This window comes from Oncorhynchus tshawytscha, linkage group LG06, assembly GCF_018296145.1.
Source record: "Oncorhynchus tshawytscha isolate Ot180627B linkage group LG06, Otsh_v2.0, whole genome shotgun sequence".
NCBI classification, from domain to species: domain Eukaryota; kingdom Metazoa; phylum Chordata; class Actinopteri; order Salmoniformes; family Salmonidae; genus Oncorhynchus; species Oncorhynchus tshawytscha.
Window position 1 is genome coordinate 40,600,903 of NC_056434.1, and position 144,179 is coordinate 40,745,081.

The 144,179-nt window shown below is 42.4% G+C and overlaps 3 protein-coding genes and 1 long non-coding RNA gene across 9 annotated transcripts; 3 read left to right on the plus strand and 1 right to left on the minus strand.

Moving 5' to 3' along the window:
- Positions 1-17,459: 17,459 nt before the first annotated feature.
- si:ch211-245j22.3 (uncharacterized protein LOC563798 homolog) lies at positions 17,460-21,035 on the plus strand. The gene is made up of 5 exons (XM_024398875.2): positions 17,460-17,646; positions 19,053-19,185; positions 19,616-19,765; positions 20,107-20,212; positions 20,445-21,035. Exons 1-5 carry the CDS (start codon positions 17,576-17,578, stop codon positions 20,567-20,569), a joined length of 585 nt encoding a protein of 194 aa, XP_024254643.1. The 5' UTR covers positions 17,460-17,575; the 3' UTR covers positions 20,570-21,035.
- Positions 21,036-21,253: 218 nt separating this feature from the next.
- On the plus strand, positions 21,254-95,996 carry LOC112232094 (liprin-beta-1). Of its 4 annotated transcripts, XM_024398891.2 has the most exons (28): positions 21,254-21,452; positions 35,004-35,088; positions 38,443-38,654; positions 46,224-46,313; positions 46,856-46,969; positions 47,108-47,233; positions 49,778-49,870; positions 50,112-50,204; positions 51,270-51,387; positions 52,025-52,069; positions 56,105-56,166; positions 56,352-56,436; positions 59,206-59,351; positions 59,776-59,885; positions 60,962-61,022; positions 61,136-61,168; positions 61,660-61,828; positions 69,950-70,109; positions 71,985-72,122; positions 72,290-72,440; positions 77,932-78,043; positions 78,306-78,394; positions 89,058-89,180; positions 91,361-91,486; positions 91,693-91,881; positions 92,099-92,257; positions 92,617-92,682; positions 93,073-95,996. In XM_024398891.2, exons 2-28 carry the CDS (start codon positions 35,025-35,027, stop codon positions 93,154-93,156), a joined length of 3,018 nt encoding a protein of 1,005 aa, XP_024254659.1. In that variant the 5' UTR covers positions 21,254-21,452; positions 35,004-35,024; the 3' UTR covers positions 93,157-95,996. The 4 variants fall into 4 exon arrangements, with proteins under 4 accessions (XP_024254659.1, XP_024254660.1, XP_024254661.1 ...); XM_024398892.2 differs by lacking the exon at positions 52,025-52,069 and having other exon boundaries at positions 21,255-21,452; XM_024398893.2 differs by lacking the exon at positions 50,112-50,204 and having other exon boundaries at positions 21,256-21,452.
- Positions 94,015-101,401, minus strand: LOC112232095 (guanine nucleotide-binding protein G(s) subunit alpha-like). Of its 3 annotated transcripts, none has more exons than XM_042323254.1 (3): positions 101,254-101,401; positions 99,110-99,926; positions 94,015-96,822 (listed from the first exon to the last, which is right to left on the minus strand). In XM_042323254.1, exon 2 carries the CDS (start codon positions 99,920-99,922, stop codon positions 99,122-99,124), a length of 801 nt encoding a protein of 266 aa, XP_042179188.1. In that variant the 5' UTR covers positions 99,923-99,926; positions 101,254-101,401; the 3' UTR covers positions 94,015-96,822; positions 99,110-99,121. The 3 variants fall into 3 exon arrangements, with proteins under 3 accessions (XP_042179188.1, XP_042179187.1, XP_042179186.1); XM_042323253.1 differs by having other exon boundaries at positions 99,110-100,082; positions 101,254-101,378; XM_042323252.1 differs by having other exon boundaries at positions 99,110-99,989; positions 100,125-101,374.
- A 209-nt stretch (positions 101,402-101,610) lies between these two features.
- On the plus strand, positions 101,611-105,449 carry LOC121846679. The gene is made up of 2 exons (XR_006083612.1): positions 101,611-103,767; positions 103,909-105,449. It is a non-coding gene; the product is annotated as an uncharacterized LOC121846679 (long non-coding RNA).
- Positions 105,450-144,179: the final 38,730 nt, after the last annotated feature.

Sequence of the window (144,179 nt, forward strand, 5' to 3'; positions counted from 1 at the left end):
AAAGAACAATCACAAACTGACACCCTAACATCTGTCTGAAATGCCCTAGTGGCACCAATTCCTCATATTTTAAAGTGCTTTGGCGATCAGTGGAGATCGAAGGGATCTCCAGAGTTTTGCTTTTGGATTATGTGCTCACCAGGCATCAAGGAGGTTGTAATCAGAGACTATACTGTATGTTGGCGAACCTTGGACACATGAAAAGTATGGTGAACACGATGTGAATGGCAGAAAGAGTTGAACCCATGGGACGGGGTTGGGACTCCCAAAACAGGGATGAGGAGAAGCTGTATTGGCTCACTGTAATTACCAGATATCCACAGATTAATGGGAACTGTGCTGTGCGTGAATCCCAATGGAGCGGCCGTCCAGTGCTCTGGCATCCATGGAAATGGAGAGAAGTTCAGTGGGGATACCTAGTTCCGATACCAGGAGAGCGTCCATGAAACTCTCATCAGCCCCAGAGTCAGTGGGCACCTGAAGATACTTTGACTGGTCTCCCCACAGCAGGATAACAACAACAGGAGTACGGATAACAGGAATTAGAGGATTCCCAGTCTGGCTCACCAGTGTACATGTACCTACTAATGATTTAGGTCTCTTCACTGGGCAGCTAGCTACGAAATGCCCTGCAGCACCACAATACAGACAACTGTTGGAGCTTAGCCTATGCTTATGTTCCCTCGGCGATAATCTAGTTCTGCCCAGTTGCATCTGACTCACGCGTTGCCGATGATTCTCGAGGGAACTTGGGTGGCTTCGAGTCTTCTCGGAAATACAGCTTTGGGAGACTTCCAGATTCCGTCAGAGATGAACGAACAGCAGCAGTTGAACGAGTGTGCCCAAGACCAGACCTCCTCTCACTCCTGCGTTCCATCAATCCTAAGAGTAAGGGCAATAAGGGAATCGATGTCCTTCACGATCTTCCTCTGAAAGTCCGTGAAGGAAGGTATCAAAAAAGGGACTCCGGATACCAGGCACTCTCGGCAGCCAATGTGTGAAAATCTACTGTGTAGTCTGCCACACTACGGGAGTCTTGATGTAATTCAAGTAGTTTTCGGGCCGCCTCTCTCCCAGATACCGGAGAATCGAACACCTTCCTCACCTCTGCCACAAAATCCTCCAGATGATGGCAAATGGTGGATTGTTGCTCCCAAACTGCCGTAGCCCAGGAGAGCGCCCTACCTGACATTAGCGTAATAATATACGCTATCTTCGATCGGTCCGAAGGGAACGAAGATGGCTGTAGCTCAAAAATAAGGGAGCACTGAAAAAGAAAACCCCGGCAGGTTCCAGGATCCCTGGAATATTGCTCCGGAGGAGGTAAGCGGGGTTCTTGGGGAGCCGGCGTAGGCTGTACAAACCCAACACTAATAGTAGACAGGTTACTGGGTGGTTGGGAGGTCTCAGATGGTGGGCTGTCTATGAGCCAACTCACTGATTTGCTCCATAATAGCCTTGAACCCTTGGTCGTGGCGTTCCGTCAGGGAACGAAGCCCTTCCCAAAGGTCTTGCAGTAGCTCCTCATACCTTCCAATGGTGACTCCATGCAGGGAGACAGCGTGGCGGAGCTGGTCCAAGTCTGTTGGGTCTGCCATGGCCAGTTCTTACTATAAGGGCACAGGGCGAGACTCAGATGCAGACACGGGGGCAGAGACTCTGATATTTATTATAATCCAAGGGGCAGGCAAGAGAATGGTCATGGACAGGCCAAAAGATCATAGCAAGGTCAGAGTCCAGGAGGTACAGGGTGGCAGGGGTCAGGACAGGCAGTATGGTCAGGCAGGCAGATTCAGGGTAGAGGCAGGCAAGGGTCAAAACCAGGAGGAATAGCAAAAACAGAGAAAAGGGAAAAACAGAAGCACAAAATAACATGCTGGTTGACTTGAAAAGACAAGACGAACTGGCAACAGACAAACAGGGAACACAGGAATAAGTACCCAGGGACTAATGAGGAAAACAGGTGACACCTGGAGGTGGGTGGAGACAATAACAAAAACAGGTGAAACAGATCAGGGCGTGACAGTTATTTTAGAAAATAAATGGTGAGAAATTCAATGTTTCATTGGTATGAGTTGAAGGACATTATATTGCCATGTAGGGGCGGCAGATAGCCTAGTGGTTAGAGCGTTGGGCCAGTAACAACAAGGATCCTGGATGGAATCTCCGAGCTGACAAGGTAAAAATCTGTCTTTCTGCCCCTGAGCAAGGCAATTAAACCACTGTTCCCCAGGTGCCGAAAATGTGGAAGTCGATTAATGCAGCCCCCAGCACCTCTCTGATTCCGAGGGGTTGGGTTAAATGTGCAAGACACATTTCAGTTGAATGCATTCAGTTGTGCAACTAACCAGGTATCCCCTTTCCCTTTCCTAGTACTGGATGGAAAAATCCTGTACACTTGTAATGTATTAGTGTTCTTCTGTAAAATTACAGATATCTCAGAACTCAAAGCCAGGGGGAAATACTGAACATCCTGGACTGGGTGAAGAAAGCAATGCACTGGTAAACTATCAACGTATTTGTTTGACTTTTAAATTAGGTCATGGTGTGTTTCTTGTAAAGTACATACTGTATTTTGTGTTCTATACAGAACTCTGACAAATGGCTTTTTGTCAACAGTGTATATGACAGGAAAAAACATGAAGACAGCCGTTGAGAACTCCAACCTTTGCAGCAAATAGAGTCCAAATCATGACATTTTACAAGACATTTCAATACCTTCTCTAGCTAATATTTGGGATGAAAGGGGATGAAAAAGTTCTTAAGAAGTTAAAAGCATCAAAGCCTGTTCCAACAGTGCCTTTTTTGGTTTAATGTACTGTATTATCTCATTTGTGTTTCCAGACACCTGCTCCAGAAATGCATTTTTGGACTTATTTAAGAGAATTAGCTTGCACATCTATTTTGTGGTGTAATACATTTTCATTTCAACCATTAGATTTTTGTTGTTGTACTTTTGACCCTTTTTCTCCCCAATTTCGTGATATCCAGTTGGTAGTTACAGTCTTGTCCCATCAATGCAACTCCATATGGGATAGGTGAAGGTCGAGAGCCATGCATCCTCCGAAACACGTCCTCTGAAACACGACACCGCCAAGCTGCACTGCTTCTTGACACACTACCGGCTTAACCCGGAAGACAGCAGCACCAATGTGTCGGAGGAAACACCGTACAGCTGGTGACTGAAGTCAGCGTGCATGTGCCCAGCCGCCACAAGGAGTCACTAGAGTGCGATGGGTTTCCCGGTCACAGCCGGCTGCAACACAGCCCGGGATCGAACCCATCTGTAGTGACGCCTCTAGCACTCCGCTGCCATTTCAATTATTTAACTGAATTAAATATTTTCTAGAATTTGTTTTTGCATAACAGTTTTTAGATGGACAAAGGCTTACACAATGCTGTTCCAAGTTACTGTTCTAATTGTGTTCCACAGAATGACAATAGCCAACAAAATGACAACTAAAAGAAGAAACATCCTCTCACTGTCAACTGCATTTATTTTCAGCACACTTAACATGTGTAAATATTTGTTTGAACATAAGATTCAACAACTGAGACATAAACTGAACAAGTTCCACAGACATGTGACTAACAGAAATTGAATAATGTGTCCTTGAACAAAGGCTCAATGGGATTGAGATCCGGGCTCTTCGCTGGCCATGGCAGAACACTGACATTCCTGTCTTGCAGGAAATCACGCACAGAATGAGCAGTATGGCTGGTGGCATTGTCATGCTGGAGGGTCATGTCAGGATGAGCCTGCAGGAGCCTGCAGGAAGGGTGCCACATGAAGGAGGAGGATGTCTTCCCTTTAACGCACAGCGTTGAGATTGTCTGCAATGACAACAAGCTCAGTTCAATGATGCTGTGACACACCACCCCAGACCATGACGGACCCTCCACCTCCAAATCAATCCCGCTCCTGAGTACAGGCCTCGGTGTAATGCTCATTCCTTTGGCGATAAACGCGAATCTGACCATCACCACTGGTGAGACAAAACCGTGACTCATCATGATGAGCACCTTTTGCCAGTCCTGTCTGGTCCAGCGATGGTGGGTTTTTGCCCATAGGCGATGTTGTTGCTGGTAATGTCTGGTGAGGACCTGCCTAACATCAGCCATACAAGCCCTCAATCCAGCATCTCTGAGCCTATTGCGGACAGTCTGAGCACTGATGGAGGGATTGTGCGTTCCTGGTGTAACTCGAGCAGTTGTTGTTGCCATCCTGTACCTGCCTGCAAGTGTGATGTTCGGATGTACCGATCCCTTGCAGGTGTTGTTACACATGGTCTGCCACTGCGAGGACAATCAGCTCTCCGTCCTGTCTCCCTGCAGCGCTATCTTAGGCATCTCACAGTACAGACATTGCAATTTATTGCCCTGGCTACATCTGCAGTCCTCATGCCTCCTTGCAGCATGCCTGAGGCACATTCACGCAGATGAGCAGGGATTCTGGGCATCTTTCTTTGGTGTTTTTCAGAGTCAGTAGAAAGGCCTCTTTAGTGTCCTAAGTTTTCATAACTGTGATCTTAATTGCCTACTGTCTGTAAGCTGTTAGTGTCTTAACGACCGTTCCACAGGTGCATGTTCATTAATTGTTTATGGGTCATTGAACAAGCATGGAAAACAGTGTTTAAACCCTTTACAATTAAGATCTGTGTAGTTTTTGGGATGTTTATGAATTATCTTTGAAAGACAGGGTCCTGAAAAAGGGACATTTCTTTTTTTGCTGAGTTTACTTCTAAACATCCAATGAACACTCTTCATGGATTGGTAAGCATCCCTCTTGAATTTATGGTTTGTTTAGGTCAAATCAGACCACCTTATCCCTATACATATCTACCTCTATCAATCCAGTATCCATGCACATTGTAAATATGGTACTGGAACTCAATGGAAAACAACAGACGTGACAAAATTAATTAAGTCATGCTTACTTCATAGTAAGTGTGTTTTTGTTCTACCTTGTTAGTTTTTGTATTACATTGTTATTAATTACTGTATTGTTGGGGTTAATCAATAACAATAAAGGCATTTCACTGTACTTGTGCATGTGACATCAACATATTTTCCTTGTATGTTCTTGTGAGTAGACTGAGTATACCAAACATCAGGAGCACCTTCCTAATATTGAGTTTTGCCCTCAGAACAGCCTCAAGTTGTCTGGGCATGGACACAAGGTGTCTAAAGCGTTCCACAGGGAGATTGTGGGGTGCACCATTCTTGATAAATAGAGGACTCTCGATGGAAATAACTCATTTTGGTTTTGACATTGCCATTGATGACTTCCACAATGTCACGTTCTGACCTTTATTTCCTTTGTTTTGTCTTTATTTAGTATGGTCAGGGTGTGAGTTGGGGTGGGAAGTCTGTGTGTTTTTCTATGTTGGGGTTTTGAGTTCAGCCTAGTATGGTTCTCAATCAGAGGCAGGTGTCGTTAGTTGTCTCTGATTGAGAATCATACTTAGGTAGCCTGGGTTTCACTTTTGGTTTGTGGGTGTTTGTTTTCCGTGTGTGTGTTTGTTGCCACACGGTACTGTTTCGGTTTCGTTCATGTTCACGTTTATTGTTTTGTATTTTCATAGTGTTCAGTTTATATCTTAAAATAAAACGTTATTGACACTTACCACGCTGCACGTTGGTCCTCCGATTCTTCTCGCTTCTCCTCCTCAGCAGAGGAGGAGGAATGCCGTTACACACAATTTAAAAGTAGTCAACTGGGTGGGGATTCCTACGGGTTGGGAGTGATCAGCCAATGATCAGACAGCATTGTCTTCTTCATTATGTGGCCTATGGTTTGTAAACCAAAAACAAAGGTAATATCCAGGAGCCAAGACCAAGATATATATACCAGGACATTGGTCCCAAGATCCAGACCCAGTGAGTTGAGACCATGACAAGTTAAAAACTGAAATGATGTGGTCTTGAGTGGTTTCAATACCAAGACCATTAGATCAAGAGACGATGGGCACTTTCTTCAATTGTAAGAAAGTAAAGCATACTGAACAAAAATATAAATGCAACATGTGAAGTGTTGGTCTCATGTTTCTCTCAAATGTTGTACACAAATTTGTTTACATCTCTGTTAGTGAACATTTCTCCTTTGCCAAGATAATCCATCCACCTGACAGGTGTGGTATATCAAGAAACTGATTAAACGGCATGATCATTACACAGGTGCACCTTGTGCTGGGGACAATAAAACCACTCAGGATTTCACCATGAGTCCAATGGTGACTTTAAAACGGTTACAGAGTTTAATGGCTATGATGGAGAAAACTGAGGATGGATCAACAACATTGTAGTTACTCCACAATACTAACCTATTTGACAGATTTAAAAGATGGTAGCGTTTACAGAACAAAAGTATTCCAAAACATGCATCCTGTTTGCAACAAGAAACTAAAGTAATACTGCAAAAAATTAAGCAAAGTAATTAACTTTTTGTCCTGAATACAAAGTGTTATTGGATTTGACCAAAACATGCAACACATTACAAAGTAACGCTCGCCATATTTTCAAGCATAGTGGTGGCTGCATCATGTTATGGGAATGCTTGTAATCGTTAAGGACTGGGGAGTTTTTCAAGACAAAAAATAAACAGAGTTGAGATAAGCACAGGCAAAATCCTAGAGGAGAACCTGGTTGAGTTTGCTTCCCACCAGACACTGGGAGATTAATTTGCCTTTCAGCAGGACAATAACCTAAAACACAAGGACAAATCTACACTTTAGTTGCTTACCAATAAGAGAGTGAATGTTCCTGAGTGGCCTAGTTACCGTTTTGACTGAAATCTACTTAAACATCTATGGCAAGTCCTGAAAATGGTTTGTTTACTAATTATCGCCAGCCAATTTGAAAGAGCTTGAAGAATTTTGAAAAGAATAATTGGCAAGTGTTGCACAATATAGTTGTGGAAAGCTCTTAGAGATTTACCCAGAAAGACTCGCAGCTATAATCACTGCCAAAGGTGCTTCTACAAAGTATTGAGTCAGAGGTGTGAATACTAATGTAAACGGTGTCAATTATTTTAGAAGCGACCATTTTCGGTTAGTTAAAAAACAAACATGTTTTTGATTTAGCGAACATGGCTGGCTATTTTTCATTTGGACAGATGTACATCCCAGTAAACTATACGTTAGTCCTAAAACCATACTTGACATATTTATTTATATTAGATGTTTGATGGGGACATGTCTTAAAAATAAATGATTTAGATTTAGCAACTTATTCACACATAAAAAGAAAAATGCAGCTAGATTACTCACCATGTGGCCGTAAGGTATAGGACTGCAATCCCATCACCTGGTGTTATTTGTAGGGTTGTGGCATAGCCTCTTCCCCTGACAGCCGCTGTCATCCCGTATACGGGTTGAAAATGGCAGATTTGTTTTATTGTTAAGCACCAAAATTGGAACAGCATCAGATACAAAATACAACACATCAGAGTTCAGGTTCTCCGATTCACAGCACTGTATGGGTTTTGACTGAGAGCCGATAAAAACTTGAGCACAGCGCGCGACGAGAAGACGCCCCCATCCCTCCTGCTAATTGGGCTACTTTTGCACCTTTCTTGTCTGAGTGAGGGAAATGCTGTGAATCGAGAAGAGACGTCGAGGATTGGATATTTCAAACTTTTTTAACAAATCAAAAACTGAAAAATTGGGCGTGCAAAATTATTCAGCCCCCTTAAGTTAATACTTTGTAGCGCCACCTTTTGCTGCGATTACAGCTGTAAGTCGCTTGGGGTATGTCTCTCAGTTTTGCACATCGAGAGACTGACATTTTTTCCCATTCCTCCTTGCAAAACAGCTCGAGCTCAGTGAGGGTGGATGGAGAGCATTTGTGAACAGCAGTTTTCAGTTCTTTCCACAGATTCTCGATTGGATTCAGGTCTGGACTTTGACTTGGCCATTCTAACACCTGGATATGTTTATTTTTGAACTATTCCATTGTAGATTTTGCTTTATGTTTTGGATCATTGTCTTGTTGGAAGACAAATCTCCGTCCCAGTCTCAGGTCTTTTGCAGACTCCATCAGGTTTTCTTCCAGAATGGTCCTGTATTTGGCTCCATCCATCTTCCCATCAATTTTAACCATCTTCCCTGTCCCTGCTGAAGAAAAGCAGGCCCAAACCATGCTGCTGCCACCACCATGTTTGACAGTGGGGATGGTGTGTTCAGGGTGATGAGCTGTGTTGCTTTTACGCCAAACATAACATTTTGCATTGTTGCCAAAAAGTTCAATTTTGGTTTCATCTGACCAGAGCACCTTCTTCCACATGTTTGGTGTGTCTCCCAGGTGGCTTGTGGCAAACTTTAAACAACACTTTTTATGGATATCTTTAAGAAATGGCTTTCTTCTTGCCACTCTTCCATAAAGGCCAGATTTGTGCAATATACGACTGATTGTTGTCCTATGGACAGAGTCTCCCACCTCAGCTGTAGATCTCTGCAGTTCATCCAGAGTGATCATGGGCCTCTTGGCTGCATCTCTGATCAGTCTTCTCCTTGTATGAGCTGAAAGTTTAGAGGGACGGCCAGGTCCTGGTAGATTTGCAGTGGTCTGATACTCCTTCCATTTCAATATTATCGCTTGCACAGTGCTCCTTGGGATGTTTAAAGCTTGGGAAATCTTTTTGTATCCAAATCCGGCTTTAAACTTCTTCACAACAGTATCTCGGACCTGCCTGGTGTGTTCCTTGTTCTTCATGAGGCTCTCTGCGCTTTTAACGGACCTCTGAGACTATCACAGTGCAGGTGCATTTATACGGAGACTTGATTACACACAGGTGGATTGTATTTATCATCATTAGTCATTTAGGTCAACATTGGATCATTCAGAGATCCTCACTGAACTACTGGAGAGAGTTTGCTGCACTGAAAGTAAGGGGCTGAATAATTTTGCATGCCCAATATTTCAGTTTTTGATTTGTTAAAAAAGTTTGAAATATCCAATAAATGTCGTTCCACTTCATGATTGTGTCCCACTTGTTGTTGATTCTTCACAAAAAAATACAGTTTTATATCTTTATGTTTGAAGCCTGAAATGTGGCAAAAGGTCGCAAAGTTCAAAGGGGCCGAATACTTTCGCAAGGCACTGTAGATAAGCATAAAAACAATGACTGTACTATATTAACATAACAATGTGTTTGTTATTGCTTTGGATTGAATTAGAACATATTATGATGTAAATAAATGTCCTAAATTTGGAGACAACAGTTTTTTTTTAAATATATTTTTTGGGGTGGGACAGCAATTTATACCACTTCTGCAGAATCTCCCATATAAGGCAGAGGTGCACAAGACTTGGCGCACATGCCAAATGCGGCCATAGAGCTGCCCCTTTTTGGGCTGTGGGTGTCTTTATAAAAAATAGAATCAAATGTATTCTCTGGATTGGAGCAACTGCTAAACAATGAATGTAAATGTGTAAATGAAGATATAAAATTAATAGAAAAACAAATGGAGGTTTAAATATCTACCTGCCGCGCTGTGCGCCTCTCCTGTGCATCACCCCCTGTGTCGATGTCTCCCCCATGTGTCTCTGCAAGACCCATGGCAGTGGGTGTCTCTTGAGAGTCTGGGTCACTTTGACTCATAACACACATCACTCAGACTCGAGTTGCCTATAATTGTAGAATAGCAGGAACAGAACCTCTTCATAAACACCTTGGCTCCACTGAATAAGTTTTGAATTCACAATGTGATTACTAACGATACGTTCTCCATCTCAACTCCTTGTACCCATCTTCACTGTTCAAACGTTTTTTCCTAGTTTCAGGATCCCGCTAGTTTTTTTCCCATGGTTTTCCTCAGGTATTCACCTGAAATGGTCATCATTTATTTGAAAGAAAAACGTTCCCATTTGAACACCACAAGCAGCTTTTATGATATTATTACCTTTGTTCCAACCATTAACTTTATGTACTATTGTGGATTATGAAATATATTTTCTTTATTCCCTCTCTCTTTCCCATCTTTCTTTGCAGTGTTGTGCAGTAAAGAGAAAATAGAGACAAACTGCTACAAATTCAAAACAAAACACATCTTGTCACTCTACAAAGTAATTTCTTTAGTTTTATAAATCCCTGGACTAAAGAAGTAGAATACATAGTGTCGACCTATACAGTCATATTTTAAGTACAAGAGTCCATCTTTTGCTCCTCTTAAGGAACGTCACTGATCTTACTGTACCAGAATCTGACTGTTGCTGTAGTTTGTGACAGTATGTGTGTAATTCAACCTTTTCTTCAACCTTTACCCCCAAACAGTTCTCTCTCACATCTCTTGCAGTGACCACTGTCGAACAGGCAGATCTATTGACAAATCAGACCAGCCAAGTCATTCTAGCCAAATAAACCTTACCTGTTGCTAATGAATGTTTCTCCTTCTTGATGATGTCAATAAGTCTCTTTTCATCCTCCCAGGGAGCTCCAATGCTTTTTAGTACCATGATCTACGCTGGAAGCATCAGGACCCAGATCCCTAATGAGCTGCTAGACTACAACTGGTGGGGGCGACAGCCTGTGAAGGAACTGGGTCACAGGGGGTGCATGGGGTGCATCGTTACATAACGTTCCGATTGAAATATTTTATTTAGAACCGGCATGCTTCTCTGTAATGTAGGTAATATTTTCAACTCATGTCAGTGCATGGTACCTTAACGACAAGATCCTGGTGTCATTCCTGGTGAAGCTTTTCACTCACTGCAATAAGCTGTCAAAAGCCCCCTCAAAAACGCTCATGAGAAGTTGCAGGTGTGAAAGGCACACATGTTTGGACCCTTGAGTGCCTGGAGATACCAACATATGTTGTTTTTCAATTTCTACCATTATGAATTTTGATCAAATCAATTTGTATTTGTCACATGCGCCAAATATAACAGGTGTAGACCTTACAGTGAAATGCTTCTTACAAGCTCTAAATCAACAATACTTTAAGAAGTTAAGAAAAAACAAGTGTTAAGTAAAAAATAATTAAAACAGCAGAAGTGAAATAACAAGCGAGGCTATATACAGGGGGGTACCGTTACAGAGTCAGTGTGCCGGGGCACAGGTTAGTCGAGGTAATTGAGATATGTACATTTAGGTAGAGTTTAAACAGAAAGTAGCAGCAGCGTAAAAGATGGGTCTGGGTAGCCCTTTGATTAGATGTTCAGGAGTCTTATGGCCTGGGGGTAGAAGCTGTTATTAAGAAGCCTTCTAGACCTCGATTTGGCGCTCCAGTACCGCTTGCCATCCGGTAGCAGAGACAACAGTCTATGACTAGGGTGCCTGGAGTCTATGACCATTTTTAGGGTCTTCCTCTGACATGGCCCAATATAGAGGTCTTGGATGGCAGGAAGCTTGGCCCCAGTGATGTACTGGGCCCTACACAGTACCCTCTGTAGTGCCTTCGGATCAGAGGCTTAGCAGTTGCCAGACCAGGCAGTGCTGTAGAACCTTTTGAGGATCTGAGGAACCATGCCAAATCTTTTCAGTCATCATGAGGGGCCTCAGTGGCTCGCGGGTCCCCACATCCACACCCACACCTGCACATGCAGCCACTGAACATTTGTTGGGGGGCCCCACCACCCTGAGGAAAACGTTTTAGCTTGACAGTGGAGAGAAAAAAAATTGAAGTTTTATAGTTCATTTCCTGCAATTCTACACATTCCATGGAGTGTAGAGAAAATGTTGCCGTTTTAAAGCAAGCTTGCTGCAATTTTACACATTTTGCCATGGGACAGAGAGAGAAGTTGGCAATTTTATAACTCATTTCATGTAATTCTATTCATTTTGTCATAGGGTGGAGAGAAACATTGGCAATTTTTGATATGATATCTGAATCATTGGAAGCCCCTGGGTCCGTAATTTGACCATGATTACTACAAGTTTAGATAGAATGGTAAGTTAGTCTAACCAGCTAACCCAATATAGCTGACATGGGCTAATTGAGTGACTGTCAGTAACTAACATAACAAGTGTGATGTACACCTACATTTCAGAATTGCACCTTACTGTTCTAACTCTCTTTTTTTATAAATACATTTATTTTGGGAAATTGATCCACAGGGGTATGCCAGTTTTACATCCCTGAAGTAGTTTCCGTTTGGCATTGTAGTCACTGTAACAATTCAAAGCAGTAACAAACCTCAGAAATGCCTGAGGTGTGTGTGATTTTGAGTTTGGAACCCATGACCGTTTGGCTCCTGAAAAGTTGAATTTGACGGCTAGGGGTTTACCCTTACACGTAATTATGACTATATAGTCGGCGTGTGTGTTCTCTACGAGAGGGTTGTATACATATACTGTAAGTGGCACGCGTTCGGGCGTTGGTGCCAGGTTCCTTCTTTTCAGAGCTCTTTGGTGGACATTTTGATGTTCTTGCAGGAAAATCTTGAGCATGGCCTCTCTTTTTCCACATTGAAGGTTTATATGGCAGCTATCTCAGTGTGACATGTAAAGACTGACGCTTCTATCCCAGCATCTCATCCTGTGATGGTACGCTTCCTGAAAGGTGTGTATCGGCTCAGACCAGTGTCTAAGCTTATGGCACTGACCTGGGACGTTATTTGGTCGTTTGACGCTCTGTGTGAGCCTCTGTTTGAACCATTGGAGTCTGTGGAACTGAAACTCCATTCCTACAAGACTGCCCTGCTCATGGCCTTGGCGACGGCCAAGCCTGTTGGGGATCTCCATGCGCTGTCAGTACACCTTCCTGTTTGGAATTCTCGCCTGGTGACGCCAAATCGATGTTATGTCCTAATGCAGCTTTTGCTCCCAATGTTATGCCTATTTCTTACAGGTCCCTGGCTTTCGAGCTGTTCCCTTTCTCACCTCCTCCACTTGCTTCCAGTGAACAACGGAGATTGCATGTCCTGTGTCCGATGCGTGCTTTACACACGTATATGGGTAGGACCAAGGACAATCCGTTTTTAGACCAGCCTTTTGTCTGTTTTTCTAATCCAGCGGGCGCAAAACCGGACAGGAAGATCGATCAATCAAATATATTTGTAAATCCCTTTTTACATCCGCCAATGTCACAAAGTACTATACAGAAACCCAACCTAAAATCCCAAACAGCAAGCAATGCAGATGTAGATCACGTCAGTGACTCAATCCACTCAATCCACCAGTGACGCACCCCTCCTAGGGATGACATGGAAGAGCACTAGTAAGCCAGTGACTCAGCCCCCATAATACGGTAAGATGCTTGCCATTCACTTTCGCACCCCTGGGCCAGACTACGCTTAATCATAGGACCTACTGAAGAGATGAGTCTTCAGTAAAGACTGAAAGGTCAAGACCGAGCCTGCATCTCTCACACAGATAGGCAAAGCCCTGCCCATATACATATGTTTGCTTAGAAATTCTAGGGACAATAAGGAGGCTTGCGTCTTGAGACTGTAGCGTACGTGTAGGTATGTACGGCAGGACCAAATCGTAGAGATATGTAGGAGCAAGCCCATGTATTGCTTTCTAGGTTAGCAGTAAAACATTGAAATCAGCCCCAGTCTTAACAGGAAGCCAGCCAGAGGCTAGCACTGGAGTAATACGATCACATTTTTTGGTTCTAGTCAAATTTCTAGCAGACATGTTTAGCACTAACTGAAGTTTATTTAGTGCTTTATCCAGGTAGCCGGAAAGTAGGGCATTGCAGTAGTCTATTCTAGAAGTGACAAAAGCATCGATGAACTTTTCTGCATCATTTTTTTACCAGAAGTTTCAGATTTTTGCAATCAGAAGAGATCAGGGTCCAGAGTCATAGGGGGTCCTTCACAGTTTTATTTGACACGAATGTACAACCATCAAGATTACTTGTCAAAACCAACAGCAGATTTCTTTGTTTCTTGGGATCTAGAACTAGCATCTCTGAGTTTAAAAGGAAAGAATTTGTCGCCATCCACTTCCTGAGACGTATACTACGTAAACTCACAAATCCCACCTCACTTCTCAACACATTGAATAGAAGGGCATTTTCCCTATCGACTGTTTATTGAATCATGGGATCAAGCGGGGATGTCACACGATTGGTTGCCACTTGCATGTCAAATCCGGGCAATCACGAGCATGATCAAAGATTATGGCACGGACAGTAGAGCCATAATAGAGCCTTATTCAACACAGCTCATTCTCAACAAGCAAACAAACCGTGAGGTGTGAAAACATGTGCCATAAATACAGGCTGGTCCTAAGAAAGACAAACATCTGATTATATCTGTTTTAGATTTAAAGATTCGTTTTTCACTAAATGAATTGTTCTATTTTTGTGAATGCCCTGAATTGAGACTGTTAAAGTGCGAGTTTGTACAGTAGGCCTAAAGCCCACCTTATTGTTGTTGTGTGGTGGCATTGAGTGGAAGTGAAATACTGTTCTGTGCTTTGGTTCGAGTCAACCTCCATTGCTCCTGTCCCAGTTTAAAATATCAAGTCTTATCCAGGGTAGATTTTTAGATTTACTAATTTTTCTTTCCTTTTCTGTCCTGCTCAGCTATCACATTGCATGCAGCTTTCATATCCTTTTAGAAGTTTGTTTTTCAACTTTTTGGGGGTTAATGACGAAGGTGTTTTTTGCCTTTAAGACAGACAGGTGTGTGTAAGCGTGTGAATGAGAAGCCTAACCATTAAACATAAAGTGTCACCGGTAACCTGTTAGTCTAGCCACACTTAAAAACTTCTTTGGGATCAGTATCCCTTCCACGGGATGGGTGAGATAACGAAGGCTAATGCAAATAGCGTGAGGTTGTAAGTAACAAGAAAATTTCACAGTACATAGACATATCTTATATTGTCAGAAAGCTTAAATTATTGTTAATCTAACTGCACTGTCCAATTTACAGTAGCTGTTACAGTGACATAATACCATACTATTGTTTGAGGAGAGTGCAAAATTTTTAACATGAAACGTTATTAATAAACATATTGGGCACAATTTGGCAGTCTTGATACAACATTTTAAACAGAAATGCAATGGTTCATTGGATCAGTCTTAAACGTTGCACATACACTGCTGCCATCTAGTGGACAAAATCTAAATTGCACTTGGGCTGGAATAATACATTATGGGCTTTCTCTTGCATTTCAAATATGATGGTACAAAAAAAATACAAAAGAATGGTTGGTTTCTTTTCTTTTCCCTGATCTATTCTGTTATATTCTCCTACATTCCTTTCACATTTCCACAAAGTTCAAAGTGTTTCCTTTCAAATGTTACCGAGAAGATGCATATCCTTGCTTCAGGTCCTGAGCTACAGGCAGTTAGATTTGGGTATGTAATTTTAGACGAAAATTTGAAAAAATGGGGTCTATCCTTAAGAGGTATTAAGCAAGGCCATTTACAGTAGCTGTGGGCTCTGAGAAGCGCTATTTGTTCAGAAGGGAGGCTAGTTAGGGACACATTCACAGTGACACATTCATCTACAGCTTCAAAATATAATATCCGGCTACCCGGATAAAGCACTAAATAAACTTCAGTTCGTGCTAAATACTGCTGTTAGAATCGTGGCTAGAACCAAAAAAATGTATCATATTACTCCAGTGCTAGCCTCCCTACACTGGCTTCCTGTCAAGGCAAGGGTTGATTTCAAGGTTTAACTGCTAACCTACAAAGCATTGCATGGGCTTGCTCCTACCTATCTCTCTGATTTGGTCCTGCCGTACATACCTACACGTACGCTACGGTCACAAGACGCAGGCCTCCTTAATTGTCCTTAGAATTTCTAAGCAAACAGCTGGAGGCAGGGCTTTCTCCTATAGAGCTCCATTTTTATGGAATGGTCTGCCTACCCATGTGAGAGACGCAAACTCGATCTCAACCTTTAAGTCTTTACTGAAGACTCATCTCTTCAGTGGGTCATATGATTGAGTGTAGTCTGGCCCGGGAGTGTGAAGGTGAACGGAAAGGCTCTGGAGCAACAAACCTCCCTTGCTGTCTCTGCCTGGCCGGTTCCCCTCTTTCCACTGGGATTCTCTGCCTCTAACCCTATTACAAGGGCTGAGTCACTGGCTTACTGGTGCTCTTTCATGCCGTCCCTAGGAGGGGTGCATCACTTGAGTGGGTTGAGTCACTGATTTGATCATCCTGTCTGGGTTGGCGCCCCCCCTTGGGTTGTGTCGTGGCAGAGATCTTTGTGGGCTATACTCGGCCTTGTCTCAGGATGGTAAGTTGGTGGTTGAAGTTTCCCTCTAGTGTTGTGGGGGCTGTGCTTTGGCAAAGTGGGTGGGGTTATATCCTTCCTGTTTGGCCCTTTCCGGGGGTATCAACGGATGGTGTCTCCTGACCCCTCCTGTCTCAGCCTTCAGTATGTATGCTGCAGTAGTTTATGTGTCGGGGGGCTAGGGTCAGTTTGTTATACAGTATCTGGAGTACTTCTCCTGTCTTATCCAGTGTCCTGTGTGAATTTAAGTATGCTCTCTCTCATTCTCTCTCTCTGTTTCTTTCTCTCTTGGAGGACCTGAGCCTTAGGACCATGCCTCAGGACTACCTGGCATGATGACTCCTTGCTGTCCCCAGTCCACCTGGCCATGCTGCTACTCCAGTTTCAACTGTTCTGCCTGCGGCGATGGAATCCTGACCTGTTCACCGGACGTGTTACCTGTCCCAGACCTATTATTTGACCATGCTGGTCATTTATGAACATTTGAACATATTGGCCATGTTCTGTTATAATCTCCACCCGGCACAGCCAGAAGAGGACTAGCCACCCCTCATAGCCTGGTTCCTCTCTAGGTTTCTTCCTAGGTTTTGGCCTTTCTAGGGAGTTTTTCCTAGCCAACGTGCTTCAACACCTGCATTGCTTGCTGTTTGTGGTTTTAGGCTGGGTTTCTGTACAGCACTTTGAGATATCAGCTGATGTATAATATCAGCTGATGGCTACATAAACACATTTGATTTGATTTGATTCACAATCACCTTTGTCTGTTTTTTTATATATCTGTTTTGTTTGTTTTATTGGTGGGCTTATTATGAGGCACTTAAATTTTCAAGGCATTCTTGCTGCTTCAACAGTTCTGGTTTGTGGCAGAGAATACATCTCTCCAAGCTGTCTTGTAAAAAAGGTTTTTAATAAACATTATTTTCCTTTTACCACAGTTGTCTTTTGGTACACATGCACATGTGCACACTACATATGAAATCAATGTTGTTGTTGTTTCCTGTCTGTACAAATGTACTCTTTCAATCCATAGACTTACTTCGTCAACATCCCTGTAAGGCTAAAAACTAGGTCACTCATGACTACAGCTGCTTTTTGGGTAATTACTTTTATCTCAACCTCACTCCTTCCCACTCCTCCTTTTTGCCTCCGTACTAGAGGGATTACATTTCCCTAATTTCTCAAATGTGATGATAGGGCACTGGTAAGTGTGATTAAGTGTGCCCAGGGTAAGCTGGGATAGTCCCGTATTCATAAAGCACCTCGGAGTAGGAGTGCTGATCTAGGACTAGTTTTGCCTTCCAAATCATGACAAATAAAATGACATAGACGGGAGGGACCTGATCCTAGGTCAGCACTGCTACTCTAAGATGCTTTGTGAATACAGGCCCAGGTGTATATATAAAGTCAGCACTGTGGAGGATCCATTCTGTTGAGGATGGGACGAGCTGCCTCTCTACCCTGCAGGAGAGGAACCACCTATGTCACAGAGCTCTATGAGTGGTTAAGGTAAGACTTGTATCTAATTTTATCTACATTCAAAATATCAATTTGTGTTTTAAAGATCTTAATTGATTGTTATTTTAAGGACTTCTGAAGTTAAATATTGATTTTGTCTGGTTCATGAATGATGGCAGTCAACTATAGATGGGTTGGTTGTTTAGCAAAGAAACTGATGCGTGCTCAACTATGGGGCAACATAGACGGGGTTGGATTTGATTGTTGACAACATGTAAACTATATTTTGTCTTCAATGTTTATTGAAAACATAAATAAATGTGCACAGTGAGCACTTGTTGTCTCTCAAATACATTGTACAGTTGTTTTTTAGCTAGCCAGCAAATGTTTTGCCATATTAGCATAGACTTGAAATCAGTCAAAACAGCTAAAAACAAGACATGGTATCAACAACATAAAACTAGCTAACACGAGCTACCTACGATTCTCCACATGGCAGCTTCTTGTCATTGTTGCTAGCTATCGGGCCATCCAGAATCACAACATCACACAGACTTCTGCCCCATTGAAGTGTTTGCATCGTTTATAGATAACCACTTAGAAAAGTGACCATAAAAACCAAAGCCCATTCAACTAAAGGCAAGAAAAGCAATCTACTGTATTACACATTGAACCTCATGTAGATTTAGAAATCCATTGAACAGTTTAATGACAAAAGTATTTAAAATTATAAGTCTATTTCAGAAAAGGACAGTGAAAAGTCAAATTGTACACTTCTGTTAAAAGTCTCAAATAGCTACAATTGTTTGCAATTTTCCATCAATCTTTTGCTGGACGGCTTAAATAGAAGTGTCCTGAAATGGCTTCCCACTGAGCACACACTGGTTGAATCAATGTTGTTTCCACATCATTACAATAACATGAGTTTGAACCAACCTGGAATAGACGCTGAATTGACGTCTGTGCCCAGTGGGTTATCAGTGATAGTTTAGCCTAATTACCCTAACACTCACCTGCCAGGATGTAAAGAAGCTTTCAGCCTTATTAAACCACTCCAGGTTATTAAAGAGCCACTGTTGAAGCTGTTTTTTTGACTTAGCTGTCTAAGGCACAGCATCTCAGTGCAAGAGGCGTCACTAAAGTACCTGGTTTGAATCCAGGCTGCATCCCATCAGGCCGTGATTGGGAGTCCCATTGGACGGCGCACAATTGTCCCAGCATCGTCCGGGTTTGGCCGGTGTAGGCCGTCATTAGAATTAATAATTTGTGAACTGACTTGCCAAGTTAAATAAATAAATAATAATACATGTAAATCCATTATTCACGATACATCTGAGTCTATATAATTTTACACTGTTGATTGATGAGATCTACTTTTATCATTAAGAGGAGTAAATCTTTCCATTTTAAAACATTTTTGTCTGTGTTCTTTCTTTGCTTGTGTTTATTTGTGATAGAACATTTATGAATGAGTGCCCTAGTGGACTGATCACTCTGCATGAGTTCCGGAGACACTTCTGTAAGGGTACTGTGGGCAATGAGTCAGCTGAGTATGCGGAGCAGATATTCCGTACCTTGGATAATAATGGGGTAGGCACCAAAAACAAACTTTTCTCATCTTTACGTCTTTTTACGTTTCTTATCTTTAATTCTTTCCCGTCTGAAAATCTGAAAAGTGTTAGCCATCCTTAAAACAGACTGCATATCAGCTCTGTATAGGTGCACTGCTATTGACATATTTCTTTACAAAATACTGGAAATAATTTACATTGTGTACCTGTGTAGTATCACACTAACTATTCTATAACAACATTGTATTAATATGTTGCTAGTAAGTTAGAAATGTACTACAAATAATTTCCTGGTAATTGCATAGTAGTGGAATTAAACATTATTTGGTTATTGCACAAGTGGAATTGGGAACAGGCGTTACCACACAGGTATAAGGGAAACTTAATGTAAAGATTTACTGGAATGCTTATCACTGTGTGTGAAACTGAGTTTCTGTGGTTATCCACAGGATGGGGTTGTTGACTTCCGGGAGTATGTGAAAGCCATCAGTATGCTGATTGAAGGTACCCCAGTGGAGAAACTACGCTGGTCCTTTAAACTCTACGATAAAGACAAAGATGGAGCCATATCACGCAGGGAGATGCTGGAGATCATGCAGGTAGGTCCTAACCATAGATATATAACATAATACATTATATTTCATTTTGTGGTTCCAACTGGAAGGTGCAATGCTAGGACACAGTGGGAGGATGCAAATTGAACAATGTTACTGTTCTTTACCTTTACTCAAAAAATATTTGCTCAAATTCAGAGTACCTCTCAGGATAATTCATGACTGGAATTTGTGTGGCTGCTGTGGGAGCCTACTGGCACTGCTTTGCACTGGCAGTGGCACTTGCACTAGCGGCATTCATAGCAGACATAACTGTGCTTGTTGTTATTCACTAGATGGCGCTAGATGTCCAATTTCACAACAATGTGTATGATCTCTGTTTACAGGCTGTGTACAAGATGAGCGTGGCAGCCTCACTCACCAAGCCTAACCCGCTTACAGCTGAGGAGTGCACCAACAGGATATTTGCAAGATTGGATAAAGACAACAATGGTGAGGACTGCACAGAAACCATTCCAAAAACAGACATAATCCTAATTTACGGTTATAAAACTTTTAGCATCCTCAGCTGGTTACCTATTGCTGCCATTATTCTGCTTCTACTGTAATCATCCACCCCTGCCTTGAACTCTATGTTCTGGGACTTGTGATTGTATCTTAGTCTTGTGAGTGTGCAGCCAATACAAGGCTGTAAACATATTTTTTATTATTCTATTCTATTCAGCCATCATCAGCCTGGAGGAGTTCATCGAGGGGGCCCTGGATGATGAGTGGATAAGGGAAATGCTGGAGTGTGACCCCAACACTGTGAAGGTTGAGAGGCCCCCCAAGGGCCACATCTTGCTTTAGTAAGGACAGACAGAGAGGTGCTGTGGATCCAGAGTTTCGTTTCATTCTACCTTGGATGTCAGCTGATGAACTGAACTGGGCTGAGACAATATATGTAATCTAGCTATATTTGTAATGCTTCAACTGTTTCCAAAAGCCAAAACTACATGAAAGTGTTTACATGGCGTTACAGGTCTTGAGCGCATTTCTATAGCCTACTACCATTTCTGAACAAAATGCCATTCTATTAATTAGGTTTAAGATGTGATTTTTTTCTTACTTTGTGTAAGCTATACATATTTATTTGATTTTTTTTGCCGTTTTATTCTGTCCTCACACTATTTAAAAAGGCTCATTAGTGTTTTCTAGCTGACATTTATTTCACATTATGTAGTTTTACTCTGTCCTCTTGTATAACAACACTTATTTTAGCAGTGTCTGTGTCTGAGACATAATACAAGCCAAATAAAATGTGTGGGAAATGGCATCTTAGTTATCCCTTATATTTACGAGCAGAAAGAAGGACGATAAAACACTGACATTTGTAAAGTAACGATGAAATACATTTACAGACAATTTCCCTTCAGACCACATGGGAACATCTTGCTTTTTCAAAGTTGATTGACAGGCACATCCGAAACACGGAAAAGATCCCAGAGAAATGACTCTTCCCAAACCAATCCAATCCGGAGCGGGGCGGGATGTACATTCAATGACGTTTCCACTTTCCAACTTTCCACTCAACTCCCATTTTTGACATGGCGTAGGGAAGAGGCAACGCAGCGGGCAGGCATTGTAGCGGGAAAACCGTGATCAGTTGATAAAGTAGAGGCATTTCTATGTTTTTATTTCAGTAGGTTGATATACATTTGCAAGTTGTAACTAAGAGTCAAGCAGAGTTTAGGTAAGTGCGACATTTACGCAGTTTTGTATCCATCTAACTCTGTCTTATTGCGTAGCGTCTGCTGTGATTCAACGCAGAAGTTGGCAACAACGTTGACAGACGTTGTAATGTTACTGTTATCCGTCTCGTTCTAATCTTTGCCATTTTAATAATGGCATTGTTTCAATATTATCTTTGCACGTTGATTTATTTGCCAGGGAACTTGTCTTAATCATTTTCGAGTAATTGCTTCTACAGTTATTTGCCTTCAGACAGCATTTATTTTGATCCAGTGAATGCATTTAGCCTACGTCAAAGGAGTTTGTTCCAGTGAAAAGTAGTAATAATTAAAACCTAAGATACAATGTAGTCAGCAACGTGGCTTGTCCCTACATTGCTTTTGTTAGGTTTGAAGTATTATAACATTTCACTACAGACAGCTACAGACCGCTTTGAGATGCTTTCAAACACTTGCGGCCATTCATCAATAGCATGTTAACGATTTTGCAACACAGACAGCAGTGTTTTTACAGATTGCCACGAATGTTCTCACCCAGATTCAGCTTGATAAATAGTTTTCTCTAACCTTACAGGGTAGAGTTTATAGACCTAGACACAATCTCAACTGTAACTAATGATTTTCGTGGTTTGTTTTGGTCGATTGCTCATTGCTCCAATCCAGACAGTAGTCAAGTCAACTGTGATAATGACATGTTCTATTATATTCTGTTATATATATTTTTTAAATGTGTTAATATTTCTGCATTGGCTTTTCGGGTAGAGAATGCATCTCAAAAGGAGTCTACTGCAGCTAATAGCCAACTAGTCAAAGACAACACATTTTTGGTATCACTCACGGATGTTGGGCAAATTGAGGTAATGATTAGTTTGCCCCATATTCAGAGCACTGGTCTCCTCCTGTCTTTTTCCACAGATGTCCAACCCTGGTTCAAAAGTCAGGGAACCCCTTCATGTCAGAGGTTGTTCTCCTCTACACTGCACAATAGCAAATAGAAGTCGATGGTAAAATCAATCAGTTCAATGGCGTCCTTGGTATGTTCTCTTCTTATCAGGCATAGGTTACTTGGCTTTTGAGTATGACCTGTTCTAGAGCAGGCCAAATTGGAATGCTATTTTTTAAATTCCAAACTTGAACAACTGCTGAGTAATGTTAAAATAATGTCTTTCATGCTACCTAAAAGAGTAGCTATAAGTCCTCCAACCAACTGAACAAGGCATGCATGTGGCAAAACATAGACACTTCAGAACTCTGTAAAAAAAAAAAAAACGTATTCAGATGCTTGTCATCACATTCAAACTATTTATTTTAGCTCACAGCTGTCTCTGATTTTCTCTGAAACTTCATACTTTTTTGTTGTTGTAGCTCTTGTCTTGCACCATGTGCACATAAAAATGCCATAGAGATGCAGTATTCTTACAGTAAACTAAGCTATATATTGACATAGGGGAAGGCCCCTTTTTGATCATTAGCTTTTAACCATTCATATAGTTGTGTGGGGTATGAAATGTGTGATATATTTTCCCCCCTCACCCAGACCAGGTTTGAAATAGCTGGGAGTTTATTTCAGATCAGCCAGTGTCCTAGAGGCTGCCTGCCCTGGATGGCTCGACTGCATCTGCTGCCTGTGGAGAATAGAAATGCCATGATCACATGCAGGTGGGAATAACTCTGGACAGCTCTGAACTTGAGGACATCACAGGTGTAAATAGCAACTTGTTGCCATACTGGCACTGTGTGTGTGGCACGTACATTGACATATATAAATGGGGCATTTACAATAGAGAAATATACTAAAGAAAATCACATGTTGATTGATTGGGGAACCAAGTGTACAATAAAGACACAGCTAGAACACAGCTAATACTGCGTACTAAAATAAGGTGCTGAATAGCAAGAGCATGGCATGAAGTGAAAAAAAACCCACACTTTTCTGACAGTCAAGATCTAGGTAACCTCTAGTGCGCTGTCACATAATATTGTGATTACCTTCTCTGTCATTCATCCTCAGTACAGTGATACCAGTACTTTGCTATTTCCTGTGCTGGGGAGTACATTCCTTCTTTGAGCTAAGAGGAGAAGATCATAGGGTAAGAAAGCTAGGCTCAAAGTGGGTCAAACAGACTCAGTTCTGGGTTGTAAATGTGTAAAAGTGGTTTATTCAAGGCATATGTCTCAAGAAATGAAATCCTATGAGGAAAGCCAAGCGTATCTATGAAGAATGTCTTTGGTGGATCCAGCTCTGGCTGAATCAGATGTTTATGATTGAGTATTGTTAGATTTTCTATTATTTTAACATTGACTGGGTCAACAGTACTGTCCCTCCCTCCCTGGCAGTCTGGCAGAATACTGTGCAGCACACATGGGGATCGGTGCCAAGATCGTAAATTCCTCTCTCCCATGCGGACCTCTTTATTGCCAGAGAAACAACGCATAGCAATGCATTTCAGCTTAGTCTCTTGGGATTCAGAGCCAGCTCCCAGAGTTGCATGGCTGCCATAAATGCTTATTTTCTTCCCAGACGAGTGGCCCTCAGGCTAGTGTTTTTCTGAAGCATGTGCCAAGAGAGGGTTTTCTCTGTTAGTCAGACAGGCAGAGTTCAACATAGGACAGGGGTTTGTATGCTGTGCTCATCAGGGAACGCGGGGGAAATCGCTTTAAAACGCTTCGCCACTGAAATGAAAATGAGCATTTCTTATTGTCCAGGTTGTCCCTTCTTGTTTTAGTCCATTTTCTTCCATTTGGTGACAAATGAATGCGACCCAGGATGAGCTTGGTGCACTGTGGTGTGCAGAGGATGGGTTGTGATGCTTTCTCAGCCTGAAGGGCGCAAAGCTGGATCTGAAAAGCCATTAGTGAGATGATTACATGCCTGAAGTTGCTTCTTGAGGACAATAGTGTTTGTGAGTGACTGTTGAGCAATGTTTTTACTCAGTACAGTAGGTCTGAAAAGCATATTCAATCAGACAACTGCCATTACTGTGCAGTGTTGTCGCTTGGTATTGTCATTGTGATTTCTTTGCAACCGTCCCTATAGTCTTTGTTTGTCAGTTCAAACCCCCTTCAGCATCAACAACAGTTGATCGTGTGTCTTCTTGCACTTAGTAGTTATGGAACACACTAGGTGGTTCTCAATATGCATGCTACCGTGCACCACACGCTCATGCTCCTAGTGCATTCTCAGAGGATGTTCTCTTGAGTACGTTCTTGTGTGGAGAACGCATAAAACATTACATTTGAGAAGCACTCGCACTCCTCCTACTGTATTACCTCACTCTGCACCTCCCCATTCACTGGGTCGCAAGATAGTAATTCTTTGTAGCCAGCCAGCCCTATTGACTTGCTATGGACTTACCCATTCACTGAACCTTCTTCCAGCCAGGACAATGGCAACGATAGTCAAAATAAGATATACACAAAGCAAATGTTTTACTACACAACTATCAGCTAGCAAGATGTGAAATGTAATAAAGTAGCTAACCAGATACTTTAGCAGGAAAAAATGACCTAAAACTAATGTTATGTAAGGTAGATGTCAATTCTTTGTGGGTAGCTAGCTAACTAACAATTATTTGTGGCTATCTGGCAAGCTAACAGTAGTAGCTAGCCAGTTAGCCCTATTGACTTACGATCTACGCACACTACGGTGGGTATTGTAGGCAGGTAAAGATGTCAAAATTTAAATGGCATGTATTTATTAACATATCAAGATCAAATATTGTAGTCGGGCAACATTTAATTCCAAAGTTGGAGTGTAATACTGTCTCGCTTAAGCTCAAATAATGTCTGCCATTGATTTCAAGAAATGTTGTGTAATTCTTTGTGGTTGGGGCATATTTCTGGGCATACTTTCAGTTGAAGCTTGCATTGATGCATGCTTCAAAATATGTACAAACTGAGTACGCATTCGAGAAGTGCCCGCCGTGTTCTATTTCGCATACTTTCATTTGGACCATTCCGTGCTCCAATTTGCGTGTTTGGAGAATGGCAGTATGCAATTTGAGAAACACCCGCTGAGGCCTAGATGACTTTAAAATGATTTCAAATAGTATTTGAACCCATGTCTTGTACAGGCTGGCTGCAGACAGTTGTTCATGAGCGATGAGTGGAACATAGCTGCAGAGTAAAAGCATTACCGTCATTAAGCATGCTTTGTTAGGAAGTCTTGTCGAGCTGTTTCGTACACAGCACTAACACATTGAATGCATAGAGGCCTTGGAGGATGATTTAATGTCAGAACCGCTCAGATGGAAGTGTTCAGACATGATTCGTGAACTTGTGAACTTAAAGTGGATGACAAGTGGGCAGCAGGCTTCAGAGCAGTGAGCACATCTGGTGTGGAGATGCCTGTCTGTTTGAAGTGTGAGGGGCCAAGTGTTTGGCAGGTGTCAGCCAGGCAGGCCACTATTTGTCTTCAGGGATGTGCTGAAATAGGGGTTTTGAGTTGGGCTACATCACAGATTGTGTCTTTGACTTTGATTGAATAGCATCATGAGACATTGTAAACAAATTGCTCCCGCAGAAAGGATGCAGGACATGTGCAGTCTTAGCTGTGGATTGTTACGGCTGTTGGTTCTGTGACGTTGTGGCTTATTAGATCTTAGCCTTACTGTTAATTGTCCGGATTCTAGTTTTTCCATGGTTCCTCCAATGCACAGTGACAGCACTGCTATCACTAATAGCGTATTTGCCTCAACCTTTCATGGTCTTTCTGGATTGTGCTGAGTCGAGTGCAGTCTACCATCTAATTCTGTTTGTCTGACATGTGAAGAGACAAAATAAAAGCAGACTTGTGGACAAATTCCACCTTGAGACAAGTCAAGTTAATTCTCCACTCGCCCTCTGTGATTCTCTGAAGCTTTGAATGTCTGCAGCTTAGGCTAAATCATTGAAGATGCAACTTTTTACAAATAAACAGGACTGACTTTTGTTATATGCTTTATTGACAGTTTGTGTCACTGATGTTGATTGTCTTTGGCTCTGTGAAATGATTTAGTCCTATTTTTGGCCACCTGAGTTTTGGATTATTGCTTTTGAAATTACTTCAACCATGGGCCTAATACAAATCCCAACTATTTAGAAATGCGTATGCTTCTGAAAGTTAATCATTTTAGAGTTACCAGAAACTCTGGAATTACATTTCAGGGGGAGATTAAAGGGTTTTAGGCTCTTGGAAGTATTTAAAGTCATTCAAAGGATTTCTGTCAAACTTGCTGATTAGCCCCAAATTACAGTGCCTTCAGAAGTATTCACACCCCTTGACATTTATCACATTTTGTTGTAAGAGCCTGAATTAAAAATTGATTAAATTGAGATTTTCTGTCACTTACCTACACGCAATACCCCATCCATGTCAGTCATTTTTGTTTAAAACTGAAAGGTCTTGCATCATTAAGTATTCAACCACTTTATGGCAAGCCTACAGTGCATTCAGAAAGTATTGTACGGTCAACTGTGGGACCTTTCCAATCAGGCCTGATCATTGACAACGACGAGACAGAGACCTGGCCGTGTGGTGCCAGGACAACAACCTCTCCCTCAACGTGATCAAGACAAATGAGATGATTATGGACTACAGGAAAAGGAAGACCAAGCACGCCCCCATTCTCATCGACAGGGCTGTAGTGGAGCAGGTTGAGAGGGCACGACAAAACAGGAGACTGAAAAGATTTGGCATGGGTCCTCAGATCCCCCCCAAAAAAGCCAGACTACGGTTTGCAACTGCACATGGGAACAAAGATCATACTTTTTGGAGAAATGTCCTCTGGTCTGATGAAACAAAAATTGAACTGTTTGGCCATAATGACCATCGTTATGTTTGGAGGAAAAAGTGGGATGCTTGCAAGCCGAAGAACACCATCCCAACCGTGAAGCATTGGGGTGGCAGCATCGTGTTGTGGGGGTGCTTTGCTGCTGGAGGGATTGCTGCACTTCACAAAATAGATTGCATCATGAAGGAAGAAATTGATGTGGATATATTGAAGCAACATCTCAAGACGTCAGTCAGGAAGTTAAAGCTTGGTCGCAAATGGGTCTTCTAAATGGACAATGACCCCAAGCATACTGCCAAAGTTGTGGCAAAATGGCCTGACAACAAAGTCAAGGTATTGGAGTGGCCATCACAAAGCCCTGACCTCAATCCCTTAAATGTATTAGCAGAACTGAAAAATTGTGTGTGAGCAAGGAGGTCTACAAACCTGACTCAGTTACACCAGCTCTGTCAGGAGGAATGGGCCCAACTTATTGTGGGAAGCTACCCAGAACATTTGACCCAAGTTAAACAATTTAAAGGCAATGCTACCGAATACTAATTGAGCGTATGTAAACGTCTGACCCACTGGGAATGTGATGAAAGAAATAAAAGCTGAATAATAATCAATGAATAATCAATAATTCTCTCTACTATTATTCTGACATTTCACATTCTCTAAATTAAAGTGGTGATCCTAACTGACCTAAAACAGTGAATTTTTACTAGGATTAAATGTCAGGAATTGTGAAAAACTGAGTTTAAATGTATTTGGCTAAGGTGTATGTAAACTTCCGACTCCAACTGTAATTATAAATAAGTTGACCCTCAACTACTGTATGACTCTTTCAACATGCAACTGAAACGTTTGAAAGCTACAATTAATTTTATTACACCTGACAATACTGCAGAGTAATTTAAAGCCATTTGCAAATAACAAGTTGGATGCTTTGCAAAAACAACTTTGAATATCCATCTGAGGGTAAGTGTTCTTGTTTCAAACACATACTTTACCATCTTTGAAGGGATAGTTTTTTAATAATACAAACTAACATGATATTCCACCAACCTCGGGTGTAGTTGATTCAAGAAGGCAGTTTTGTGATATTTAGTTTCTTTTTGACACTTAAGAATTTTTTTTTTACTGTTAGGATTCTCAGTAAAACTTAACATGAATCTGTTCTTGTGCATGTTACAAGACTTTTCTAATTGCATTTTAATACCCTAGTAATGAGCTGAGATTTGTTACTACTGTATAGTGACTTTCTTATATCACTTATGTAATAACTCTATTATTATGCAATTATAAAGCTATTTCCAACATCTTATGTAACAACAATGTGATATTGTCATAATCCCAAAGTTACAACACGTGTAAGAACTAGATGTCAAGTGTTACTGTATTTCCTGATGTCTCAGTCCTGAAAATATATTTGTTAGTAATTTTGAAGCTGCCTAAGTGGTCTACTCAAATGTTGAGGTGATTCCATGACCCTAATGTATTTAATTGTAGGCTATAGGCTATATTAAGATTTATATCTAAGGGCCCTCCAAACCATGTGCTTATCATATATTTAGACTAATTTAATTTTAATTGACTTGTTTTTGGTTTTCCATCAAATATTTGGCTGCTGTCAAATACATATTTGTTTGATTTCAAATAACTTGCATATATTAAAATACCTTCAAATATTATTTGTTTTTCTGAGACCTGTATTTGAATATCAAAGAAAAAAATTGCCTTTTTAGTTGAAACTCTATATCAACTATATTCGACTACCTCAAGTATTTGAAAAGTTTGTATTTTCAAATAAACTACAACTTTTTTCTGCCCAGGTCTGGTGCCAAGTCGTCAGACGAGTCGTAACGGATATGAGCAATTGTCCTGATACAATTATGATCCGAGTTTTTATTTGATTTTATTATCCTTGATCAGGAACGCCTCTGGGTGACGGCAAACCTGTCTGCCCACTGTAAATTGAGGACACAGACACACACACACACCCCTCTGCACACTGTTATTAATCTGCCGCTTGTTTAAATCTATAAACATGCAGGAAGAATATTTTGCCAACCTCCTAGTTAGGCATATTAAAACACTTAAGTGTTTTACGATCATGAGTATCATCCGATCCGACTATCAACTGTCATTACGGATACAATTATGAGTATGGCCAGGTCGACACACCTCTAGTAAGGCAACAGCCGGTGAAGGAAAGCTCTCAGGAGTGTGTGACTCAGGAGTGGAGTATCACAGGCTCTGGAGAACACTGCACTGTGTGAGTGGGTCAGTGGGATGGTTGAAGTGGGCAGGACCACATCGACTCAAATCGTAAAGCAGTGTCCTAACATGCTGGACAGTTGAACTGATGGACTGATTCATTTTGAATGTAATTTTGACATAGAAAAGGCCTGTATTGTTACTTGCATTGATGAAGATTGTCAGAGCTGATATCGTGTGTGTGTGTGTGTGCGCAGCCTTTTGATCGGGAAGCTAGACTGAAAGAATGGCCCTGCTGTGCTTTTTTGGCATTTGTACAATCTATGGCCCAGAAGATGTTTCCTCACTGATCTCCAAAACAAAGTGTCCAGTGTCCATAGCGGCAGCTCACTCAGTGTCAATAAGTAGGCTAAATGTCTTAGTTCTTATCCTAAATGTGTCCAATGACCCACACCTGACAGGGTTACCCGGGGAACACAGGAAGGGCTGAACTTTGGCCAACATTTCACCTCAAGCACAACAAGGAAATCCTATTTCTCATTTGGATGTGAATATGAACCCCACCTCCTGCCTGTATTAAAACAACTGTGTCCGTGTTTGAACAGAAGCAACCATTTTAAGAGTGGGGAGAAAAAAAAAGGGGCTACTTGTGATGCTGCCGCACATTTACATTGTTTGTTATCCTCCTTCTGTGAGGGTCTTGTTCCAGCCAAAACGGTGTGTGAGTTTTCGTTTTCTTATTAATGAGTCTTAAACATGTGCACCCGTGGAAAAAAAACAACAACTCCCTATTACTGATTGTTGTTATGTACAGTCTAATTAAACCTGGAGTACTTCTCACAACACCACATGTCTTCTCTTCCTGGCCAAACTCTCTAACAGCTAAATCTATAATAAAATAGGTGTAAAATGTGTCATTTGAGAGTTTTCTCCTTTCATCCACTGAAGAACTTCCATCCCATTGCCTCTGTGCAGACTGGGTGTAATATCTGGGTGGATAGCTTATGAAATGACAGGCTTATCAACAGAGCTGCTCATTAAGGTGTACAGTAGGGAGCTGCTGCTGAGGCTTTGGTTTAAGACTGCTCTGGATTTGCTACATTGCTGCTCAAAAGTTGTTTAAAAGTTTGCTACTGAATCAAAGTATTTCAGGCTATTTGTATTAACCAACAGAGGAACATAACCTATGCACATCTTCAAAATCTCACCATGATTCTGGTCCAGTAAAGCCTACAGTTACAGTGCCTTCAAAGTATTCAGACCCATTGACTTTTTTTCCACATTTTGTTAGGTTACAGCCTTATTCTAGAATTGATTAAAAAAATGTTTTTCTCCCTCATCAATCTACAGACAGTACCCCATAATGACAAAGCAAAAACAGGTTTTTAAAATGTTTTTTGCTCATTTATAAACATTTTAAAAAGTGATGACATTTACATAAGTATTCAGACCCTTTACTCAGTACATTGTTGAAGCACCTTTGGCAGCGATTACAGACTCGAGTCTAATTTGGTATAACGCTACAAGCTTGGCACACCAGTATTTGGGGGGGTTTCTCCCATTCTGCAGATCCTCTCAAGCTATGTCAGGTTGGATGGGGAGTGTTGCTGACCAAGACCCTTCTCCTCCGCTCGCTCAGTTGACCTGGCGGCCAGCTCTAGGAACAGTCTTGGTGGTTCCAAACTTCTTACATTTAAGAACGATGGAGGCCACTGTGGTGTTGGGGACCTTCAATGCTGCAGAAATATTTTGGTACCCTTCCCCAGATCTGTGCCTTGACACAATCCTGTCCCGGAGCTCTACGGACAATTCCTTCAACCTCATGGCTTGGTTTTTGCTCTGACATGCACTGTCAACTGTGGGACCTTTTTTTTTTATATAGACAGGTGTGTTCCTTTCCAAATCATGTCCAATCAATTGAATTTACCACAGGTGGACTCCAATCAAGTTGTAGAACATCTCAAGGATGTCAGTGGAAACAGGATGCGCCTGAGCTCAATTTCGAGTCTCATGGCAAAGGGCCTGAATACTTATGTAAATAAGGTATCTGTTTTTAATTTGGGAACATTTCTAAAAATGGGGTGTTGTGTGTAGATTGATGAGGAAATATTTTAATGAATCCATTTTAGGATGAGGCTGTAACGTATCAAAATGTGGAAAAAGTCTGAATACTTTCTGAAGGCACTGTGTATATAATGTGTATACTTGTAGGCAATCGGCATATCATGAATACACCGCAATCATGAATGATTCAGTTGTAGTGCTGAGCGATTGGTGCTTTTTGAAGACGGTTCGGTTTCGATTAGATTTTTACAAAATCATTTAAAAAATGTGTCCCTGTCAATTGTGCATTCTTCTCTCCGTGTCTGCCCCATACAGACTAGACAAGTAGGCATGCAATGGATTATGGTTATTGTACTTAATTACCATGTTTCCTGCGCTAAACAATGTAGAATATTGGCCTGTTGGAAACTACAACCCCCTTCACATTGCACATTTCGGGCTTGATCTGATTTATCTCTAGAGAAACTGCATATTGAGATCACAGAAAAAAATGTAATTCAAATTATTGAACCGACGTTGGTCAGTTGTTTTAAAAAAAAACATTTGGTTAATCGCTCAGCACCAATCAATTGTCATTTCCTTTTGTCCATTTTACTTTACGTAGTTTTTCTGCCCTTGTATACACTCAGAGCCACTGTAGTACTGTATTGTAGCTTCTTTATGCCGACTGACAGTGTTGCAGGGCTCTACGCTGACCTGTTTTTGCAAGGCTCACGCGTGGGCCTAAAATGTAGGCGCTCAATAAAAAAATATTTAGGTAATAAAGCTAGAATCCTTCATTTTTCTTGGTGCTCTGGTGCTCCTAAATTAAAATTCCAGGTCGCAGAGCAAAATATTTTGGCTCAGATGCGAGTAAAATTGTCGCACTGTAGAGCCCTGTGTTGTGGAGAACATTCCATGTGAGATGCAGACCTTTCTCTAATTTGATGATGCTCCATTTGTCATGTCTCCACCATGATTATTATTAACTGCAAGTCTGCACTTAAATATTTTTGTCCCCTCGAGACTTGTATTCCAGACAGTTAATATTTACTTAGTGTAACCATTCTACCTAACCGTGTCATTTCGTGACCGGCTAACGTCAGAAGGCATGTTTGACTAAGAGGAATCTTTTAAGTTCTTATTGTATTCTTCTTGCATAGCTAGATTTCTTGGCTAGGTTTTGGCTGTGTCCTTGCATATTCTGGCTCTTGGCGATCTCGTATAATGGCTTTTGTGTCAGCAAGCCAGTAATGAGATTTCCCTGTGAAACACTGAGCCGACTGTTGATAAGAAAGCGTCACATTTCTATGCAGGGGTTTCCTCTACTCACTTCCTACCCTTTTAGACTCTAGCTTGGCCTCCCCAGGGTTTGTTTCCATTTCATTATTTTATATTTTCCTTTTAAAATGCTTACATCTCCTTAACTGCTCTAGTGATGTAGTGATTTCATTTTTAAAGTAAGTAGGTGTAAGTAGGTCTACGAGCCTATACTTATGAGCAGCAGTTATTTTCTGATCACAGATCAGTTGATAAGAGCATGACAGAGCAATGCCCTGGTCATGGGTTCCATTCCCACAGGGATCACACAAATACAAAACTTTTACTCACTGCAACGTAAGTAAATAGTGGCATGTATTACATAACCCTAGTGGGGGAACTCCTATCCCTAATTATATGTATCCTTCAGCTGCATGCTTCCCATCCAAAACATTTTGTGCATAAATATAATGACATTTTGTGACATTTTGGTCTTTGGCAAGGTTTTTTTTCTCGAGGCAAGCCGAAGTTCGGAGCTGACGGCTACACCCCTTCATCGCCATTGGTCAACAGATTCTTCAATTAAGTGTTTGTCATTCAACAATAGACTATTTGTTTTTGTGCACATTTTTTCTTGAGAAATACTGCACCAAACATACTTTTGGTCATGTAGTGTGGATACCTTTTCGTCGAACATCTCATTCCAAAGTCGCTGGCATTAATATGGAGTTGGTTTCCCCTTTGATGCTATAACAGCCTCCACTCTTTTGGTAAGGCTTTCCACTAGATGTTGAAACATTGCTGTGGGGACTTGTATCCATTCAGCCATGAGCATTATTGAGGTCGGGCACTGATGTTTGACAATGAGGCCTGGCACGCAGTCGGCGTACTAATTCATCCCAAAGGTATCAGATGGGGTCAAGTTCTTCCACACCAATCTCAACAAAACATTTCTGTATGGACCTCGTCTTGTGCACGGGGGCATTGACACGCTGAAACAGGAAAGGGCCTTCCCAAAACTGTTGCCACTAAGTTGGAAGCACAGAATCGTCTAGAATGTCATTGTATGCCATAGCTTTAAGAGTTCCCTTCACTGGAACTAAGTGGCCCAAACCATGAAAAACAGCCTAAGACCATTATTCCTCCTCCACCAAAATTTACAATTGGCACTATGCATTGGGGCAGGTAGCGTTTTCCTGACATCCGCCAAACCCTAATTCGCCCGTCGGACTGCCAGATGGTGAAGTGTAATTCATCACTCCAGGGAAGGTATTTCCACTGCTCCAGAGTCCAATGGCGGCGAGATTTACACCTCTCCAGCCGACGCTTGGCATTGCGCATGGTGATCTTGGTGTGCGACTGCTCGGCCATGGAAACCCATTTTATGAAGCTCCCGAAGAACACTTCTTGTGCTGACACTGCTTCTAGAGGCAGTTTGGAACTCGGTAGTGAGTGGTGCAACCGAGGACAGAAGAATTTAACGCGGCATGCGCTTCAGCAATTGGCGGTCTCGTTCTGTGAGCTTGTGTGGCCTACCACTTTGCGGCTGAGCTGTTGTAGCTCCTAGACATTTCCACTTCACAATAACAGCACTTTAATTTGACCGGGGAAGAAATTTGACAAACTGACTTTTTGGAAAGGTGGCATTCTTTGACAGTGCCACGTTGAAAGTCCCTGAGCTCTTAAGTAAGGCCATACTCTACTGCCAATGTTTGTCTATAGAGATTGCATAGCTGTGTGCTTGATTTTATACACCTATCAGCAACAGGTGTGGCTGAAAAAGCCAAATCCACTCATTTGAATGCGTGTCCACATACTTTTATATACAGTACCAGTCAAGTTTGGACACATACTCTTTCAAGGGTTTTTCTTTATTTGACTATTTTCTACATTGTAGAATAATAGTGAAGACATCCAAATGATGAAATAACACATGGAATCATTTAGTAAGCAAAAAAGGGTTAAACAAATCTATATATATTTTAGATTCTTCAAAGTAGCCACCCTTTGCCTTGACAGCTTTGCACACTCTTGGCATTCTCTCAACCAGCTTCACTTGGAATGCTTTTCCAAAAGTCTTGAAGGAGTTCCTATGTATGCTGAGCACTTGTTGGCACTTTTCCTTCACTCTGTGGCAAACGGTACTATAGTTCCTTTCTCAGAATGTTCAATGAAGGTCTTTTAAGGGAGTATGCGATCACACGCGTTCGTCTAGCCGAACCTAATCCGAAGCATATTGAACACTTAATGGTTCATTGTCCCTTTCTCTTTCTCTCCCAGGGTGCCCACTAAGTGTTGAAGATGATGTCTGATGCCAGTGACATGTTGGCAGCAGCTTTGGAGCAGATGGATGGGATAATAGCAGGTAAGGGTCTCTTTTTGCATTGACATGAGGAAGAACAAGGAGTGATCTCGCAACGTCACATTCACTGGCTCCACATTATCAGTCAGTAAGACTTGGGACTGTATTCACAGAGTGAGTCATTTTTTACTTCTAGGTCATAATAAGCTCATATGGTCAGGGGGCACCTGATCCTCTCTAGATCAGCACTCCTTCACAGAGACACTTGGTTAATACAGTAATTAATTTACAGTAAAATATGCGTCATAATGCTCACTGATGGCTTGTTGGTCATACCTGGCCAAACCAGTGTAGCTCTTCAACACATATTTCAACATGAGGACTAACATTTTTAGACTGGTAAATTAACCTTTTCACACATGAGTTCCAAATATCTCTAACGGTCGCCCCAGCTTGAGTTTTTTTTAAATGCGCGTGATGTCACAATGCACTCACTGTTCCAAAATGTGATCGTTACGCCACAGGACAGTTAACCAGCACTGCCCTCAAGCCAAGGCACGTTGCCTGCTAATTATCTATAGGCTATGTTTCAACTTCTCAATCTCAACTTATTTTCTAACAATTTTAAGTTTTTAACAACCGTTTGAATTAAGATGTTTTCCGCCTCATTCATGTACATAGAAGTAGCCCATTTCACTGTTGGGGACAATTTCTGTTTGAGGCTTTTCTGATCCGTACAAACTTCTCTCTTCAACGAGAGGCCAAGCACTTCCCCAATGTTTTCCCAGATTGAGTATGCAGACATTTGCGCATCTCCAGGTTCTGTTCGAATAGAACCTGCGCAAACTTTTATCCCTGGCACATTTTCCTGCTGGCAACAGCATTGGCTTTGTTGTTTTCCTTACTACTAATAACTTTGGACATGTGTGCGTTCCTATCAAAGTAAGTGCCTTATTACGTTATCAATATAGTTTCTGTATATCGTGTTGTCGTTTCTACTCTAGCACACCGTGTGTATTCGGAAAGTATTCAGACCACTTATTCTAAAATGAATGAAATAAATACAAAATCCTTAATCTACACACACTACCCCATAATGACAAAGCGAGAGCAGGTGGTTAGACATACCTTATTTACATAAATATTCAGACCCTTTATGAGACTTGAAATTGAGCTCAGGTGTATCCTGTTTCCATTGATCATCCAACTTGGAGTCCACCTGTGGTAAACTCAATTGATTGGACATGATTTCCAAAGGTACACACCTGTGTATATATATAAGGTCCCACAGTTGACAGTGCATGTCAGAGCAAAAATCAAGCCGTGAGGTTTGAAGGAATTGTCCTTAGAGCGCCGAGACAGGATTGTGTCGAGGCACAGATCTGGGGAAGGGCATCAGAAAATCTGCAGCATTGAAGCTCCCCAGAAACACAGTGGCCATCATTCTTAAATGGAAGAAGTTTGGAACCACCAAGACTCTTCCTAGAGCTGGCCGCCTGGCCAAACTGAGCAATTTGGGAAGAAGGGCCTTGGTCAGGGAGGTGACCAAGAACCCAATGGTCATTCAGACAGAGCTCCAGAGTTCCTCTGTGGAGATGGTTTTCGTTTTGGAAGGTTCTCCCATCTCTGCATCACTCCACCAATCAGGCCTTTATGGTAGAGTGACCAGACGGAAGCCACTCCTCAGTAAAAGCCACATGACAGGACTCTCAGACCATGAGAAAGATTCTCTGGTCTGATGAAACCAAGATTGAACTCTTTGTCCTGAATGCCAAGCGTCATGTCTGGAGGAAATCTAGCACTATCCTTACGGTGGAGCATGTTGGTGGCAGCATCATGGTGTGGGCATGTTTTTCAGCGGCAGGGACTGTGAGACTAGTCACAATTGAGGAAAAGATGAACGGAGAAAAGAACAGAGTTCCAATGCTGTGTACGATTCCCTACACAGAACTGCGCAAACTGGCTCTAACCAGAATAGAAGGAGGAGTGGGAGACCCGGTGAACAACCAAGCAAGAGGACAAGTACATTAGTGTCTCGTTTGAGAAACAGATGCCTCCCAAGTCCTCAACTGGCAGCTTCATTAAATAGTACCTGCAAAACACAAGTCTCAACGTGAAGAGGCGACTCCGGGATGCTGGCCTTCAAGGCAGAGTTCGTGTCTGTGTTCTTTTGCCCATCTTAATCTTTTCGTTTTATTGGCCAGTCTGAGATATGTATTTTTCACAAGTGATACAAGTCATTTTGCCTAGGGCTAACTGGCCTTCTATCACGGCCGACTTGATCACAAAATTGTACTGAACAACACTGCCTCGTGTAGAAAGAGGGCTTATATTGCTAGCTAGATACCTACAAAACAACTTAGTTGTTTTGGTCCAGTTGGTCTTGGAGGTTATAAACATCTCCAGCACCCTTCTATCCATTTGTTGAAACTGATGGTTTGCCACACACATGATCCATGTGGTCTGCATTGACCCTCTCCAGTAAGAACTGTCTGTGATTGAATTTGTTGCATTACAGACATTCCTCGTCGGTCTACATGGCTGGACGGCCCACCAGTCGGTTTCTAACCATGGCTCCACCAGGAGCGGTGGCGGCTGCAGCAGCCGCTGCTTGCAGGTCTCGCAATAATTTTTCTCGCTGTCTCAACTTCTCAATATATTCCCGATCAATTAAATAAGGCTGTGTGTTCCTATGTAAAAGAACATAGAAAGAAGAAGCAGCCATTGTAATTATTTAGCATTGTAATTATTTAGCAATCTCGGATAAACCGTGCACAGTGACGTAGTTCCCATGAACCTGTAGAAACTAGTATTTCCCCCATATTGAAAAGCCAGCTTCCGAGGGTGGGAACACAGTTGGAACAAGGAAGGGTTAATTATAGGTCTGACATTTTTGTAAACTTTCCGATCACATGAAGTCCAGGTCCACATTGCCCATGTAACTCTTTCTACTGTCCTCATTCAAGTTCTCTCTTTCTCACCATCTCAATCTCTCGGTCTCCCGTAGCTGTTTTCCTATAGTCTCTTGTGTAAAGTGATTTGGCTTTAAGTAGCCAGATTTCCCCACTTGCCATGTTGGCTAATACTTGTAACAGGGAGCATGATTTAATGGTCTAACCAAGAGTTAATTTCCACTATTCATTGGTGTTTGGCCTGTGCTTCATGCATTGATTAGAAATGCAGGGCTGGCGTGCACCCATTATATGTACCATACACTCTTGTTTATTGGGCTAAAATAAACTTCCCCTTGTTATGTGGGTATAACATTGAAATTGGACTCAAATAATTAATTGATTAACTTATACCATTAATCTACAGTAGACCTTGTGAAAGACTGAACCTTTGTCCGTCAATCATAGGGAGGCACGTTGCAAATGGAGAAAGATGCTCTATCTAATTGTTCCCCCCCCCCACCAGGGTCCAAGTCCATGGACTACTCCAACAGCCTGTTTGACTGCCAGTCACCAACCTCTCCCTTCTTGGGAAGCCTGCGGGCACTGCACCTGCTGGAGGACCTCCGGGGCGTGCTGGAGCTGATGGACACGGAGGAGAGGGAGGGCCTTCGCTGCCAGATCCCTGATGCCACCGCAGACAGCCTGGTGGACTGGCTGCAGCAGGGACACCTGATGGTAAGAGCAGTCAAAAGTAGTGCACCATATAATCCATAATGGGTCTGCGGTCAAATGACCACCCCTCATCACTGTCAAACGCTCTCTAAAACACTTCAGCGAGCAGGCCTTTCTAATTGACCTGGCCCGGGTATCCTGGAAGGATATTGACCTCATTCTGTCAGTAGAGGATGCCTGGTTATTATTTAAAAGTGCTTTCCTCAAAATCTTAAATAAGCATGCCCCGTTATTATTATTTTTAAACCAGGAACAGATATAGCCCTTTGTTCACTCCAGACCTGACTGCCCTTGACCAGCACAAAAACATCCTGTGGTGTACTGCATTAGCATCGAATAGCCCCCGTGACATGCAACCTTTCAGGGAAGTTAGGGACCAATATGCACAGGCAGTTAGGAAAGCAAAGGCAAGCATTTTCAAACATAAATGTTCATCCTGTAGCACAAACTCCAAAAGTTCTGGGACACTAAAGTCCAGGGAGAATGAGAGCACCTAGGAAACACTGTCACCTCCGATAAATCCATGATAATTGAGAATTTCAATAAGCATTTTGCTGGCCATGCTTTCCACCTGGTTACCCCTACCCCAGTCAACAGTCCTGCACCCCCTACAGCAACATGCCCAAGCCTCCCCATATCTCCTTCACCCAAATCCAGATAGCTGATGTTATGAAAGAGCTGCAAAATCTGGACCCCTACAAATCAGCCGGGCTAGACAATCTGGACCCTCTCTTTCTAAAATGATCTGCCGAAATTGTTGCAACCCCTATTACTAGCCTGTTCAACCCCTTTCGTATCATCTGAGATCCCCAAAGATTGGAAAGCTGCTGCAGTCATCCCCCTCTTCAAAGGCGAGACACCCTAGACCCAAACTGTTACAGACCTATAGCCATCCTGCCCTGCCTTTCTAAAGTCTTCGAAAGCCAAGTTAACAAACAGATCATCGACCATTTCGAATCCCACCGTACCTTCTCCACTATGCAATCTGGTTTCTGAGCTGGTCATGGGTGCACCTCTGCCACGCTCAAGGTCCTAAACGATATCATAACCGCCATCGATAAGAAACAATACTGTGCAGCTGATATTCATCGACCTGGCCAGGGACTTTGACTCTGTCAATCACCACATTCTTATCGGCAGACTCAACAGCCTCTGTTTCTCAAATGACTGCCTCGCCTGGTTCACCAACTACTTCTCTGATAGAGTTCAGTGTGTCAAATCGGAGCACCTGTTGTCCGGACCTCTGGCAGTCTCTATGGGGGTGCCACAGGGTTCAATCCTCGGGCCGACTCTCTTCTCTGTATACATTAATGATGTCGCTCTTGCTGCTGCTGGTACTTCTGGCCCTTCTTTGGACACTGTGTTTGGACACTGTGTTAACTAACTTCCACACGAGTTTCAATGCCATACAACTCTCCTTCCGTGGCCTCCAACTGCTCTTAAATACAAGTAAAACTAAATGAATGCTCTTCAACTGATCGCTGCCCACACCTGCCTGCCAGTCCAGCATCACTACTCTGGACAGTTCTGACTTAGAATATGTGGACAATTACAAATACCTAGGTGGTTGGTTAGACTGTAAACTCTCCTTCCAGACTCTCATTAAGCATCTCCAATCCAAAATTAAATCTAGAATCTGCTTTCTATTTCGCAACAAAGCATTCTTCAGTCATGCTGCCAAACATACCCTCGTAAAACTGACTATCCTACTATCCTTGACTTCGGCGATGTCATATACAGAATAGCCTCCAACTCTCTACTTAGCAAATTGGATGCAGTCTATCACAGTGCCATCCATTTTGTCACCAAAGCCCCATATACTACCCATCACTGCGACCTGTATGCTCTCGTTGGCTGACCCTTGCTTCATATTCGTCGCCAAACCCACTGGCTCCAGGTCATCTATAAGTCTTTGCTAGGTAAAGCCCTGCCTTATCTCAGCTCACTGGTCACCATAGCGGCACCCACCCGCAGCACGCGCTCCAGCAGGTCTATTTCACTGGTCACCCCCAAAGCAAATTCCTCTTTTGGCTGCCATCCAGTTCTCTGCTGCCAATGACTGGAACGAACTGCAAAAATAACTGATGCTGGAGACTCATATCTCCCTCACTATCTTTAAGCATCAGCTGTCAGAGCAGCTCACAGATCACTGCACCTGTACGTAGCCCACCTGTAAATAGCCCATCCAACTACCTCATCCCCATACTGTTATTTTGCTCCTTTGCACCCCAGTATCTCTACTTGCACACTCATTTTCTGCACTTCTATCACTCCAGTTTATTTGCTATATTTTTTTGCCACTATGGCCTATTTATTGCCTTACCTCCCTTATCCTACCTCATTTGCACACACTGTATATAGACTTTTTCTATTTTATTATGTATGTTTGTTTGTTCCATGTGTAACTGTGTTTGTTGCACTGCTTTGCTTTATCTTGGCCAGGTCGCAGTTGTAAATGAGAACTTGTTCTCAACTAGCCTATCTGGTTAAATAAAGGTGAAATAAAAAAAAATCCACTCATGATCATAATGATAATCTCAATGGGTGAATGTGGTTTAATTTTTTGCATTGTGAGGACTGCAAAGTACTCCTGGTTTCATTGGTCAACTAACATTTACTTTGATATATTTAGCACCTACTATAAGCCATGTGTTTTAACTTTAAATCCCTTGTCACACCTGTGAGACACACATCTATGATTAGATAAAGAGGACTAGGAGAATGTCATAAAGACAGATACATGGGACACAAATGTTACTATCCGTTAAAGTTGATGTTCAGCTCTGATTACATCCCTCTTGTCACAGCAGTCTCCACAGCGGTGTCTCGTTACGGCTGGTGTTTGTCCAGATATGTCATAGCGTGTATAAATATAGGCCTGCTGTTGCTATGTCCTGATTTAGGTTGAGAAAAGGTTAGAACTATACGGGACATCTTTTTGTTGTGGCGTCTGAGTTATTCCCTCCGGTGTCACTACAGACAACCTGTCAGAGACTGTGTCGTGGGGAATCTGGGATGGTATCTTGATAAGTTCTGCTGCTATTTAAAGGATACGTATGAGGTGCTGCATTATCACCGACATTTGCTGGTCAGTTTTAGCAGCAGAGTAGTAATATAGAAACCCTTTACCTATTGGTTGGGGTTGAAGGGGAGGCAGGTATCCTAGTGGTTAGAGCGTTTCTTCTGGAACTTGTCAGTCTATTCTTGTTCTGAGAGGTGAAGGCTATTCCATGCGAGACATTGCTTGGGGGTAAAGGTTGTTGAGAAGACCTTTTGGACCTAGACTCGGCGCTCCGGTACCGCTTGTCGTGCTGTAGCAGAGAGAACAGTCTATGACTGGGGTGGCTGGGGTCTTTTAGGGCCTTCCTCTGATACCGTCTGGTGGAGAAGTCCTGGATGGCAGGCAGCTTAGCCCCAGTGATGTACTGGGCCGTATGCATTACCCTCTAGTGCCTTGCGGTCGGAGGCCCGAGCAATTGCCGTACCAGGCAGTGATGTAGCCAGTCAGGATGCTCTCGATGTTGCAGCTGTTAAACCTTTTGAGGATCTGAGGATCCATGCCAAGTCTTTTGTCTCCTGTGGGGAAATAGGTTTTGTTGTGTCCTCTTCACGACTGTCCGGTGTGTTCGGACCATTTTAGTTAATTTATGTGGACACCAAGAAACTTGAAGCGCTCAACCTGCTCCACTACAGCCCCGTTGATGAGAATGGGGGCTTGCTCGGTCCTCCTTTTCCTGTAGTCCAAAATCATCTCCTTTGTCTTGATCATGTTGAGGGATAGGTTATTATTCTGGCACCACCCGGCCAGGTCTCTGACCTCCTCCCTATAGGCTGTCTCGTCGTTATCAGTGATCAAGCCTACCACTTGTCGTCTGCAAACTTCATGTTGGAGTTGTGCCTGGACATGCAGTCGTGCGTGAGCAGGGAGTACAGGAGGGGACTGAGCACGTACCCCTGAGGGGCTCCAGTGTTTAGAATCAGTATGGCAGATGTGTTGTTACCGACCCTCACCACCTGGTGGCGGCCTGTCAGAAAGTCCAGGATCCAGTTGCAAAGGGAGGTGTTTAGTCCCAGGATCCTTAGCTTAGTGATCAGCTTTGAGGGCGCTATCGTGTTAACTTCTTGACGCTACCCATCCCTTTAGCGGGATAATTGTCATCAACAACTGCTGAATTGTAGAGCGCCACATTCAATATTACAAAAAATATTTATATTCATGAAATCACAAGTGCAATATAGCAACACACAGCTTAGCCTTTTGTTAATCCACCTGTTGTGTCAGAATTTGAAAATATGCTTTACAGCGAAAGCAATCCAAGCGTTTGTGTAAGTTTATCGATAGCTCGACAACATTATGAACACCTAGCATCAAGTAGCTTGGTCTCAAATCAGAAAAGCGATCAAAATAATTGTTTATCTTTGATCTTCGGATGTTTTCACTCACAAGACTCCCAGTTACACAATAAGTGTTCCTTTTGTTCCATAAAGATTATTTTTATATCAAAAATACCTCTGATTGTTTCGCGCGTTATGTTCAGAAATCCACAGGAAAGAGGTCACAACGCAGACGAAACTTCCAAATAGTATTTGTAATGTCCACAGAAACATGTCAAATGTTTTTTATAATCAATCCTCAGGTTTTTAAAATATATAATCAATATTAAATCAACCGCAACTGTCTTTTTCAGTAGGAGAGGGAAAGGCAATAGCTACCCAAACGCTGTTGCGCGAGCAAAACTCATTCGAACACCTGACGCGATTTTATCTTTCTCGCTCATTTTTCAAAATAAAAGCCTGAAACTATGTCTGAAGACTGACACCTTGAGGAAGCGATAGGAAAAGGAATCTGGTTGATATCCCTTTATATGGAGCAGAGGCAGGCTATGGAACATGGAGTTTTCAAAATAGAAGCCACTTCCTGGTTTGATTTTCCTCAGGGTTTCGCCTGCAGTGTCATTTCTGCTATACTCACAGACAATATTTTGACAGTTTTGGAAACTTTAGAGTTTTCTATCCTAATCTGGCAATTATATGCATATACTAGCATCTGGTCCTGAGAAATAGGCCATTTACTTTGGGAACGTTATTTTTCCAAACATAAAAATGGTATAAAAAAAACATAAAAATTCCACCTAGCTTCAAGAGGTTAAACGCTGAGCTGTAGTCCTATGAATAGCATTCTCATGTCAGTGTTCCTTTTGTCCAGGTGGGAAAGGGCAGTGTGGAGTGCATTAGAGATTGCATCATCTGTGGATCTGTTTGAGTGGTATGAAAATTAGAGTGGGTCTAGGGTTTCTGGGATAATGGTGTTAATGTGAGCAATTACCAGCCTTTCAAAGCACTTCATGGCTACGAAAGTGAGTGCTACGGGCCTGTATTCATTTAGACAGGTTACCTTAGTGCTCTTGGGCACAGGGACTATGGTGGTCTGCTTGAAGCATGTTGGTATTACAGACTCAATCAGGGACATGTTGAAAATGTCAGTGAAGACATCTGCCAGTTGGTCAGCACATGCCCGGAGCACACGTCCTGGTACTCCGTTTGGCCCAGCGGCCTTGTGAATGTTGACCTGTTTAAAGGTCTTACTCACGTCGGCTACGGAGAGCGTGATCACACACCTCAGTGTTGCTTGCCTCGAAGCGAGCATAGAAGTAATTTAGCTCGTCTTGTAGGCCCGTGTCACTGGGGAGCTCGCCGCTGTTCTTCCCTTTGTAGTCTGTAATAGTTTGCAGGCCCTGCCACATCCGACGAGTATTAGCGACATTTACTGGTGCTTCCTGCTTACATTTATGCTTGTCATCAGGAATCAGGAGGATAAAATTATGGTCAGATTTGCCAAATGGAGGGCGAGGGAGAGCTTTGTACATGTCTCTGTGTGTGGAGTAAAGGTGATCTAGAATTTGTTTCCCCTCTGGTTGCGCTTTTAACATGCTGATAGAAATGAGGTAAAACTGATTTCAGTTTCCCTGTATTAAAGTCCCCGGCCACTAGGAGCGCCGTGAGCGGTTCCCCTTTTGCTTATTTCCTTATATAGCTGACTCAGTGCGGTCTTAGTGCCAGCGCCTGTCTGGTGGTAAATAAACGGCCACAATTTCTTTAATGAAAGCTCTCTTAGAAAATAGTGTGGTCTACAGCTTATGAGATATTCTACTTAAGGCGAGCAAGAGACTTCCTTAGATTTTGTGCACCAGCTGTTGTTTAGAAATATACACAGACCACACCCCTCGTCTTACCAGAGTGTGCTGTTCTGTTTTGCCGGTGCAGCGTATATTCCGCTAGCTGAATGTTTTCCATGTCGCCATTCTGCCACAATTCGGTGAAACATAAGATGTTAGTTTTTTATGTCCCTTGGTAGGATATTCGTGTTCGTACCTCGTCTAATTTATTGTCCAATGATTGTACGTTGGCAAGTAATATTGATGGTAAGGGCAGATTTCCCATGGTAAAGGCAGATTTAAGTCTTGGTTCAAACAAACTAGTTGAAGCCCATCTGGTACATCCTCAGCCTGCTCACAGTTCTTCAGCCTGTCCTCGCTTTGAGCATTTCAAAAACACCCCTAATATCAGGCTCCATTGTCCAAGAACCGTATCTCTGAATGTACCAAGCGAATATCTCCCTGAACTCTTACAATATGCGGTAGTTAGTGTTCCCCTGGAAATGTGAGATACAACCCAGGTGTTGTCACAGACTGCTGTGAGAAACAACCCACTGATGTGTTGGAATTGAGAACCAACAGTATGCTGTGGAGAGAGCACTGAGTATTAGGCTCTGGGCCAGGGAAATGCCAGAGCCTCTGTGTAATGCTGTAACTCTCTGTGTGTAAACTAGTCTCTGGAAATTGTTCTCTCTTTGACCATTTAAGGTGTTGCTGGCAAATGCAACATCAATCATGCTAGCTGTCACTCGAAGACTCGTGTGCGATTGTTTGATAATTGTCCGTATTCAAGGTACTTAAAATATGCCCTGTTCACCCTTAAAATACTTCAGTGCCACAACACAACTCTTTAGGTTTATCTGACTTTATCTTGATACATTAGTGACAATATGTCACTTTTTGGGCGACCTGACCAAATTCATCTATCATTCTACTTAAAAGCAAGTCTAAGAAACGATGGATGTGCTATGCTCTATTCCTATGCTTCCCATTTTAGTTTTTACTTTCGGTTTTATACGCCAGCTGGAACAACAGTATTTTTCGTTATGGAATATATATTTCACAGCGGTTTAGATGGTACAATGATTCTCTACATTTTACCTTTTTTTTGTCACAAACTGAAATTAGGCAAACTTTTAGGCGAGAGTTTTAGCAACCAGGAAATTTCCAACCAGAGCGATTTCTGCATAGTGCAACTTTAAGCACTGAGCATGTCACCAGTCTTACCAGTGTAGTAGAGGCTTAATCTTAGAACCCATAACCAATATTGCATCCACCATGGCCAGCTACTCATAACTTGATTAACATTTGTTAAGTCTGTCACTAGGGACAATTGGAGTCTGTATGTTAACACTCACAGACCAATCCCATGTGTCTCACTCACTGACTCCGTTGTCTTCTCTATGCCTGCATGCAGTCCAATGGCCACCACATTTCCATGAGTGGTGACCTCTACCAGGAGAGACTGTCTCGACTGGAGGGTGACAAGGAATCCCTGGTGCTTCAGGTACTGTACAGTACACCACAACCTGTCATAGCTAGTAGCTATCCTACCCAGGCAGCATTAATGGCTCATTAAATGTCACAATAGTATTGAATAGTCTAGGCTGCCGCGGTCAGTTGATCTAGGAGGTTCTGAACATCTCCAGCACCCCTCTATCCGTGCATCGATGGTCTGTTGCACACGATCCATGGGGTCTGCAGTGACCCTCTTCAGTAACAACTGTCTGCGATCAAATGCTAAGTGGCCTTTTTAGTGCAATGAAGTGTAATGAACGTAGCCTGGTCCCAGATCTGTTTGTGGTATATAGCCAACTCACAAAATTGTTTGGGAATGACAACCACCATAGGAGTTGGCTATACGGCACAAACAGATCTGGGACGGGACTATATAATGAACTTGGTGTAATAACAAAAACTCAATCAACTCCATTACTTTGCAAATACAAATCACTATGCACCATAATTATGTTAATCTTTAAATTGTAAGGACAGAGTAACTACACAGGTATAAGAGTTACTTAGTGTTACCCTTGTGTTCCTGTGCAGGTGAGTGTGTTGACAGACCAGGTGGAGGCGCAGGGGGAGAAGATAAGGGACTTGGAAATGTGTCTGGATGAACACCGGGAGAAACTGAACGCCACTGAGGAGATGCTACAACAGGTCAGTTTGGATGAGACGGCCCCTGAAAAGGGGTCTTTGTTGAAGTTATTTTGTCAAAGCTGCTGAACAACAAAACCCAGCAAGTAAGCAAGCTGTGTGTGTGTGTGTTTATATTTAGCGTGTTTTGTTATTTCGCAGGAGCTCCTGTGCAGAACGACTCTAGAGACTCAGAAACTGGACCTAATGGCTGAGGTGTCCAACTTGAAACTGAAGCTGAACTCATTTGAGAAGGACATACTGCACTTTGACTTCAGGGACAGTGAGGTATGTGATGGGAGGCCTCTGTTTAAGGACTGATTCTTCTTAGTCTTTCTCTCTCCCTCTCTCTTTCTGACACGCACACGCGTACCCTTTCATGCTGCCTGAATCCTGTTTGGGGGAGGGAAGGCTTGCATCATCATGTGCTCAAAACCATAGTGTGTTGGGGCAATAGAGACCATTCACTTCCAAGGGAATGTCAGCCTTGCCATGGCCAGAGGCACTATAATTGTCTTATGTTTGAAGGTATGAATGAGTTGCTCTTACATGAATGTGAAGCTTCAGGGCTTTGATAATTGGAAATTGGAAGATGTATTTTTCCTCTGGCTGTATGGTAGCAAACAATGAACAAATGGTGATGTTCTTGTTTACGTGGAAGTTTTAGAGGAAAGGAGAACAAAGGGGGTGTGTATTTGGACTCCAATGAACTGTGGTGGATTCTTGGACAGCTCTCAAACACGTCATGTTATTGTTGTGGCACAGCCGTCTCTTCCAGTCCACTGGAACAGTCCAGTATGTTCCACTTCACAGCCTATCTGGGAGAGCAGAACACAGAGGTACTCCCCACCAGAGGCACTTTCCTGTCACATCTCTTAACCTGCTCTGGGATTTCTACTGTCTCTGCAAAGCAGTCCCTCCAGAACTGATATGGTCTCCATGAGGATCAGTAGTAGGCCTTGGACTATGTCGGGGAGAACTATAATATGGTTCTCGGTATAGGCTTCTTTTAATTTAAAAAAAGAATGAGGTTACCATTTACTTTGATAAGGAAAAGCCACAAACTCTAATGGCCATGATGCAATACGTTTAATAAACCATTTCGACACCGTAGCTGCCTTCATCAGGGTTCAAAATATATATTTTTAATGAAAATGAAAACCAAGGCCAAGTTTTAATTAAAGTGGAACTGATATGCTCCAATCAACCTACAGCATTGTTTTACATGTCCATGTTAGGTAATCTTGTTGAACGTGATGTTATGAAAATGCTTTTAGAACATATTAGATGTTTTTTGAGCGCCTAGCACAGGCTAAGAGAGATGTTGCCGCAGCCATATTGGAACAACGTCATGGTAATGGTAGAGCGTCCGCGCACCTACTTTACTCATGGCTTTTTAATTAAGACTGATCAAGAAGTGAATCAACTTAAAGCTAAAATGACCAATTGAGATTGAAAAACTAAATACACACAATAATGTTAACAAGCCTGTATAGCCAGGTCAAAAATCCACTTGCATACGTGTTTGAGCTCATTCAGCTGTAGGTTACGTTAGTGATTTTCACATGGGCAGGGGCATCGAATGTAACATTAACTGTTACCCGACATTAACATTAGCAAGCTAGCTAAATGCATGACGTCCAAAATAATAAAGCATGTAGCTAGCGTCATCAATCCTGTATAGTCCAGTCAAAGCCCGACTTGCATATGTTTTTGTGTTCATTTAGCGAGCAAGGTCTAGCTGTTAAACACTACAGTAGTTTTGACATGGGCATCGGATCGGGCTTTGTTAGCCAGCAAGCTAGCTAACAGCAAACAAGTTTATTAAATTAGCTAACTGCATGGTAATGCCAACAATAATAGTCACTTCTGCAGGCAGATATTGTGTACCGGTACACTATACATAAAACAGTATTCAATATGGTTTGCGGTGAGGGACTTCAAATGTGCCAAAGGCTATCTAGCTTGCTGGACTATAAACAGCTGGCTAAAAAAAATAGTTTTCAGTCAATGCAACCTAGCTAGCTAAGTGTTATGAAAGAGTTAGCTACAGACTGGTAGGGATGTTAAGTGTCCACTCCTATTAAATCAATTGCAGCTAGTTGTGAGTCATCAAATGATACTGCCAATGTCCATTGTGAAATTCATAATCGATTGTAAAATCCTGCACTGGTATCAAGCTGTACTACTTCGATCACTACAGTAGCTAGCAAAATATTCATCAATGATAGCAGAACTTGCTGGGTTTTTGAACTAGTTGGCTAGATATCATAGCTGACCTTGCACAGTATAAATGTTTTTGTCAATTTAGCATTCATGTTACTTGTTACTCTAACAGGATAGCCTTTTACAAAAGCACTTATTTTCATATTTTTTGTTGTCAAAATAAAGACATTCTCAGTGAGGCTACTAACATGTATTGTAATCTGAGATGCCTTTCAGATGAACCATTCAAGTGATGTCATTGATGACATGTTATCAAGGTTACTCCTGCGGTGCTCACCTGTTGCACCCTCTACAACTACTGTGATTATTGTTATTATTTGACGCTGCTGGCCATCTATGAACATTTGAACATCTTGGCCATGTACTGTCATAATCTCAACCCGGCACAGCCAGAAGAGGATTGGCCACCCCTCAGAGCCTGGCTCCTCTCTAGATTTCTGTTACATTGCTTGTTCCTCTGGGATCATATCTTACTGATTTATCAAGCCATCAGGGTGACTGTTGCTCTATGACTCCTTTTACTTCTGAGAAATTCTCTGATTTAACAAGCACGTATACAGCTTCCCTCCTTCCCCTGTGTAAGTCAGTCTTTCTCTCCCCTCTCAGGACATGGGTCTGGAGATTAATGAGCTGAGGTACAAAGTGACTGAGATGGAGAGTGAAAGACTACAGTATGAGAAGAAACTGAAATCCACTAAGGTTAGTTATCATGAGTTAGGGTTGGCCTACCTATACTGCAGTACGCAAGCATAATTCTGCAGATAATTATCTATTTCCAAAGGAAAGCTTTTCACTAGCCATTAATTTTTTATAACTATATCCTTTTCTTTTGACTACTTGTCAGCTCTTTGGGTATCCCCTCCTTTTTGGCATCGCTTCTCTTATGACATATCTCTTTTTCTCTTTTTCCTTGGCTTACCTTCCTCTCCACTGCTACTAGTCGCTAATGGCCAAGCTTTCTAGCCTGAAAATCAAAGTGGGCCAGATGCAGTATGAGAAACAGAGGAACGAGCACAAACTGCAGGCACTGAAGGTTGGCTTCTCCCAGGGTTTCTGCTTGTTGCCATCTAATGTCTTTCTACTTTTTACTTTGGTTTAGTTTTTGGTTTTTGAGCAAGATTGTTTCAACTGCTGTTTTTTGTGTTTTTGTTTTTACCTATCTCTAGATGAAATTAAAGGGGTGTGTAATCAGAAATATAATCTAAAACACACTGATCCAAATTATTAAATTCATTATTTTTTTTGGTGCCAGTGAAAAAGCCAAAGCACTTAAATGTAAATATAAACCCTAAAATACACCTTCCTTTAGGCGACACCCACAAGGGCACCAGTTTAAGCATATACTGTAGCACATGTAAACCACTTTACATGTGCTTTTTGGCTTTCTTTGCCCTCATTTGTTTCTTTCTTTTCCTCCCTCCCTTCTTCTCATGGATGAAATGCCATCTGAAAGATTGTTTAATTTCTCAGTTTGCCTTTTAGTTTGTTTTGAAAGAATGACCTTTTCACTCTAGCCTGGTCCCAGATCTGTTTGTGCTGTTTTGCCAACACCTGTTGTCATTGTCACGTCAATTGACTTGGCAAGACAGCACAAACAGGACTGGGACCAGGCTATTTTGATACAGCCATGTAAAACGGCCCCTCCAGCACTTGCTGAGACATCAACCACCCCAGACCCAACCACCCCAGACCCTTGCACTGACCCCTACATCCCCACCTCCCCCTCTTAAACACATACTCCCAGAGCAGGTGTGACCATTGTCTCTGCCTGCCAAGTCAGCATCTGAATGGTTGTTAAGGTTTATTTGTGGTGATGGGTGTTGTGTATGAAAGGGGGTAAAATAGGGGGGGTGATAAGTCAGTGGCCACATTCCTGGCTGACTACGTTGCAGACGCCTGCCAGATCTCACAACACCTGCATAGGTGGTTAACATATCAGTTAACCGCACCACACGATATAGTAATCTGATGCTCTACTGCACAGTCGATGACGTGGCACACAGCCATTGGCAATGTAACGTCTGCAATTTAGTCGGTCTGGAATGCAGCCAGTGTTTTTTGGGAGGATGTCCCTGACTAACTGTTGTGTGTTGAGCAGGAGGAGCTGGTGACGCTGAGGAGGCAGTTGGAGGGAAGGGACAGAGAGGTGAGGAGGTTACACGGCGAGACTGGGTTCAGAGCCAACACCCCGGGTGGCATGGACTGTGGAGACAGAGGTGAGATCATGGACCATAGTCACTGTTCCTCTGTGTCTTTACTCTATGGGGTCGTTTTCCGGACACAGATTAAGCTTGGTTGCTGGTTCGATTCCCGAACCGACTAGGTGAAAAATCTGTCTGTGCCCTTGAGCAAGGCACTTAACCATAATTGCTCCAGGGTCGCTCGCCGTCGGTTGATCAATGGTTGAACCCAGGCAGTGACACCACTCTCCGAGGGTGTTTCAGGTAGTGGGATATGCCAAAAAATATATATATTTTCCCAATAGGACAAATTTAAGCACCCACCTAATTATTATAATACTGTGTTATTATTATGTCTTTCAAATGTGGTTCTTTGTTCAAGACTAGCCTAAATATGTGTCTGGGAAACCAACCCTATAAGACAAACATGTTCCATTAAGCCCAGATGATAACATTTTGGTAAAGCTTTACTTGAAGCCGATAGTTATAATGCATTATAACGTGTTCTAAGCATGTATGATCATTTGTCTTATTATGCTTAAAAAATATTATCTCAAATGTCTGTCATATTTTGTGACCAATCAACATGATTTAAAAGAATCCAGTCTTGACAGAAGTCTTCAGAATCTGGAGCCAGATTTTGTTTCATACAGTAATTCTGTGTCCTGTTTAGTCTCTCACCCAGATGAAACTCTTAAAAAGAGGCTGAAAGAGAAACGTAAGGTTATGGGTTTTATCAATGCTTGTATTTATTATTATTTGCTCTTGCACAACTGTCACTGTTGCATGTATGGGCATGAATGACCCATCTGAACCTTGCTTCTCCATAACCCATTGGAAAGCTATTTAATATAATGTATACTCTGTGAAATTGTTTTATTATCAGTTCAGCCACCGGTATTTTAGAACTCAGGGAGGTGAATAAAAAGATTATCAGTGGTTTATATTGCAGAAAGGTTGGCCTTTATGTACTTTAAGAATCGTAGAGTAAGTTTACTTAATGGAAATATCTTAAAGATGAAATCTGTTCGTTTTTTGTTCTCCATGGCAACCAGATGAAGTTCAAATGCAAATAGTGTGAAACGCAACCTGCACACAACAACAAGAAATATATACTGTTCAAATGAACTCACCTGCGCCTCTTTGGTATTGTGATTTCAACAGCCTCAAACTTTCTACACAACATATTGATTACAATGGGAATCAAACTTACGAATTGTGCTTTAAGATTGCATTTGGGATTTTAGATCAAATGTTTTGAGGCGACAGTACAGAATTTCACTTTTTTATTTGAGCCTATTTTCATACAGTGCATTTGGAAAGTATTCAGACCGCTTTTCCACATTTTGTTACGTTACAGCCTTATCCTAAAATGTATTAAATATTTTTTTCCCTCATTAGTCTACACACAATACCCCATAATGAAGTGAAAACAGGTTTTTAGAAAGTTTTCAAATGTATTACAAAAAAGAAAATACCTTAATTACATATGTATTCAGACCCTTTGCTATGAGTCTGGAAATTGACCTCCGGTACATCCTGTTTCCATTGATTGGAGTCCACCTGTGGTAAATTCAATTAATTGGACATGATTTGGACAGGCACACACCTGTATAAGGTCCCACACTTGACAGCGCATGTCAGAGCAAAAACCAAGCAATGAGGTTGAAAGAATTGTCCGTAGAGCTCCGAGACAGGATTGTGTCGAGGCACAGATCTGGGGAAGGGTACCAAAACATTTCTGCAGCATTGAAGGTCTCCAAGAACACAGTAGCCTCCATCATTCTTAAATGGAAGAAGTTTGGTACCACCAAGACTCTTCCAAGAGCTGGCCGCCTGGCCAAACTGAGCAATCAGGGGAGAAGGGCCTTGGTCACGGAGGTGACCAAGAACACAATGGTCACTCTGACAGAGCCCCAGAGTTCCTCTGTGGAAAACCTTACGGAAGGACAACCATCTCTGCAGCGCTCCACCAATTAAGCCTTTATGGTAGAGTGGCCAGACGGCAGCCACTCCTCAGTAAAAGGCACATGACAGCCCGCTGGGAGTTTGCCAAAAGGCACCTAAAGGATTCTCAGACCATGAGAAACAAGATTGTCTGGTCTGATGAAACCCAGATTGAACTCTTTAGCCTGAATGCCAAGCGTCACATCTGGAGTAAAACTGGCACCATCCCTACGGTGAAGCATGGTGGTGGCACATCTCTGAAAATAGCTGTGCAGCGACGCTCCCCATCCAACCTGACAGAGCTTGAGAGGATCTGCAGAGAAGAATGAGAGGAAACCCCTCCCAAATACAGGTGTGCCAAGCGTGTAGCGTCATACCCAAGAAGACTCCAGGCTGTAATATCTGCCAAAGGTGCTTCAACAACGTACTTAGTAAAGAGTCTGAATACTTGTGTGATTTTTCATTTTGTTTTTTTGTTGCAAAAAATAAACAAAAACAATTGCTTTGTCATTATGGGTTATTGTTTGTAAAACAATGTCATCAATTTTAGAATAAGGCTGCAATGTAACAAAATGTGTAAAAAGTCAAAGGGTCTGAATAATTTCTGAATGCACTGTATCTATTTAACCGTTCAGAAATGAAAGCACAATGCATGTGGAGCGGCAGGTAGCCTAGTGGTTAGAGCATTGAGCCAGTAACATCAGGTTGCTGGTTTGAATAACCGAGCTGACAAGGTGAAAAATCTGTCTGTCTCTCCTTGAGCAAAGCACTTAACTCTAATTTGCTCCAGGGGCACAATACTAATATGTCTGATTCACTTAGTAGTGATTCACTTAATAGGGTATAAATTCATGGTAAATAATGTATTGTGTCATTTTGGAGTCACCTTTATTTTAAACAAGAATAGAATATGTACTTGAACACTTCTACATTCATGTGGATGCTACCATGATTACGGATAATCATGAATCAATCGTGAATACCGATTAGTGAGAAAGATAGTGTCATAAATATCACAAACAACTGCAAATTCATCAAACAAGTTTGTCGATTCTCAAACTTAATGTCGTCATTGTGTGCTAGAAATACAATACCAGTCAAAAGTTTGGACACACCTACTCATTCAAGGGTTTTTCTTTATTTTTACTATTTTTACATTGTAGAATAATAGTGAATACATCAAAACTATGAAATGGAATCATGTAGTAAGCAAAATAGTTTTAAACAAATTAAAATATATTTTATGAGATTCTTCAAAGTAGCCACCTTCTGCCTTGACAACAGCTTTGCACACTCTTGGCATTCTCTCAACCAGCTTCACCTGGAATGTTTTTCCAACAGTCTTGAAGGAGTTGTGCTGAGCACTTGTTGGCTCCTTTTCCTTCACTCTGTGGGACTATCATTTGTTTTTCAACAGGACAATGACCCAACACACCTCCAGGCTATGTAAGGGCTATTTGACCAAGAAGGAGAGTGATGGAGTGCTGCATCAGATGACCTGGCCTCCACAATCACCCAACCTCAACCCAATTAAGATGGTTTGGCATGAGTTGGACCACAGTGAAGGAAAAGGAGCCAACAAGTGCTAAGCACAAGTCCTTCAAGACTGTTGGAAAAGCCTTCCAGGTGAAGCTGGTTGAGAGAATGCCAAGAGTGTGCAAAGCTGTTGTCAAGGCAGAAGGTGGCTACTTTGAAGAATCTAAAATATATTTTGATTGAACACTTTTCTGCTTACTACATGATTCCATATGTGTTATTTCATAGTTTTGATGTCTTCACTATTATTCTACAATGTAGAAAATAGTGAAAATAAAGAAAACCCCTTGAATGAGTAGGTGTGTCCAAACGGTTGACTGGTACTGTGTATATATAGGACCAAATACTAAACTTTTGACAAAATGTATTAAATTATTCATGAATTTGTCTAAATACTTAAGACACCTTGACATTGGGGGACTAGATACATAAAGTGCATTCATTTCTAAATGGTAGAACAGATATGTATGAAAATTAAAACCCTTAATTGAAAGGTGATGTTATGTACTTGTCTCATATACAACATTTGATCTCAAATCTAAAATGCTGGAGTATAGAGCCAAATTAAACGTTTTAGCTTCACTGTCCAAATAAATACGTAGGGGAGTGTGTATAAGATCATTACCTGTCTACATGTAAAAAGAAAAACACAAAAAAACATCCCTTTCTGCCACCTGTCATGGATGCGAGCTCACTGTTCAGTCTGTGCTTCATTCCTGCTTTTGCCTACAAACAACAATAATCACCTTTTAACACAGGCCTCTCCTCACCCTTTCCTTACCCCCGTCTCCTCTCACCACTTGCTCCCACCATCAACACCCAGTGTGCTGTCTGCTAACCCTCATCAAAATCATCCTTGTCCTCCTCACAATGTCTCCTCTCATTATTTCTTTGTGACAGAACAGCACATTGACATGGCTGTACCCACCAAGTCCAAATCATCCACCTCAAGATTCCCCCAACTGTGTTAGATGGTGTGTTTATCTTACTGTGAGACTAGGAAGTGGTTAGGCTAGATGGACAGGGAGCCAAAATGTCCCTCAGGAGCATTCCCTGTCCGTTTAGATAGTACTGTTGTATAACGATGTATATTGACAACGGACAGACGCCACTCTGAATAGATATATATATATATACTGTATATATACTGTTGTACCATGGGTCACAATGGATGAGTCAGTCAGAGGACCCCAGACATATCTTTGCCCAGAATTGACCATGGTTGACTGCTGTATATTCACTTGCTGAAATCCAGTTCTTCACCCTCCAGATGTGGAAGTGCAGAGAATGAAAAAAGCGGTGGAGTCACTGATGGCAGCTAATGAGGAGAAGGTACAGTGAACTACAGTTGACCCCCTCACCCATCTCATTACTCTCGGATAGTTTGTCTTGTCAAGTTTAATGTGGCAGGCCAAAGAAGAGGTTACAACCTCTCTGAACCTCTGTTCAAAAAAATTCTCTCTGTACCTTGTCACCTGGCTTGTACTTTGACCTTTGTGACCCCTCTGCACCTGTAGGATCGTAAGATTGAGGAGCTGAGACAGTCACTGCAGCGCTACAAGAAGGTCCAGGACATGGTGATGTCAGTGCAAGAGAAGAACGGTTTGAGAAGCCATGTTCTATTTCTAAAACCATGTCCGATCACCTTGATGTATATCAAATCAAATTTTATTAGTCACATGCGCCAAATACAACAGGTGTAGTCCTTACAGTGCAATGCTTATTTATGAGCCCCTAACCAACAATGCAGTTTCAAAAAATACAGACAAGAATAAGAGATAAAAGTAACAAGTAATTAAAGAGCAGCAGTGAAATAACAATGGCGGGACTGTATACAGGGGGTACCGATACAGAGTCAATGTGAGGAGGCACCGGTTATTTGAGGTAGTATGTATGTGTAGGTAGAGTTATTAAAGTGACTATGCATACAGCTGAAGTCGGAAGTTTACATACACTTAGGTTGGAGTCATTAAAACTTGTTTTTTAACCATTCCACAAATTTCTTGTTAACAAACTATAGTTTTGGCAAGTCAGTTAAGACATCTACTTTGTGCATGACAAGTAATGTTTCCAACAATCGTTTACAGACAGATTATTTCACTTATAATTCACTGTATCACAATTCCAGTGGGTCAGAAGTTTACATACACTAAGTTGACTGTGCCTTTAAACAGCTTGGAATATTCCAGAAAATGATGGCATGCTTTAGAATCTCTGATAGGCTAATTGACATAATTTGAGTCAATTGGAGGTGTACCTGTGGATGTATTTCAAGGCCTACCTTCAAATTCAGTGCCTCTGCTTGACATCATGGGGAAATCAAAAGAAATCAGCCAAGACCTCAGTGGGAAAAAAAATTGTAGACCTCCACAAATCTGGTTCATCCTTGGGAGAAATTTCCAAATGCTTGAAGGTACCACGTTCATCTGTACAAACAATAGCACGCAAGTATAAAGACCATGGGACCACGCAGCCGTCATACCGCTCAGGAAGGAGATGTGTTCTGTCTCTTAAAGATGAACTTACTTTGATGCGAAAAGTGCAAATCAATCCCAGAACAACAGCAAAGGACCTTGTGAAGATACTGGAGGAAACCGGTGCAAATAGTCTGGGTAGCCATTTGACTAGATGTTCAGGAGGCTTGGCTAGAAGCTGTTTTGAAGCCTCTTGGACCTAGACTTGGTGCTCCAGTACCGCTTGCCGTGAGGTAGCTGAGAGAACAGTCTATGACTAGGGTGGCTGGAGTATTTGACAATTTTTAGGGCCTTCCTCTGACACTGCCTGGTACAGAGGTCCTGGGTGGCAGGAAGCTTGGCCCCGGTGATGTACTGGAACGTTCGCACTATCCTCTGTAGTGCCTTGCGGTCGGAGGCCGAGCAGTTGCCATACCAGTGAGTGATGCAACCAGTCAGGAGGCTCTCGATGGTGCAGCTGTAGAACTTTTGAGGATCTGAGGAGCCATGCCAAATCTTTTGTCTCCTGGGGGGGAATAGGTTTTGTTGTGCTCTCTTCACGACTCTCTTGGTGTGCTTAGTTTGTTGGTGATGTGGACGCCAAGGAACTTGAAGCTCTCAACCTGCTCCACTACAGCCCCGTCAATGAGAATTGGGGCATGCTCTCTCCTCCTTTTCCTATGGTCCACAATCATCTCCTTTGTCTTGATCACATTGAGGTAGAGGTTGTTGTCCTGGCACCACACGGCCAGGTCTCTGACCTCAGCCTATAGGGAGGTCTCATCGTTGTCGGTGATCAGGCCTGTGGAAGCGGAAAATTTAATGATGGTGTTGGAGTCGTGCCTAGCTGTGCCGTCATGATTGAACAGGGAGTACAGGAGAGAACTGGGCATACACCCATGAGTGGGCCCCTGTGTTGAGGATCAGCTTGGCGGATGTGTTGTTCTCTACTCTTACCACCTGGGAGCGGCCTGTCAGGAAGTCCAGGATCCATTTGCAGAGGGAGGTGTTTTGTCCCAGGGTCCTTAGCTTATTGATGAGCTTTGAGGGCATTTTGCTGTTGAACGCTGAGCTCTAGGCAATGAATAGCATTCTCACTTAGGTGTTCCTTTTGTCCAGGTGGGAAAGGGCAGCGTGGAGTGCAATGGATATTGCATCATCTGGATCTGTTGGGGTGGTATGCAAATTGGAGTAGGTCTAGGGTTTTTGGGATGATGATGTTGTGAGCCATGACCAACCTTACAAGGCACTTCATGGCTACATACTTGAGTGCTATGGGTCGGTATTTGTTTACGCAGGTTATCTTAGTGTTTTTGGACACAGGACTATGGTGGTCTGCTTGAAACATGTTGGTATTAGACTCGGACAGGGAGAGGTTGAAAATGTCAGTGAAGACACTTGCCAGTTGGTCAGTGCATGCTCGGAGTACAGGTCCTGGTGATCCATCTTGCCCTGTGGCCTTGTGAATGTTGACCTGTTTAAAGGTCTTACTCGCATCGACTGTGGAGAGTGTGATCACACAGTCATCCGGAATAGCTGGTGCTCTCATGCATGTTTCAGTGTTTGCTTCAAAGTGAGCGTTGAATTAGTTTAGCTCGTCTGGTAGGCTCGTGTCCCTGGGCAGCTCTTGGCTGTGCTTCCCCTTGTAGTCTGTAATGGTTTGCAAGCCCTGTCACATCCGACAAGCGTCAGAGCCGGTGTAGTACGATGCTGACCTTGTGAATGACTTGTCAGATGCAGTTTAAGTAGTGATACAGAAGTGATTTGTAAGAGCTGATAGAAGTGTTCTTGAAGTTAAATCTTTAAACTTCAAAGCTTCACATTTCTGGCATTGGGCTCCAATAGAATGGACAACTCTGAACTCTCTCTAGGCTACATTCAAAGCTGACTGCTAAAAATAACTAATCTTCCATTCCAGACAAAACCAAAGATGGTGAGAGTGATGAGAGTAACAGCGACAACTTCCTCTCTGTGATGTCAACGACAACCACCCCGGTTGCCCTGGAGTCGGAGAGGCACGCGCTAGCTGGAGTCGAGGAAGTAGGAGTGAAGGGCCCAGACGAGGTACAGGATTACGTGATGATTTATAGATTGACTAAACAGGCTAAGGCCCTTGGATCACGGAACAGATTATATTTCTATGAGTTCATCTGTCACCCTCATTAGACCTTCTCAAAAATCCTTTATGTCCTCCAACCAATGAAACAGTCAATGATGACACATGCTGTCCTTAGATTTCACACTTCTGAACGAGGTGTTGAGTCGCTGTCACTTTGTCAAATTAGTCTGATAACATTAAATGTAGCTTTGCAGTGACACTTGTCTTTTTGAATTATGACAACACCATTGTCTTGACTGCTCGTTAGCCTTAGTCTACTAAATCGTGAAAACACCTTGACACAACAGAGAAAAGTAACATCTGACTTTGATGGCGGTTGTATTTTACTACATGGTTTTCCCCGTTTTGGTCCTCTGCCTCAATGCATAGCTGGAGACGCACTATGGAGCTACTGAAGTGCCTTCGGCAACAACCCGCCCTACAGTCCAGTCAGCCTGCGCTCTGAGCGTGCCAGAGCTTAACCAAGCTGAACCTGAGAGGTGAGCTGAACTAGATGCTTATCTATAATCTTTGTAACGGGCTTCAGCTAAACCTGTGGGACGATTTCCACATTTCTTCCAGAACAACATCTGCTTTTCTTCAAGAACAACGTTAGTGTTTGGCTTTGGGTGTCTGTCCAGTGCTGTTCTTTTTACTAGGAACCAAACGGGACAAAGCGGGAACGGACCTACCTGAATTTCCCCAATAGACACACTTGTTTACATTGCAAAATGTTTTGCTACTGTGTACACACCTGTTGATGAACAAAGTACCTTAATTTGAACATTAGATGAACAAAGTACCTGTGTACCTTAGTTTGCCCCTGAGCAGAGCTGACTAGGAAAGAGATGTCTTGAATGCTGTGTAGACCTAGTTCCTCAAATGAGACTCGGCTGTGGAAAAGGTCAACGCTAAGGCAAGATGAGGAGTGATATCTTGCATTAGAGTGATATCTTACCTTGGATGAACAAAGTATCTGTGTACCTTAGTTTGCCCCTGAGCAGAGTGAGCTGACTAGGAAAGAGAGATTTCTTGACTGGTGTGTGGACCTAGTTCCTTAAATGAGACCTGGCTATGGAAAAGGTCAACACTTAGGCAAGATATCACGCCTCATCTTGCCTTAGCGTGGTAAATGGGGCATAATTCATGACATTTGGACACCACGAGGTCCAAGGTGTCCCATAAGGGTGTTTAAATCTGCTTGACTGACAAATAAGGCTTCCTACGACAAAAATCGATAGCCTCCACACCCATGTTTGACAGTGTACAGTATAGCGTGTAGCAGGCAGCTCACAGCTTGTCTGTGTTAGCATGGTGTTAGCGTCCCAACACTGCAGCGAGGCAGCGGATCAGGAAGTGTCACAGGAGGCTCCCCTATGATGTGATACTCCACAGTGAGTATGCCCATGGTGTGAAGCCACGTGTCGTTATCCTTTTGCTTAAAGCTTCCGCTGTCTGTCAGATTGTCTTCCTGCCGAAGGCCAGCGGTTCAGTACCGCACTTTGACCGCACCACTTGGCACATTGACTAGATTAAAGTCTTGTAGTGTTCACTGTGATGAGCTTTGCCATTTTAGGTCCCTGCGTGTCCCAAAGTCAGCGAGTCAGGAAAACTTGTATGTCAGCAACAGTGAAAAGGTAAAGATATTTCTGAATTCCCTTGAAGTTCTAAAGTCATCATTATCATGATTTGATTTGATCATTGAATTTCGTCATTAACACTCCATCCCATGTCATCATACCTGTGACAGATTACATTGGTGATTGACGAAAAGCCAACAGAGGTGAGTCTGTTCTCTACAGTCCTTCCATATTTCGGGGTCAGACACTTTATTTTTTGCTTCTCCTCCCTTTATCATTCTTTAAATTGTTTTCCTCTTTGCCCTCATCCATCTTGTTAAAAGGCTGATAACCTATTCCTTATGAGGTTAGCATCCTCAGTAAAGTGAGTGAGTGAGTTTCACCTTGGTTTCATTGCATGCGTTTGATTCCTTTACACTTAAAGCCAACTCTACACTGTCAGTTATTTTCAAATGCAATTTTTATTTATTACTACTTGTCTGTGAAATGACCTGCTTCTGGCATTGTGTGAACTGATTTAGCAGATAACGGCTATTTTGAAGGAGGTTTTTACTTGCAATGACTGTGATATGTTTATTTGTACCTACTATGCCTTAGTTGAATGCGCTGATTGTAAGTCACTCTGCATAAGAGCGTCCACTAAATGACTAAAATGTCAAATTGACGTGTCAACTCTGTATTTACTACTGTTCAGAATAAGGCTGTGGAGGACATCGGTAAGATCAGCGAGCGCCCGCCCAGGTCTCCCTCTTCATCTCGCCCAGAGGACGACAGCTTCGGTACCAAGAAGGCTCGCTCCTCCTTTGGCCGAGGCTTCTTCAAGATCAAGGGGGGCAAGAGGACAGCCAGCACCCCTAACCTGGGTAAGATAGGGTGGATGGATGGCCTAATGTGCGTGAATGGGCTGTGGGTCTCAGGTGGAAGCTTTGTGGGGACAGGTCCCATATTCACAAAGTAACTTAGAGTAGGAGTGCTGATCTTGGATCAGCTCCTCCCTGTCCATGTAACTTTGTTCATTATGAGCTTAAAGGCAAAACCGATCCTAGAGCAGCAGTCTTACTCTGAGATGCTTTTTTAAATAAGGGCCCAGATATAACCCTACTACTCAATGGTTTTTGACAGTTATTTTGCTTCTTTTGTGCTCTTTTGACTTGAACTGTTAATGACATGATTAGTAAGATTGTGGTGTTATTCTTTGCTTTTAAATATATTTGCAGTGTATATACAGCTAAATGTCTTTCTCTGAGCAATTGTATTAGTATAAAATAATAAAATATCCCCATTTTTTGGAGCATAGAATATAGCCTATTATTTTAAATTATTTATTTTATACAGCCATTCCTCATCTTTATCAAGGCTGCCAATAAATTCGAACCCCACGTGTTTCTGACACTTAATTCAGACAGTAAGGAAGTTAGAGGGTTAGAGGAGAAACAATGGGAAGGGTTTACACAGGGAGTCATATCTGACATGCAGGGGAGTGGTACCACACCGGCTCTGCACAGTCTTTGTTTTATTCTGAAGACTGAGCGGTTCTTTCCAAAGAGCTTAGTTTTTCGGATGTAGCTTTTTTAATTTTTTTAATGCATGTCCCTTAACCTCTTGATTCTAGCCATCCGGGATCGTGAATACAGCCTCAAGCTCATTACCATAACGCAACGTTAACTATTCATGAAAATCGCAAATGAAATGAAATAAATATGCTAGCTCGCAAGCTTAGCCTTTTGTTAACAACACTGTCATCTCAGATTTTCAAAATATGCTTTTCAACCATAGCAAAACCAGCATTTGTGTAAGGTTATTGATAGCTAGCGTAGCATTTAGCGTAGCATTCAGCATGCAACATTTTCACAAAAACAAGAAAAGCATTCAAATAAAATCATTTACCTTTGAAGAACTTCGGATGTTTTCAATGAGGAGACTCTCAGATAGCAAATGTTCAGTTTTTCCAAAAAGATTATTTGTTTAGGACAAATCGCTCCATTTTCTTCATCACGTTTAGCTACGAAAAAAACCTGTATCCAGGAGTGTAATTATCCCCACAGCTCATTAGCATAACACAACGTTAACTATTCATGAAAATCGCAAATGAAATGAAATAAATATGCTAGCTCTCAAGCTTAGCCTTTTGTTAACAACACTGTCATCTCAGATTTTCAAAATATGCTTTTCAACCATAGCAAAAAAAGCATTTGTGTAACCGTATTGATAGCTAGCGTAGCATTTAGCGTTAGCATTGAGCGGGCAACATTTTCACAAAAACAAGAAAAGCATTCAAATAAAATCATTTACCTTTTGAAGAACTTCGGATGTTTTCAATGAGGAGACTCAGTTAGATAGCAAATGTTCAGTTTGTCCAAAAAGATTCTTTGTGTAGGAGAAATCGCTCCATTTTGTACATCACGTTTGGCTACCAAAAAAACCTGAAAATTCAGTCATCAAAACGCCGAACTTTTTTCCAAATTAACTCTATAATATCGACTGAAACATGGTAAACGTTGTTTAGAATCAATCCTCAAGGTGTTTTTCACATATCTCTTCGATGATATATCGTTCGTGGAAGTGTGCTTTCTCCTCTGAATCCCATGGGAAAATGCCTGCAGCTGAAGATTACGCACCAATTTAGACAAAGGACACCGGGGGGACCCCTGGTAAATGTAGTCTCTTATGACCAATCTTCCAATGATATGCCTACAAATACGTCATCAAGGCTGCAGACACCTTGGGGAAAACGGCAGAAAGCTTAGGCTCGTTCATGGCACATTCACAGCCATATAAGGAGACAATGGAAAACAGAGCCTCAAAAATTCTGCTCCTTTCCTGTTTGAAGTTTCATCTTGGTTTCGCCTGTAGCATGAGTTCTGTGGCACTCACAGATAATATCTTTGCAGTTTTGGAAACGTCAGTGTTTTCTTTCCAAAGCTGTCAATTATATGCACAGTCAAGCATCTTTTCGTGACAAAATATTGCGCTTAAAACGGACACGGTTTTTATCCATAAATTAAAAGAGCGCCCCCTATATCCAAGAAGTTAAACCACACCCATAGTTAAAATACATACAAACAGCATAATTACTAGTCCCACAAACTGTTCTCCCTTTCTGATTATGAAAATGTAGCCTAGTGTGTGTGCTTTGTATGTATGTGTTATCTGCCTCCTGCCCCTACCATCATACTATGAATATATCCCCTGTTGTTTTTCCCTTCAGTAACCTTTGGCTTCTTTGTGCTTTGTGTAACGCATTGTGATGACCGCAGCTGGATTGCAAGTGCCCCTATGCTAGGTACAGAATAATGGAGCCATTATGTCTTCAGGGCAAGGCGGGCTGCAGTATGGCCTCTCTGGAGGAATGACCAGTACTGGATATGACCCCTGACCTCATAACATTCCCCCCCACCCCATTCCTTCCCAAACACACTCAACCAACTGTTGACTTTCGACTTTCACCTAACTCACAAACTTGTGTAAGCTGAAGTGTCCTTTGTAATTAAATGTCTCCCAACACTTAGAAATGTATTATAGGTTTTGAACTCTCTTGGTTGCCCACTTTATGTGATATATGAGTTGAGGGTGACTTCTATATTCCAAGACCTATTGGTAGACATGTTGGTAGAAAGTAAGGGTAGGAATTTCTATTCTTTGTAATTCAATTTCAGAACTCATGATTCACCCAAGTCTTAAAAATCTTGGCGGTGACCTTTTTATTCCAAGACTTAATGAAACATGCTCATGTTGATATAACTTGGGAGTTCATGCATAGAGAAGAAAGGGTTTGAATTTCCACTCTAGACATTTGACATAGAGGTTACTCTCAGGCCACCATGCACCCATGGCAAGGCCCTGTCGTGGCTCCTATTGTGGTCGTCCGTTTAGTATATAATTCTACAGTAGCTACACCATACTTCCTTGTATACAACCACACCCATGTTACCAGCGGTTGTTCCTCGCCAAACTGCTTTTTATGAGCACCCGTGCTGGACAGCATCAAAGCTGAGAGACAGCGTTTTGTATGCTAACTCTGCATGTATATGGGCTCTTTTCTATTTCTGTTCAAACTCCCCTCGCACCAAACAATATCTGGGTCTTATTACCAGATGATGTCATCTGCAACGATGACACCCCATAGGAATTGAACTGCCAACATTCATATAGCCGTTTCCTTAAACGCACTAACCACCGTCAGATCCTGACTGTTGTTGTTTCTCAAGTTAGACCACCTCTCTCTCCCATGTACACACTCAGTGAGGTGAGTCTCCTTTAGGAATGTGTGTTTGCACGAATTATCCTCTGTTTAAGTCTAATAAGGAAATGGGAATTGTATGCATTTCAGTCCTGTTTTGTCTTTACACCAGTTCATAACTAGTCTTTGAATTATGTAAGGCCTATAACTAAAGTTCTCTTTAGGGCTTTTATAGTCTCCACTCCATTGCATGCATTAAGGGGGGTTCTACTAACCTAACATATGGAATTGTTTTAAAATGGTTCTGCCGTAGATCATTTAGCAACTTGATTTAGAATTTTAGATTGAATTTGGACTTTACTGCTGTAGCCCAAAGAAACACATTGAATAACAATCATAAATTGCACAAAATAAATCATAAGGAATAAGGTTTTAGAGTGTCTGTCCTATATCTAGGAGATATAAGAATGCAAGATGGGGTGGGGACACAACGACTTCCATACTTCCATTTAGTGATGCACCAATATGACATTTTTGGTCGATACTGATGTTTTCCTTGCCAAAAAAAAGAAGCTTTTTAGCGGCCTTTTAAGCATTCTCGTACAGTTAAATAGTTAACTCACACACATGGATGCAGCGGTCTAAGGTACTGCATCTCAGTGCAAGAGGCGTCACTGCAGTCCCTGGTTCGAATCCAGGCTGTATCACATCTGGCCGTGATTAGGAGGCACATTTGGGCCAGCGTCGTCCTGTTTTGGCAGGGGTAGGCAATAATTGTAAATAAGAATTTGTTCTTAACTGATTTTCCTTGTTAAAAGGTTACACACACACACACACACTGACCAAAAAGTTATTTTGTTGGGATTTACGCATGTCCCCATTACCAGTAGAATATAATCAAAACCCATATCTTTCACTTACGTTCTGTTTCGTTGTTCATTTGTTCAGTCGTTTCTTTCTCAACCAGGATTTCTCATACTATGGATCCCCTTTTGGGTCTTTGCGTGTCAAAAAAGATACACGTCAAATAACGCTGTTTGACGTGTCTCTGTCACAGCTATTTGACCGCACATCACATAATTTAACAAGTTCATTCTTGTTTTACGTAGTTATTGCACATTGATTACACGATCACTCGTATCTCATGTCACAATGAGTCATCGATACGTGTGCTATGATGCTGGTAAAGTTATCTCGCGCACCTACAGTGCTGGTCATTAAAAACAAATCTTGCTAGCTCATGGATGCAATCCATGTTAATCTGTTTCAATAGCTATACTTAGCTCACTAACTATATAGCTAGGTGTCATCTAAAATAACCCTAATTTATAAGACAGTTCTTATTTGATTAATGGTGGTCGGACCCATCTATGTGAAGCTAGCCACAATAAGGATTAGCCACAATAGTGGACTTTTCGGTTAGCCTTCAAAATTAATGTATGTCTTTGACAGTGATGCAAATTAATACAATTAGTGGAATGTCATAATGGAATAGATCATGCTAAATGAGTTTGGAATGTTATAATAAAAACGACAAAAGACAATTTGTTACTTTGACAAAAATCTGTTGAAATCACACTGGATGTATTATACTTTAGAATTGCATTGGGGGCATATGTATTTCACTATACAGCCTTAACCCATGTCATTGATTCACAATCCATAGCTATCAGTCTACCCAATGACACCCATAGAATGTTAGCATTGTAGCTCTTATTGTGGGACTCTGAAACAGATGTGAATTGAGCCACATTTATTGTCAACCTATGTGTATTGAACACTATTCCAGAGGAAAAACAATGCTGCGTGGATGTTTTGGACCCTGATAACTCTGAGGAGGACGTTGGGAAAACATATCTTGGGTATTGAGTAGACTGATACCCCATTTCATTGATCCTTAGGTAAAGCTGTACAGTGGAATATGAATGTCAATACACACAATAGGCTGACTGGTGAGGTGTTTTCACACAGTCACAGTCCCGCGATAAGCGCTACAGTGCTAATATTTGCGTGAACTCTTCACAGTTGTGTTCTGTGGGTGTCGCTGAGTAGACTGATATACCCCATTTCATTACTTCTTATTCCAACCTTGTTTAACATTATATAGTCTAAATATGGCACAATTCCACCAATTATGACCTTCTGCATCACTTTCAAAGAGGTACTTTTATTTTAAAGCGAACCACATATTACGCTATTGTGCCTAATCCTTTTTGTGGCTAGCATCACAACACAACCCTGTCAAGTCGAGCCTCACTAGCCAGATGACGCTAGCTGGCTGCTTATATCATTAGCTTCTGGCAACAGGGTTAAGTAGCTGGCTAGCTATTTATTTTCATGAACTAAATTTCAATAAGCAAACAACACGTGGCTACCTAGCTAATATTTACAAGGATTCCTAAATCATTGCTAAGAATAATGAAAATGACTGCAGTTTCTTCTGGCCATTTGTTTACAGGCTGGTTGTATTGTTGCCTGCTCGGTACCAAGCTAAAGCTAGCTACCCCAGAAGTTGTGGTCAAACAAATAATGCTTTATTACCAACCGACAGCAGTGGAGAAGGTTGAAAGTTTTAAGTTCCTCGGCGTACACATCACAGACAGACTGAAATGGTCCACTCACACAGACAGTGTGGTGAAGAAGGCACAACAGCGCCTCTTCAACCTCAGGAGGCTGAAGAAATTTGGTGTGACACCCAAAATCCTGACAAACCTTTACAGATGCACAATCGAGAGCATCCTGTCGGGCTGTATCACCGCCTGGTACGGCAACTGCACCGCCCTCAACCGCACGGCTCTCCAGAGGTTGGTGCGGTCTGCACAACGCATCACCGGGGGCAAACTACCTGCCCTCCATGACACCTACAGCACCCAATGTCACAGGAAGGCCAAAAAGATCATCATAGACATCAACCACCCAAGCCACTGCCTGTTAACCCCGCTACCATCCAGAAGGCGAGGTCAGTACAGGTGCATTCAAAGCTGGGACAGGGAGACTGAAAAACAGCTTTTATCTCAAGGCCATCAGACTGCTAAACAGCAATCACTAACTCAGAGAGGCTGCTGCAAAGACTCAAATGGCATTGCATAGTATGTCGTGAAGCTAATACCAGTGACTCTCTTACTGTGTAACTCCGGTAGGGCAACATCTGAAAAATAGTGCACTTCACTTGGTAGTGTGTACCGGTGCTCGACCAGTCGGTGAAAGCCCACATCACCCACGACAGAACGGTTCATTGTCAAGGGCAATGAATTCCATTATCTTGGTGTTAATGAATTTCGCCTTTTGAGTTGTCTCGCTGAAATGTTCTTACTCTTTCAAATAACTTCTTGATTTGTTGACTGCTTTGTTGACCGTCATTACGTCATGTACCTACGTTTATATAGGTGTGCACATCAGCATTGAAATCGGTTTTGCACATTGGCATTAAACTAGACATCGGGCCGTTACCGATGTTGGCATTTTTAGCTAATATCGTCCAATTCCAATATGTTCACTGATATATCGTGCATCCTTATTTACTTTATTTGTTTTTAACTCGTAGCAGGTTACCTTCAGACGAGTCCTGTGGGGCTTGTGGGGGTCGTAGAACAAAATGGAGAACACCGTCGTGTTCGTGAGAGCCTCATCTTCCCATAGAGTGCAGACCAAACCGTTCAGAATTTTTGAAAATATTTATTAACTTTATTTTTAAAGAAGTATATCCAATATTCCCAATAGCAGTAGTGTAAATGAATGACTATTATAAACAACAGTTTTTAATCCTTAACTCCATCTCTTCCCTTCTTCAACATGCTCCCTTTGATGCTGTAACGTTTGCATGATCTATATCTGTAGCCTAGCTACATCTCTAGCTATACATTTTATCCGGTTTACAAAGATACAAAAATGATCTAAAAGCCTTCATCTCTGCTGAAATTAACTACCAAATGTCATTCTTGGTGAGCTGCACTTCTGCAACTGCGTTATAGTGATTGGGCGTTGACGCCATAATAATCAATTCCTTGCCCGTCGACTCATTTCTCCGCTAGGAATCGACTCCTAAGATTCAGTATTTTTGCAACAGAGGAAACTATTTGCCCTAGTCTACTTCGAGAACACAAACTCTCACATCTTTCACAGCAAAGAAAGAGCGAGCTAGAGAGGGAAAGGGTGATGGGAGAGGCACAACCAGGTATAGGTATGCATGTCAGCCATCAGGTAGACAGACATGGGAGTCGAGGGATCGATTCTTTTGAAGAATAGAGGAGGAAACCAGAGTGCCTTCATTTTGCTATTTGAATGGTTATACCAGTGACCGTGGACGTTTGCCTGACAAGTAACTGTTACTGGAAATTCCATAACTGTCACAGCCCTATCGGACGCGACAGATGTTTTTGTGAGATGTCTCCTTGTCTTACAAACAGCGCTGTAGCTCTGCCACTTTCCACCGCAGATGTGGAAGGCCGACATCGGGTAGCCCATGCAAGGAATAGATCTCTAGCTTAAACAGATTGTTATGGGTATTTAAAACATTTTTAATTAGCGGGTTATAACATACCAGACTGTCAGGGTATTAGTGTTGATGCCATCCCCATGATCTCGTTGTCTTGGGGTTGCCTCAGCCTCTGACCCTGGGAAGCAGATATCTGTGCATGGTTTTGTCTGAAATGGCACCCTATTCCCTATACGGTGTACTATTAACCAGAGCCCTGGACAAATGTAATGCACTACATAGGAAATAGGGTGCAATTTTGGACACGCCCCATGGCTGTCACCTTAGTCAGCATGGTAGCATGGTGGTGCTGATGCCTTGTTTGTACAGCTGAGACCGTGCGAGAGGGGGGCACTGACCATCTGGACCTGGCCGGGCTACCCCAGAGGTCAGCCATCAGTGACAGCACCAACACACTGACCAGTGTGACCTCCACTACCTCTCCCGAGGGCAAGAAGAAGTCCAGGGGAATCAAGGCACTCTTTGGAAAGTGAGTGTAAAGATCATTGGTACGGAACACCAAACGAAGGACACTAACTGAAAGGGAGTGAATACTTGAATTTGTCCAATACAAAATGCTTGTTTTCGTTTTCTGTTCCAAAACAATTTTCTACGGTGTGCACTAATGAATACAACCCTGGTTAATCAATATACAGCTGAAGTCACCTTAGCCAAATACATTTAAACTCAGTTTTTCACAATTCCTGACATTTAATCCTAGTTAAAATTCCCTGTTTTAGGTCAGTTAGGATCAACACTTTATTTTAAGAATGTGAAATGTCAGAATAATTGTAGAGAGAAATGATTTGTTTCAGCTTTTATTTCTTTCATCACATTCCCAGTGGGTCAGAAGTTTACAAACTCAATTAGTATTTGGTAGCATTGCCTTTAAATTGTTTAACTTTAGTCAAACGTTTCGGGTAGCCTTCCATAAGCTTCCCACAATAAGTTTGGTGAATTTTGGCCCATTCCTCCTGACAGAGCTGGTGTAACTGAGTCAGGTTTGTAGGCCTCCTTGCTCGCACACGCTTTTTCAGTTCTGCTCATACATTTTCTATAGGATTGAGGTCAGAGCTTTGCAATGGCCACTCCAATACCTTGACTGTGTTGTCCTTAAGACATTTTGCCACAACTTTGGATGTATGCTTAGGTTTATTGTCCATTTGGAAGACCCATTTGCGACCAAGCTTTAACTTCCTGACTGATGTCTTGAGATTTAATATATCCACATAATTTTCCTACCTCATGATGCCATCTATTTTGTGAAGTGCACCAGTCCCTCCTGCAGCAAAGCATCCACACAACATGATGCTTCACGGTTGGGATGGTGTTCTTCAGCTTGCAAGCCTCCCTCTTTTTCCTCCAAACATAACAATGGTCATTATGGCCAAACAGTTCTATTTTTGTTTCATCAGACCAGAGGACATTTCTCCAAAATAGTACTATTTTTGTCCCCATGTGCAGTTGCAAACCGTAGTCTGGCTTTTTTATGGCTGGTTTTGGAGCAGTGGCTTCTTCCTTGCTGAGCGGCCTTTCAGGTTATGTCGATATACGACTTGTTTTACTGTGGATATAGATACTTTTGCAGCTGTTTCCTCCAGCATCTTCACAAGGTCCTTTGCTGTTGTTCTGGGATTGATTTGCACTTTTCGCACCAAAGTACGTTCATCTCTAAGAGACAGAACACATCTCCTTCCTGAGCGGTATGACGGCTGCGTGGTCCCATGGTGTTTATACTTGTGTACTATTGTTGTACAGATGAACGTGGTACCGTCAGGCGTTTGGAAGTTGCTCCCAAGGATGAACCAGACTTGTGGAGGTCTACAATATTTTTCTGATGTCTTGGCTGATTTCTTTTGATTTTCCCATGATGTCAAGCAAAGAGGCACTGAGTTTGAAGGTAGGCCTTGAAATACATCCACAGGTACACCTCCAATTGACTCAAATTATGTCAATTAGCCTATCAGAAGCTTCTGAAGCCGTGACATTTTCTGAAATTTTCCAAGCTGTTCAAAGACAGTCAACTTAGTGTATGTAAACTTCTGACCCACTGGAATTGTGATACAGTGAATTATAAGTCAAATGATATTGTCTAAACAATTGTTGGAAAAATTACTTGTCATGCACAAGTAGATGTCCTAACTGACTTGCCAAATCTATAGTTTAACAAGAAATTTGTGGAGTGGTTGAAAACGAGTTTGAATGACTCCAACCTTAGTGTATGTAAACTTCCGACTTGCATGTTTTGGAGATGTGTTATAAAAAATTGCTTTCTGCAGTGGTTACTCTACCACTCCACAACTTTCAACCATGACCAAACTTAATTTATTTATCGTTTTTGTGTGTGTTTTTTTTCCTTTTTAAGGCTGAGGAGAAGTCAGTCCACCACATTCAACCTGGATGACAACCTATCAGAGCCGGTCGAGTTCAAGAGAGGCGGAGTCCGGGCCACAGCAGGACCCAGACTGGGATGGTCCCGGGACCTACAGCAATCACCCAACACGTTAGTGTGAATGTGCACTCACCTTGAATTAATTTGAAACGACAAGTTAGTGTGCACAGTGCACTCCCCTTGAATAATGATGATGAGGAAGTTAAATCGAAACTACAATGGTCAAGTCATTCAGAAATATAAGCTATTGTGTCCTACTCTAATTCTCTCGCTTGTAGTGACCTGGACACCCCGTTTGCCCGCTGGTCCAAGGAGCAGGTGTGTGACTGGCTGCAGGAGCAGGGACTGGGGCTCTACCTGAACATGGCCCACGTGTGGATCTCTTCTGGACAGACTCTGCTGCAGGCCTCACAGCAGGATCTAGAGAGGGTGAGAACTGAGCAGGAGAGATTGTATCTCAATGAGACTGACCTGTATGAATAAAGGTTAAATGGAACGAAAAAACACCTGCAGTACATTGCAGTACACCTACAGTACAACCATATGTTATTTGTTATTATAAACTGGGTGGTTCGAGCCCTGAATGCTGATTGGCTGACCACATAATCTAGACGCGAAAGAAACGCACACCTATTTAGGCGAGGTGCTGGGTTGAGGAGTGGAACAGTTAAAAAATAAAGGAGAGCCGCAAACGCTAGGAGCTCAGATGCAAAAAATGTTATGTCCTATGTTTCGACAGACAAGCTGCCTTCATCAGGGTATAATGACAAACACTGCGGGATGACTAATTTATGTAGTGCCAAGAGAGAGACACAGGTGTCTGTAATCATGGCTGTGTGTGGCTGGATATCATTGGTTAATTCTCATATTAAAACAGCATACAAAAAACAAATGGATAGCGTATGATCATAGGTACAATTTGGCTACATCAGCCTACAAACATTTACAATAGCAAAATCACATTAATTGCTTCAGATTAGTCTACGTTGAGATCGAAGGGAGTAAGGGTCTTTAAATTAAAGATCCAGACAGCCTCTTGTTTTAACAATAAATTGTCGAGGTCACCCCCTCTCCTAGGGAGGGTGACATGTTCGATGCCAATATAACGTAGAGACGAAATTGAGTGGTTTCCTTCCAAAAAGAGGGCCGCAACTGGGTAAGTAGAGTTTTTGCACCTAATGGTGCTTCGATGCTCCGAGATACGTACTTTTAATTTGCGCTTTGTTTTACCCACGTAATTTTTACCACAAGGACAAGTTATAAGATAAATAACTGCCTTAGTAGAGCATGTGATAACACCTTTGATTGGGATCCGTTTCCCTGTTTGGGGGTGTTTGAAGGATCTACATTTAAGTGCCATTGCATTGAGCACAGCCATTACATTTGTATTTTCCATCCAGTAGGGGTGCAAATACACGCTGTGCAGGGATATCTTGGGATGGTAAATCAGAGTTTACCAATTGATCTCTGAGGTTTCTGCCCCACGAGAATACGACCAAGGGAAGGTCTGAAAACACATTACCGATACGATCATCGGATCATAGAATGTGCCAATGTTTGAACGATTCCCTTAATTTGTTCAGAGCACTTTGAATAGCGGGTAGTTAGAACGCAAGAGGCAGCAGGGTAGCCTAGTGGTTAGAGCGTTGGACTAGTAACCGAAAGGTTGCAAGTTCAAATCCCCGAGCTGACAAGGTACAAATCTGTCGTTCTGCCCCCCTGAACAGGCAGTTAAACCACTGTTCCTAGACCGTCATTGAAAATAAGAATTTGTTCTTAACTGACTTGCCTTGTTAAATAAAAGGTCAAATAAAAAGAATGCTTATTTTTGCGACACTGACCTTGAAAAAGGTCATGTCTCGTTTTGTTTTGAATTTTCTCAATGGCATTATTAATCTGACCATTTTTGGTACCCACTCTCTATTTCTGTCGAAATCTGATTGTTTTTTACAAATTCTTTTGATTCGACAGAATTGGCTGTCAGGCAAACTGTTTCTCAAGGGAAGTGGGTGACAACTATCAGCCCTCAACAAACTGTTATGATCAGTAGGTTTCCTGTAAAGATCAGTGTATAGAACATTATCTTCAGACATGATCAGAAGATCAAGAAAACTGATTTGACGTGTATCAGATTGCATAGTAAATCTCAGATGCTCAGAACAGGAGTTAAGAAAAGCATGGAATGCCTGGAGCTGTTTTGCATCACCCCTCCATAGAATAAAAATATCAATATACTCTTTCCAAATAATGATCTGAGGCACGAAAACATTTTTGAGAGGATTGAAAATAGACTGTTTCTCCATGTAACCCACATACAAATTACCATAGTTAGGAGCCATGGGGGATCCCATAGCAGTACCCTTGTCTGAATAAAGAAATAATTTAGAAACATGAAGTAGTTGTGTGAGTACCATTTCAGCCAATGTTATAATGTACACACTGTAAGGTAGTACATTAGGGTCACGTTGCAGAAGAAAATGTTCCACAGCTTCAATACTGCCCTCGTGTGGAATATTTGTGTATAACGACTCAACAACAAAAGTAACTAACAAATTATTATCAGGGAGAGGATCAAGAGATTCAATAATAGAGATCATATTGCTGGTGTCCTTTGCAAGGGAGGGGAGCTGTTCTGCGAGTGGTCTAGTAAAAAAGTCAACAACAGTCAATAGAGGGGCCGTTACTCCATCAATGCCCGCTACAATAGGGCGCCCTGGAGGTTTTGTAACATTCTTGTGTAATTTCGGGTAGTATAAAAAGTGGCCATTTTAAGGTGTTGAATAGCCAAAAAGTCATGTTCTTTTTTGGTTATCTGACCAGAACTTAAATAACCATCTAGGACAGTAAAGATCATGTTCTGAAATTGGGCAGTGGGGTCACTTCTGAGTTTCTTGTGAAAGGTGTTGTCTATGACACTCATTTACATAAACTGTCCTATCCATGAGTACACCCTTATCAGCAGGGTGGTTAAGGACTGACGTATCGAATTGTAAATCAAGCAAAACTTGTTTTTCATCCTTCGGTAAATTCTGGAAAGATATGTACTCATGTTTGTTCGTAAGGAGATGACCAACATATTTTTCAACAAGTCTGCAATATGTCTCAATAGAGTGATTGTGATTGGCTGGAGGTATAAAATAACTTTCTTCTAAAAGGAGTCGTAGTATGTGCAGGTGAGAAACCTACATGTTCAGTAGAAATCTCACGATTGGGGGAGCTAAAGTATCCCCTTAAAACGGATGTTTCTAAAATACTTAAACATGTCTACCTTAACATCAAAATTGTTGCACTGAGTTGTAGGCACAAAAGTTAACCCTTTATTAAGAAAGGAGACATGGGCAGGGCTCAATATCTTGCTTGATAAATGAAGAACACTCAGTCCCGTGGGTTCTGGGAACGTGTGAATGGTCCCCTCTGCCTCTGGTAGTCATTTCTTCTTACCCTGTCGGGCGCTGCATCTCGTCGGTGCCCGCGGCCACCTCCGTCCTAACGTCGGCCCAGTCTCCCGTTGGATAAAAAACTGGCACTGGAAGCCGATGAGGTGCTGGTTGTAGAGCGTTGGTCAGATGGGGGTGTAAGTGGCAGCCCTCCTGCGTCTGTCATGGAGAGGAGGAGCAGGAGCAGGAGCAGGACCTCTTTTATCAGGGTTTCTCCAGAAGTAGACTTTATCCTTGGCCTTGTCTTTTTTGTCTTGGTTGAATTTCTTGATTTTAAGTTCCTTTTATTTCTGTAGACAGCTTGTCCTGGAGTGCTTGGTTAGTTTGCATCAGTTAATTGAATATGCCATCATTAACAGCTCCTTGCAGAGCTGTGCGTTTCTCTTTAATCGTGTTATCCATTTCAGTAAAATCAACAATTAATGTCAACAATTAATGTCTTTAAATCAATTGAGCATTTGTTCAGGATGGCACACCAGCGCTCACAGAAATCATCTGTGCGTTGTCCCAATGATGGTTCTTTTTGCCACCTGAGTCCCCGTGGAATAATGTCTTGACGCACATAATCACTAAGAGTGACTATATGTAGATGCATTCTCTTCTGGCACTTAGATAAATGTAACAGTTATTTTGAGAGGTCAGAATTGCCCCCCGGCATGTCAAAAAGCGACTCCGATACAATTATCTTATTAAGTTTCCTTTGGCTGTGTTCAAAGTAATCTCGTTTGGGTCTTTGACCAGTGTCTTGAAAATAATTAGCATTCGGCATCGTTTTAGAGATTTTTGTCGGTAGGGTGCTGTTTACTGGGTAACAGAATAATCTATAGGCGAAAGAAACGCACACCGTATACCACGGGTATGACAAAACTTTTATTTTTACTGCTATACTTCATTTTTACTGCTGTGCTTAAGAACAGCCCTTAGCCGTGGTATATTGGCCATATACCACATCTCCTCGGGCCTTATTGCTTAATTGATCCCCTATGAGGCATTTTCGTCCCATTGGGCTCAGGGTTGAAGCAACCCTGGTTTAAAACACCTATTGATGAAGTCAAAGCCAGAGGGTATGTATTATTGTACCGTACTTAAGGACCTTAAAAATCAGGCAAATAATCCTGTAAGGAAGTGATTCTCAACTGGTGGGTAAGAACCCAAATTTGGGTCGCGGCACGTTTTGAATGGGTCGCGGCACGTTTTGAATGGGTCGCGGCACGTTTTGAATGGGTCGCGGCACGTTTTGAATGGGTCGCGGCACGTTTTGAATGGGTCGCGGCACGTTTTGAATGGGTCGCGCACGTTTTGAATGGGTCGCGGCACGTTTTGAATGGGTCGCGGCACGTTTTGAATGGGTCGCGGCACGTTTTGAATGGGTTGCACGTTTTGAATGGGTCGCGGCACGTTTTGAATGGGTCGCGGCACGTTTGAATGGGTCGCGGCACTTTTTGAATGGGTCGCGGCACGTTTTGAATGGGTCGCGGCACGTTTTGAATGGGTCGCGGCACGTTTTGAATGGGTCGCGGCACGTTTTGAATGGGTCGCGGGTGTTTGAGTAAAAAGTATGAGTATTAAAAGAATACTCCAGTCTGAATTTGGAGTAAACAACTTTAACCAGGTAAAAAGTGATTACATTATTTCATCTCTCAACAATTGTTCTTCAATCACAGTATTTTCAATATACGCTGAGTGTACAAAACATTAGGAACTCCTTCCTAATATTGAGTTGCACCCCCTTTTGCCCAAGGTGTCGAAAGCGTTCCACAGGAATTCTGGCCCATGTTTTCTCCAATGCTTCCCACAGTTGTCAAGTTGGCTCGATGTCCTTTGGTTGGTGGACCAATCTCGATACACACAGGAAACTGTTGAGCGTGAAAAACCCAGCAGTGTTGCAGTTCTTGATACAAACCGGTGCGCCTGGCACCTACTACCATACCCCGTTCAAAAGCACTTGAATCTTCAGTCTTGCCCATTCACCCTCTGAACGGCAAACATACACAATCCATGTTTCAATTGTCTCAAGGCTTAAAAATCCTTATTTTTTTCCTTCTACACTGATTGAAGTGGATTTAACAAGTGACATCAATAAGGGATCATAGCTGTCATATGGTCAGTCTGTCATGGAAAGAGCAGATGTTTTTAATGTTTTGTGTACTCGGTGTAATTCGTTCATTCATATAAAAGTATTCTATATTATGGCAGAATTGTTGAAGCCCGGTGCATCTCAGCAACAGATTTCAGATGTTCAGATCCCATATATTCCATCAAATATTCACAGCACTTTATTTTGAACCTGCCTCTTTTTGTACTCTGTAGCCACTCTGGCCAAACATACTGTACTTTGTAAGCAGTTAATCAAATGGATGGAAGTAATCCTTGTTGTCAGGCTAACTGTGTCTCTGTTCTGCCCTGGGGGTGTGGTGGATAATACACTGACTTTGGATGGTTGTTATCTCTGTGTGCGCATTTGCACGTACGTGTGTGTTTAGGAGCTGGGCATCAAACACCCTCTGCACAGGAAGAAGCTCCAACTGGCCCTGCAGGCTCTGGGCTCTGAGGAGGATGACAATAAGGGCAAACTGGACTACAACTGGGTGACCAGTGAGTAGATGAACTGCCAGTATGGGGTCAAGGTTTTATACTGGGGTTTTACTATGCCTTACATCATCTCATGTTTTCTAAATTATATGGTGGGTGTTTTTGAATGAATTGTAATCCAATTTACTAGTTATAAATTTGATTCAAGTGCTCTCAAAATGCAAGTTTGATTTCTGATGGCAAAATTGACTGGCAGGTTGGCAAATCTCACTCTCTTTCTTGCCCTCTCTCACCTTCTCTCCCCCTCTCTCGTCTCCTTCTTCAGGATGGCTGGATGACATTGGCCTGCCTCAGTATAAGACCCAGTTCGATGAAGGGAGGGTGGACGGCCGCATGCTGCACTATATGACAGTAGTGAGTCAGACCGACTGATGCTCGCGCACACACACACCCACCAATATTCCTGTCCTCAGGCCATGCATGGGTCTGATCAGAGCCACAGATAGAGATATATATATATATGTCGTATGTCTCTGGGCATAATGATCACACTGCTAGTTCACATTAGGCTGAACAGACTGAACAGCGTGGATTAGTAACACTGGAGAAGGCATAGTCTTACCCTCTGGACGCAATCACTACACAATGGCTTGATATAAGACCGCTCACAAAAACACTTGCCATGCACCACACTACGATTTGTTTTTTTCCATCGCTTTCGTGCAATTCTCACAAGTACAGTGCCTTCGGGAAGTATTCAGACCCATTGAATTTTCCACATTTTGTTACGTTACAACCTTATCCTAAAAGTGATTAAATAAATCAAAAAAATACTCAGCAATCTACACCCAATACCCCATAATGACAAAGAGAACAGGTTTTTAATTTTTTTTGTGCAAATTTATGAATAATAAACAAAAATGACCTTATTTGCATAAGTATTTGGACCCTTTGCAATTAGACTGAAAATTGGGCTCAGTTGTATCCTGTTTCCATTGATCATCCTTGAGATGCTTCTACAACTTCATTGGAGTCCACCTGTGGTAAATTAAATTAATTGGACATGATTTGGAAAGTCACACACCTGCCTATATAAGGTCCCACAGTTGACAGCGCATGTCAGAGCAAAAACCAAGCCATGAGGTTGAAGGAATTGTCCATAGATCTCCGAGACAGGATTGTGTCAAGGCACAGATCTGGGGAAGGGTAACAAAACATTTCTGCATCATTGAAGGTCCCCAAGAACACAGTGGCCTCCATCATTCTTAAATGGAAGAAGTTTGTGTATTACTTTGTTAGTTACAGCGAGCAAGGACAACCAGCACCGTCAATCATAGTTAACGAGTTGTAATGTTATTCCACCATTGCCTCTCATATACCATAAGAGTGTCATAAACCATCACTCAGAACCCCATCAATACATTTTTTTTTCTTCATCTATCTGTTTTTTTTTTAAATATACAAATGTACACATTTCATCAAGTAATGCCAATTCACAAATATCAATTCTTCTCTGTTTTCCAATAGTCAATCATGAACATATCAAAACAAACCCCAACAACTCAATGAGTCAGTCTATGAGTCCATTAAACATCGCCACTGAATATTCAGTCTTTCTGGAGGCCTGCTGGCCCTCTCAGACCTGTGCAGGGTCTAAGGCTCTGTGTTTGAAGCTTCTGGCCACTCCTAGTACCTTCTGTCACATCCCCACTTGTTCTCCATTCTTTGGAGTCCAGTGGCAGTATGCCAGTGTCCTCAAACGTCAGCTTCAGCTGTAGGGCCCTATCATTCACAGCTAATGACAGTCATTCAGGCAGAAACTAGGCAACATGGAACGCAACTTGCGTCCCATTTTAAGATTTCTGCAGGTAACCGGCCACATTCCAAGGGCGCTGTTCTGTAAGACAATAAAGCCAAGTATTGATCAGTCCCACTGTGTGCTGCCTTTTTTTAAGAGTCTCTTCACGATTTGCACACCTTTTTTCAGCCTTCCCATTATTTTTAGGATATAGCGGACTAGAGGTTATATGTCTGAACTCCTAATGCTCTGCAAACATCTAAAACTCACTGCAAGCAAACTGAGGTGCATTATCAGAAACAACCACTAGGGGGAATCCCATGCCTAGCCAAACATTATTTCAAGTGCAAAATGACAGTCTTGACAAGTAGTCGATAGTCAACAAATAGTCCTTACCATTGCAGTGAAACAAGTCGACTCCAACCTTTTCCCAGGCTGTGGTGGGTACCTCTCCCATAACCATGGGCTCCTTAGGCTGTCTAATGAAATTTGAGATGTCACAATTTCCCACCATTTGCTCAATGTCAGAATTTATATTTGGTCAATAAAGGGACTCTCTGGCCCTTCACCTACATTTCTCAGCTCCCAGATGTCCTTCATGTACACTCTTTAGCATCTCCTGACGCATTAAAGTAGGTATCACCATTCTGTTATTCTTCAACAGCACACAATTGACCACTGACAGCTCTGCTTACAAGAGCCTTTTTGATAGCCATTTTCCAGATTATGGATCACCTTGCAAAGAATGGGATCTGTTGTCATCTCTAAAACAATTCTCTGTCGTTGCTGCTCTGAAACAGGAAGGGACTCCATGACCATATCCACATGCAAGGAAACCTCTTCCTCCATAGACTCCCGATTGAGGCTGATTTGGGCCACCACAGATAGAGCCCTAGAGAGGGCATCTGCTACCACTAAAGTTGACCCAGGCACATTGGTTAGAACAAAATCATAGCGTTGCAATCTAATCAACATCCTTCGAAGACGAGGAGGCATGCCATTCAGATTGTTTTGAGAGATTGGAATAAGGGGTTCACGGTCTGTTTCTAGAATCACCTTTTAAGCCGTAAATGTAACAGTGGAACTTCTTACGACCAACCCTAGGCACTCCTTTTCTATTTGAGCATAACACTTCTCGGCATCAGTCAAAGAACGGGCCACATAAGCCACAGGCTTCCACACATCTTGATGGAGGCGTCCATGGTCACCTTAGTAAGCCTTGTCAGGTTCGAGAAAAGTTAGCACTTGCTATTCAGCCAAAATGTTCTTTACATTGTTCCACTCTCTTTCATGTTCTCTGTTCCACGAGAACTCTGTCTTGTCCTGAAGGAGTGTCCTTAAGTTCACTGTTTTAGCTGACAGATTAGCTGACAAACTTTCCCAAATAATTGACCATACCCAAAAACCTGGTAAATATCTTTCCTATCTGTTGGATTAGCCATCTTCCTCACCGCATTGACCTTGGTATGATCAGACTGCACACCCTCCAATGATAGCCCATCTCCAAGAAATGTGATTTGCTTCACACAAAACTGACGTTCAGCCCGATTTAGCTTCAAACCATGTTTCTGAACCCTCTGCAGATTATTTTCCAACCGCTCATTTTGTTCCTGAATAGTGGACCCCCAGACCAGGAAATCAACACACACACAAACTCCCTCTAACCCCTCAATGACCCTTTCCATGGCCTTGTGAAAGAGCTCAGGGGCAGAACTTATGCCAAAAGGTAACCTCTTATAGGAATATCTTCCAAAGGGGGTATTGACTGTACAAAACTTGGTGCTGGCTGCATCCAACCTCACCTGCCAGAATCCATTTGAAGCATCCAACTTGGAGAAATAATGTGCGCCAGCCATTTCACACACTATCTCATCCCTCTTAAGAATCTTAAAATGTTCCTTTTGATACATTTATTAAGGTCTTCGGGGTCCATACACACTCTCAGATCGCCATTCCTTTTGCGAACAACACCATGAAATTGACCCAGTTGGTTGGCTCCTCTGTTTTCACGAGCACATCGAGTTTCACCATTCTTCCCAACTCCTCCTTTAGATCCTTCTGTAGTGGCACCGGTACTCTGCGTGGTGCATGAATCACTGGCTTGGCATTCTCTCTGAGGGTAATCGAGTGAAGGAGAGGTACTGCTCCAAATCCTGTGAACACATCCGAATATCTTTGATCAATCTCCTCACCATTTTGATTACTTGTCACCCGTTGAACACTGTGCAGCCAGTCAGTCATTAAAGGTGTACACTCGCTTAACCAGTCTCAACGACTCACATGCTGGATTCCCCAAGAGAGAATCATGCCCCTCTGGTACAATCACAAACATAAGTGTGTGGCTTCTTGTTTTTCGCTTTACAGTTAGCCGACACAAAATTTTAGTCTCAATTGCGTGGCCATTGTACGTTTTGAGAGCCACAGCCTTTTGCATGATGACTGGTTTGTGCTTTAACTCATGAACATCCCTCATATTAATTAGGTTGACTTTAGCTCCTGTATCCAGCTTTAAGGTCAAAATTGTACCATTGACCACTAGTGGTTCAACCCAATGGTCACTAGCTATAGTATGGACCTGTGATGGTTCTTGCCCATCCTCCATGCGCCCCCTTGTGTCCTCACAGTGCCCACAAACAAATCACTTTGTTCATTCTCCTCCATTTCAATAGTGTGAACATTTTGTCCCCCATACTTGTCCTTTGCGATACACATTTTTCCCAAAAATGTTTTTTCCCCTTGCACTTGTAGCGAAATGTCACAAAGGCAGGACACTTCCTGTTAGATTCATATTGCTTGTGAATCCTTTGATCAAAGTCATATTGCTTGTGGCTTCTTTGCTCATAGCGCCCCCTTGTGTCCTTATCTACAATATCCACTGCTGCGCTTTCCACCTCCATAGCAGTGCTTGCTGGTGTGGAGCTACAGGTTTTAATATGCGATTGTGCCAGCTCATTCACCTGACATATATTTTTACTGCAATGTCCAAATGTAACTCACTTTCCCTCAGAAATCTTTCTCTCTGGAGTCATTTATACCAAACACAGTCTTATCTTGAAGCATAGATGAGGTTAGGTCTACAAAATTATGTCTGTGCTTTTAATTTCAAATCAGTAAGAAAGACGTCAAACTTTTCACCTTGCTGTTGTATACGACAGTGAAACACAACATTCATATGTCTCGTTGTTCTTAGTTGAACAATATGCATCAAACTGATCCAGTTCCTCCGTGAACTCGTCTTTATCCTCATTTGCAAACGTGAAGGTATTGAATATATCGATTGCCTGAGTACCCGCTATAGTAAGAAAAATAGCAACTTTACATTCATCCGGCTCCTTCGTAACTCCAATGGCAGACATATACAGCAAAAACCCCTGCCGAAATGTTTTCCAATTCGTATCCACATTCCCATCCAGGCTCAAAGCCTCTGGTGGCTTGATTATATCCATTGCACTTACATAAACTCCAACATTCACAGAAAAAAACATGATTTCCACTCCTAGTACCATGTATTGCTTGCTTAGTTACAGCGAGCAAGGACAACCAGCACCACCGTCAATACAGTTTGGAACCACCAAGACTCTTCCTAGAGCAATCGGGAGTGAAGGGTCTTGGTTAGGGAGATGACCAAGAACTCAATGTGCACTCTGACAGAGCTCTGTAGTTCCTCTGTGGAGATAAGAACCTTCCAGAAGGACAACTATCTCTGCAGGACACCACCAATCAGGCCTTTATTGTAGAGTGGCCAGACGGAAGCAACTCCTCAGTAAAAGTTACATGACAGCCTGCTTGGAATTTTCCAAAAGGCACCTAAAGAAACAAGATTCTCTCGTCTGATGAAACCAAGAATGAACTCTTTGGCCTGAATGCCAAGCGTCACGTCTGGAGGAAACCTGGCACCATCCCTACGGTGAAGCTTGGTCACCACCAGCAATATTCTGTGGTGTTTTTTCCAGTGGCAGGGACTTGGAGACTAGTTAGGATCGAGGCAAAGATGAACGGAGCAAAGTACCAGAGAGATCCTTGATGAAAATCTGCTCCAGAGCGCTCAGGCTGGGGCCAAGGTTCACCTTCCAACAGGACAACGACCCTAAGCACACAGCCAAGACAACGCAGGAGTGGCTTCGGGTGGCCCAGCCAGACTCCAGACTTGAACCTGAACAAACATCTCTGGAGAGACCTAAAAATAGCTGTGCAGCAACGCTCCCCATCCAACCTGACAGAGCTTGAGAGGATCTGCAGAGAAGAATGAGAGAAACTCCCCAAATACAGTTGTGCCAAGCTTGTAGTGTCACACCCAAGAAGACTCTAGGCTGTAATTGCTGCCAAAGGTGCTTCAAAAAGTACTGAGTAAAGGGTCTGAATAATTACGTAAATGTGATATTTATTAATCTTTTCTCTTTTTTTATTTGTCATTATGGGGTATTGTGTGTAGATAGGTTACAGCCTTATTCTCATCAAACAAAATGTGGAACAAGTCTGAATACTTTCCGAAGGTACTGTGTGTGTAATAGCTGTGTGTGTGTGTGTGTGTACAGTAAACATGTTTCCAAAAGGGAGTTGCTGGGGTCTTTTTGATGGGGGGTTTACACTGCTTTACTAAAATGTAATTGGCCAATACAGTACTTTATTACTGTAAAATGTGCCATTTACTTAAAAGATGCTTTTATCCAATGGGACAACAGTGAGTCCAATACAATGCGTGATTACAATACAGGTATGTGTAGGTGTATGATTGCCATCTGTATTAGCATGCGACTCTCCTCCAGGCCATGGGTGAGGCATGCGATGACATCAATCCAGACCAATGTCAGGTTTGGATTCGCCATGCCAACCATTTTTTCACCAGGCGAATGAACAATGAGGACATTGACTGCAATGTCGATGAGAACCTATGGCTGAGAGTAGAGTTAGTGCTTGATGCAAACTAGTGCCTGCTAAACGTTAAGTTTCTTTCATTTGTTTAATTTGTTGCTGGGTTTTTCACACTCAACAGTTTCCCGTGTGTATCAAGAATGGCGCCGAAGGAGAGGGCCGCCGTTTTACGATCCGTAACCAATTGTGCTGATGTGTGTTTTTTTGCGTTATTTGTTTCTGCCACCGTGTCTTATGACCAAAAAGAGCTTCTTTGATATCAGGGGAACGATTACTCACCCCGTACTGGATGCATTTTTCTTCTTCAACGAGTCTGATGGGAGGGATTTACTCCGAACACCCGACAAGGCCCTCATCCCCGTCATTCGCAGGAGGAAAAGACGGAGGAATCGTGGACGACGGTCCGGGTGCCTTGTAAGGATCTGTCGCTGAGAGGGTAATTGACCTTTACCATCAGTTCTATTAGCCAACTTACAATCAATCAATAATAAAATTAACTACGAGCACGTATATTCTACCAACGGGACATTAAAAACTGTAATATATTTCACTGAGTCGTGGCTGAACGACAGCATGATTAACATACAACAGGTGGGTTTTAAGCTTTTTCGGCAGGATAGAACAGCAGGCCTCTACCTGAGGTAGAGTATCTTATGATAAGCTGTAGACCACACTATCGACCAAGAGTGTACATCAATTTTTTTCGTAGTTGTCTATATACCACCACACACCGATACTGTCCCTAAGACCGCTGTATACGGCCATAAGTAAACAGGAAATCACTCATCCAGAGGCGGTACTCCTAGTGGCCGGGGACTTTAATGCTGGGAAACTCAAATCAGTTTTAAACCTGTCCCTGACGGAGTCTGTAATACCAAGATGTTTCAAGCAGACCACCATAGTCCCTGTGCCCAAGAACACTAAGGTAACCTACCTAAATGACTACTGACCCGTAGCACTCACATCTGTAGCCATGAAGTGCTTTGAAAGGCAGGTCATGGTTCACATCAACACCATTATCGCAGAAACCCTAGAACCACTCCAGTTGCATACCGTCCCAGCAGATCCACAGATGATGCAATCTCAATTGCACTCCACACTGCAAGGAACACATACAGTTGAAGTCAGAAGTTTACATACACTTAGGTTGGAGTCATTAAAACTTGTTTTTCAACCACTCCACAAATTTCTTGTTAACAAACTATAGTTTTGGCAAGTCTGTTGTGTCATGCACAAAGTAGATGTCCTAAGTCATTTTTCTAACAATTGTTTACAGACAGATTATTTAACTTAATTAATTCACTGTATCACAATTCCAGTGGATCAGAAGTTTACATACACGAAGTTGACTGTGCCTTTAAACAGCTTGGAAAAATCCAGAAAATGATGTCATGGCTTTAGAAGCTTCTGATAGGCTAATTGACATAATTTGAATCAATTGTAGGTTTACCTGTGGATGTATGTTCAAGGCCTACCTTCAAACTCAGTGCATCTTTGCTTGACATCATGGGAAAATCAAAAGAAATTAGCCAAGACCTCAGAAACAATATTGTAGACCCCCACCAGTCTGGTTCATCCTGAAGGTACCACATTCATCTGTACAAACAATAGTACAAAAGTATAAAGACCATGGGACCATGCAGCCCTCATACCGCTCAGGAAGGAGACGCGTTCTGTCTCCTAGATATTAACAATCTTTGGTGCGAAAAGTGCAAAATCAATCCCAGAAAAGCAAAGGACCTTGTGAAGATGCTGGAGGAAACGGGTACAAATGTATCTGTATCCACAGTAAAACCAGTCCTATATCGACATAACCTGGAAGGCCGCTCAGCAAGGAAGAAGTCACTGCTCCAAAACCGGCATGAAAAAGCCAGACTACGGTTTGCAACTGCACATGGGGACAATTGTCATTGTTTTTTGAGAAATGTAATCTTGTCTGATGAAACAAAAATAGATTTTTTTTTGGCCATAATGACCATCGTTATGTTTGGAGGAAAGAGGGGGATGCTTGCAAGCTGAAGAACACCATCCCAATCGTGAAGCACAGGGGTGGCAGCATCATGTTGTGGGGGTGCTTTGCTTCAGGAGGGACTGGTGCCCTTCACAAAATGGATGGCATCGTGAGGTAGGAGAATTGTGGATATATTGAAGCAACATCTCAAGACATCAGTCAGGAAGTTTAAGCTTGGTTACAAATGGTTCTTCCAAATGGACAATGACCCCAAGCATTCTTCCAAAGTTTTGGCAAAATGTCTTAAGGACAACAAAGTCAAGGTATTGGAGTGGTCATCACAAAGCCCTGACCTCAATCCCATAAATTTGAAAAGTGAAAAAGTGAAAACTGAAAAAATGTGGCCAACAAACCTGACTCCGTTACACTAGCTTTGTCAGAAGAAATGGGTCAAAATTCACCCAACTTATTGTGGGACGCTTGTGGAACGCAACCCGAAACGCTTGACCCAAGTTAAACAATTTAAAGGCAATGCTACCAAATACTAATTGAGTGTATGTAAACGTCTGACCCACTGGGAATGTGATGAAAGAATAAAAGCTCAAATAAGTCATTCTCTCTACTATTATTCTGACATTTCACATTCTCAAAATAAAGTGGTGATCCTAACTGACCTAAGACAGGGAATTTTTACGAGGATTAAATGTCAGGAATTGTGAAACTGAGTAATGCATTTGCGTAATGTCTATGTAAACTTCTGACTTCAACTGTATGTGAGAATGCTACTCATTGACTACAGCTCAGCGTTAAACACCATAGTGCCCTCTTAGCTCATCACTAAGCTAAGGACCCTGGGACTAAACACCTCCCTCTGCAACTGGATCTTGGACTTCCTGACAGGCCGTCACAGGTGGTAAGAGTAGAGAACAACACATCCGCCATGCTGATCCTCAAAACGGGGCCCCCTCAGGGGTGGGTGCTCAGTCCTCTCCTGTACTCCCTGTTCAGTCATGACTGCATTGCCAGGCACAACTCCAACACCAAGTTTCGGCAAACAGCCTGATCAACGATGAGACAGCCTATAAGGAGGAGATCAGGACATGGTCTTGTGGTGCCAGGACAACCTCTCCCTCAATGTGATCAAGACAAAGGAGATGATTGTTGACTATAGGAAAAGGAGGACCGAGCACACCCCATTTTGTCATTGACGGGGCTGTCGTGGAACAGGTTGAGAGCTTCAAGTTCCTTGGTGTCCACATTACCAACAAACTATCATGGTCCAAACACACCCAGACAGTCATGAAGAGGGCACAACAAAGCCCCCTCAGGAGACTGAAACGATTCGGCATGGGTCCTCATCCTCAAAAGGTCCTCTGTGTCAGAGGAAGGCCCTAAAAATTGTCAGACTCCTGGCACCCTAGTCATAGACTGTTCTCTCTGCTACAACACGACAAACGGTACCGGAGCACCAAGTCGAGGTCCAAAAGGCTTAACAGCTTCTACCCCCAAGCCATAAGACTCCTGAACAGCTAATCCAAGGGCTATTCAGACGCCTCTCTTACTCTGCTGCTACTCTCTGTTTATAATGAATGCAGAGTCACTTTAGTAACTACTTACATGTAGATATTACCTCAACTAACCTGTGCCCCCTCACATTGACTCTGTACCGGTACCACCTGTATTTTGCCTTGCTTGTTATTTTGCTGCTACTGTTTAATTATTTATTACTTTTATTTTCTATTTTTTACTTATCTATTTTTTTACTTAACACTTATTTTAAAATCGTAACTTATTCAAGCATTGTTGGTTAAGGGCTTGTAAAGTAAGCATTTCACTGTATTTGGCGCATGTGACATACAATTTGATTTGAATGGTCCACCACCATTCAAATCAATGATTGTGAAAGATGTCTTTAATGACCACACCTTTGATTAAACATGGGATAGAAATTATATTTCCAGTCAATTATGATGGGTGTATTGCATACTGTGAAAACAGTGTAATGTACTATCATTTACAGTACTGTAGCATATACTTTCTTTGCTATTGGATTAACTGGTTGTTAAAACAAGTAAATTGAGAAGATATTGTTTCAGTGATTAAATCAAACTGTTCTCATGGTATTTCACATACCTATATTTTGAATATAAGACTTACTGCGTTACAAGTGTTACCAGTTTGGCATTTTGTACTAGACTTTTGAGAATTCACTGCATACTTGTGAAAATAGCAGCAACGCGATTGGGGAAAAAAATGGTATTATCTTGATATTACTTCGGTCAAGACAAGCATATAGAATCTCATCAGATTATATGACTTTACCTGCTGGGTAGTAGGTTTTTTTCTTTGCTTAATGAAAAACTCATCACTAAGTCAACTGAGGGCTCCTGCCGGCTTTTTCCGTCTGACCTGACATATTACTCTTAACATTCTTGTTCCTGTGTGTCCTCTGTTAGGATGACCTGTTGTCTCTGAAGGTGGGCAGTGTGCTCCACCACCTCAGCATCAAAAGAGCCATCCAGGTGCTACGCCTCAACAACTACGAGCCCAACTGCCTGCGCCGACGGCCCTCCGATGAGGTTAGGCCACTGGAACACTGGTCGTTTTCATTAGGCAACAAACGCAAGACAACTGACTGAAACAGGGCTTATTGTTGCTTTCCGTTGTTTTATAGTTTTCTGATGTGGGCCCTAATGAACACAACCCTGGTTCCAGGGATACATGAACACTTGTCAATGCTACTGTTGTGAAGGCTCATGTCCTCACCCATAACCTCTGGCCACGTCCCTCCATTGCCACTCACCTCACCTGTCTTCACGTTGCTCATTAGCACCCATGACTATTTAAGCAGTAGTTTCTCCCTCTAGTCTTCCTTATTCCTGTTGGTGAATGCATGGGGCGGCCAATTTATATTTTCCTTCCAATGTTGTGCTTGACGGACAATAAACATGTTGAGCTCCTGTTGGAGAAACTCCCCGCTGAGCAGTTTAGTGAATTCAAGCATTTCATCTGTACAGTCGTGGCCAAAAGTTTTGAGAATGACACAAATATTAATTTTCACAACGCCTGCTGCCTCAGTTTGTATGATGGCAATTTGCGTATACTCCAGAATGTTATGAATAGTGATCAGATGAATTGCAATTAATTGCAAAGTCCCTCTTTGCCATGCAAATGAACTGAATCCCCCAAAAACATTTCCACTGCATTTCAGCCCTGCCACAAAGGACCAGCTGACATCATGTCAGTGATTCTCTCGTTAACACAGGTGTGAGTGTTGACGAGGACAAGGCTGGAGATCACTCTATCATGCCGATTGAGTTCGAATAACAGACTGGAAGCTTCAAAAGGAGGGTGGTGCTTGGAATCATTGTTCTTCCTGTGTCAAATATGGTTACCTGCAAGGAAACACGTGCCGTCATAGTTTCTTTGCATAAAAAGGGCTTCACAGGCAAGGATATTGCTGCCAGTAAGATTGCACCTAAATCAACCATTTGTCGGATCATCAAGAACTTCAAGGAGAGCGGTTCAATTGATATGAAGAAGGCTTCAGGGAGCCCAAGAAAGTCCAGCATGTGCCAGGACCGTCTCCTAAAGTTGATTCAGATGGCCCGGTGTCAAAAAGGCAGCAAAGAAGCCACTTCTCTCCAGGAAAAACATTAGGGACAGACTGATATTCTGCAAAAGGTACAGGGATTGGGATGCTGAGGACTGGGGTAAAGTCATTTTCTCTGATGAATCCCCTTTCCGATTGTTTGGGGCATCCGGAAAAAAGCTTGTCCGGAGAAGACAAGGTGAGCGCTACCATCAGGCCTGTGTCATGCCAACAGTAAAGCATCCTGAGACCATTCATGTGTGGGGTTGCTTCGCAGCCAAGGGAGTGGGCTCACTCACAATTTTGCCTAAGAACACAGCCATGAATAAAGAATGGTACCAACACATCTTCTGAGAGCAGCTTCTCCCAACCATCCATGAACAGTTTGGTGATGAACAATGCCTTTTCCAGCATGATGGAGCACCTTGCCACAAGGCAAAAGTGATGATTAAGTGGCTCGGGGAACAAAACAGATATTTTAGGTCCGTGGCCAGGAAACTCCCCAGACCTTAATCCCATTGAGAACTTGTGGTCAATCCTCAAGAGGCGGGCGGACAAACAAAAACCCAGAAATTCTGACAAACTCCAAGCATTGATTATGCAAGAATGGGCTGCCATCAGTCAGGATGTGGCCCAGAAGTTAATTGACATCATCTGCATCTTCCATACCAGACTGGTCAGGTTGAGTCGTCAGCCATCATCACCCCGTATACCCACATGTGCAACCTGCTATTCAGCTGATCACCACATTAGTAGATGTGCACACTTCAGACAGATTACCAATGACCAGACGGTAAACTGGATCCAGAACCTCAAGAGATGCTGGTGCTGTGCCCGAAACCACCAAGCTGAAAAATGCGATCAATCCACAACATTATCCTGCATCCTTTCCCCATGTGCTCCTGCGTTTGTGTGAAATAAAACCCCACTATTTGGATTCCTGCTATCTCGTTTCATTTGCATTCTTATCGATGTGCCATGGTGGCACTTTGAACTCTGAACCAGTCAAACCTTCTTATAAAGTCCACCTTTTCTATAGTTACTGTACCATCCCCTTTTTGTTGTTTACTCATTCTCTACTTCTTCAATCTACACAAGTGTTATCATATCCTGTCGCTCAGTCATTTGTTGTGTTGATAAACACATTATGTTCTTCTGATTTGTCAGAACAATATCACACCAGCAGAGATCTCCCAGTGGACCAATCACAGAGTAATGGAGTGGCTGAGATCAGTAGACCTGGCGGAGTACGCCCCCAACCTGAGGGGCAGCGGCGTGCACGGGGGACTCATGGTGAGAAAGAATGATCAGATTTAATGTGGCCCAAAATTGTCTTAATAATTTAAACTCGAATATCTAAAACCAGATAGAGACTGCGTAGAAATGATGATGGGTTATTTCATCTATGAAACTTTGGTTATTTATAATTTTATCTTTACAATGAGAAGTGGGATAGGTTGAGACGCATCCCAATCTCATAATGTTCCCTCTTCCCCCAGGTGCTGGAGCCTCGGTTCAATGTGGAGACCATGGCCCTGCTGCTGAACATTCCCCCCAACAAGACCCTGCTGCGGAGGCACCTGGCCACCCACTTCAACCTGCTGGTGGGATCTGAGGCCCAGGGGCTCAAACAGGATTATCTAGAGAACCCTGACTACACCCTGCTTACAGCCACCGCCAAGGTCAAGGTAGGGGTCAAAGGTAGTGCACAATATAAGAAATATGGTGCTATTTTGGATGCAGCCATGGTTTTACTGTAGGTAGGTAGGGGTGAGGAGTGATGGAGAAGGGGAAGATGTGGGTTTGGCTGTGGTAAGATATTGTTCTCATGTGTTTGACACTGGTTTTGGTTATTAATTTTAGTCTCAATTCATAATCATTTGAGAATTGATCTGTTCCCACCAGCTGAGGAAGATGACATTTGGGAGCTTTGGCAGCCTGAGAAAGAAGAGGCAGGATGAGAGTGAGGAGTATGTCTGCCCCATGGACGTGGAGATGCCAAAGGGACGTAGCTTCCAAAAAGGCTATGAGCTCTACGAGGACGATCTGGACCGGCTAGAACAGGTCAACTTCTGGTTTGGTCCCAGATCTGTTTTTGCTGTCTTGCACAACTCCTATGCTGATTGTAGCCCACGCATTTTGGCCTGACATTTCTCTGTAGTGGCGGCATTGTGCTCAGTACACATGTTCTCCAAATAATAAATAAGTCATCACATCAATACTTACATTCAACCTCCACCTTTAGATTGTTCTCTAAATGTTTAGAGTTTGGTCGTCAGTACCGTGACAGGAGATGTATTGAACACTGAGGCACACTGTGCCTACTTAGTGTTCAGCTGCTCTGAAGGAATACACAAACAGGTCTACTAACAGGTGTTTTTAGTAGTGGTGTTGAGTGTCAAAAAACGTATCTGTTATTGTAGATGGAGGACTCCGAGGGAACTGTGAGGCAGATTGGAGCCTTCTCTGAGGGCATCCAAAACTTGACGGTATGAAGGAAACTATCTTGTGTTAGTGTTATGTTGATATGGTTTGTGGATAACAATATGTCACTATATTTGGGTAGTCCCATATAGATGATCAACAGATGGTCATGCGATCAACAAACTATCTGTTGATAAGCAACATATTGCAAGGTTATGGTTAGGTTTAGAATAAAGGTTAGGGTAAGGGTTAAAGTTGAGGGTTAGTGGATAGTTAGTTCAAATGTTGTTGACAGAGTATTGAACATCTACTAAGGACTATCCAAATAGTTGTACTAAACAATATTTTAGGGTAGAGGCCTTTGTGACATAAATATGGGAATATTTCAGTTTTCTTTTTTACAGTTCTCCTCTAGTATTCATTCTTATTTTCCTGTATTTCTGGTCTGTTTCCAGAGCATGCTGAAAGATGATGAATTCTTCAAAGAGATCTCTAACTCTCCCAACCCCAGCGTAACAGATGACGATTCCAACGTTTGAGGCCAACGCCATGGGACTAGCCGACCAGGATTGAAATACTATTTGGAATCATTTAAAATACTTCAGCTGTGCTTGATTGAGCTTGCCTTTTGGGATGAAATGCATAAAAGTGGCACTCCAGGCAGGCTAAAGCAAACACTCAAAGTATTCCTGAACCCAGGTGTGCCCACTAGCACACACCGACTCCACCGTACCCTCCAACTCTCCGTACCCCCCAACATCTCTCCATACCCCCCAACAACTTTTCGTAACTCCTAACAAGCACCAGATCTCCTTTTAGTATTTTTGGCATAAAACATTTTTAAAGAAATTAAAAAGTCCATGTCTATTGTCATGTGAACTGATACCCTGTTGTTTTTTAAGGTGCTGTCAAAGCTAAAATACCACCTCTGCAGGATTAACAATTCAACTCGCCCCTGTCTACCCAATAGCAGGTCAGTTATCAATCCTCATTAATCCCTACAGATCTGATAGATCCTTCTCTGCCTTACCTCTGAGCTAGTCTACATCAAGGGACTGTTCCTCAAGCTTAACAGTAAGGGCCTTACAGTAAAGTGAGCTATCCCCGAAGTAGAGTGCCTACGCTCCCTCACCCTGAACCTTATAAACCCGGCGTCTTCTCAGGATTGTCCGGGCCAGAGTGTCAACCTCAGCACACTGAACGGGTCGCCCTCCTCTGGGTTGGCTTTTAGCCGAGAGACACCCCTTCCTACGACTCCTACCAATGCACTCAGTACCTATAGTTCGGGTCCCATGTTCCTTTAACCAAGTAAATTAGCTAGAGATCCTCAAATAATCAAGCATATTTCATAAACCTAGAGTAAAACGACAAGCAGTTGTATGACTGATGACACAGGGTTTTAGAACAATAAAGTGAGTTTATTAAAAATTCCCCTATCAATCACAAATCATTTATAAGCAAACATTTACTGTAAATTAAATTGATAGACAACCTTCAGCACCCTTAACTAAATCCCTGTTGGGGTGTTCCAATAAAATGTTTTGTCTGTTACAATTTTATGAGAAGCAAATTATTTAATAACAAGAAAAGGCTTCTACAACTCTCTCAACAGTTTTTTTTTGGCTCCCCCCCCACAGGATGTTCAGTCCCTCAGAAGGCGTCTAGAAACTCTAACAGCTACTTTACCACACCTCTATCAATGAGGTAACCTTAAGGATTCCTCCTAGAATGTTACTTTAAATTAACTGGGTATACCTAAAATGTAAATGTGATAAGTAAACAATTTTTTTATTTTATATATTTTAGGCTATAAATCTACAGCATTAGTGGTTAACACCTAATGTGGCCATCGTTCAAAAAGGTGCTTTTTCAGCCCCCTTAACTCCCACTTTTTCTCACCTAAATTGCATGTCAATCTGCTTCACCCCTAAACGTTCTAACCTGGAGATTTCCAGATCAATCTAACATCCTTAAACTCATTTTTAAACATAATTTTTTTTCACATTAACATTCCCCACTTGGCACCATATTAATCCCTCTCCAACTTAACTAATTACTCCCATTACCTCTTAAATATTCAAAAATGTAAACATTTAATCATTACATTTCAACATTATAGCCTTCCATTAACAATCTCCAACAGGCCCTAAGGCCTTGTTCCTCTAAACTAAACAAACATAGTCTATATGCATCATACCTTAAAGCAAATGTCACATGAACTCTTTTACTGGATTACTTAAATCACACATTGTTAACCCTCTTACTAAATGATTCTAATCACCCTTTAATCACCTCTGCCACTATACATTTCTCCATGCTTTCAAAATTTAACATTTAACCTTTAATCATCAATTTATTTATTTTCCTTAGTCAATGTCAATTCTCTCTCAATATTCATTCTTCTCTCTCTGTGTGTGTGTGTGTGTGTGTGTGAACGAAACTTCTTGAGTGTGGGCAAATGTTTCTCTAAAATGTCAGAGAACTGGGCCTTAGCCAACTACTATTGACAGTACAAGTCCATTTTAACTGTCCTATTTGGAGAGGAATTATTTCAGAGCAATATGCCACCATAATTTGCCTACCAGCTGGATACTGGAGATGTTTGTACTCATTGTTTTTATACTAGCCATCTTTCTGTGGAATTTAAATATTAAAGTGAGCCATATCAATATCTGATAAACCCTTTTTTTACATTAAGATGTAATGTAGGGCTTTTGCAAAGTCTAATATGTCATTTAAAGAATATGTTTAGCTTTTTAACAGTCACTGTCAGAGGATGAAAAACATTTATATGCTGTGCAGTTTTGCCCAAGTTAAATGAATTCCCCAAGACAGCTGCTATGGTTTACAAAGAAAACCAGACTATTTCAGCTGCAACTTCTTTATTCTTTCCGCACATCTCGCAATATCCTAGACACTCCCAGTAATGGTGTTTATTTGAATGCATTTGCACCTATAATGTACAGTTCAAAGCACATCATTCCTTTTTAAAGTGTCATTGCATGTTATTGAAGCCTTTCTAGTTGCCAAAATGTTGTACACCTGCTAACGGAATATAGATTTCTTGTTATAATTATTCTTATTATAATTTGTACTGAGAACTATTCATAAATATTGCCAGATAGCATAGTTATTTTGAGAATACCGTAGCTAGCCTGGTGCCAGTCTGTTTCTGCTCTCTTGCCAACTCCTTTGTGGAATTAGATTGGCAAGAGAACAGAAAGTGACAAACTCAGGCTGTTGTAGCATGTTGAAAGAGTTGAGCGATAAAGCAATGACACTGTTATGCAACACCCTAACTACATGAGGATAAAGTTTGTACTGTGTACTGGTTGAGTTTTTACCCATTTCTAGGGTCAATAAATTCATTGAAACTGTCTGTCTAATTTCTCAAGTAGAATTGGATATTTAGAACATAGCATATAGGTTTGTTTTGCAATTCAGATTCATTACCATTTAAAAGCCTTTACCTCTCCATGTTTGTACAGACTCTTATTTTTGTTAACGCCAAGCCAATAAAGGGATACATGAGTCACAGACCATTTGTACAGTAGTTGCCCAACTTGAACAACTTTGTATGCTGTTTCCTACTCTGTGTGCACTTTAAGATAAAGGTTTGACAAGCCACTATTTGCAGAATGATGACCAGATAAAACACATTTACACAGATATTAAAAGCAAAATAGAGGGTCAGGACCAGAGCATTGCAGCTTCCTCGGTTCTGTTCAGGCAGAAGTAGAGTAGGCTGCTGTGTGTGCCGTGATCTTTATGGAAAACTACCTCATTCACAGCTGGCTGCTGTTGATGTCGTCTGGACAATGTATTTTGTGTGGCAATCACCTTGATCATCCATCATGATATAGTGGTCCTGAGCTAAACTAGGGATATAACCTCAACTCTATAATGAAGAACAATGACTGGAGAGGTTTCATTGAAGGAGAAAAATAACACTGAACTCATCTAAGGGTCTTGTAAATTTTGTGAAGAGTTTTAGTATTTTCCATTGTCTCTAATGGGGAAACTTTCAATAGCGCTAGACTAAAAAGTTTGCTCTAAGTTCAATTTGAGGTTTCAGTCGAAGATGTCTGCCAACATGGGCCTGGGAAGCTCTCAGGAGCTGACTGAGGAGATGCAGAGGGGCATCCAGTCTGAGGTCTTCTCCCGGGCATCTCTTCATACAGCCTGCCAGCTGAGGACCTTCCTTTCTGTAAGTGCAGATTGTAATGTACAAGTTATATTTTAATAAATTGTAAACATTGCTGGAATATTGTACTTGAGCTGTGGTGTTTCCTTTGAATATTTGTGGTGCATTTTGTCTAATATAATTTCAGATAATGCTAGTTGGTTATTCACTGTGTCTGGGTGTGTTATGTATTTTGTACAGCGCACGTGCACAGAGTAGAATGATCTGTGGTTGCTGCATTGCATGGCGTTCTATCCATGCTGTTTACCAATCAGGTACATTTGTGAAATTATTAGTATATTGTGCATTGTAATTTTCATGTTGTAAACTATTTTTGGTAACTATGGTTTTCCCAGTCAACAAGCGCCAAACCAGCGTGCGCGTGCAGAGTAGAATGATCTGTGGAGGCTGCATTGCATGATGTGCTATCCATGTTGTTTCTCTATCAGATAATACACTTGTGACTGGTGCTACATGCTGGAGTCCTTGTCAATATTATTCATAACACAATGGAAGAAGAGTACTCTTACACAGTACATTAAGAAAAATTGATTTATTTGTATTTTATTTAACCAGCCAAGTCAGTTAAGAACAAATTCTTCTTTACAATGAGAATTTGGGACTTTTGTGGTAGTGGAAGAAGTTTAACTTTTTTAACTTAAGCCAAGCAGTTAAATATTGTCAAAGTGACATTTAGTAAAATAATTGGTCTTATTATTTTGATAGTGGGGCACATATTTCATTACAAATAACTACTCTGACTAGCCTACTACACTTTTATACACCTCTCCTACTAGAATACCACAGTATAGTCAAACTGTAACAAAAGAGTACAGAAGACAAGGAGGCATTGTTGTAAAACAAATATTTGACAAAAAATGGCTCCCCCATTGTTATAATTTTCAAGTTCCATGGTAGTTATTCAACAGTGAGAAGTTAGCTAAATTAGTTGATGTGGTTACTAAAACAGCTGTACCTCCTGATTAGTGTTAGATACAGTGCCTTGCGAAAGTATTCGGCCCCCTTGAACTTTGCGACCTTTTGCCACATTTCAGGCTTCAAACATAAAGATATAAAACTGTATTTTTTTGTGAAGAATCAACAAGAAGTGGGACACAATCATGAAGTGGAACGACATTTATTGGATATTTCAAACTTTTTTAACAAATCAAAAACTGAAAAATTGGTCGTGCAAAATTATTCAGCCCCCTTAAGTTAATACTTTGTAGCGCCACCTTTTGCTGCGATTACAGCTGTAAGTCGCTTGGGGTATGTCTATCAGTTTTGCACATCGAGAGACTGAAATTTGGGAGAATCTGTTTTCTATTTTTGTTGTTTTTGCCTAGTGTGGTTACCAATCAGAGGCAGCTGTTTATCGTTGTCTCTGATTGGGGATCATATATAAATTGTTATTTTCTGTTTAGTCTCTGTTACCTGACAGAACTGTTCGCTTTCGTGTTGTTACTTTGTTCGAGTGTTTTTTGATAATAAAAAAAATAATGAACACTTCACGCTGCGCTTTGGTCCACTCCTTCCGACGACAGGCGTTACATATGTAGCCTACTGTAATTTCATTATATATATATTTGTATCCTAGACGATGTTTCAGAATTCGCGGGTAGTCCAGCACATTAGGTTGGGGGAAAGTCTATGAGAAACATTGTTGAATTGAAACGTTCTGCTGACAGGTCCACAACAATGTGTCATTCTTTTCGCTTTCAGGAGCTGTCAGAGTCCTTTGCCAAATACAGCATAAGTTGCTGCTAAATATCAAAACATTCTGCCCACACTTCTACAAAATATGATAATTTCTCTTTCTTTTAGAAACTGCCGTGGCCTAATTCCAATAGTTCCAAGTTATACAGCAAATAAAGGGCTTATTGTCACCATAAATGGTGCATGAAGGGCGTTCTCCAGGCAGTTAAAATGCTTGTTCAAGCAGTCAGTGTTAGGATGGGTTGGATTTATAAACGGAAAACATCCGTATGTATGGGGTGCGCCAAGTTTATAAATATCAATATATTTAGACATACATATTCTTTTCAGAAATGGCACATGCAGATATTTAGTGTGACAACGTAATATGCTAGTTAAAAACGTTAAAAATACATACTATCAAAGGAGTGCAGAAAGGATAAATAAATATGGCATGGTTCACAGGGAATCAAACAGAATGTCCTCACATCAAACAGCAATTAATTTGTAAAAGGAGAGAAGACCAGTTCTGTCATTTCATATATGCAAGATAAAAATATATTTTTAAACATAATCTACAGGGTTTCAAACATTTATCAAACAAACTAACTCACCTTTTGTTGCATTCATGACGAGCAAAAGTTTAACTTATCTCCACAGTCTCTGAAGGTCCGCTGGATGTTTTCCAAGTCGATTGCACAGGTGAAAAAAGGAAAACATTTGTGCATATCCACATCTCCACTGGCTGTGATCTTCAAAAACTTGTCACGTATGAAGTACTTTGCCCTGGTGACACTTGGATCCTCCCCTTGTACTGGTGTTGTATGTTCATGCGAAGTGTAGTGTGCAAACTCTGGAAAATAATCCTCTATTTTAGATTTCCCCGCCAACACCTTCTCTGCTAGTAGGTCCTGTTTGTTCAAAAAGAGGAAGACAGGACGGTCCATTGTCCGCATTCTGCGCCAGAGGTTCTCTAAGTTGTTTAGTGCCTCCTGCAGTTGGTTGGTCTGATTGTCTCCCTGACACACCATATCATAGCTGCTGCTGTCCACCACTAAAATATAGGCCGACTGGTCACAAAACACTCTCCTTATGGATCTCCATCCACTTCTGCCATTGAACAAATAAAAAACGTATTCTCCTACTCTGAAATATGTCTCAAAAATGCCTGAAGCTTTTTTGTGTTGCATGTATTGCATTAATTTCTCCTCCGCAGTTAATTCTGTGTCCAACAATCGCATCTGATTGAATATTGTGCTTTTCCCTGAGTCACAATCTCCTAGTAGTAGGAGCATGTGAGATTTATAGTATTGCTGTTTATCTTTTTTAAGCTGTTTCTCAATCCTTTTGTTTGCTTCTCTCCGTGCCTTCTCCTCTTCTTCTCCACATTTGCCTTTGGTCTTATTACCAATGCCAAAACAAGCCATCTTCCTAAATAAAAAAAAACAATAAAAGGAGGTAAAGTAATAAGTAGCCTTGTCTGAGCCAGAAAGGCCCATAGGGCAGGAGCCTATTTCTGTAGTGTGAGGCAGCTTGATGTACAAGTACACACAGGACAGGACGCTAGTCTATTGCAGGGCCTTCCCCCTAATCCATTTAATGAGTGCAAAACAGGGAGAAAAGGAGGGGAAATGGTACATTAATTATGCTAATTGCTAGACTGATCCAAGAAAAAAACACCTTCCTCAAGATTTGTGACGGGTGTAAAAGAAAAACGTGTTCTTCAATCAGATTATGAGGAATTGAGAAAATGGCACACAAAAAAAGACCCCACCCTCCCTGACAATATCACTCCGAAACACTGTTTGGGTATAGGACTTTCACCAAAGATGTACTATTTTTCTTTTTAAAAACATTTGTAGTTCTAAAAAGCGACATTCCCTCCACCACAGCCAGATGGGTAAAACAAATGGAATATCACAGCAGATGAATCAGACCTAGCTCTAGTCCAGGGCGCCGTTCAGCTGCGTACTCTCACGAACAGAAGCAATGTTGTTGTGGTTGTCGCGCGTCCTTATTTTAGATCATACTACATGGTGTCAGAAGTGGTTTTAAAATTCACATAAACGTGAAGGACGTACCAAGTAAATCATACATTCCGGCTGTTTCAAAGCAGGGAGGGCACAGTGTTGGAGATAAAAACAGCGCGTATCATTATTTTGCTAGCTAACGAGCAAGGAGTAGGTTACTGCTAAGCAACATGTTGCAAGAGGAAGAAGCTGGCCGGATTTCAGGGTTTGCGACTCCAAGTTCAACGGGCTCTGGCGCAAACACGGACAGGCCCTGTGGCTAGTGCTGACGGATTTCGCATCGTATCCCGGATAATTTTGTTTGTATGGACATTAAAAACTGTCCGAAATGGATCAGGCGCTTTGAAAGGTACAGGGTAGCATCAGGCTTAAACGTGAAAAATGAGGCATTTCGAGTTAATACACTGATCTACTCTATGGGTGATGAAGCCGAGGATATATTAAATGCTTCAACGTTGACCGAGGAAGAGAAACTTAACTACAGTGCCATTAAAGACTGTTTTGAAACGCATTTTGTAGGGAGACACAACATTATTTTTGTGAGAGCTATGTTTAATATGCGCTAACAGGAGCAGGATGAAACCACCGACAGTTTTATCACAGCTGTTCACAAACTAGCAGAACATTATCAGTTTGGCGCGCTCAAGGAAGAGCTGATCCGAGATCGGATTGTAGACGGAATTAGAAATATATCACTTTCTGAAAAGTTAGTTGGATTCCCAATTTACCTTGTCCAAAGCTGTAAACCAGGTTAGGCAGAGTGAGACAATAAAAAGACATCAGACGATACTGCGCGACAGCAGCTTCTCGCAGAACGAAGAGAGTGAGGAAATAGATGCATTTTCAGAGCTAAAAAAAAACGGAGGGGAACACAGAACAGAGACAGACGTGGAGAAAACAGACAGCACCAGTAGCTAGTTCAAGTGTTTGTCGCAAATGTGGGAAATCCCCTTTCCACAGATGGAAAGATTGCCCAGCAAAGGATGCGGAATGCAGGAAATGTCACAGGAGAGGACACTTTTCAGCTGTCTGTCGATTAAAGCAAATGCATGAGGTCTCAGAGGAGGCACAGCAGGACAGCATCTTTCTGGGAGAAGTAAAGGAAAACAATGCTGGCTGGCATTCAGACATTAAACTCAATGTGGAGGTTGTGTCATTTAAACTAGACACGGGCAGCAGTGACAGCTATCCCAACTAGGCTGTATAGCTATAGCTGGCCCTTTGCTCTCTACAAACAAATAACTGTAAGGGCCCAGTAATAAGATTTTACCAGTGGTAGGACACTTGGTGATTAAACTGGAGAGTAAAGACAAAAGTGCCATCCAGCCTGTCTTTGTCATTGACTCTCTAGCCAGACCGTTGCTGGGGCTGCCAGCAATTGAAGCATTGCAACTCATTGAGAGTGTGAGTGAATTAGAGGACCCAGGTGAGGTTTTTAAAAAGAAATTCCCAAAAGTGTTTTCTGGTCTAGGAAGGATAGAAGGTGACTACAAAATCCGCCTGAAAGAGGATTCTGTCCCCTATGCCCTTACCACCCCCCGCCGGGTGCCTATCCCTTTATTGGCCAGAGTAAAGGAAGAGTTGGGGAGGATGGAAGAAATTGGGGCGGTGTCTAAAATAGAGAGTCCCACAGACTGGTGTGCAGGGATGGTAGTGGTCCCAAAAGCCAATGGGGAAATAAGGATCTGTGTGGACATGACTAAATTGAATGAGGCACTCTGCAGAGAGAGACATCTTACCATCAGTGGAGCAGTCACTGGCTCAGTTGGATGGCTCACAAGTCTTCACAAAGCTGGATGCCCGCTCAGGTTTCTGGCAGATACCGCTGTCATCAGAGAGCAGGGCACTCACAACATTTATAACACCGTTTGGCCATTACTGTTTTAATGTTTTGCCATTTGGAATCGCTTCCGGCCCTGAGCATTTCCAAAGACGCATGTCCCAGCTGTTGGATGGGCTGAGTGGCTTCATAGTCCACGCGGAAGGGACAGAGCAGAACATGATGTAAGGCTCACAGCAGTTCTGAACCAACTCCAGGAGACTGGCCTGACACTCAATGAAAAATAAACTTTTGCACAATCAGAGGTCTTGTTCTTGGGACACAAAATCAGTGCAGCTGGAATAGAGCCGGACCCAGAGAAGATCAGCGCCATCACAGATATGCCCAGACCCCAGAATGTGGCTGAAGTCAGGACCTTCTTAGGCATGGCCACATATGTGGGTAAGTTCCTCCCACAGTTCTCAGGTACAACCAAACCTCTGAGAGACTTACTAGCCAAAGAGAATGACTGGTTATGGAGTCACATGCAACAGGTAGCGTTTGACAAAATCAAAGGAGATCTGGCCTCACAGAGAGTGCTGGCCCAGTACCGTCCCCACGCTAAGACAAATGTATCAGCAGATGCATCATCCTTTGGGCTAGGGGCGGTCCTCACACAGATGCAGGACAACATGGAGTGGCGTCCAATAGCTTACATCTCCCGAAGCTTATCCGACACAGAGCAAAGATATGCTCAAGTGGAGAAGGAGGCGTTGGCTATCACATGGGCATGTGAAAGGCTCAGCCAATACCTTATTGGCCTGCAGTTTACAGCAGAGACTGACCATAAACCGCTGTTGGCTCTGTTAGGGACAAAAGCACTGGACGACTTGCCTCCCAGAGTTCTGCGCTTCCGCCTCAGATTGCTTAGATTACAAAATTGTGTATGTGCAAGGGAAGGCACTGATCACAGCAGATGAACTCTCCAGGGCCCCAATTAAACGTCCATTATCAGAGGAGGAGCAATGGCTAGAGGGTGAGGTACAGGTGTCCATTAATGCAATAAGGGACAGTCTACCTGCATCTCAGACCAAACTGCAGCAGATTGCAGAGGAGCAACAACGACACCATATCTGCCAACAGATAGTGCAAAAAGGGATGGCCCAGGCAGGAGGAACTGCCTCAGCTGCTGAAGCCCCATTGGGTGCACCAAAGTGACTTCCACTCTAATGGAGACCTTCTCATGAAAGGACAACGGATAGTTATCCCAGAGACTCTACAACAAGAAATGCTAGACAGAGTGCATGATGGACACATGGGGATAACCAAATGCAGACTGAGGGCTCAACAGTCAGTGTGGTGGCTTGGTCTGAGTACTCAGATTGCCAAGCTAGTGGCCCAGTGTGAGGCCTGTACAAAATGTCAACCTTGTCATCCGGAGCCAATGATGGCAACGGAGCTGCCAAAACGGCCATTGCAAAAGGTAGGGGTGGATATGTTCTATTGGAAAAATGATACTTATCTGCTAGTGGTAGATTACTACTCAAGATGCATTGAAATAGCAAAGACACCCATAACCACATCAGCTAGTGTTATCAATGGATTAAAGTCAATTTTTTTCCAGGCAAGGGGTCGCTGAGGTCCTGGTTACAGATAACGCTCTCCAGTTCTCTGTGAGCTCCTTTTCTGCTTTTGCCGCAGAATATGACTTCATACATGTGACCAGTAGCCCCTACCATGCACAGAGTAATGGTGAGGCAGAGAGAGCTGTGAAAACAGTCAAGGGACTGCTGAAAAAGAACAAGGATCCATACAGGGCTCTGTTAGCTTACAGAGTTACACCACTGTATCATGGGCCGTTGCCTGCCGAGCTCCTGATGGGCAGGAGGCTGCGTTCCCCATTGCCTGTCTCGTCGGCTCAGCTTAAACACCGAGGGCCTAACAGGAAGGCCTTCGCTGAGAGGGACAAACGGCTGAAACAAACGCAAACTGGAGACTTTAATCGGAGACACCGTGCTAAGGAGAGGCCAGAGTTGACCAAAGGTCAACGTGTGCGGATTACAAACTCAAAGACACCAACAATAGTGCTGAGGAAAGCGGATGCCCCATGCTTCTATGTGGTGGACATAGGCTCAGAAGAGGTACGAAGGAACAAAACACACCTCAGAGCTCTTCCAGATCTACCAGCCACACAGACTGAGGCCACGAAAAGAGGGTGAAGGAGAGAGAATGCTCACAGAGCCACAAGCGCACCCAAAAAGGAAGACTATGCTACGTGAAGAGAAAACATACTGTTGGACACCATACCCAGCAAAAAAGAGACTACCTAAGTTAATGTTCATACTGTGTGATTTAATGCTTTCATACTGTTTCAGGATGGGAAGTAGCATGTTAGAGAATTATACTGGTTTCCAAATTACATTCCAGTTATGCTTCAGTGGTTATGCATGTTGAGTTCTTGTTCATGGGAGAGGGGAAGATGTAGTAGGATGTCCCTTGGGGGTATCCGTACCTATGCAGGACATGCGAGGGTTAGGTTAATAAACAGGCAGGAGCTAGAACCTGGTTGTCGCGCGTCCTTATTTTAGATCATACTACAGCTCTATTGTGAATGTAGTATAGGCTACCCATATTCAGTCTGGTTGACACGCGACCCACATGACTACACAGCAAGCATAGACAGGCCTACATGAGTAATGCCGCGATCACAGCGACAGTGCTTTGCATTTTGGTACACTAGAAGTACGTTTATTTCTAATGGAATGCTGTGTTTGCCTTGCAACGTTGCATTGGAGAGGCAGTTTCAGTGCCTTCTGTGTGATGCATTGTGACGGCCCTCCCACTCTGTCTGCCGTATTCTGTCTTTGTTCTTGATGCCGGTGGGCGGAGTTGGGAGGGTCGTCAGCTACATGGGAAACACCTGGGCCCGGTGTGTCCCAGGATAAATACACCACTTCCCCATTCATGGAAGAGACTCTCTCCTTTATAGATTGTGTTGTGTTTCTTGGTGTTTTTTTGGTTGTTTGCTTTAGCATCTTTCAACACCCTGCATTATCACATTCATGCATGCAAAACACTCACTTACACTACTGATTACTGATTAGACACACCATTGTGTATTATACTTAGTTATTATTTAATAAATATATATTTTGTTACTCCTTATCTCCACGTTGTCTCCCTTTTTGTTGCGGGCCTTGAGCCGGTTCGTGACATGCATAAATTGGATTTTTCCAACGTTTGCGTCAAACTGTATGTAGACGGCTTGACAGAAATGTAAGCAGAAAGTGAATGTTGAACTTTTGTTGCACACATATCCAGATGATGCTGCTTACCAATTTGCACAATACATCTGTCAGTGTGATCGAGGCATAAGGCTATTCACACACACACACACACACTGCTTTGGACTGGGCATTCAACCAGGCCAGTTTGCTTCAGAATTAGGCCTACACTACATAACCTTTCTTTAGACTACACTGGAACATAAAAGGACACATCTGATACTCAGGGCATGCATGTGTAGGATATAAAAATATGGACTTGTGTTGTAAAGTCTGAGTTAACAAACATGTTTCAGAAGAGTAAGGACAGTTTAACTCACTGTCCGATTTCAACAGCACTACAGTAGTGACTCATAGATACTGCTCATGTTAATAAATCATTCATCAAAGTGTCATTTGTTTATAAGCCATGTCATGAAGTGTAAATTAAGCATATGTGTGTGGTATGTGGTAAACACAAGCTTAGGAGATATTATATGTTTTGTTCTATGAGATTATCTTTATCAGCTAATGTCAATTTTTAAGAATTTATATAAAAAACAAATCACAAAGGATTCATAATAAAGGATTCATAAAAGTCATGTTAACTGACTGCTATTATCTCATAGAACAAAACATATAAAACCCTATTCTTAAATTCCCACATTCAATCTCCATTCATTTTTCCCATAAGGATGGCTGAACGAACCAGAGGTAACTTATTTCCGGGTTTTAGGACTACAAACTGGCGTGCTCAATTAACAGCCAGTTAGTATACTTAATTGCTTAGCTATGCTACTCAAATGTTTTCCTCTCATTTATTAAACATCTTTAGAAATGCAATGGCCTTATTCAAAATAGCCCATGTTTTGGTCCTTAAATGTAAGCAGGCCGACTGTCACGCCCTGATCTGTTTCATCTGTCCTTGTGCTTGTCTCCACCCCCTACAGGTGTCGCCCATCTTCCCCATTATCCCCTGGGTACTTATACCTGTGTTCTCTGTTTGTCTAGTCAACCAGTGTTTTGTCTCAGCTCCTGCTTTTCCCCCCAGTCTCTCAGCAGGGGTTCAAACTGTAGAACCCAGTTCCTAAATTTGAATATAAAAATAGATTTTATCAAACAAAACTATGCTACATTGTATCTCTGGGACCCTCAGGATGACAAATCAGAGCAAGATTACTGAATGTAAGTACATTATTTACCTTCAGCGGTGAATGTATCAAACCAGTTGCCGTGATACATTTTTTTTGTGTACTCTCTTCAAACAATAGCATGGTGGCCTCCCGGGTGGTGCAGTGGTCTAGGGCACTGCAGCGCTAGCTGTGCCACCAGGGACTCTGGGTTCGCGCCCAGGCTCTGTCGCAGCCGGCCGCGACCTGGAGGTCCGTGGGGCGACGCACAATTGGCCTAGCGTCGTCCGGGTTAGGGAGGGTTTGGCCGGTAGGGATATCCTTGTCTCATCTCGCACCAGCGACTCCTGTGGCGGGCCGGGCGCAGTGCGCAGTAACCAAGGTCACCAGGTGCACGGTGTTTCCTCCGACACATTGGTGTAGCTGGCTTCCGGGTTGGTTGTGCGCTGTGTTAAGAAGCAGTGCGGCTTGGTTGGGTTGTGTTTCGGAGGACGCATGGTTTTTGACTTTCATCTCTCCCGAGCCCTTTTGGGAGTTGTAGCGATGAGACAAGATAGTAATAACTAACAATTGGATACCACGAAATACCACGGGCACCGATCCCGTAGAGGATATAATAATAGTTAATTTTAATATACTGTAAACAAATGGTATCATTTCAGTTGAGTGTACTAGCGCTTCGCCTGTCTACCAGAAGTTGATGCTATGTTTCGATGCAACTTCTTGCTAGCTTGTTAGCATAGCTAACAAATTACTAGCTAGACATCTTACGATTTCATTAACAATGTCCACTGATAACATACAACAACTATACCACTTAGCTAAGCTAAGAATGACGTGAATAGTCAGGTTTATAAACGTTGGGTAGTTAGTCAGATAGCATATCATAAATATACTGTCAATTTCGATGTAATAGTAGTCAACTAACGTTGGGTAGCTAGCTAACATACCGGTACATACAAGCAACTGCTATGTGGTTTGTAAGGCTAGCGTAGCTAACAAATTGTCAACCAACAACCTGTAACTTATTTGAAAGTCATTCCTTTATTACATTGCACAACATTTTCTTAACATTTGTCATAATTAGTTAAAGCAATTCATTTTTATTCGCTCTCAGCAGATTTTCTTCAAATCTGAAAATGTTGTGAAACGATTTTCTGAAGAATTGCATTATGGGCCTTAAAAGCACAGAAATAGTGTCCACTGCTTGAATACCCGTTGTATTTTGGCGAATGTAGTATGACATCCGGGAACTTTTGGCATACTAACTATATCCACACTATGACCAATCAGCATACTACATACACAATCTGTCACAAATAATATGGTTAGTATAAGTATTCAAACACAACTCATGTCTTGTTTTGTGGTGATTTGAATGATTTCATGTCAATGCTAATATGGCTGAAATTCACTAGCTAGCTAACCAACAACTGTAACGATCTATTTGAGACAACAAGTGCTCAATGTGCAAATGTATTTATGTCCTCAATAAACATTTGAAGACAAAATATAGCTTACGCGTTGTCAACAATCTAAGCCAACTGTTGATAATGGGATATGTAGAAGGGTGAGCCGGTCAAGGATCGATTCAGACAAGGTGGTAAATTGTATGACAAGCGACAGTTTATTTTAAGAGTAAAGATATCTGGTACAGCGTATACGGGCCCGTTCATTCAGCTCATAAGGAACCTCCAGAAAGAAGCCCCGATAACAGAGTGCATGTATGTTATATACAGTACAGAAAGTAGGTTGAGTCTAGAAGTTCTGGTCTTCTGGTTGGTCCGGGTTGGGGTGCTGTCTTCTCGGATTGGTCCTGTTGGGCCGTCCGTCATCCCTCTGAGTCTCGTCGTGCCGTTCTTTGCCACACAATGTTCAGCTAAGAAGAAGATTATGTGTGTGTGCTTATCTGTTCCTGTTTCTCAAGGTTGGGTGTGTAAATGCAGCTGGTGTTTGTCACGAGATACTGTTGTCAGTGCTCAGCAGTAAGCCAGCTCTGTTCCTTTGCATGTGCGTGTGGATAGTCTCTTATGAAAGTAGAGAAGTTACATGTGTTATGGCAGCTTCATTATATTAATAAGGTTATTACATTGCTAGGCATACTTTAAGCTAGAAATTCTTATAATTCTTACACAACCCTGTATGTTTTGCCCCATAGTTGTGCACGCATTGGTTTTGTTGAGAAACAACCAACCCTTCTATGCACAGAGAGGGATTTTCCCACACTGAAATCTGGAAGTGACATACTTCCTTCTCCATGAATGATGCCACGTGATAGAATATAGACGCCAGTGGAGTAACAAAACAAACACAGAAATAAATCTAAACTTTCACTGAACATTCAGTTCAGTTCTTGTATGGAGGTCAATGAGAGCGTGTTGAATTTGGTTAACAAAAAATGTAATGGCTTATTTGCTACGTGTTGCGTATTTGATCAAATAGACTGAAATGATTAAGTTGTTACAAGTGTACTAATTTAAGTAGGACACCTCACATCCCGGCAACTTTGGGAAAAAAACACTTGATATATGAGTTGAGCCTTGTCGTCACTAGTTATCACAAAGTCATAAACCTCGCCTTATATGATTTAGATTTGTGGCTGTGGTAGCTAGGGGAAACCGTTGTGCCTGTTGTTTACACGGTTATCTGCCCTCTCATTAGCTAGAATGGTCCCACCTGATCTTGCCTCCTCCCGACTGCCTTTCATTTTTTAAGACATTTCTTTTCATTCTTAGAATGGTCACTAGAGTATCTGGTCAATATACTGGATAAAGTATTGAAGATGACGCCGAAGGGTAGGGCTGCCATCTTATTGGCTCTTAACCAACCTTGCCATTTTGTTTGTTTTTTCGCGTTGTTCGTAACTTGTTTTGTACATAATGTTGCTCCTCGCACTTGTCCCCAGCCCGGTACCACCAGTGCCGGCACCAGGCCTATAGTGCGCCACGGCAGTCCGGAACCTCCGACGGGCCATAGCCCGGAACCTCCAGCGACGGGCCACGGGTCAGTGCTACAAGAGCGGACTCAGTGTAAAGAAGGGGGCGGCGTCCAGAACCAGAGCCGCCACCGAAGTTAGATGCCCACCCAGACCCTCCCATATTGGTTTAGGTTTGCGTCCGGGAGTCCGCATCTTTGGGGGTTTGTTTAGTTTTTGTATGTCTCTGGGTTTTGGTATGTCTAGGGGTTTATATGTCTATGGTTTCCTAGATTGGTTCTCAATCCGAGGCATCTGTTTATCGTTGTCTCTGATTGGGGACCATATTTAGGTAGCCATATTCCTTGGTTATTTTGTGGGTTTTTATTCTATGTTTGGTTGCTGTTTGCACTAGTCATATACAGTGCCTTGCGAAAGTATTCGGCCCCCTTGAACTTTGCGACCTTTTGCCACATTTCAGGCTTCAACCCTAAAGATATAAAACTGTATTTTTTTGTGAAAAATCAACAACAAGTGGGACACAATCATGAAGTGGAACGACATTTATTGGATATTTCAAACTTTTTTAACAAATCAAAAACTGAAAAATTGGGCGTGCAAAATTATTCAGCCCCTTTACTTTCAGTGCAGCAAACTCTCTCCAGAAATTCAGTGAGGATCTCTGAATGATCCAATGTTGACCTAAATGACTAATGATGATAAATACAATCCACCTGTGTGTAATCAAGTCTCCGTATAAATGCACCTGCACTGTGATAGTCTCAGAGGTCCGTTAAAAGCGCAGAGAGCATCATGAAGAACAAGGAACACACCAGGCAGGTCCGAGATACTGTTGTGAAGAAGTTTAAAGCCGGATTTGGATACAAAAAGATTTCCCAAGCTTTAAACATCCCAAGGAGCACTGTGCAAGCGATAATATTGAAATGGAAGGAGTATCAGACCACTGCAAATCTACCAAGACCTGGCCGTCCCTCTAAACTTTCAGCTCATACAAGGAGAAGACTGATCAGAGATGCAGCCAAGAGGCCCATGATCACTCTGGATGAACTGCAGAGATCTACAGCTGAGGTGGGAGACTCTGTCCATAGGACAACAATCAGTCGTATATTGCACAAATCTGGCCTTTATGGAAGAGTGGCAAGTAGAAAGCCATTTCTTAAAGATATCCATAAAAAGTGTTGTTTAAAGTTTGCCACAAGCCACCTGGGAGACACACCAAACATGTGGAAGAAGGTGCTCTGGTCAGATGAAACCAAAATTGAACTTTTTGGCAACAATGCAAAACGTTATGTTTGGTGTAAAAGCAACACAGCTCATCACCCTGAACACACCATCCCCACTGTCAAACATGGTGGTGGCAGCATCATGGTTAGGGCCTGCTTTTCTTCAGCAGGGACAGGGAAGATGGTTAAAATTGATGGGAAGATGGATGGAGCCAAATACAGGACCATTCTGGAAGAAAACCTGATGGAGTCTGCAAAAGACCTGAGACTGGGACAGAGATTTGTCTTCCAACAAGACAATGATCCAAAACATAAAGCAAAATCTACAATGGAATGGTTCAAAAATAAACATATCCAGGTGTTAGAATGGCCAAGTCAAAGTCCAGACCTGAATCCAATCGAGAATCTGTGGAAAGAACTGAAAACTGCTGTTCACAAATGCTCTCCATCCAACCTCACTGAGCTCGAGCTGTTTTGCAAGGAGTAATGGGAGAAAAATTCAGTCTCTCGATGTGCAAAACTGATAGAGACATACCCCAAGCGACTTACAGCTGTAATCGCAGCAAAAGGTGGCGCTACAAAGTATTAACTTAAGGGGGCTGAATAATTTTGCACACCCAATTTTTCAGTTTTTGATTTGTTAAAAAGGTTTGAAATATCCAATAAATGTCGTTCCACTTCATGATTGTGTCCCACTTGTTGTTGATTCTTCACAAAAAAATACAGTTTTATATCTTTATGTTTGAAGCCTGAAATGTGGCAAAAGGTCGCAAAGTTCAAGGGGGCCGAATACTTTCGCAAGGCACTGTAGCTTCACGGTTCTTTTTGTATTTGTTTTGTTTAGTGTTCGTTCTTCCATTAAAAGATGTACGCTTACCACGCAGCGCCTTGGTCTCCTCACGATGATGAACGTGACAATTTCACGGTAAGGTCTACACCTGTTGTATTCGGCGTATGTGACAAATACGATTTTGATTTGACTCGACAACGTGTCAAAAGTGTTCCACAGGGATGCTGGCTCATGTTGACTCCAATGCTTCCTACAGTCTCAAGGCTTAGAAATCCTTCTTTAACCGGTCTCCTCCCCTTCATCTACATTGATTTAACAAGTGACATCAATAAGGGACCATAGCTTTCACCTGGATTCATCTGGTTAGTCTATGCCATGGAAGGAGCCGGTGTTCTTAATGTTTTGTCTACTCAGTGTACATGCATATATTATTTCCATCCTCCAGGGAATTAGACATAGGTCCTGGTGCAGCCCAACCTCCAGCCTCAGCCCAACCTCCAGTTAAAGGCCCAGACCCAGCACCACTCCCATCTCCATGTCCAGCTCCACTCCCATCTCCATGTCCAGCTCTAGGCCCAGCACCACCCCCAGCTGCAAACAGATATTCTAAAATAATCAGCAGACACATTGGCCCATAAAAAACAATAACAAGTGGTGGATGGCCATATGTAGTGGGGCAAAAAAGTATTTAGTCAGCCACCAATTGTGCAAGTTCTCCCACTTAAAAAGATGAGAGAGGCCTGTAATTTTCATCATAGGTACACTTCAACTATGACAGACAAAATTAGAAAAAAATCCAGAAAATCACATTGTAGGATTTTTAATGAATTTATTTGCAAATTATGGTGGAAAATAAGTATTTGGTCAATTAACAAAAGTTTATCTCAATACTTTGTTATATACCCTTTGTTGGCAATGACAGAGGTCAAACATTTTCTGTAAGTCTTCACAAGGTTTTCACACTGTTGCTGGTATTTTGGCCCATTCCTCCATGCAGATCTCCTCTAGAGCAGTGATGTTTTGGGGCTGTTGCTGGGCAACACGGACTTTCAACTCCCTCCAAAGATTTTCTATGGGGTTGGGATCTGGAGACTGACTAGGCCACTCCAGGACCTTGAAATGCTTCTTACGAAGCCACTCCTTCGTTGCCCGGACGGTGTGTTTGGGATCATTGTCATGCTGAAAGACCCAGCCACGTTTCATCTTCAATGCCCTTGCTGATGGAAGGTTTTCACTCAAAATCTCACGATACATGGCCCCATTCATTCTTTCCTTTACATGGATCAGTCGTCCTGGTCCCTTTGCAGAAAAACAGCCCCAAAGCATGATGTTTCCACCCCCATGCTTCTTCACAGTAGGTATGGTGTTCTTTGGATGCAACTCAGCATTCTTTGTCCTCCAAACACGCGAGTTGAGTTTTTACCAAAAAGTTATATTTTGGTTTCATCTGACCATATGACATTCTCCCAATCTTCTTCTGGATCATCCAAATGCTCTCTAGCAAACTTCAGATGGGCCTGGACATGTACTGGCTTAAGCAGCGGGACACGTCTGGCACTGCAGGATTTGAGTGCCTGGCGGCGTAGTGTGTTACTGATGGTAGGCTTTGTTACTATGGTCCCAGCTCTCTGCGGGTCATTCACTAGGTCCCCCTGTGTGGTTCTGGGATTTTTGCTCACCGTTCTTGTGATCATTTTGACCCCACGGGGTGAGATCTTGCGTGGAGCCCCAGATCGAGGGAGATTATCAGTGGTCTTGTATGTCTTCCATTTTCTAATAATTGCTCCCACAGTTGATTTCTTCAAACCAAGCAGCTTACCTATTGCAGATTCAGTCTTCCCAGCCTGGTGCAGGTCTACAATTTTGTTTCTGGTGTCCTTTGACAGCTCTTTGGTCTTGGTCATAGTGGAGTTTGGAGTGTGACTGTTTGAGGTTGTGGACAGGTGTCTTTTATACTGATAACAAGTTCAAACAGGTGCCATTAATACAGGTAACGAGTGGAGGACAGAGGAGCCTCTTAAAGAACAAGTTACAGGTCTGTGAGAGCCAGAAATCTTGCTTGTTTGTAGGTGACCAAATACTTATTTTCCACCATAATTTGCAAATAAATTCATTACAAATCCTACAATGTGATTTTCTGGATTTTTTTTCTCATTTTGTCTGTCATAGTTGAAGTGTACCTATGATGAAAATTAAAGGCCTCTCTCTCATCTTTTTAAGTGGGAGAACTTGCACAATTGGTGGCTGACTAAATATGTTTTTGCCCCACTGTATGGAAAAGCACACTGTTGAACTTTAATGAGAGCAGTGGCCACAATGGGTATCTGTTCAAAGGGAATGTCCTGATTGTCTAAAGTAATGGGTCAAGTCTCTGCCTGAACTGTACATGTCAATGTTGTGCATCTCAATGACCAATACATTACAATTCTACATTGAAACATTGTAGAGAGCATTGCATCTTACTGATTGTAAACTTGATGCCAAGGCCTGCCTCAAATGGTAGATAGTTGAGCCATGCCATAGTGGGAGGGCTTTTTTAACTCTATCCCACCTGGCATGCCCTTTACTTCAATGACCACCTTCTTGGCAGCCACAGCCATCTATGGAGCTCTGCCATTTCCACCGGTTTCATCTAAACAGAAATAAAGCTTTAGCAAAGGAAGATCAAGTGTACACATTATTCCAAGCTTCTACCAGTGTTCCATAAATCTGCTTACTTGAATATCAACAATGTAAAGCAACAAGAGGCACAGCAACCAGATGTTTTTCTACATCATGTCAGCCCTTGTATCCAGAACTCTGCCTGTGAATTGTAGTGGTTACATGTTTTAAGCTTTGCTTAAAAGGTGCGCAAGGCCGTTATTTCATTGTTGAATCACAGATAAACAGTACATTTTAACAGTTATTTCAAATAAAATGATACATACTATACTTCTGGTTGAATAAGGCTTGTACTCCTTGCACCCTAGCCTTGCCATACCCTTAAACTTTGACTGTGAAGCTGCAGGTTGGCCTAGATGTAACAATAAAAGAGGCACAGTACTGTGTGCTTAAAGGCATTTTAGACGTATAGATTTAGGATCTTAATTTGAGTCAGTTTGCTACAGCAGGAAAATAATCCCGCAGTAACAGGAAATGTGAATTGTTATGTGGATTATAATTAATTGGCATTTTTGTCGGGGGTTGATACATGTTTCACAAAGGGAAAATCAAGTCTGACATTTCAAAGTGGAAAGCCTTTTCAAACCTCAAATACACTACAAGTAAAAAATGTCCTGTATTGCATAAAAGTTGTCCTGCAACAGTGTGATCAAATTAGCTGTATGCTTGAGGATAAGTGTTAAAGTTATTTTTTAAATATGTGTACCAGAAAAGTGTACAGAAAACTTGCCGATCAGATCCTGGCCCTCAACAAATTCCTTTCCCCTCCCAGATGAGGCTGTGCTGACTGGTATGGGGTCCCATACCTTCCAACTCGATAACCTAACTAAAAATTATGTAGAAATAGACCAGATTAATAATACATGAAATTAGATGTAAAAGAAATACAATACCCAAAAATGCTTATCGGAAAAGAGTTGGTGAAAAGAGTCGGTGTACCTTCCATAACTCCTGACATACAACAGAAAACATGACAATGTCAGTGACGTTGTTTTATCTATTCTATCAAAGCATTACAACAACAAAACATTTACTTGTTGAAACTAAGTAAAAAAATATGTGTCAGATGGAGTCAGTATACTTTAGAATTTGTTGTTAGACCCATAAAGTTCTGAAGAGAAACCCCTCTGATAATTCATCTAAAAGTAATAATAATGAACCTACAAAGACACACCGATTTGAGAAATGCATTGTGTCTACTCCTTATTAAAAGAGTAGACACAAAAATATTGCTCCACCAACTCAGCTTTTTATCTCGCAGATGATTGAAAAAAGAGCCCTTATATACTATGAATGATCTGTATTGTGTCACAACCAGAGGGGCAATGAGGGGAGTTTTGAATCTGGGTTTTACCAGGCAATATGAAACTAGAGGCAACGCAAACAGCTACTGGAAAAAGTATCAGCATTATCACAACAGCAGAGGAAAGGATCCAGGATTTGCATGTTATTTTGTAATGAATTTGAAGTCATGCCCCTCTGATAGCTAGCCAAGGGGAAGGGGTAGGGAGTGCATTGTGACCAGGTGAGGGAATCCAATAGCCCGACAACAATGGATGAATGAATACTTCATTGTTCCATAACAGCATTTGTTTGGGAATAATGGCACACATGTAACACATCACAGGACATTCAACACTTCACTTAAATACAACATGAATATCATAGCAAAATACTTCACAAGGTCAGACAGACAAATAAATCGAGGTATACTGTAAGTGCTGGGTTACAGTTTAGTCTTCCTGTATTTAGGAACCTGATACTGGTTGATAAGAATGTCTTGTGTGCCCTGTTTGTTCTACAGAGTGGGGTTTTGAACCTTCAACATGACAGCAGCAGTTGGTACTGGTTGTGTAGTGAATGTGTCTTAGTAAAATTGTCTGGATTTATAGATGGTTCTTGATTTGTAGAGTGATGGGATGCTTTGTGATTTGACGGTGCCAACCATCCCACCCAAGGAAGCCGGTTAGGATACTTTGAATGAATGTCTTATATAAAAGGTGAATCATCAGTAAGGCCATAGGAAGTTTCCTAAGTACTCCTAAGCCAAATTGTCACGGCTGTTGAAGGATGAGGACCAAGGTGCAGCGTGGTGAGTGTACATTTTACTTTATTTGAGAATGACACCGACAAAAAAACAATAAACCATACAAAACCGTGACGCTAAAGGCAATAGTGCCCACAAACAAAGACAACTTCCCACAAAGAACAGTGGGAAAAAAAGCTACCTAAGTATGGTTTCCAATCAGAGACAACGATAGACAGCTGTCCCTGATTGAGAACCATACCCAGCCAAAACATTGAAATAGAAAATCATAGAAACACAAAACATAGAATGCACACCCCAACTCACGCCCTGACCAAACCAAAATAGAGACATAAAAAGGATCTCTAAGGTCAGAGCGTGACACAAATGTTTTGCCCAGAACCCATAGAGATATTACAAAAAGACACTTTCTTATGTTCACAGAATACAAAACAGAACATTAATGACCCTCACCTCCACCACACTCTCCGATAGTCCAGTTCTGGTGGCTGCCTCAGCTGTCCCTGATCACATAAGGCTTTCAAAACCTCTCTTTGATAAGGAAAAACTGACAATCTTCTTTGTCCTAAGAAAATATTGACACTTGTTATTAAGACATATCCTAATTCAGTGTTACGTATGGATTGGTATACATATCACAGACTTCATATGAGAAGTGGGCCATAATCAGCTAAGAAATCGCTAATGCATAATACAAGAGTTCACGTAAGGCAAGCCCCATGGTAGGTTATACTGACTTCACATTATTCACATCCAGCCAGTATGATGCAATAAACCCTGTTTCAGTATAAGCTTTGTGCCCTAATCCAGTAACACACTAAAAACCTACTCCACTGATTATTGCTAGGACTTACTAGTGAGATTGTTTCCATGATATGTTGGCTGATGCAGTACACTATTGTTATGTTACTGTGTTGTGTTGTTACTGATATGGTGATTTTGCTTCTGTTTGTAAATAACTTTCTATCAATGGGCTGTAAAATCAGAACAAGCTTCACCAAGAACATTTACATGCACCAGGAATTCGACCTGGTGACATGGTGCTGATATACAGTACATGGGATTCTAAGCTTGTGAGCTTAAGCAAGTAAAATACGGATGGCTATATTTTGCCACCCAGCTCTACCCTCACGTTCTTGGACATGGATGGTGACTTTAATGGAATGTAGATAGGAAGCCAGAATTTTACTCCTCAAAGACATGAGAGATCCATCGCACCTCCTTCATGAACTCCCTCCACTAAGAGAGCACTGACAGTTTACAGCTTCTCATTTCTACCTGCTAGGACAAAGCCATTCCAACTATTTCCTACATTCTGCTATCAGACTCTATACTGGTAGATACACATTAACGTCTACATGATTCTAGGATACATTCAAATCAAATTTTATTGGTTGCATACACATATTCAGCAGATGTTATTGCAGATGTAGCAAAATGCTTGTGTTCTTAGCTCCAACAGTGCAGTAGTATCTAACAATTCATAACAATACACACAAAACTAAAAGTCAAATAATGGAATTAAGAAGAATATTAGGATGAGCAATGTTCGCCTCTAATTTTATTTATCACTATTGCAGGGCTTACTAATATATCAGGAAGATATGTATACTGTAGCTAAGAAAGTAAGTGTAGTACTAAGTGTATGTTGTGTATTAAGCTGTTAGTACCTCAAGTGCCTCACCATAATAATTTGGTCTATTTTCACCTCTTAATTTTGCCTACTGTTCTGACATGTAGTCTATAACCTGTTTTTGAGAAATGTAAATCATCAAATATTGTAAGAGCTTTCATTGTCTGCTTATATGCCCCCTTTATTTATCATACCGTTCTGACTTAGTGTACAGGGAGAACACTGTATGAACGGCCCATTTTCTGAATTCTGTCGCTGTATATTTTCAAAAGAGCTGAACAAATAGTTATATTGACTATGTCTATCCTAGCTCGCTCAGTAATGTCTTAATCGAAATTACAGATTGCCTCTAATCCGCTTGGGGTCCTCTTATGCCATAGTTTGTACATCTCAATTGTCATTGGAAACCACATTTGTTTAAGCAAGTCAGCCATATCAGCTATGTTTTTTTTAAAGCCAGTAAATGAGGCTGAATTAACTGTTTGGCTGCCAGACAAGGCTCCGCTGATAGCCAGGTGTAGCAATGGTAAGGTGTTGGGACAGCTTTATGTAAGCCCTAACAGTTTGTGGGCAACGTTTGTCACCGTTATAGTGAAATTAATGTATTGTTTCGTGTTGTGTAGTGGCTTTGCTGGCATGCAACCTAAACATTTCTTTTGACCCACCAAGATTTACATGCTAAAATTGCCACTGCATATCAAAGTAGTGTAGTGGAGGTATACGCTGTATCAATTTAAAAAGCTGATGGAAAAGATCAGAATGTTCAGCTTAAACTTTTGATAAACTATTATTTTTTCACATTTTAGGCGTAGCAATGTGCACACGGCGGTAGTCCTACATGAGAATGTCCCAAATTGCAATTTGCGCAAACACCGTTCTAAAATGTGCACATGCCAGTAGTTTCATAGACAGTGATGGAAATATAAATTAGAAATGTAGAACGCATATGAGGAAAAAATAATAGCCTCCATGTTTCTATGGAGGGAATTTGACTATAGGATACTTTGAAACAAGGTAAGACATAGCTCAGAATAGGAAGTAAAACGTCCAGGTTTCAAACAGGTAAAATATAGCGATGCTAATGATAGGCCTAACAGTCTTCTGGTAGATGGAAAGGCCTTCCCAAAAACCTTCTCAATTAAATGTTAACTATCTACAAAGTTGCCTCCCACTGGGTACAGACGTCAATTCAATATCTATTCCACATTGGTTCAATGTAATTTCATTGAAATGACATGGAAACAACGTTCATTCAACCAGTGTGTGCCTGGTGGGCTATGCCTACCTGGCAGAATGATATCATGATTATTTGCATCAATTCAGTGGCCATTTGTTTTGCAAACTCCATCTCATGTGCAACAGAAACACTGCTAACCAAACAACAGTGCTAGGTGCCTGTCCACTTTAAATAAAGGGTAACTACACTCAAATCAACATTTCTTAGATTTTTCCCAGACCTCAAAAGTGGTCTCCTAATTTAGGTTTAAGCCTTGTTATGGACATAGAACATACAATGCTGTTGTTTTTTCTACATAAAAAGTGACTTTGACAGCGAAAACCTGAAAAAAATGGGAGAAATCAGAAACCTGTTAATTTCTGGCTCAGTTGACAGTCATTTATCTGTTTCAATAGCAGGACCTACTATTAGCCTACTATTAGCCTACTATTAGCCTACTTGCACACAGTGGTGAGGTGCTCTCTTTTTTAAGTGAGGGAGCGCGACAAAATTGTAAATAACAGCATGATTTCCTCAATCCAAGTTTGTACCAACAGATGTAGCCATTTGAAAAGCCTATCATATAATATGCATATTGTCACGTTCTGACCATCATTCTTGTGTGTTTTTCTTGTTTTAGTGTTGGTCAGGACATGAGCTGGGTGGGCATTCTATGTTGTGTGTCTGGTTTGTCTATTTCTATGTTTGGCCTGATATGGTTCTCAATCAGAGGCAGGTGTTAGTCATTGTCTCTGATTGGGAACCATATTTAGTTAGCCTGTTTTGTGTTGGGTTTTGTGGGTGATTGTTCCTGTCTTTGTGTTTGTGGCACCAGATAGGACTGTTTCGGTTTTGTCACGTTTCTTGTTTTTGTAGATTGTTGTATTTTCATCTTTATTAAAGATGTACAAAACTAACCATGCTGCATTTTGGTCCGCCTCTCTTTCACCAGAAGAAAACCGTTACAGAATCACCCACCAACCAAGGACCAAGCGGCGTGGTAAACAGAGGCAGCAGCAACAGCAGCAGCAGGAGAAGCGACAGGTGCAGCAGGAGAAGCGACAGGTGCAGCAGGAGCAACAGCAGCAGCAGCAAAAGCAGCAGCAGTGGGAGAGGCTGCACTATTTGGAGAAATGGACTTGGGAGGAGATCCTTGATGGGAAAGGACCCTGGGCAGAGCCAGGGGAGTATTGCCGCCCCAAAGCCGAGCTGGAGGCAGCGAAAGCAGAGAGGCGGCATTATGAGGAGCTAGCACGGCAGAGCGGCTGGAAGCCCGAGAGGCAGCCCAAAATAATTCTTGGGGGGGGCACAGGGAGAGTGTGGCAGAGTCAGGAGTCAGACCTGAGCCAACTCCCCCTGTTTACCGTAGGGAGCCATGGATGGAATTGGAGCTGTCGGAGAAGCTGAGTCTGAGAGTGTTGAGGATGTATTGGACAGAGTCGAGAAAAAGCTGTTGGTTTGGCATAGTATGCACGGCATTCGCCCTGAGGAGCGTGTTAGCTGTCCGATGCCACCTGTGTCAGTTCCTCGTACTTAGCCTGAAACGTGTGTTGGAGTTCCGGGGGATTTGATGCCGGCTATACACACCAGGTCTCCAGTACACCTTCACAACCCGGTGTGTCCTGTTCCTTGCACTCACCCAGAGGTGCGTGTCCCCGGCCCGGTACCACCAGTGCCGGCTCCCCGCACCAGGCTGTCACTCCGTCCCATCAACACAGGTGCTCCCGCCTGTCCGGCGCTGCCGGAGTCTCCCGCCTGTCTGGCGCTACCAGAGCTTCCGCCCCTCATTCCAGAGGCGCCAGAGCCCCTCATTCCAGAGGCGCCAGAGCTCCTCAGTCCAGCGCTGTCAGAGCTTTCCTCTCCAGCGTTGCAGGAGCTTCCCGTCTGCCCAGCGCCGCCTGAGCTGCCAGTCTGCCCGGCGCCGCCTGAGCCGCCCGTCTGCCCGGCGCCGCCTGAGCCGCCCGTCTGCCCGGCGCCGCCTGAGCCGCCCGTCTGCCCGGCGCCGCCTGAGCCGCCAGTCTGCCCGGCGCCGCCTGAGCCGCCAGTCTGCCCGGCGCCGCCTGAGCCGCCAGTCTGCCCGGCGCCGCCTGAGCCGCCAGTCTGCCCGGCGCCGCCTGAGCCGCCCGTCTGCCCGGCGCCGCCTGAGCCGCCCGTCTGCCCGGCGCCGCCTGAGCCGCCCGTCTGCCCGGCGCCGCCAGTCCGCCAGGAGCCGCCAGTCAGCCAGGATCCGCCAGTCAGCCAGGATCCGCCAGTCAGCCAGGATCCGCCAGAACTGCCAGCATCTACCAGAACTGCCAGTCAGCCAGGATCTGCCAGAGCCGTCAGTCAGCCAGGATCCTCCAGTCTGCCAGGATCTTCCAGATCCGCCATTCAGCCAGGATCCGCCAGTCAGCCAGGATCCGCCAGTAAGCCAGGATCTGCCAGAGCTGCCAGTCAGCCAGGATCTGCCGGAACCGCCAGTCAGCCAGGATCTGCCGGAACCACCAGTCATCCAGGATCTCCTGGGTCAGCCAGGATCTGCCGGAACCACCAGTCAGCCAGGATCTGCCGGAACCACCAGTCAGCCAGGATCTGCCGGAACCGCCAGCCAGCCAGGGTGTGCCAGAGCCATCAACCTGCCTGAGCTTCCTCTCAGTCCCGAGCTTCCTCTCAGTCCCGAGCTCCCCCTTTTTTTCTTGTTTTAGTGTTGGTCAGGACGTGAGCTGGGTGGGCATTCTATGTTGTGTGTCTGGTCTGTCTATTTCTATATTTGGCCTGATATGGTTCTCAATCAAAGGCAGGTGTTAGTCATTGTCTCTGATTGGGAACCATATTTAGGTAGCCTGTTTTGTGGGTGATTGTTCCTGTCTTTGTGTTTGTGGCACCAGATAGGACTGTTTCGGTTTTTTCACGTTTCTTGTTTTTGTAGATTGTTGTATTTTCATCTTTATTAAAGATGTACAAAACTAACCACGCTGCATTTTGGTCCGCCTCTCTTTCACCAGAAGAAAACCGTGACACATATAATATACACGCATCTTCCAATTGCAACGTCTGCCTGTACCCACACATTGTCTCAAGAAAAAAAGTTATAATAATGCCCAAACACCAAGTTAGGCCTAAGCTACACAATTTCAAAATAGGCCATCATCAGTCAATTGTGAATGATAATTATTCACGTTTTACCGGTGAAATGTCCAAACTGCATCTCCATGCAACTCATTTGATTGATCTCAATCAGTTTCATGTGAATATGCATTTAGATCTTTTGAATGGCTGTTTCCTGAGCAAATTAGAGCAGATGCTGTTAACGAACTATCGTTTATTGTATTCTTGTATTTTGTGTCAATCAAAGAATATACCCTGCCTAGTGGTGCACTCTGAGTTTTGGCGTATGAGGAAAACAATTAGACTATTCAGCTAACTATCCTAACATCTCATTGGAAATGAGGTGTTTTTGGTGTAATAGTAATCTATAGGCCTACTATGCTATGGTATTATATTCGGTTTTGTTATGTAAAATGCTAATTAATTTAACATGCTAATTAATTGATCTTGCAAGACATTGATATAGCTTTGATCTAACTTTACTAAAGGAGCACCATAGTGAGAAGTAATAATCTTATGATTTTTGATGAGTATGACTATTAGGCGTAGGCAACAGACCTAGATGAGATGTAATTTTAAGCGGTTGGGGCACCCTTGGTGGTGCTGAAAGGACAGCGCCAGGATCGATCAATGATGTTAAAGAAGTTGAACCAACTCTTGGTGCTGAAGGATAGCTGATGGGCAGCTCTGCCATTCGGCCAGTTCAGTAACAAACAATCATTTTCAGTAGGCTGTCACAACACGAGAACTAACTTGTTATATTTTTATGATCACCCTTTGGCCAGCAGTGATCTGTTAGCTCAGCGCTCTGTTCCCTGGATTGGACAGGGCACTATAGATGCTTAAGATTATTACTCAATAATCAGGGCCGCTCGTGTAACCCTGCTAGTGTTTCTTGTTTACGTGATCCGGAGGTATACTAGACGTTTTCCTTGTCGCTTACTATTGCTCGGTTTTAGGGTACGTTTTCAAAGTGATAGAGTCCGTATCGTTTAGTTTTCTCACCTTTAACTTTTCTCTTACTGTGTGATTGCTTGGTGAACTGTTTAAGTCTTTTATAAACAGTGTCCGTCAACTATTATCACTGGAATAATATCACAAGAATTGTGCAGAATAATTATAATATAGAGGCAAAGTAATGATACTCCACACTGTTGCTTTGTCTTTTATGCTATAGCTATTCAACCTTCAACCAAAATCGCTCTCTGTTCAGCGGGAGTGTCAGAGTTGTTATCTCCCCAGATTGTTCCTTTGGTCTCTAGTCAATAGTTTTTAGCTTTTATTAAATCACTCTGTTTTTGGTCTTTATAATCACATACAATAATAAAATCACAATGGTTACAGGTTATAATGTTTCAATGGCTCATATTCTATTACAGCGTTATATTCTAAAGCAATGCAATTCTTTTATGCCACTTTTAATGCCTTATTACTTTAATGCATAAACAATTCCTCAAATAATATAAAATATTATTTACCTTTTAAAAAATGCTCTTTGGCTGAAGGTCCCCTCTGAATCAGATCCTTTATTTCAAACAGTTACTTTTTAGCAATTTAGAAAGGTCCCTTTCTAACTACTTATGATAAATTACTTCGCTGTTAAGATTAGATTCAAAGTCTAGGCTAACACCGTCTCTTTGGTCCAGATACAATATCAACTGAATAAGTTTTTATCACTTCGGGTTTATAGGTATCATTCCGGGTTTATAGTATTTCTAGGGTTTTGAGACCCGTCTTGTCTGTAGTATGCCAAACACTGTTATAACATCAAGCGGGGCTAGCCCAGATGGAATCGTTATAGACAGATACTTCCCGCAATGTACCAACAATCCTTCCTCAAATCACTTAAAAATACAACCGGCGTTTGCAAATGACGAAATAGCTACTCAATCGTTGTCTTTGTAAATGCGTTAAAGAGTACAGTGTAATTTACCTTTCTTTGCTGGATGATTTCTCTAAGTAATGTCCAAATCACTATGGTGGAGAAGTCATGCCTTAGCATTGAGTTCTTCCACTATATATACTATTTTCTTTCAGAGGAAACCTTGGACAGATTCAACAATTACATAGTATGGCGACCATGGTCGCTACATTGCTTATTCTATCTTTAATGCTTCCATGATATCACTCCATAGCTCTTCGGAGTCCAAGTCGTTTGTGGGTAGTGGTGGTGCTTCGTACCACTCTCTCTCGGACGAGCTGTTTGCTGCTTCGCTCTGTTCACTCGTATGGCATTCGTCGGTGTCCTCCGTTGACCATTGTGGTGTTGCGTTGGATGCCCATGTTTGGATTTCTGACTCAACTGTGACTGGCTCTTTGCTATTCTGGTCTATTGGGGGCAGGGTTTCTGGAGAATCTCTTTTGGTTTTTGCTACACCCTCTCCAATATTTCCAGCAATCCCTGCCAATCTCTTTCTACACACCCATTTGCCTGGGGCGTGTAGGGTGGACAGAAAATATGCCGAACCCCATGTTCCACACACCACTCTTCCACCTTTTTATTCTTATATTGCGTTCCATTGTCTGTTCTCAGACTTTGGAATGGACCTAGAGCCAAGGTAAGGAGGTTACACATCTGTAATACAGGCAGCGCATTGCATTGTTTTGCTGTCAGAACCATTGAATAACCTGTAGCCATACACACCGCAACTATAGCATACCTATGACCCAGTTGGGTGGCCACCCGCATGGGTCCCATAGTGTCTAATGCTACTTGCTTCCATGGTGATGTGATTTTGATGTGTTGACCAGCCTGTCTTCCCAAATTGCTCACTTTTTGCTCTTGACAGGAGGTGCATTGATCACAAATCTCCTTGACCTCTGCTCGGCCGTAATTTATGTTCTCTGCTTTGAGTCTTTTCATAAAAATTCGAGCTCCCAAGTGTCCCCAATCTATATGTAAAGCCTTTAGTTTATCTTTGTCTGTGTTGTATAGAACTATCCTACCCATTTGGACTAGTTCGTCTACTTCTCTGTTTCCTAACTGGTTAAAGTCTGCTTCAGTACATGCTGAGTGCAGTATGAGCCTTTTGATGACTGACCAGAATATCCATGGTATCCATTAACTCATGGATCTTTTTCCATTCCCCTTTGTACTGGATTGGTTTATTTTTGGCACCTCGGTACCCGTTGTTTTGCCAAATCCTTTTCTCAGAAGTCATGGCCTGCGCGCAATAGTGACTGTCAGTCATTACCTCGATGCGTCTTAGATTCGAGCTGGTGCAGTGGAGCAAGGCCTCTAACACGGCCATTACTTCTGCTTTTTGCCATGTGCTTGCTATTTTTTTTAGCTCTTTTGGTGAGTGTTTCCCCTGTGGATTTATTCTTTACGATAAAACCCCAGCGAGTAACTTCGCCTTTTTCGCTACCATCTGTAAACACAACCATGTCCCTATGTTTTTCAACCTCCATTTTTTTGTATTTCATCTTAGTTAACTTAGGCCCGGGATCCTCTTGATCCCATCCCTCGTTCGCTATAAAGATGACTCCTTTGGTTACGTGTACATTCCTCCACTTGTCCCAAGTAGTGGTGGTTACGCCTCTCATTTTTTTAGTGTTATTTGCCGCCCATAAATTATTAAGCTGATTATCTTTAATAATTATTAGTTGTCCTTATGCTAGTGCTACTATTTTATTCCAATACAATTCTAGCAGCGCCATTTTTGCACCTTCCTCTGAATATTTTATGATTGGTCCTTTAAGCTGTTTACGGTAACATTTGACTGTTTTTGCAGCTCCCTCATTCGATACCCATATGTATCCATCCCTCTCTATATCTTCTCCTTCTAGTTTTAGGCATAACCATAAAGGTACGTCTGGATTCCTGGGTTCATTTTCCTGAGCTACCGCTGCCATGGCTTTTAGTTTCAACCAGGCTTCTTCCATTTTGTCATCCCATTGTACGGGCTGCCTGCCATATTCTTTGTGCGTCATTTGCATCTGATGCGGCTGTCTTGTTATTCCTCTGTAACAGTGCTTAGCAACCCTGCTGTACCCTGGTATGTGGTTTCTCACATAACCTAGTTTCCCCAGCTGTTGTTGCATCTGTTTCACAGTATGTGGTTTAGTCATGTCCTGTATTTTTGCTAAGTAGTCTTTACTAGCAACAATTCCACTCCCAATTGTGAAACCGAGAAAGCTCACTTCCTCCTGGCCTAGCTGGCTTTTTTTGAGGTTAAGCTTCATGCCTGCATCGTCTAAGCGGTGCAGGGCCTCTATGACAGCTGCTGTGTGCTCCTCCGCATCGTCATGTGTAAGGTATACATCATCTATGTATATTTCGCATTCTATTCCCATCAGGATTTTCCCCATTGCTTCCTGGAAGACATTAGGAGAGTTCAAATATCCCTGGGGAAGAGACGTAAATTGGTACGCCTGTGCTCTATTGGGAGTAAAAGCAGTCCTGCTCCTACTCTCTTTTGCCAAGGGGACTGCATAGAACCCATTTGCTAGGTCTATGCAGGTTTTAAACTTTTTTATTTTCATTTCTGTCAGTCAGGGCCATGTTGGGATCTATGAAAGTTCCCTTATGGCTGGTGGTTAAGCGGTTCAGGGATTTAAAATTAAACACTAGTCTACTGGTACCGTCGGGTTTGTGCACACATAACATATTAGTGTTGGTGACAGAAAAAAATAAATGACCCTATCTTTCCCTGCGCTTCCAATTCTGTAATTGTAATCATGGCTTCCTTAAGATGTTCCCCTTTTATCTGATATTGTACTTCTGGGCTGTGTATTCCTCCCACTATAGTGTGTGCGAACTCCTCTCCCAGCTGACCACAGTCATTTTTGTATCTTTGTACCTTTATTTTGTCCAATGTCTCCATTAGTTTATCCACGCAGTGCCTGGGTAAATTAGACTCTTTTCTAATCCTTTTTTTCTGGGCCTCTATGTCTACTGGTTTATAGTAGTTTATTTTTACCATGCCCACTTGGTGGAGCTGTTTGGCATCTTTTAGGGTTAGAAGGTTTTCTTCTCCTTGTATTAGGGTTAGACTGAATTTTTCTATTAATTTCATATCTTTTTGGTGTCCATCGGGAAAAACTACTTTGGTAGTACCCACTGGAGTCCCTGGTAGATTGGTCATGCTGCACTGGGCCCCTGTGTCCACTAAGAATTTAGTGTTCTCAACATCCATTATTAAATTTCTCTCCAGGGTTCCCTTTGTCTAGTTTGCACTGTCCTATTTTTTAGGATTTGCAGCTTTCCAAGCATCAAAGTCTGCCTTCCTTTTCTGTTTCTCCTCTATCGAGAGAGCTGCGAACGCCTCTACGTCTAGGTAGGCTGGCTTTTGTGGTCCAGATGGCCTGGTATCTCTGACTGCCTGATATTTTTTGGGCCATGTCTTCCCTGCTCCTCTAGGGTTAGGGTTAGGTTATTTATCCTAGGATTGGTTTGAGGCGGATTTGGGGCTCTCTGTGTCTCCTCCCTGCGGTCTGGCATTGTCGCTACTGGGTGTACTACTTCTACCATGGCCACTGTTTTTGGTTTGTCTTGGGCCCTTTTTTGGGCTTTAGTTTCCCTCTGGACTATTTGTTTCTATAGAAAACTCCACTCTGCCTCTCCCCCATCTGCGTCCAATTTTTCCAGTAGGTTGGCGCAGGGGTCATTGTCTGTTTCTGCTCTTTCTACCACTAGTTCTAGGCCCTCGTGGGTTCCCAGTGTTTCCTCTGCATGCAGGAAGCACACTTTCCAGGGTAGTCCTTGAATCCTTTCCTCTAATAGCCTAGCTCTTGTTTCCCTTCTCTTATTAGTTGGGTTGCCTAAACTAGACAAGCATTGTTCCCATGTTCCTTTTAGTCTAGTTCCCAGTTCTTTGTTTAGGAATGTCAGCTTAGCCTTTTCTGATAGTCCCAGGTCTTCTCCTTTTACTCCTACTTTTTTCGCGTAGGCCAGCATGTTGGATGCTTTTTGGTAACCTGGGACAGATTCTTTAAGTAACTTTAGTTCTGTCATTAGTGTTTTTAAATCACTTGTTCCCGTGTCTGTCCTAGGTTGGGGAGCACTATGAGAGGTTACTGCTCCTAGCGCTTCCCGTCTGCCTGGTGAGTGGCTTTTTCTCCTAGCTACTCTTTCCAGCGGAGGGGGTCTAACTGGGGTCCTTGGGGTTGAGAAGAAGAGCTCGTCTTCCTCTATTTCTTCCTCTGGCATCGGGGGTCGGGATACTCTTTGGCTCGAGGGTTCTGGTACTTCTTCCTCATCCGTGCTCTCTCCTTCCCCTTCCCGGGTAAGGAGGGAGTGCTCAACTGCCCTCTGAGGCCCTGGGGGAGTCACCCTTACTCTCCTACGTCCTTCTCTCTGGTGACTGTTGTGTCCTGCTCTCAACTGTGTCATTTTTCCTGGCCCCCTTAGGTTATTATTTTCCATAATATCCCTAGAGGTGGGGCTGTAGGACACTCTCTTCCAAGCCCTTTTTGAGAGGGTTTGTTCCGGGATTACCATTCTAGTGGGGCCCTCCTCTGGGCTGGCTTCCCTACTCCATGGGCCCGTGACTGGGTAAACGTTCTGGCCAAACCAGGGCCCCAGGTGCCTATTGTCGGCCTGTGCCTCTGTTTGGTCTGCATGCGCTTCGGGGTCTACGTAGGCCGGTCTTCCCCTGGCCGGTCTGAACACTCTAGTCTTGACTTCCGGAGGAGAGGTCCATTTACCTAATTTTCCTATGTCTGGGGGGTACCGGCCCTGAATCTAGAACGATTATTAATTCTCTGGCCCCAGATAAGAAGTGGTTCTGGTCCCACCTTACTGCTGCTTTACACAGTGTTTCGACAAATAGCTCTTGGGTCCCATATGGTCCCGCAAAGATCCCTGAACTAAGACAGGCTGTAGCTATTGTCTGGCTGCTGGGGAGGAAGTTGCATAGGTTTTCGCAAACTTGCCTTAGCAGATTGTGAAAGTCATTCCTCCCTCGTTCCCGTCTGGTCCTACCGCGTGTAGGATGTGGTCCGCGTATTCCCTTTCTGGGTTTCGCCATCCTGTGGGTCCCCTGGCTACTTGTCCTGCGGGGGTGGGGTGGTCTCTACCTCTGTCTTTCCTCCACCACCCATTCTGGGATGGATCTGTCTGCAATCACTTTTGCCAATTCTCCGGCATGGGCTCTACGCCCGTTGGCTGCATTGGTTAGCCCTTTGCAGGGCTCGTTTAACACATTGCCCTGTACTATTTTTATTCTTAGTCCCCCGTTTAAATCTTGTATAAATACTAAGGGGTTCCTGGGGGGTCTGATTGGGTCCCTATCCCTTGGCCTGGGTATGGGGCCTGGTAGGGGCACAAATGGAGTGGGTGCCCTTCCCGGGGCGGGGCTTGGCGGGGGTTTAGCGTTTCCTGTATTTGCCCTCTGGGTGGTCCCTGCACTATGGGGTGGGACCGGCGGTGTCCATGCTCCTCTGAACGAGCCTGGGGTGTTATGAGGGGCGGGTGCCGGGGCCCTAATGGGGGTTACGGGCCTTAGTCCTTCTGGGGCCGGTCCTAAGGGCAAAACTTCCTCTTCTTCCTCTGAGCTTGTGCCTGACTGGCTGTCCGTGTATACTTCATCATGTTCCTCGCTCCCATCTATTATAGGGGAGGGTTAAAATTGGGCGCCGGTCTTGGGTGGTTTGAGTTACCGTCCACCCTTTGCCTCAGGCTGCTCAGATCTGGGTATAACCCAGAACCAGCCTGATGTTGGGGCGTTGTCAAAGGGGCCATTCGTGCTACCCAGGGTTGACTGGGCACTGGTGTAGGGGTTGGTGCCGAGGGTAGGGGCCTGTCATCCCCTTGCCATAGGGTCGCTTCTGAGAGAGTTCTCCGCACCCCTGTGACACCTTCTTCTTCTGTGTCTGAATCTGCGGCTTTATCCAAAATATCCTCTGGTTCTAATATCCCCCGAGAGGTTCATAGAAGTAACCACGTTTTTTCTTTTCTTTTGGTCGCCTCCCGGGCAGACTATGGCGACGCAATTTATCCACCATGGTCGTATTAGGTGATTAACTATGGCAATTCTTAAATTTAACTGGTCTAGGGTTTCTCCTTCCCTGTGATCTACTTTTATCAGACACCAACCTTTGTACTCTCTCACTAAGATTAGGTGGTCGGAGAGATTCCTGGTAGTGAAGTGCTTATTATCCCAGAAATGTTGTTTTCCTTTGGAATTTAGCATATGCTTAATTGCCTCTTTTGTGGCTTTTTTCATAGCCTGCCAGGGCCTTCCTGGGACCACAAAGCAGGCCCCTACATCTGGGAGGCCATTACGCTTTCGGCTATCTGCTCTAGCCTCTTAGGCTACTAATGTTCCAGCCATTATTTTTCAATGTTTTTTTTTCTGGGTCTACTTTTCTGGGTTCTTTACCGTTGAGCCTGTTGGTTTAACGATTTTTACCTCGTTGTCACTTTGTCGTGCCCCACGTTGGGCGCCAAATGTCACGACACGAGAACTAACTTGTTATATTTTATGATCACCCTTTAGCCAGCAGTGATCTGTTAGCTCAGCGCTCCGTTCCCTGGATTGGGCACTATAGATGCTTAAGATTATTACTCAATAATCAGGGTCGCTCGTGTAACCCTGCTAGTGTTTCTTGTTTACGTGATCCGGAGGTACACTAGACGTTTTCCCTGTCACTTACTATTGCTCGGTTTTAGGGTACGTTTTCAAAGTGATAGAGTCCGTATCATTTAGTTATCTCACCTTTAACTTTCTCTTACTGTGTGATTGCTTGGTGAACTGTTTAAGTCTTTTATAAACAGTGTCCGTCCACTATTATCACTAGAATAATATAACAAGAATCGTGCAGAATAAATATAATATAGAGGCAAAGTAATGGTACTCCACACTGTTGCTTTGTCTTTTATGCTATAGCTATTCAAACTTCAACCAAAATCGCTCTCTGTTCAGCGGGAGTGTCAGAGTTGTTATCTCCCCAGATTGTTCCTTTGGTCTCTAGTCAATAGTTTTTAGCTTTTATTAAATCACTCTGTTTTTGGTCTTTATAATCACATACAATAATAAAATCACAATGGTTACAGGTTATAATGTTTCAATGGCTCCTATTCTATTACAGCGTTATATTCTAAAGCAATGCAATTCTTTTATGCCACTTTTAATGCCTTATTACTTTAATGCATAAACACTTCCTCAAATAATATAAAATATTATTTACCTTTAAAAAAATGCTCTTTGGCTGAAGGTCCCCTCTGAATCAGATCCTTTATTTCAAACAGTTACTTTTTAGCAATTTAGAAAGGTCCCTTTCTAACTACTTATGATAAATTACTTCGCTGTTAAGATTAGATTCAAAGTCTAGGCTAACACCGTCTCTTTGGTCCAGATACAATATCAACTGAATAAGTTTTTATCACTTCGGGTTTATAGGTATCATTCCGGGTTTATAGTATTTCTAGGGTTTTGAGACCCGTCTTGTCTGTAGTATGCCAAACACTGTTATAACATCAAGCGGGGCTAGCCCAGCTGGAATCGTTATAGACAGATACTTCCCGCAATGTACCAACAATCCTTCCTCAAATCACTTAAAAATACAACCGGCGTTTGCAAATAACGAAATAGCTACTCAATCGTTGTCTTTGTAAATGCGTTAGAGAGTACAGTGTAATTTACCTTTCTTTGCTGGATGATTTCTCTAAGTAATGTCCAAATCACTATGGTGGAGAAGTCATGCCTTAGCATTGAGTTCTTCCACTATATATACTATTTTCTTTCAGAGGAAACCTTGGACAGCTTCAACAATTACATAGTATGGCGACCATGGTCGCTACATTGCTTATTCTATCTTTAATGCTTCCATGATATCACTCCATAGTTCTTCGGAGTCCAAGTCGTTTGTGGGTAGTGGTGGTGCTTCGTACCACTCTCTCTCGGACGAGCTGTTTGCTGCTTCGCTCTGTTCACTCGTATGGCATCCGTCGGTGTCCTCCGTTGACCATTGTGGTGGTGCGTTGGATGGCCATGTTTGGATTTCTGACTCAACTGTGACTGGCTCTTTGCTATTCTGGTCTATTGGAGGCAGGGTTTCTGGAGAATCTCTTTTGGTTTTTGCTACGAGGCATATAGGCCTACTAGGCTTACTACCAGTAGGCCTATGACGAAGTGTTATAGGTATTTGTAGGCTATAGCCTAACGTACTGTAAAAACAATTACATATAGCTTAATATTGCAACGCATGGAATGTAATGTATGTGGTAATTAAATATATTTTTAAATGTTAAGAATACATTTTACAGAAATAGCTTTACCAGGTCAAATTAGTAAATAGTTTCAACCAGCTCAAATTGAAATACATTTAGTGAGCACTGCTCCTGAAGCACTACGCCACTGCTTGCACAGTAAAGCTTGGCCTGACTGTGAAAGACAAATATGGGATTTATCATGTTAGTTAATTCCGAGTGTATGCAACTGTTTCTTATAGAATTTTCCACACAGGGTGCCTTTCCTGCCGTTTGGGACATTTTGGGCAATATTAGAGTATACCCACTTCTCCAGGCACCACACCACTGGGTTTGGTATTTCATATATTTTCTATGTAGCTAGCCTGTATGTTTGTTCAGTGTTCTTAGCTTTTTATGACACAGCAACAATAACTTTATGTATCTTCATTCTAAATCACACTCAAAGTGATTGTTGTAAAGATTATTCCAAAATAAACACCATCTTGAGGAGTTGTAGTTTAACTAATCTAATGCATATATGGTACATACAGATCTGTGTGACCAGGTTAGTAGTATTGGGAAGGATTGAGAATCATTGGAATTACTGATAGCCTACCTGGAGTTTGACTCTGGAGCCTGGTTACAAATTATATACCGCAGAGATTGCAGCCTCAAGCTGCAGTTGGATTGAGCGTGTTTCTGTTATACTTAAAATGTATACGAAGACTCCTGGACATCAACCATGCAAAATGACTGTCACACCAAGAACAATAGATATACGGCCACCATCATCACATCTGCACTAGCTATCATACTCCTATCCAATATCTGCACCTTCACCTGTAATATCCTGGGAGGCCAGCAGATGACAGTGCATTCTAACAGCCTCTGTCATAAGTGAACCATCAAGTTCAGTTTTCACAGTTCCACACAGTTTACATACCAGTCCAATGAGCCGTATCCAGTAAGTAGCCTATGACAGGTAGCTGCTAGTAGTCCTGATTGTTGAGTGATTGAGTTATTCATGTGGTCAAATTTTTGAAGATTTTCCAGAGTGGACCATATTGAAAATTATGATGAGCATAAACAGGCAACTAATGACCATCGTGCTTAATCTTACACTTTGAACCTCCCTTTATTATACTGTCCATTCTCAGTTGGTTTGATTTGGTTTGCCTATACTGTCCATTCTCATTTGGTTTGCCTATACTGTCCATTCTCATTTGGTTTGCCTATACTGTCCATTCTCATTTGGTTTGCCTATACTGTCCATTCTCATTTGGTTTGCCTATACTGTCCATTCTCAGTTGGTTTGATTTGGTTTGCCTATACTGTCCATTCTCAGTTGGTTTGAGTGGTTTGCCTATACTGTCCATTCTCATTTGGTTTGATTTGGTTTGCCTACAAGCATTACTTGTTTGTTAAAAACAATAGCTTTACTTTTGTGAAGATTTATCAAATACCAACAAGCCAGTTACTGCTCTTTCTGTCCTATAACTACAGAGAGCAAGAAAATCCATGCATTTTATTCATTCTGCTAGCAGTACTTCATTAGAAAAGTAACTGGAGTCAAAAAAAAAGAAGTAACGAGTCAGAGGTGGTAGTCATTTGTGTTGACTTAGAAATCACACTACCAGGCAACGCGGCTCTCCCCCACCCAACATTCCCTTCCCTTCCCTTCTCTTTCTTTCTTTCTTCTCTCTCTCTCTCTCTCTCTCTCTCTCTCTCTCTCTCTTTGAGCAAACAATATACCCAACACAAATGAGTTGCTTTGTGCCAATTGAGAATAGAACACAGATGCAACACTAAGTTATATGTCATTAGTGCAGGGGGGACGACGACAACGACGGACCCTTTTGCCTCTTCAGAAGTGTTCAAGTGGTCTCCATGGTGACTGACCTGCCTGTCAATTCCGATCCTTGCCATAGAGGGGCAGCATTGATCGACAGGTTGGCCGGGGGGAGAAGTGAAGTTTGGCAGCAACCAGAGGGTTAATGATTTTAAGTAACATTTTTACTGCCTGTCTTTTGGCCTCTGATTGTGTCTTCTGGTTTATTAGCGTGCAGAGTATTTGTTAAAACACACCCGGATTCTGCGACACTCTCTCTCTCAACTTCACAGTGTCTCTTTAGTAAAACACCATGTTCAGCTACATCTTTGATATTGCATAATTAGTGTGGCACTTTTTTCTCTCCGCATAAGGCAAACTTTTCTTGTGAAGTAGCGGGTATAGGCTATTGTGGGATTCTGGCTGGATCTACATGACATGTTTTTTTTGTTGGGGGGGGGGGCAGAGCAGAGTGCTGAGGCACCGCCCAGTTTTGGAGGACAGCTCTAATTAGATTACTGTAACCACCATACGAGGGGCCACCTCACCACTGGTGGTCCCTGCACCCCACCCCGTCACTGAGGCAAGACCGGGGCACTGGGGAGCGGATTGGGACTGGGGAGACTGAGCTTTAGGCTGGGGAAAGGTAGCTGCCCCAACTCAGAGGCCATGTCGAGGGCTCTCAAATCCTCTCTAAACCTTTTGTCATTTATACAGGGATTTATTAGTCATTAAAGAACAATCATGGGATCAGAGCGGCATCAAGTAGCATAATTACATATAATAAGAGTTTTATTGTGGGAAAAAACACATCCTTCCTGGCCATTCAATGTAGCCTAACCCATTTAGCGAGAGATAGTATCAAGGCACTGGGTATTCATATATTTGTTCTGTGTTTGGGTCTATATTCAGAGGTGTTATGAATGGTTATGTCCCATGAATACGGTGAATTGGAATTCACCTGCTGCACTTGTGCTGCCAGTCAGGCCCAGGCTAAAGAAATTATAATCAATTTGTCAACACAAACAGCTGACCGATTATTCCCACTCTCTCTCGTTGCTTGGGTCAACTCTGTGTATTTCCCCCAGTGTCTAGTTACCGCTTCTGTCGGGCTGCTCATTCCATTACTGACAGGCGGTTGCTAGCCTCCTCACCATGGTTTCCTCCAACCCCGGCGACATGTTGGTTTTTCCCCTCCCCTTTGGAGTTAAGCCCCCATGTTCAGGCTAGTTAAGTCTCTCTTTAGCACAAGACAACTTTCTCCCCCCTCACTCACAATAGAGCGGACCTCTGGAGCATGTATCAGCTGGACATTACCATTCAACCTCCCACTGTAGCTGTTGTTTTCTGATCTAGTTTAGCATTTATTAGACTTACCTGTGCTAAAGTTGAAGGTGAAATTGACCACAATTATAGTTACGTTCATTTTCGTTTTAGTGTGATAATCTTTCTCTGAGATTCATACTTACCTAGGCCTTAAGGTCCCTTAATATTCATACTTAACATATCCTTAACTAGGCCTTTCTTTAAAGTTAAGAAAGACATAGTTAACGATTTTCAGGTATTAAGCTCATACGATCACATTATCTATACAAATTCTCCAACCAATTTTCATGAGGTCTAAACTAAGTCCCCATTTATCCTGGTCCTCCTCTAGAGCAGTGTCATGTGGTTTAATAAGATCAGCCATCAGGTATGTTGACATGAATGTGTTGAGGTGAGTTATGGTTGTAATTAACCCACTTTTCTGTTCACAAGGCAGGCTATATGTGTGGGAGAAGACCAATGAAGCATTCAGCCTACTGCTTAATTTATTGTCCCCAATCATTCCACCGTAATGAAACTTGCCCTCCCCCTTCATCATGGCTCTCTGGAATGCCCCTTTGCACAAAAAAAGGGCAAACAACATCAGCACACACACTCTCGTTGCTGTTTCTTGCTTCTGCTGTTCCTTTACTTGAATATGACTGTAATACCATGTCTTATGCCAGGGGACTGGGTGCTGGGAATGAGTCTACTAGCCCGTAACCCTGCACCATCTGTGTGGGACCTTAATAACCAGTGCAGTGATTTATTGGTCATACTCAGCAGTGCCTTTCTGGGGGGACCACAGACAAAGCCAGTAACCCCCCCCCCCTGTGGTTTTTAATAGTACTGCAGGAACATACATTAAAACAGTGGTGGAGGCTTCAGCCTTTCAGGACAAGATGCCACTGGTCTGGTGGTTAAAATGATTAAACACCCTGAAAATGAGCTTGGGGTGTTTTCTTGGCCAACATTTTTTTCCCTAATAGTCAAGTTGCTGTAATTGTCCTTCTAAGTAGGCCTATTTCTTCTTCAAGAACATCAGCCGTACGTTGGCTACAAGATTTTCTACCATGTCAATGCTACCCACCATAGCTGCACTTGCAGCAGAGCTTTCATCTCCCCCTTCCCTCAGTCAGTAGCCTAAATGTTTTTATGGCCTTGTTGTGTATTGCAGCATTGTCATGTGAACTGCTTTCATTAAGCCCCCCATGTCTCCTCCTGAGGCCGATAAGGAGCCCTAGTGAAAAGCGGGGTCTTATCTCCTCCTCATGCTCTGACGCTGGCCCTGCTTTATGGGTATTAGCTCTTTTGTCTCCCCCGATCACTCTCACCCATTGCCCATCGAAGTTGAAGGCCCAGAAATGCTTTGCAAAAGACACCCACCCTCCTTCCCTCCCTCAAATCCGCTGTCTTCCTCCTTCGTTCCCTCTTTGAATCCTGCCTCCATATAATTTATCTCCGTACCCCCCCCCCCTTTTCTCCTCCATTTGAAGGGGCATCCTCCTTTTTCTTCCAGCTGAGTTTGTTGACACAGTCAATCTAGGGTTCTCATTCACCCCTGTCCACCACCCCTCTTTTTACCCTCGCCTTTGCCACCCTCACCCCACCCCACCCCTCCTCTCTCTCTGAACAGTAAAGCTGCCACAGCTGTGGACTGTATTAGCATAGCTGCTGAAGAGGAGGAGGAGGAGGAGGGGGGATGCTAAATATATCACAGCCATTACCTTTTGTTTGAGCGGTGACAGTTTTAAAACATTTCAGCTTTTCACAGGGCCAAGGGAGCGAGCACAAGGAGCGCTACTATGATTTTATTGTAACTGCTTTTTAAATATGGGTCAAAAAGCTATCGAGAGAGCAGGAGAGGGTTCAGAGTGTTAAAAGCTGTGTGAATCCTGTTGGAGCCAAAAACAAGTAAGTCATTTGTTATAGACAAATGGATTAAAAACAAATTCACATAAAAATAAGTGGCTGAACAACAAACAAGTCTGGTGGCCTTTACATCCTGCAGACGTTTCTACAACTTCCACCTGTGGTAAATTGAATTGATTGGACATGGTTTGGAAAGGCACACACCTGTCTATAGTTGACAGTGCATGTCAGAGCAAAAACCAAGCCATGAGGTCGAAGGAATTGCCTATAGAGCTCCGAGCTCCTTCTGCAGCATTGAAGGTCCCCAATAACACAGTTGCCTCCATCATTCTTAAATGGAAGAAGTATGGAACCAACAACTCTTCCTAGACCTTGGTCAGGGAGGTGACCAAGACCCGGTGGTCACTCTTACAGAGCTCTAAAGTTCCTCTGTGGAGATGGGAGAACCTTCCAGAAGGACAACCATCTCTGCAGCACTCCACCAATCAGGCCTTTATGGTAGTGGCCAGACGGAAGCCACTCCTCAGTAAAAGGCATATAACGACCCGCTTGGAGTTTGCCACAATGCACCTAAAGACTCTCAGACCGAGAAACAAGATCTCTGGTCTGATGAAACCAAGATTGAACTCTTTGGCCTGCATGCCAAGCATCACTTCTGGAGGAAACTTAGCACCATGGCTTGAGTAGAGATTGAACTCAAGCCAAATCACTTATGTAAATGTGATTTTTTTAAACATTTTTATAAATTAGCAAACATTTCTGAACTGTTTTTGTTTTGTCATTCTGGGGTATTGTGTGTAGATTGATGAGAGGGAAAAACTATTTGAAACATTTTAGAATAAGGCTGTAACATAACAAAATGTGGAAAAAGTCAAAGGGTCTGAATACTTTCTGAAGGCACTGTACTTGAGTTCAGTTGCTTAACAGGGGTAAACCTTTAAAAACAATTGCTGATCTTAACCAGATCACAAATCCTAGTTTTGATGAAACAGCTACACCCTAGGTCGAAAATAAGTAACAACTAAAAAAAGTGAACATTATTTTTAATGGTCAAAACAACAACGTTCTTTGATGTATCTGACTCGCCATGTCTCACATCACATGGTTCTTGCCAGATTGAGCCCTTTGCCATCCTGGTGAACACAGTGAGGTCCACGGTCCAGGACGCAATGGGTCAACAGTTTCATCTAGCCCAAGTAAGTAACTAAGACTGAGCATGTCCCCTGGGTCTGAGAAATACACTTTTATTGGTACTGCAAAAAATGATCAGTGTCTGCTTGTGTTTAGCTGGTTTTACAATCGGATGTGTATGTGCATGGTGTACAGTATGTATGTTTCATATCAATGCAAATTGGAAGCACTTTTTTTTTTTGCAATGCAGTCACATTTTCAGAAATTAGAGGTCGGCATTTCTTTCCTCATTGTCTTAAATGAGGGGGGTGTAGAAGGGTTTTCAGGGTTTGGGAGGGGGCAGGAACTTGGGCTTGGGACCAGCTCAGAGGACAGTGGTAAATTACCATGGATGGCGTGAACCCCGAGTGTGCATAGCCCCACTGTGTTTTCACAGGCACTGCTGCCACAGAGTGGGCGGCTCCATCCAAAACTCTCATAAAATGTCTTTGCCCCTCAACAAAGGAGCCAATATCTGTTTCTGTGTGTGATCGTGTTGTTGTTTGTATGGAAGAGGAGAAACGTGCAGAGTTTGCTCTGAGAGACAGGTTCCATGTCAATGTTGGTCAAATGCAAGTATTCCATTTTGCACAGATACCATACACACGATTGTCCACAGGTCATTTGTACACCCGTCTACCCACTACTACTCTGGGGTTCAACACTTCACATTGTACATTTAAAGGCTGTTGAGCACTTGAATTTATGACAATGTTATCAGATGACCTAATGATAGTTTAGAAATATTTGTTAGGTTTTGACTTGCATGAATGGTCTAGTAGAGCACTTTCCTTTTTCATCATCCTCTTTTGAAAGGTTCAGAAGTTTACAATTTCAACGCAGCTACAGGTTGTTATTTTTTCAACTACAGTATAAGGGTTGTGCTTTAACCCCCTAAGGTCGATGTCCATGCCCCTGGGGAATCTAATTAGCATAACATAAAAATCCCCATACAAATATGCCAGTCTAAGCTAGAGATATGGTATGTGTTTTTGCATTGGATGCCTCGCAATCCATCGCATTCGCCTATGTAGCACCATTTCTCTGTAAACAGGAAACAGGAGTGTCGAGAAATCGGACTTGCTGAAGGGGGGATGGGGGAGGGTCTTATATGCTTTCTTTTGGGTTGAGTAACAGTGGCCTAGGACTTTATCACCCCTAGTGGAGAAGGAGATGTGTTGATAAATTGGGCATCACGTGTCTTAGTGACGTGGAATTCAAATTGCCAGCAACAAGAAAAGCAGCGTCCGGGTGTATGGTTTCCAGCTTGTTTTTAGTCTCATACAGTTCATTAAGTGCCAGCTTGTTGTTGTCCTGAGGTGGTATGTATACAGCAGTCACAAAAACACAGGAAAACTCTCTGGGGAGGTAGAAGGGTCGGAATTTGACCATCAGGTATTCCAAGACGGGTGAACAATAGGTCGAGAGTCTGCATCAAGGTTTGGAACCAGTTCAGGGAACAGAACCGAAAACCAGAAAATAACTAAATTATTTGAGGAGTAGAACCCAAACCAGAAACGAAAATTATCTATACTGTTCCGGAACAGAATCGTTAATTTAAAAGCATGGGAACCGGTTAATAACATTTTACGTTACAGGCATTTTATTCAGTCCCACAAAAAACGCAAAAAAGCGCCTATGCAAAGCCCTCTGTCACTCAAACATATTCCAGAGTTTGCCTGCCAGAGGGTATGCAGGCTTACCTATCTTTCCCCTCTGAAGCATAGGTTGCTGTAGTCTACTGACAGCGTTACAAGCATGATTCAGAAATTAGGGAGAGATGTTTAAATGAATGGATTAACTTTTTCAATGCTAGGTCAGGATGCTATAGTTATCACGTTTCACATTGGATTGATTAACTACAGAAATACATGTTTTTAATTCTAGTGCTGCTCTGCACACACAAGTTGTTAACTAGCTAATGTTTTCTCTGGTCCAATGTTAAACCAACTCGGGAGTTCAAAAGACATTATCGATTCCTTCATAGAAGCCGCTCCTCCATATTTCTGTGGGCCTAATTCAGATAATGCATGTCATAACAAGATGCCCAGCGCTTCCATTATCCTCTCTTGCACTCTCCTCACCCGCAAAATTTCAGTTGCATATCACACCCAACACTGTGACTGGCAGCACAGTGTGTGTGTTTGTCTTTCATTATGATTAAACTACCTGCCCCCCAGGACACCTACAGCACCCTATGTCACAGGAAGGCCAAAAAGATCATCAAGGACAACAACCACCCGAGCCACGGCCTGTTCACCCCGCTACCATCCAGAAGGCGAGGTCAGTACAGGTGCATCAAAGCTGGGACTGAGACACTGAAAAAGAGCTTCTATCTCAAGGCCATCAGACTGCCATTCATCCGCCGCCATCACCGGATGTTTCAGCATGATGATGCACTGCCCCATGTTGCAAGGATCTGTACACAATTCCTCGATGCTGAAAATGTCCCAGTTCTTCCATGGCCCGCATACTCACCAGACAAGTTAGCCATTGAGCAAGTTTGGGATGCTCTGGATTGAAGTGTATGACAGCATGTTCAGCCATTAAAAAGGAGTGGGACAACATTCCACAGGCCACAATCAACAGCCTGATCAACTCTATGCGAACGAGATGTGTCGCGCTGCATGAGGCAAATGGTGGTCACACCAGATACTGACTGGTTTGCTGATCCATGCCCCTACTTTTTATTTTAAGGTATATGTGACCAACAGATGCATATCTGTATTCCCAGTCATGTGAAATCCATAGATTAGAGCCTAATTTATTTATTGACGTTTCCTTATATGAACTGTAACTCAGTAAAATATTTGAAATTGTTTCGTTTATATTGTTGTTCAGTATACATATAAAGAAAATCCTTTGTTTACAGTGTGGTTACATTTTCTGTCAGAACAAATGTACAAAAAGAACACTCACATGAAAAGAATACACCCCTTGAATATACATTCTTCCTTCCAAACTGGAACTCAAAGTGCTCAACAGTTTTTTTTGTGTGGAGGCGACTGACAAGAGTATGTAGTTCAAATTGTATTATTTTACAAGTTACTTCTGTTGTTCTAGCTAGGGCATGAGCAGGTAGTGGTCATTTACCAAGGAAAACTACTAGGCCTTGATTCAGTCACATCAAGAGTTAATTAACCGGTGATAGCTGACACTTGCATAGCTGATGTTTTGGAGGTGTCCAAGGTGTAACTGCATTGGAGCTGTCAAATCGTCGAGCAGCTGCTCTTGATCATTGTCAGGAAGCATCCCACCAGCGTTAGAAGTTCAGAACAAGAAAGTGTAGGCTACATATAAATAATGACGTTCAAATTGAAAATCATTCAACAAAGTTAGGATTTCTATCAGCCTAATAAAGCTGTAGATTACATCTCACATTCCAGTGTTTGAACTTGTAAACAAGGCTGCATGAGATGTATCTTAATTATACTCAACAGCCAATGGCAATTCCCCCACTTTAGGTAATGCCAACAGCCGCTTGTGGATTTGACAGCTCTATTACAGTGTCACCCCCGACACCGCCAAAACAACCGCTCTGCGGATGTCTTTGGTGGTGTTCCTGCCTGACTACATTGCAAACACCTTCCAGATATCACAACACATGGATACGTGTTTAATATATCAGCAAACCACATATCTTATGATACAGCAATCTGGTGCCCAACTGCATAACATGTGGTTGTCATGATCTAATCAAGGTGATCAATCACTATCTGTTCAAGGTTAAATCAGAACACAAGATACATGTTAGCACCAGGTACTGTATATACAGAGCTAAAGGAATACTCTCCTTCACACATGCCATGATTGCCAGAAATTATTTTCTAAGGGACACACTAGAGACAGTGCTGCTGTATACTAACCAAAGAACCAAACCTCAACCATGCCATTTTCTTCAAATGGAGTGATGGTCAACAATATTATAAACTCCACAACCTATACAGAAGGCCTATGCATCTATTCAATATGCAGCAATGTAACTCAGTATCTATACATCAGTAGATTACACATATATAAAATACATTGCGTCTTCAAAATATATATTTTTTATATCGTTTTAATGCCATGCGGAATCGGCTAATGAAAGTTACATTTAGAAAAGTCATTTTAATAAACATTTCTGAATGTCAAGAGTCCCCAATGGGTAAGGCAGAAACCATCCAAATACTTATCGCCCACCAGAGGAATATACAGTGCCTTCAGAAAGTATTCATACCCCTTGACCTTTTCACACATTTTGCTGTGTTACAGCCTGAATTTAAAATGGATTACATTGAGATTTTGTGTCACTGGCCTACCACACACAATACCCCATATTGTCAGTGGAATTATGTTTTTAGAATATTTTAGAAATGTAATAGAAAAATAAAGCTGAGACGTCTTGAGTCAATAAGTATTCAACCCCTATGTTATGGCAAGCCTAAGTAAGTTCAGGAGTAAAAATGTGCTTAACAAGTCACATAATTTGAATGGACGCATTCTGTGTGCATTAATAGTGTTTAATATGATTGTTGAATGACTACCTCATCTCTGTACCCCACACATACAATTATCTGTGAGGCCCCCAGTCGAGCAGTGAATTTCAAACACATATTCAACCACAAAGACCAGGGAGGTTTTCCAGTGGCTCGCAATGAAGGGCACATATTGGTAGATGGGTAACAAAAAAGAAAAGCAGATATGGAATATCCCTTTGTGCATGGTGAAGTTATTAAATACACTTTGGATGGTGTATCAATACACCCAGTCACTGCAAAGATACAGGCGTTCTTCCTAACTCTGTCGCTGGAGAGGAAGGAAACCACTCAGGGATTTCACCATGAGGTAAATGGTGACTTTAAAACAGTTACAGTTTAATGGCTGTGATAGAAGAAAACTGAGGACGGATCAACAACATTGTAGTGACCTAACTCACAGAGTGAAAATGAAGCCTGAAGAGGATAAAAATATTCCAAAACATGCATCCTTTTTGCAACAAGGCACAAAAGTAATACTTCAAAACATGTGGCTAAGCAATTCACTTTTTGTCCTGAATATAAAGTGTTGTTTGGGGCAAATCCTGCTACATCATGTTATGGGTATGGTTGTAATCGTTAATGACTGGGATGTTTTAGAGGATCAAAAAAATATGATGGAATGGAGCTAAGCACAGGCAAAATCCTAATGTAAAACCTGGTTAAGTCTGCTTTCCAAAAGACAGAGATGAATTCACCTTTCAGCAGGACAATAACCTAAATCACAAAGGCCAAATATACACTGGAGTTGCTTACCAAGACGACATTGAATGTTCCTGAGTGGCCTAGTTAGTTTGACATAAGTCGGGTTGGAAATGTATGTCTAGCAATTATCAACGACCAACTTGACAGAGTTCGAAGAATAATGTGCAAATTTGTGTGATTTGCACACAATCCAGGTGTGCAAAGCTCTTAGAGACTTACACTGAAAGACTCACAGCTGTAATTGCTGCCAAAAGTGATTGTAACATGTATTGACTCAGGGGTGTGAATACTTATGTAAATAAGGTATTTCTGTTTTTTAAATCTTTAAATTTGCAAAAATATTCTAAAAACCTGTTTTCCCCTTTTCATTAAGGGGTA

What these genes read in the sequence shown, in the direction of transcription:
- si:ch211-245j22.3 (XM_024398875.2), top strand. Translation starts at nt 17,576, where the DNA reads ATGGGACGAGCTGCCTCTCTACCCTGCAGGAGAGGAACCACCTATGTC. An exon ending in GAGCTCTATGAGTGGTTAAG is followed by an intron (nt 17,647 to 19,052) that starts GTAAGACTTGTA and finishes TATTTGTGATAG; the next exon opens with AACATTTATGAATGAGTGCC. An exon ending in AGATGCTGGAGATCATGCAG is followed by an intron (nt 19,766 to 20,106) that starts GTAGGTCCTAAC and finishes CTCTGTTTACAG; the next exon opens with GCTGTGTACAAGATGAGCGT.
- LOC112232094 (XM_024398891.2), top strand. Translation starts at nt 35,025, where the DNA reads ATGATGTCTGATGCCAGTGACATGTTGGCAGCAGCTTTGGAGCAGATG. An exon ending in ATGTCAGCAACAGTGAAAAG is followed by an intron (nt 61,023 to 61,135) that starts GTAAAGATATTT and finishes TACCTGTGACAG; the next exon opens with ATTACATTGGTGATTGACGA. An exon ending in GGACTACAACTGGGTGACCA is followed by an intron (nt 78,044 to 78,305) that starts GTGAGTAGATGA and finishes CTCCTTCTTCAG; the next exon opens with GATGGCTGGATGACATTGGC.